The 144179-nt window shown below is 39.9% G+C and overlaps 2 protein-coding genes and 1 long non-coding RNA gene across 4 annotated transcripts; 2 read left to right on the top strand and 1 right to left on the bottom strand.

Moving 5' to 3' along the window:
- The first annotated feature begins 6875 nt into the window (after positions 1-6875).
- On the top strand, positions 6876-52795 carry LOC121325808 (RING finger protein 24-like). Of its 2 annotated transcripts, none has more exons than XM_041268869.1 (6): positions 6876-7161; positions 31749-31898; positions 41517-41559; positions 42298-42339; positions 48740-48819; positions 52357-52795. In XM_041268869.1, exons 2-6 carry the CDS (start codon positions 31756-31758, stop codon positions 52613-52615), a joined length of 567 nt encoding a protein of 188 aa, XP_041124803.1. In that variant the 5' UTR covers positions 6876-7161; positions 31749-31755; the 3' UTR covers positions 52616-52795. The 2 variants fall into 2 exon arrangements, with proteins under 2 accessions (XP_041124803.1, XP_041124813.1); XM_041268879.1 differs by lacking the exon at positions 6876-7161 and adding an exon at positions 9960-10149.
- Positions 52796-68618: 15823 nt separating this feature from the next.
- LOC121325804 lies at positions 68619-92773 on the top strand. The gene is made up of 3 exons (XR_005951368.1): positions 68619-68776; positions 90301-90408; positions 92674-92773. It is a non-coding gene; the product is annotated as an uncharacterized LOC121325804 (long non-coding RNA).
- On the bottom strand, positions 85269-136551 carry LOC121325797 (F-box only protein 41-like). Its single transcript, XM_041268848.1, has 12 exons — positions 135652-136551; positions 110794-111001; positions 103490-103563; positions 99023-99387; positions 93591-93829; positions 93242-93357; positions 92707-92859; positions 91077-91172; positions 90351-90469; positions 87352-87510; positions 86904-87019; positions 85269-86221 (listed from the first exon to the last, which is right to left on the bottom strand). Exons 1-12 carry the CDS (start codon positions 136383-136385, stop codon positions 86159-86161), a joined length of 2442 nt encoding a protein of 813 aa, XP_041124782.1. The 5' UTR covers positions 136386-136551; the 3' UTR covers positions 85269-86158.
- Positions 136552-144179: the final 7628 nt, after the last annotated feature.

The following is a 144179-nucleotide window of genomic DNA, read 5'->3' as shown; positions in this document are numbered from 1 at the left end:
GCTGCGGGTGTTCAGATTGTCAAAGTTCAGAGCCTTGTTCTGCATGTCAGGGAGCCCCGATTGAACGTTGAGCTCATCCTTTTCTAATCCTCTTCTCACCCTGGTGATTGGATAGTTTGTTCATTTGGGGCTGTGCCCGAGTCCACGTGGAGCGTTTTCCCATTGGCTGTTCTCTTTCTGAGATGACCCAGTGTTCTCAATCAGTTCTCTGTTTTGCCCCTGTCGGCTGGATTTATGAGGTGGACTGTTTTCTGTCCGTGGTGTCAAAGCGTTCAAAGCCGTCTGGTTTTTACCTCTTGGGAAAACAATCCCAGCGCCAAAGGATTTTTTCAATGATTATGAAGATAAACCCCTTGTCCAGTATTTGGTTTACGACTCTTTTTAAAAGCATTCTCTATCGGTGGGGGAGTTTGTGACAAGAAAACAAGCAGACACAGAGAATGGCTTAGGGCCCCCTTCCCTGTATATTCCATTTATGTTCATTTCATAAACAGAATGATATTATGGCCCAACTTGAAGCTACAAGAGAGGGTTATTTAATTTGGTGTCAAGGAAATATACCCACTAGACTTCCCAGATGAAAAACGAAAGCCACTTAGTCGCACTAAATGACACTCTTATACCAATTGAGCAGGGTCAGCTGTACATATTAACATTGCTTACATTTACATGGTGACATTCCTATATAGTGAATAGGTATACCACATTTAGTACATTTATTTGGGCTGTTTAAACCTCTCAAACTCCAGGATATAGTTGCTAACTTAACCATTATCAAAAACTAGACCAGGACCAGTACAGAAAAAAGTCATTTTCATCGAGAGCCTCCATTTAACAAAAAACATATGAACATATAGAAAATAATAGAATAAGATATAATACTTATCAGTCCATTCGAGTTGTATATGCATTGTATATGATGGCGTGTTCACAAGCACACTTGAAAATAAAGGATATTTTGAACATACAGATATACCATGCCAAAAAACAGACCTTTTGAGCCAAACAGTATCTGTATACACATACAGTTAGTCCAAAAAATTCAGTATGGATCATGCATCGGCACCGTTACATCATGGGTCCCCTTGTCAGTTAGAAAAGTGAGTCATTTTCTGCTAGTACTGAACCGTGATGAGAATTATTGATTTATCTCAAATAAAATTCTGCCTCAATAGCCGATGAGAAAGAGAGATTCTCCTTTGTAAGAAACTCGTAGGGTAGCTTGTAGCTCTCTCCGAACTCCAGCGTAAGCCTTTCACATCTGTGCAGTAGCTGTGCTGTATTCAGCGACAAATTTGAGGGTTTTACCAGTGTCTTGGATAGGATTCTTTTCTCTGGTTCGTTGCAGAATAGCCTGGCGATCTTTGTACCGGAGAACCTTGAAGATCATGGTCCCTGCTACTTCAGAACCATTCGAGTTACCACTGTTGATTCTGTGTGCACGTTCCATTGGTATTGGGTCACCTGCAAGTGAGGGGATCCATTTAGGGAGCATTCTTAGCAGAAAGCCGGCAGGATCGTCTCCCTCCTGGTTCAGTGTAAAGCCACAGATTGTGACGTTGTTGCATCTGGATCTATCTTCGGGATCAGCTATTGTGAGATGCAATTTGTCTAGCTGAGAAGCTTCATTGCCCTTGTCTCTGACTGTATACTGTACATCTTAGTAATTAGCCCTCAAACTACTGTCCTGTGGGAATCCATGTCTGCTTTGAGAGATTGTAGCATTTCTCTAGTTTCACAAAGCGAAACTTTCACTCCTTCCATCGTGGTATCCCATCAATTTGTCACACACTTTTCATCACCAACAATTCATCACCAGCGACAATTCATCACGGACAATAACTCGCCGATTAAGGCCACAATATATCATAAAAGCTGTGCTAAAAACAAATAGAGCTGTAATAAATCATAAATAACAGATACAGAACGTATTCACTTACAAATGACATAAACAAAACCCATAACGTACTAACTTTTACTAGTTAATGGCCATCCAACTTACAAACAAACAAAACAAAAATAACAAGTTTGCTTTTCAAACCTTTATTTTAACATCGGATGTGCCAAAATTTCAAACTACCTTCAAGTGCTGCACCGGTAATTTTCACCTGTAGCGTTTTAAACAGCTGTGATATGATAATGTACATTCCGTACTGTCACTGGTGATGAATTGTGCCTGGTGATAAATTGTTCATGATGAATTGTTGGTGATAAATTGTCATAGCCCCTTCCATCACACCATTTATGGCCTTATAGACCACTGCATCTTGGGTTTTGTTTTGCTTGATCAATGCATGGGAAATGGCATCAGCGATGCAGGCCTCTGAAAGATTTATGTGAAGATGGTCTGAAACGTTTCCCAGCAGGTGTTGAGGCTATATCTGTTTTATGCTCCGACATTGTGACCGCAAGGAAAATAGAAAAATCATAAAAAACAATAAGCATAACCTTGAAATTCAACAAAAGGAAGGGGTTGGGGTAGGAGCTCTAGTTCTCTTTGACCATTGCGTTTGTGGGTCACGTGTACCACATTCTGACGATGTACCACTTTCTGGCCTTACACCGGCAGCAAAAGGTTGCTAAGAAGAAGTCTTGACCAATTATATTAGGGTATACACCTGAAGAAATGAACTTGTCTTGTGCCAAATTCTTATTTTTTCCATATGTACCTGCCACTTGTTTTACCAGCAATAAAAAGCAGATGGTGCTGGCGCTTACAAATATACTGTAGGGATACGTTGACTGATCTAGCCTACATTCCCTGTGTCTATGGAAAACAACTAAAATTAAAAAACAGCCCCTGTACTCATAGTCAAAGCACGTTTAATCAAAAAAACTAAAATAAATAAATAAATAAATAAAAGCTCTATACAAGATGCAATAACAACGAGAAAATCCATAATTTTTGAAATACAGAGAAATGTATGATACATAATATACAGGGGGAAAAAAGCATAATGCATTAAATACAGAGGAAAGTGCATAATACATGATTGTAGCATAATACATGCAACAGTACATTTAATACAGTGGAAAGTGCATAATACATGATAGTAACATAATATGTGAAATAGTAGCAGCAACATAGCAGCTAATTGCAGATATCAGGCTTGGAAAGCAAGAGAGAACAGGTGGGTCTTTAGAGTTGATTTAAAGCGAGTGATGGTGGGACCATCAAGCACCAAAGCTGGGAGAGAGTTCCAAAGAGACGGAGCCATGAAGCTAAATGAGCGTTCGCCAAGTCTGGTGCAGTTCTGCCTGGGGATAACAAGCAGACCAGAGTCGGAGGACCTCAGCTTGTGGACAGGGACATAGCGGGTCAGCAGGTTGAGGAGGTACTCAGGACCTGTGTGATGAAGGGCATTGTAGGTGAGCAGGAGAGTTTTGAACATAATACTGAACTTTACAGGTAGCCAGTGCAGCTGGGCAGGTCGAGGGGTGATGTGATCACGTTTTTCAATCTGATAAAGATCCTGGCAGCAGCATTCTGGACTAGCTGCAGTTGGTTTATGGTGCATGCCTGGAGACCACCATAAAGAAAGTGGCAGTAGTTGAGTCAAGAGGAGACAAACTCATGACAAAGTATCTGCATCTGGGAGGGAAAGGTAGGGACGGACTTTGGAGATGTTTCGAAGATGGTAGAAGGAAGATTTGACCAAGGAGAAGACGAGGGCATCAAATGAGAGGTTGCTGTTAAGAAGTACACCAAGGCTTCGTACTGTGGGGGAAGGCAGCAGTTTCCAAGATTCAGGGCAGCTATATTTAGATTCTTAAGTTGAGTTTTAGATCCTACTAGAAGGAGTTCAGATTTGCTAGTGTTCATTTGAAGAAAATTGGCAGACATCCAGGCCTCGATGTCTTGAATGCAAGCCGAGAGCAGGATCATGGCAGAGGGGATTCCAGGGTTGGGTTTTAAGTAGATCTGGGTGTCGTCAGCATAGGAGTGAAACATGAGGCTGTGTTGGCAGATGAGGTGACCCAAGGGAAGCATGCAGATATTGAAGAGAAGGGGCCAAAGAACAGATCCTTGGGGGGCACCACAAGTGACTGGATTTGCAACACCACTGTGTCCAGCATAGAAAACAGACTGCATGCATCCGGATAGGTAAGAGGACATCCACGAGAGACAGATTCCAGAGATTCTAGCATAATTCTGAAGACGGTCAAGAAGAATGCCATGATCTATGGTGTCAAAGGAGGACAAGTACAGCGGGATCATCAGCATCAGCATTGACCAGGAGATCATTCACAATCCGGAGCAGAGCAGTTTCAGTACAGTAATGCGGCCAGAAACCAGACTGTAGACACGTTGTCTGTGAGATGTTTCATCAGCTGAATGGCTACAGCCCTTTCAAGAGTTTTTGAGAGTAAAGGGAGATTGGAGATGGAACAGAAATTAGATATGTCAGCCAGGTCAATTGAGAGTTTTATGAGTACCGGCATAACTCGATCAAGTTTGATATGATATTTAAATTTCATGCGTAATGAATATCTATGCTGCATGCGGAAGCTAGAGAATGGATCACAGAAATGCTAGGACCGCTGATTGTATAGAGCAAATAAGAATAATTGTTGCTTTTGTTTTTATTGTAAAAACAAGTTTTTGTACAGTAGTTCAAAGTAATGTTACAGTTAAAATGTAAGGCTGTAGTTAATGCATACCCCATAAGTTAGTATCAAATGAAGGGAAGACAACCCTGCAACTGACATTTCAAAACATACTTTACTGGTTAAACACAGATTAACAAAATAACGTTCAATGACCCAAAACCTTATCTGGAGCACGGACTGTGATTTTAAAGACTTTATTCATAAGCACAGAATTGCTGAACCCATTTGTATATATAATAATCAAGACTGTATCAACAGTGTGTCCCTCCTGAATGACCTGCTTTCAGAGGCTTTGTGCTCAATGTAATTTTTATCTTCGAGAGTACAATACGTAGCAAGAAGCTATTGACAGTAGCCTGAAATATAAACACATGCATTGATTGCATAAACACAATGTCTATTTATTTAGGTTAATTGAATATGTTAGTACTTGCTGGAACTGGTCTCCAAAGAGAATGAATGTTTGTGAATGCATCTTTAAAGAGCAACTATACAGGTGTGAAGAGTCGTTTTAACTAATGTACATTTCAAATTTGATGTATGTAAAATGATGTAATTACTGTGTTGCAGCATGCACAATTATAGTGTAGTTAAAGATGATTCTTAGTGTTACCACAATTAATTAATTGAAAAACAGAACTATATACAACATTAATTTAAGCACTAAGTCTTTTCTCTTTCTTTTCACTTTCTTAATAATAATAATGTTCTTTTTTTTTAAAGCAAGGCCAGACTATGAGCTGATACAGAACTATACACATTGGGACTTAAGTAACTGGTAATTCAGTAAGTTCAGTTGAAATACCAAAGTGTCTTTCAATGTAGTAATACTAAAACGTTAAAAGAAGAATGCATGAATGTGTCTCTGGCTAATTGTTTAACATCTTTGCTTGTGAGACAGTTGACCAGTACTTACTGTAAAACAATTATTTTTCCAATTTGAGGACAAGGTATTGCTACATAGTGCCTGACCCCTAGACAGCATGTCACCTCTCCTCATTACTTATTGTTAATTAATGACTTGTTAGGATGAAAAAAATGCCCCCCCTTCTCCCGGCATTGTGCATCTCGATTAGGACTCTATCAGTGCTTAAACGTGTTATTTATTTAAGAGGAGACTTGATCTAGCTTCACTTTGATAAAGACAAGCTTGCCTTGTACAGATGACCAGATGATGTTTTATATACACTTTGTATGTATTTATGTGCAGATTCGAGGATGTGACAAATGTTTTTGTTTTAGGTTTTTTTTTTTTTGTATTTTGTAAATGTAAGGTCATTGGTCTTGGTTTCCATAAGATATGTTACTTCATGTACATTACTGCATTGTACATGTTCTACAAGTCGAGGTAGTGGCAAGGTAAATTCAAATATTACGAATTCTATTTTTTAACATTGAAATAGTATGCAAAGATAGCAGCGGCCATGCAACTTGCTCTGGAATAATTTGTAAATTATATATAGTGAGCATCAAAAGACACATCACTTATATTTGGATAAAATTTATTAAATGTGATTGTGAAATGGTAGGTTTGAAATTGCTTGCTGTGAGCACCCAAGACAGCAAGCCACAGTATACTCGCCTAGTCCAGCCTCCAACATGTCGATTGCAGAAAAGCGCTGCTCTCTTGACAGGGGTGGCTTTTTCTTCTGTGATTTTCTTTATTGCTTTTATTCAAGCTTGCAATTCAACAGCTGGAATCACTCCATATCCAGTGTCCAATCAACTGCCTCACTAATTAGGTGATTAAGTGCATATGCTTCAGTCATAGTCACTTATTATACACAGTGATGACACTGGTTAAAAGGGTATTGTCCCCTAACATTTTTAACAGCTATTACTGAAATATGGAAAGCGTGTTACATTTCACATGAACAAAATCAAGCTGAAATCCCACGCGTGCAGTCTCAGTGCCTGCACCATATTGCTTCATTTTGGAAGCGCATTAATTTTTCAGTGTTTACCGTTTGACGAGATTGAAAGCTGCGGTTAACAGATACCACTGGAGTATATTTTATGGTAATTTACATACGACAGTGGAGGCGCACAGCACCTCTGTTTCGATGCGGGACGATGATGTAAACCATCTCTCTACACAGGGTATGAAATGTGGATTTTTCATTCCTGAGTGATGACGTTTCACTCTTGCCCCCCGCCCCCCACAGTTGTTTCACCATGTCTCTCCTCCCTCTCTCGTCTATGTCTGCCTTTCTGTATAAGATAACGAACAACGGCAAGGAGGAGGGACTTGGTCGTGGGCTACGTGCAAAACTGAAACTGCAGGGTAATTCACGTTGAGTACCACAATCCAAACATAGCTTCAGAAAGCAGTGACAGGTAGAACTACGTGCGAGCTGTGACCCAGAATCATTCATTTTTAAAACATCTTATATTGTAATTTATGTCCGTATATCGTTGTCTGTTCTGCTGCAAAATATTACACCGTCCCGGTGCATAGGCAGAACTGAAAAGATTATTGAGAGGAAAACGATTTCCATTGCCTGTACTGTTGCTGTCTGACAGGACGTGGAAGCACTGCAGATTGTATTGGTAAGTTCACATAATGTTTATTTTAAAATGATACACCATATAGGGCGCAAGTGAAGCCCGTTTACATTTTGCATGACATGAATATGGTTTTCTGTCATTTTATAGACAGTGTAAATAATTCACTTTTTATACTTTCGATACAGTTTGTATTCAGGTGATTAAAGAGAACATCAGAACACACACACGCGCACACACACACACACACACACATATATATATATATATATATATATATATATATATATATATATATATATATATATATATATATATATATATATATATGGCAGATTTTGAATACTTGCAGAAATAGATTCCGCTGCTCTGGGTAGCGGCACAAAACGCAATCAGAAGTTAACTTTCTCTAAACTTAAAAGTCAATAAAATATAATTATTTCTCTTTCTTCAGCCCTGAGTTTAAACTACTGGTAGCAGTCTTTATGGGGGGGTTCTTACTGGCAGTATAATTTGTACTAGTAATAATCCTAAAAATAATGCAGCCAGTAGATTTTCTTCTGGTTCTAATCGCTCTGAAAATATAATATACATTTCCTCATAGTCCTATATAGTCGTACCGGTGGTATATTGGCAGATCGGTACAATACAATTCAGAATAAAGGCATCCAAGCTTGTTGCAACATGCATGCTCCGCAGTGTTTCTCTTGGGTGACTGATGTGGGCTACATGTCCATGCGCTGTCATAGTGCTCCGCATAACAACACGAGAGCATAATGTGTTATTAATAAAACACTCCCACTTCCAAAATGTATAAATTTGGGTTGCAGATTATTTATAGTTATTCTTGAGTAAACAAACGGTTGTCGTGCTTTTTAATTTATTGTTGATTTTAACCGTGGTTAAATCATGTTGGTTTCTTATTGATATAAGCTTGACCTATATGTTTTAATCTATTTTGCTTTAAAATACCTAGTATTTGTTTAGTGGGTACCTTACATTACACATACCAGTACTGGAAAAAAAACTGAAAATATCTGTGTTGATAATATAAAATAGTGTTATATTATGAATACAACTATGCTTGATGAATTGAATGAACATTTAATACCGTATAAAATTAATATAACGTGTAACCGTTATTAAAGTCTGTATTTTTTGCTCATTGAGAAGGGAGTGTCGCATCTCTAAATTGTTAAGTTTTCTTTTTTTCTGAAAGGATGTGGGTGTTCTCGGAAAAGATTTGAGCCACTGCTTGCCCCTCCCCCGTCTGCAAGTGTCGTGACGGAGAGTTTGTAAACCACGTGGCACTGCAAATAAAAATAAGCACATGCTAACTCATTAAAGTGGGCCACTGTGGCTTTTATTGTCGGAGATTGTTTAAAATACAGATACAAGAGGTCTCGGATTACTTTTAATGAATTGCACTTAGTCCAGTGAATGCAGATTTAAAAGAGGGTAGGGAGTAAATGTGCGCAACGTTTATTAACCCTTTGAGGACGTGGCGTGTTAAGTGCACACAAACGGCTAGTTGACTGTAAAAGGAGCTACATGTTTTTTATTTTTTTATGAAATAAAATAAATATATAATATTAAAAGGATGACGTCACAACAAATGTGTGAACCGTTTTTGTTTTTGGTATTTTTTTTGACAAAAGGCCATTGAACTATTTGCTTTCCCTTTTTTGTCCAGCCTCCAAAAGGGCTTTATGAGGCTGGGTCAGTTGTATGTATAAATAGCAGATAAGCACAGGGGCAAAGGTGGTAATGTTTAATAATGATGACATAGTATTGCATTTTAAGGATAAAGTATTTTTGTCAATAAATTTCACTGATGACCAGAGGCTTCTTGAAACTGGGGCAAAGGACAAAACAAAATAAAACAAAAAGTGTTTTATTAAATTCAGATAAATACGATTGGTCAGGGCAGCATCTCTCGCCAACTGTATGTACTGCACATTTTATTATAGTATACCATTAGCAGAATAACAGTGTGTGCAATTGATTGTCAGAAGATGGTTTGAAATGCACGTGGGCCAGTGCATACCAGTGGTGGGTGGCTGATGCATCTGCATTCTGCCCCGTTTTCATTGGTTTAAGCAGAGAGCCAGTAAGAACTGGTTGATTTCTATTGTTTTACTTGCTTATACAGTAAACACCCCTGAAAAGTGCTGCTGTTGCATTCATTTAAAGTTTCACAAATATTTAAGCTGTAAGTATCCTAGTCTGTTGTTGCTGTAAACATTTCACAATATGTTGCATTACAAAATGTTAAAAAGTGTCTTGTCCAGCCTTACTAGATTAACATGTGTTCAAACTGGTGAAACTTTAACAAGGTAGTAAAGGGTTCTGCCTTTTTTATAGCTAAATATATTTTTATTTTCTATTAGGTCTGGGACAAATACTGAAATATTCAAACAAACATTGCATGACACCTTCCGTGGCAGACACTGTGTGACTGTTTTCATATACCTTAATGTAACAGAATTAATAAATGGCTGTACTGTATTGCAAAGGACAGTGTCTAAAAGATGTCGTACAAAGGAGAACAATTAATAGATTACATCTGAAAAAAATAACACACAATGTACTTGACTTCCAAGAGAATATACTGCAATATGGTCCAAATAGTACTTATGTTTTCCAATATCAATACTTTTAAAAAAAGGTAGTGTTATCAAATCAACTATATTTAGGCATATAAGCAGACATTTGTGTTTGCTCTTAGCTAATAGAAACAAGATCCACAGCATTAGCACTGGTCATTCTGTATTGTTTGCAAAGAGATAACAACTGGAAAGGAATCCTGTTGAAATCATTAGCAGCAGTAATGTAGACAAGAGAAGAAATAAGTACCTTGAAACAATGTTCACTTTTTTTCTTTGGGGAAGGAAGGTTATACATATACTGGAAGCTCTTCCATATATCTGTACTTTTTCTGTTTGGTGAAGCATTAACTATCCTTGTATTTACCTTGCTATGGATTTTGAACCCCGAGCTCTGTTTAGAAAAAGAAGCCAGTCCTTTCAAAGGGTAAGTTTGAAATTCATAAAATAATTAATACTTAAAGCTGTGTGTACCTTCTTTGTATGGTTGGACAACACAGCGTCTATAGTGCACCCCCCAAGGGAAGAAAAGGGAAGGGCTTTGTTGTACTGTATTAATGCCAAGGTTGTGAGGTAGGCTCAGAAGATAATGATATTTTCAATTATCAGTTTGTGGCTAAATATAGTAAGGATAATTCCAATTATCATAAATCATATTTTAACTTGTGTTAATTGCTCATTCCCCTTTGTTAGTAGGTCTTCCTCGCTCGTATACTGTTTTTCTTTTTTTATTGTTCAATTTTTTGCTACCATTGTTCTCGCCCACACTAGAGGGCCCAGTTTAGTTACATGGCTCAACACCTCCCACTGGCAGCTCTTTATGGACAAACCGAATGTCTGCAGGAAGAGAGAGAAATGAAACATCTTTGTAGCAGTGGCAGTAATCCTCTGGGTGATTTTCAGTAACAAGGTTATCTCTGATTAATGATAATCTTTTTGTGTAATGAACCACCAGTTTATTAAAGTTTATACATGGTCCAAATGCAGGTTTTATAAAATAAAAATAACTTAAGTATTGCTTAATGTTCCAAGTGGTTGAAAGGTCACATGAATGTTGTAATGTACAACAAACAAAGACTTTGTTCAACATTAAATCGCTAGCAGAATTTTAACAAAGTACATGAAGGAAGACTAGAAATCTGACTTGGGTTTTTGCTACATTACATGAAGAATTAGAGAAACTTTCCTTTTATAAATATCTAGGTACAGTAGTGTGTCACGTGTCCGACTGCGTTGGGACCAGAGTGAGGGATGATACGTAAAAAGTCGGGTAAAGGAATCCTGTTTTAAATATCATTATACACAGCTGTAACAATTACTATATTTACACCATTCTTGTTTTGATATGCTCCACAGGTGAACAGGATTTATTTACATATCAACACACTGAACAGCTCATGTTACACTACAGCGGTAGCATACAGAGGATGTACAACACAGTGTACAAAAACTTTGGCGGAATCTACAATCTCTGAACTAATCTTCTCTGTTCAATCATAAACTAACTCCGGATACTTGCCTGGCTGTCAGCGGTTTCAGCTTGCTTACTCACTCTTCAGTATTATTATTATTATTATTATTATTATTATTATTATTATTATTATTATTATTGTTGGTTTATTTATTTATTTATTTATTAGCAGACACCCTTATCCAGGGCGACAGTTGTTACATCATATCACATTACAAAATGTGACATTTCTGATAAGAGCAGTCATAAAATACAATAAAGTCAGTAGTAAGAGCTAAATCAAATAAGAGAAAATAAATACAGTAGATAATTAAGTTTGAGAGTGACTTTGACTAAGAGCAGTTAAACTTACAGTAAAAAGTTTAAGAACAAGTAGTGAGTACAATAAATGGATAAGAACGATTTCAAATAATATCAATTACAAAACATATGAATATGGTTATATTTAGGAGTGAAATAGAGTACAAGGTACAGAAAATATAATTAGAGTTGAGAGCAGTAGTAGAATACAGCAAAGTGTGGAGCAGTTCAGTACAAGTACAAGAGGATGCAAGTACTGGTACAATTGGGTTCCATACATAGGGTTTACAGATGCTGTCTGAACAGGTGTGTCTTGAGGAGGCGCCAAGAGGTGGTCAGGGACTGGGCAGTCCTGATATCAATGGGTAGGTCGTTCCACCACTGAGGGGCAAGAGGGGGTGTAGGGAGAAATAACAGTCTGGAGGTAGGAGGGAGCAGAAAGTTCGAGACAGTGATAGGCGAGTACAAGAGTTTTGAATTGAATGCGAGTGGCGTAGTGTGGGAGATACGAGGAAGGCAAAAGATAAGGCGAGCAGCAGTGTTTTGGATGAGCTGCAGAAGCAGGGAGGCCAGCCAGGAGGGAGTTGCAGTAGTCAAGGCAGGACAGTGCCAGTGCCTGAACTAGGAGCTGCGTGGAGTAGTTGGTGAGGAAAGGGCGAATTCTGCCAGAGTAGAGATGTGTTTAGAGCAGGAGAGGGAGGAGTCGAGGGTGATAACGAGGTTCTTGGTTGATGAGGAGAAAGAGAGGGTGGTGGATTCAAGAGGAATAGAGATAGAGAGATCAGTGGTGGGGGTTAAGAAAAGGAGGTCTGATTTGGAGAGGTTGAGTTTAAGATGATACGAGTGCATCCAGGAGGAGATGGCTGAGAGACAGGTAGAGATACGGGAGGAGATGTGGGAGTCAGAGGGGGGAAAGGAGAGGAAGATCTGAGCAACGTCAGCATAGAGATGATACGAGAAGCCATGGAGGAGATGAGGGTACCCAGTTAGCGTGTGTAGAGCATGGGGTGGGGGGTGCTACTTCTACGAACATTCTCTCACACTACACAGCCAGCCCAGGTTTTTGAGTTAAGGGTCCCCTTCGCGCGGACAACTAGACTGCAGCCGTCACGAACATGAATTTGCAGGAGAGAATGAATTTGCATTGTGCATTATTATCCATGGGGTGGTCTGTGTTTATCCATTTGATTAATCCATTTAAGAAATAATAGGGAAGTGATTTTTTTTTTTTTTTGGGGGGGGGGGGGGGGGATTAATGGCAAAAGACCTGTTCAGGAGCTGGCTGTATTAAGTCTCTTACAATTAGTTACAGGGGGCCTTGTAATCTCATTCATCCATAATCCTTTATTGCAGTATACTGAAATCTGCATTGAAAGAGACCTCTGCCCAAGACTACTAACTTTTCTGAAAATCTGTGTGAGCTGCTTAAAGGAGATCAGGAATTACTGTGCAGGTGTCATTGTCAAAAGACAGCTTCCGTTGCTTGGTGAAGAGTAACGAGACGTGCCTAAAACCTAAAATAGTCCAAATTGATTTCCAATAAAACCTTGAAAACTCATAAATGCATGTGCTCATGTTTTTATATAATCAATTTTATTAGCTTTACGAATCCATCTGTAAGAGATGTGTAATTCTGTTGATGCTATTATAATGCTTGCAGTTGTACATTCAGGGAGTGAATTTATTGAAACGGCAGGGTGCTGTACTGTAATGGGGAGAAACCTATGAACTTGTGATTAAGTTTACAGTAGACAGTTATGATATTTAAAACAGGGAAGCCTGACCTGTGTTGTTAGAACCCAGGTGTTTTATGATGGGATATAGCTAATATTTGGTCGTGATTGACAGGTTATAGAATTGGTCTTTATAACAGGTTTAACAGTGTTGCCAAGTTTGTTATCTTTCCTTCCATTTGTTCCTTTACAACCCAATGCCACCTCCATCTGCTGCTATAGCTGGAAGTCAATTAGAAGACTACCATTGTTATATTAATTGTTTAACCGTTCCAGATTTTTTTGTTTGGTTTGTCTTGCCAGATTTTTGTTCTCTTGTTAAATAACCATTCATGATTATGCATTACTCTAAAACCTGCCTTCTCCCTATGCACATACCATAGTCCGCATTCCAACCCTGGGCTCATAAATCCAATGTGACCGTGGCTGGGATACAGAGTAGGGATGCAACGTAGGGTTGCCACCCCTTCTGATTTTGCAATCGATTCCATTCTTCATTATATACATTAATATATTTATATATTAATATAAATATATTAATGAAATATTAAAAATACTAATGATATTAAAATATCATTAGTATATTTATAAATACTGTATAATCAATTAAGTAATTAAATGTTTGTAACGCGCATAGTCATTATTTAAGTTTATCAACGAAACTGCGCTGAACGCCCTGCCTTGCTATTTACAGTATTTCTGCCAGACAAGCTGTGGGCGTGCTCTTTTTCTCCTGCTCGTGTTAACTAGCATCTGATTTGCTCTTCCATCCTACCAGCGAATCAGTTTTGAAAATGCTTTGTAAGTACGCCCCTCTGCGTGTTCGATGTAAACAAACAAAATTCAGAGCAAGATGAGAGGCTTGTATTCCAAACAGGCAAACAGCCTGTAAATAAATTGTGCACATTGAATAAAACTGACTGTATATAGTTTTCACTTCTTTGGAGTTTCAAAATGAGCTGTTATATAATGAATATTTAACTATTCAATAAAAAAAGTAAATAAACGATTAGTGATGTTAAATGCAGTTTTGGGGTAACAATCAACTTGACATAGCAGGTATGGTTGTTGTGGTAAGGAAACCAATGTATTGTTGTTGTGTTTTAGGCTGGGGTTTCTACATTGTGTGTTTCACAGATAGGGAAGGTTAGGTGGTACAGTATTAACAAGATGCAATGCGTGATGCTGCAGCTGTCACTGAATAAAAAATAAGTTTTTCATAAACTCATGTCTAGTTTATATAGATTACATTCCAAAGTACTGTAATCTGTTTGGAGTAAACATTTTAGTAACAGCCCTGTAATATGTTAAACTTGCTTTAGGCTTGTTGCGAATGTTGCTGTTTTTTTGTTTTTTTTCTCCTGACTCTACACAAAGATTCACAATCTCTGGTGCCATATTTAGAATGTCTGTGTTGCTAGACGTAGAATTAGTTTACCAGACCCTGGCCCTCAGAACTGGTAATAAGTGATGTCTGAAACTTTTAACAACCATGACTTTTAAATATGATGTTGTCAAATTCCATAGCGCTTTGTAGATTAGACACAATCACTAAACACCATTTTGGAGATGCCTTATTTAGACTATAAAGCATAACAGTTGCATGTTTCTTCAATAAGTGAGAAACTCCTGTGGTGTTAATATAGGGGTCCATTTGAACCAATTTTCATAAGCGGTTTATTTCAGCGGTTGACTGTGGTTTCTAGTTACACACACACACACACACACACACACACACACACACACACACACACACACACACACACACACACACACTACATTAAGAATACCAAACAGCATTACCCTTTCCTACTGTACAACATTGATAGCTTTTGTTATTTTCAGGATGTGTCCTAGAAAAGGAACTGAGAATTGGCCACTAATCCACAGGGACCTGTCTGGTTGCACCTTCCTTCCTTCCTTTTGTGATACTTTCAGTGGCTGATATGAGACAGTTTGTAAAGTTAATAGGATTTAACATGATCAAGCTAGATTTCAGTTGATAGTGCGCACGGAATTTTCAGTTTTTCTGAAATCCAGCACGTTGGACTACTGTACGTTTCCATGATGTCTTTGATGGTTTCATTATCTTACTGACTTAGATCAGTAGAATAAATAAATAAATAGAGGTGTTGGTCAGAAGTGTTTCTGGGAGGCATTCAAATGCTGTTTAACTTTACACTGCATGTTGTGCCAAAGACATAATGTAGCCAGATAGAATGCTGGAAACTAAAACAAGCAATATGATTGGTTACTGAGCAGCTCTTTCTTTTTCTAGAAATGCCCTTCACAGAACACAACATTTAGCTTAATAGAGCTTAGAAGTACCTACATAGCAACGGTATCATAGGAGACAGCCAACACAGATTCAGAAGGACACTCCTGACTGTCTTGGACATCCTTCAAGAATTCACTGCAACCATGGACACAAAAATGACATCATATACTTGGACTTACAAAAAGCCTTTGACTAACTGCACTGCTGCATGAGAGTACAAACCCAAAGCAGTTATGATGAGGTTGTGTAATGCACTGGTGAGACTGCACAATGTGTCCAATTCTGGTCACCGTACTACATTTATAGTGCTCAGTTTATATTAAAGGTATAAATCATTGTGCTGAAATAACACTGTTTTATCTGTACACATTACATGTACATTTATACAGTACAGTTTTAAAATCTAATGAATTAATGCCTAGTGCACTTTGTGTTTACTCTAGCCTGTGGGCTACTGGTAACACACAATAAATCAAGCTGCTGCATTGTACACATTGCTATACAATGTGAAAATAATAAAACACTGTTTTAAATTAAAGTTAAATGATTTTAGCACATTTGCTTTTATTTTATATCGTAGCCTGTGTGGTACACAATTAACACAAAATAGATCATGGTGCCGCATTGACATATTATGATACAACATATGATTACATATACTGCATACACTTTAAAGTAAATCATTTTTAAATTCACATACAAGTGACTGCAAGTAAAACAAATAGCCTGCCTGCTGCTTTTGGTTTGTTTTGCCATGAGATTTTCTTTTCTTTGCAAAAAGCAATTTAAGACTTCGAAGCGTCTTGCCCTGTACCAACTGTTCGCAGTTAGTTTAAACTCTAGGATATGAGTTTGTATGCCCTCTTTTAATCATCTTCAGTTTATTTTCATCCTGTATGTGTGACCACATTGACCTAGCTAGCCCCACGCTTCATTGGTATTATTGGGGGCATACTTTGTGTCCGGCATGACCAGATGTACGACATAATGGTGTCTGTTTTAGCAAATCCAATGAAGGGCAACCACACTAATGCCAAGGCTTAACCCTTTCAGGACCAGGCATTTTTCAGTGGGATGCTCCCCCAGGACCAGGTGTTTTTTGTCTGCATTTGACTCTCTTATAAAAATTCACTAAAAAACTTTTTTACAGTAGCATCTTGGAAATGGTATACTTTTTTTTTTCAGGACACTGGGGAACACAATATTTAGTTGTTTCTTTTTGTTTTCTATTTTATATGGTATATTCTGCTTACAGATGCATGTATAAAAACACATCATTTAATGACCTGAAGGACCTTGCAATACTTCCTGAAAGTTGTGTTGAACAGTGTTGATGTTTGGGCAAATTACTAGACATGTTTCACCCGAGTGATTACAATGACATCATACACGTTTATTTATAAGCACTAATACATTTAGTTCATGAAATAGTATCTGCTTATGTCCACTTGTTTCTTGATATTTATAAATGTTGTATATATGTGTGTGTGTGTGTGTGTGTGTGTGTGTGTGTGTGTGTGTATATATATATATATATATATATATATATATATATATATATATATATATATATATATATATATATATTATATATCTATACTTATAAGATTTAATAGGAAAATAAGAACATTTTTTACTATTCCTTTTTTTCTTGTGTTTACATGATCGCTGTTCTAGAAGCCCGCTTTAGTATGATAATATTAACACAATTCCGGTCCTTAAAGGCTTAATGAGCTACGACAGTAGACTGAAAGAAAAATTCAAGGAGTTGACCTAGTTAACCCTAACCAGTACTTTAAATACAGTACAGAAACCAGGACCAGAGAACCTAGTTGGAAATTAAGTGGCGAGAGACTTAGGACAGAGGGAAGGAGACACTTCTTCACTCAGAGAGTAGTTAGAGACTGTGGAATGGGCTACCTAGTCATGTTGTTGAATGTGAATAACTTGGATCATTTAAGACCTAACTTAATAAAGTTTTTAGATCAATTGGCTACTAACATTTTTAAAAGGGATGTTAAGTTTTAGTTCTGGGCTTTGCTTTGTGCCAGCAGTTAAAAGGGAAGCCAAAAGTGAGAAGCGTATTCTGTTGCCTAATGCTATGTCTGAGTTTCATAGCTTGTCTGACCTATGATACAGTTTCTTATTTTCTTTAAACCTTCTTTTTTTATTGGACTATTTTTGATTGTTCTATATTTACAAACTGTAATTGTTCTATATTTACAAAACTTATCTTTTAGTTTTTCAAATTTTACAATTAAAGAAATATTTGTGTTATCAACTTCTGTTTATCAAATTCTGTTTTAGACTATTAGTAGTGTCTGACAAAGTACTGCATTAGTGCAATGAAGGAGTTCTACTTCAGCATCAAGGCCCTTGCAATACAAGACTGACTGATTGGTGTAACCTGTGATGGCACGTTTCATTGTGTACAGTTGTAATATTGGAAGCAGCATGCTCAGCATTAGTCAAGTGCTGATCTGACAGCATGTAACACAGACCGCTCTTATGATTACATGTTACCGTTTAAATTGCAGTGTGCTCGTTCTGCTGTTTTCGATATTAGATACACCACAGCAAGCACATTGTCATATATTTTCATAAGCACAATCTGAGAGCTAAATTTAGTGAATGGCAGTATATTTTACTGCATTCCGGTAAAGTGCAGTACATTTTCTTAGCAGTACACTTCCTAATTACAGTCACATTTCTATGCATTCTGTTTTTACCTTTCTGGTCAGTTTGTGATGTGATTACGAAACAGAAGTGTGGCAGAGCAAAGCTCTGCCCTTTTTAAATTGGCAGGGATGGGGTTAATTTCCCCTACCTGCCTGGGTTTATTATGTTTAGGTGGCTGGGGTTGATTAATTGATTAGGTTAATTAACGATCAATCAGCGCCCAGGAGGCCTCTGCTTCTCATTTGGGAGGAGGGAGCTGAGGAAGCAGGTTGGTGTTTTGTTGTTTTGTGGTTTTTTTGAATTTTCTAATCCAGTGAAGGCATTGCCCAGCCTGGAAACCTTTATTTTGTACATTTTGTTTTTTTGTCTTTCTTTTTGTGTTTCAATCCCTTTATTTTGGCCCTTGTGTCCTTTCATTTTTGTGTTTATTTATAATAAAATAGTTATTTTTTTGAACTACAGACTGTCTCTGGGCCTCTATCCACTCGCCAGCCTGCCACATTTGGTGTCAGAAGCGGGATAGCGCCACCTAGAGGCTCAGAGCAGTATATATATATATATATTTTTTGGGGGGAATTTTTTGGATAATTTTTTTTTTTTTTTTTTTTTTTTTTTTTTTGAAAAAAAAAAAAACAAATGGGAAAGAAGAGCAGACAGCGGCAAAGGCAGGAGGAAGCAGCAGCTGAAGAAATGTAAGCTGCTGCAGCCACCGTTGGAGGACCTGGCCAGCCTCTTCTCTTGGTGTTCCTGGTGCGGGAAGGAGGACCATCATTGGCGGTCCTGCCCAGATGTGCCACCGGCAAACTGGTGTGGCCGGTGTGAGGAGGACGGCCACAACTGGGCAGGATGCCTCTACAACCAGGCCCAGGAAGAGGTGCAGTATTCACCCCGGGCATCAGGGGCCACCCCACTACCTCCAGCACCACCACCTTCACCACCGTCCCAGGAGATCTGGGACTGGTTGATGCACCCTGAGGCAGACCTCATCCACGATCTCCCCATAGTTATCAACACGCTGTGGCGTCGAGATGGGGAGAGGTGGGAACAGTGGGAGGAACAACACCACGCAAGCATCCTTCCCAGAGGTTTCCTTCATGGTGGTTAATTACCTGGCGGTAGACATGGGAGATGTCCCAGTCACTCCAATAAAGAGGGGTGAGCCGCCTTCCCGAGAGCCAGAGAGGGGTGAGCCGCCTTCCCGAGAGCCAGGGAGGGGTGAGTCACCTTCCCGAGAGCCAGAGAGGGGTGAGCCGCCTTCCCGAGAGCCAGAGAGGGGTGAGCCACATTCCCGAGAGCCAGAGAGGGGAGGAGCCGCCTTCCCGAGAGCCAGAGAGGGAGGAGGAGCTGCCGTCCCCAGAGCCAGAGAGGGAGGAGGAGCTGCCGTCGCTCCCAGAGCCAGAGAGGGGTGAGGAGCTGCCATCGCTCCCAGAGCCCGAGAGGGAGGAGCCGCCACTCCCAGAGCCCGAGAGGGAGGAGCCGCAGCTCCCAGAGCCCGAGAGGGAGGAGCTGCCGCTCCCAGAGCCCAGAAGGGAGGAGCCGCCGCTCCCAGAGCCCAGAAGGGAGGAGCTATGGCCCAAGGATGCCTGCCTTGCACCGCCCAAGGATGCTTGCCTTGCACTGCTCAGGGATGCCACGGCCGCTCCGCTCAGGGATGACGCATTTGGATCGCCTGGGGTTGCCTGCTGCTCCGCATTGCTTGGGACTGCTGGTGTCTCCTTTTTGTTTTGTAGGGTTGCCGAGGGTCCGCCGCCGTCGCCTCCTCCGCCACCAGAGGGAGCCGGGCCGCCGTCGCCGCCTCAACCCGGGCTCTCGTCAAACCAACAAAGAAGGTTTGGGGGCTCCGAATCAACCCGAGGCTTGTAGTAACAGCACACCCAGGGACATTCCCTGTAATGGACCTGAGATGGGGGGGGTGGGGAGGGGGGGGGGGGGGGGGGGGGGGAGTTGGCCGATTGCGGCCGGTGTACGTTGTACATAGGGGGAGGTGTGTGGCAGAGCAAAGCTCTGCCCTTTTTAAATTGGCAGGGATGGGGTTAATTTCCCCTACCTGCCTGGGTTTATTATGTTTAGGTGGCTGGGGTTGATTAATTGATTAGGTTAATTAACGATCAATCAGCGCCCAGGTGGTCTCTGCTTCACATTTGGGAAGAGGGAGCTGAGGAAGCAGGTTGGTGTTTTGTTGATTGTGATTTTTCAATTTTCTAAATCCAGTGAAGGCATTGCCCAGCCTGGAAACCTTTATTTTGTACATTTTGTTTTTTTGTCTTTCTTTTTGTGTTTCAATCCCTTTATTTTGGCCCTTGTGCCCTTTCATTTTTGTGTTTATTTATAATAAAATAGTTATTTTTTTGAACTACAGACTGTCTCTGGGCCTCTATCCACTCACCAGCCTGCCACAAGAAGACAGAAAAGTTCACGATTCAAACAAAAAACGTTTATTTTTATAATCCCTGTCTGGCGACCACAAAGAATAATCCCAGGCAATACACAGCAGTGTGTATTGCACTGTTCCAAAACAACTGGTTGTAGACCCAAAATAGTAAGTCACAGTATAACACACACAAAGACACACACACGATCACAAGTCCAGAGTGAGTGCTGACGTGCAAGTGGTGAAACACAATTTGTTCTTGCACAGTTGTGAAGTGTTGTCCAGGTTTGATGCTGGCCTTAAGCGACAGCTCCAGATCGTGTTAGCCGTCTAACAAGAACAAACAAGTGTAATTAGACACGACAAACAAACAGAACACTCACAGTAAGTTTACTGTTCTCCTTTAGCAGTTCGCTCTTAACCATAACAAAGGAACAGATCACCTAGCCACTTCCCCTTTTGTATAGTCAGTCACACCCCCTTGGTTAGCGAGTACAACCGTTTCTCCTCCAGTCCACAGTTGCCACATCGTTTACCTTTTGGGAACAATGACTTGGTGTACCGCAGCTCTGCCCCCTTTCTGGATGGCCAACTTTCCCTTGAGAATGAATTGTCAGACCATCCAGTCCAGTGCACTCTGTACACACCCTTTACACAGCGCCCTCACAGGTCAGGAGGGAGATTTATAACCAAGATTCATGCTTTCTCGGTCACATCACTTCAACACCTGACCTTGCTTTAGTACAAAACTCACGCTACATTACTGTTTCTTATTATTATACCACACACAGACATACAGACACAACACAGGACTGTAAATAGTAAATAAAATATAGCGTAACACAACTTTTTACAGGGAATACTCCCTCTTCTGTACTCCTCTGCTACAATATACAGCACATTTTATATTGAAGCATTTCTATTTCAGCTGATATCCCAGCATGCCTTTCATCTTAAAAAGCCTACAGCCTCCATACATGAACCCCCGATATCTCTAACACGCACCTGGTACATATTTTTACAACATCACAACAAAAGGAATACGTTTTTTGTTTTGTTTTTTTATGCATATGTGCAGCTATTCTTAGACCCCCTTGACATTATTATTATATATTTTTTATCATTTGTCATTTTATTTTACACAAATTTCATTTTATTTCATTTTATTACAGATTCACATTGATAAAACAACTCAAATAGCTGTGGAAATTGATGTCCACCTAGAGTGTGTCTTCTGAGGCACAGTATAAATAAGGCCATGGCAGATTACAATAAGAATTATTTTGTTCTCACCAAAAGGCTAACATGATTCATTGATACAGGGCTCTACGTTTAGATTTTTAACTACTGATGTAGAATATTTAGGTTGCTATATGATATGTGTTATTTTTTTCTGACTACACTACAGCAAAAATTATTTGCACAATATTATGCTACTGTTGCTTTAATTGGAAGAGATACGCGCTGTGACGTTGCTGCTCATTGAGTTCCGTATATTTTAATAAAGTAAACAAAAGGAAAAACTTGTGCCTAAGGAAATAGGGTACAGAGCGAAGAAATCTCATCTTGTACATTGTTTGAACACTTTGTGAACCTGTCTAGACTTTACGGCTTACACTGTTATGCTGTCTACGTGTGCACAAGTGTTTGCCTTTTACTCTTAGTAGCGGAAGTGACCAGAGTTTGGGTAATCAAATACATAAAAATGTTGCACCCTGTGTATTCAAATAGGAATCTATTCGAAATTCCCATCCCTAATCCTAATAATAAACATTATTAAAACAATAGTCATAATACAAAATAATAGCAATCCTATTTAGAGTGTTGTTGCTTTTAGCCTCTCCCAAGTCAGCGCCAGTCTTGCTGAGTGATACCAACGAGTCCAAAGATTGTCAATGGCATTTTTGACGGGAACACATCGGATCCCAAAACAAAACATTAGACAATTCGATCGTGTATCTCGTTGTCGCCCAGGACATCTTATTGTGAGACTGGATATGATGTGAACGAAATGTTGAATTCACAACAAATAAAACTACTGTTTTATCTGCAAGTCTGGAAACCGATGCCAAACAAGGCAGAACGTTAACTTTTTTTCACTGTCATAATGAAGCCTCCACTCTAAATGTTTGTCTTCATTTTTTTCAGTTATTTTCTTTATGATTTATTGATTTCAGCTCTTTCCTTATGGCTTATTGGTTGCTTAGTTGTAGAAAACCCATTTTGTAAAAGATTTGCCGCCAGAACGAGTACCAACACAGCACTTTGGTACGCAGTCTCAGATTCTGACTATACAACAAATATGACGCGCGGCAGGAAAGTTAGGATTAGTTCATAGTTATGTTTTTAAAAACTGGTTTGTAAATTAATTTTAATTGTAAACGACATTTTGGACACACTGGCCCATTTTCCTGGATTCATGAAATGGAAGTCACATGCACAAAAATATATTATACTCTTTTAATGTAACCGGCCCAGTCGGGCCTGTGGCGCTTCATAACTACCAGCCAAACTGCGCTCTCTACCGGCACCGGGCCACCGGGCCATGGTTAATGACGAACCCTGTGATACTGTATTTAGTTTAATATCTTTGCAGTGATGAACTGTGTGTGGGGGTCTACTGTAGATTTTGTACATTAATACAATAATTAAGACTTTCATTGGGAACTTAATTCAGTAAGTCCAACTTTTTTTAAGCAGAAAAGGTTTTGGGAGGTTGACTGGGCTATTGCTGTTGTGAGTTTGCAGGTTGTAGGGCTTGGTGCAGTTACATAGGACTGTAAGCCACTTGCTTGCTGATATCTTGGTGGGCTGCATTAATAGACTGGAGCAGTGACTGGCAGTCCAGTCCTGATTACTCCCATCCCCTTTGAGTTCAGTGAGTAACACCTGATTCACTTCTCTGTTTGACATTCCTTCCCCTCTGTGGCAAGCAATTCAGTTTGAAAACTTGGTGGAATTTGGGTTTTGATAAATGAGTTTGTTTCTATATAAAGGTTGTCCCACAGCTGTTTCAAAGGTTTTATTACTGATGGATTGTGTTACTGGCTTCCAGCTGGTGTTGCTGTGCTATACGCCATGCCTCTGTTGGCCAGTCTTGCACAAAATAAAACTTCAGGGCACTCTGAAGCTTGAAAAAAGCAGGGGGTAACGAAAACGTCGCCCATGAAATCAAAGCTGTATGTGAACCCCGTGCTACACAGAGACTTAAACAATTTAGTCACACCTGCTGGTTTGTGGTGCCTGGGGGTGGGGCATTTGTTGCCTGTTTTGCCCCACTCTGACCCCTTCCTTACTAAATATCTTTGAATCCCTGTAAAACTTCCAAGGGGCACTGTACAGTACAAGGGTAGCCTGGTGTCGCTGTAAATGTTGAATGTCTAAAATTAAGTTTCAATTTAAAATAATCTACTTGAATTGGAAAGTAAACTTTCCTGGTGGGTTTATTTTGTCTCTGATTTAATGTTGGAATACCATGTGGAGATGAACAAATAAATAAACACCTGCACTATGAAGCACATGTTTCTGTAAATGACAGTTTAATCTGATAAACTACATAAGATGCACAGCCCTGTTGCAATTCGCTTTCAATAATGATGGGTAATAGAAGACCGTTCTCCAACAAGACCTCGTGCATCTACAGTAACATGATATTAGAAGCTTGTCCTAGCGTTTCCATATCGATCTAATCCATTTTAGAGTTATGGAAATGAGATGTGCAGATTATGAAGCCTTGGCCCTACATAGCTGTAACATTTAGTGCAAGCTTGGACATGACTAGATTTTACACTGTGTGACACATCAGTTAAACTTGAGCGAACAAGCGCACGAAGAAAAGGTTTTGACTTTCTCAAAGTAAATTCACTGTATGGTATACATTATTCAGATAAGAATTATCAGCTGTTCCAATTTGAAGGCCAGTCCTGTTCGTTATCACCCTGATCTGCAGAATCCCACATTACTAATGGTGAAGCGCCTATATATGGTGCGTTTCCTAGAAAATGGTGACCCTACATATAATAGTAAAGTTCTCTGTATGCGTTTAGAAGACCTTACACAGTAGTGTTACTGGGATGTGATGCTCTGGTAACTGGGTTTTATATACTTTCAAGTGCTCATGTACATACATTTACAGAACTGCTTATCCAATTCTGATAAAACCGTGCACAGAATATTCTTTAACACAGTCTGCTGAGTAGTAGATTTTGCTGGTATACTATATGAAGAACTCATGTCTGTCGAACACTGTGTTACACTTAGCCCCTTCTGTAGCCTGTCTCCACCATCCAAGTCTTTTTATTTGAGGGAGAACCTCCAGCCATACCCCAATATCACTGAGAAGACAAACATCCCCCCAATAGCAACTATCATGGCTAAAACAATGTATTTTGACGTCTCCAGTGATGATGATGATGATGATGGTGCACTAGCTGAAACCACTGTAGCATAGTCAACTGAACAAGTTGGTCAAGCAATTGAAGTATATTTATTGAGTTAAATGCTGTACTACAGTATGTAAAAGCCATATGTACTTCATATGTGAGCACTGCAGTTTGCATGTCAAAGTGCTCCTACATCATTAATGAAAAGACTTCCCAACATGTATCTTATGGAATTTATATAGCCCACATGGCCACGGTATTTTCTTTCAGTAAACTACACTCTGTAAAAGAGCCGAACTTCCACATGACTGATTGCTTTCTGGCTAGCGCAAAATCTATTTTAATCTACTGTATTTATTTTGTATTGCCTTTTGCAAGTCTGTGAGGACATGCTCATTTACTGCCATTGGTGTAAAGGAAAAGGACAGCTTTTAAATTAAGCTTCCCTCTAACCTTGGAGGAATACACATCTGCCTGAAGTGTAAAGAACATTAAAGTGTCATATTTCCATCAGTCCAGCATAACATCTGAAGGGCTGTGCTATGGAAAGCCAGTCCAATTCATTACTGATTGCAAACTGTGTTTTTAGCCCTTTTGTTTTTTTTTTAAGTACACTGCGCCAGTTGCCAGTGTGCACTTTAAAGTATTGCACAAATCTAGTTGTACCGATTTCATAGTTTTGTGGCTCTACCTGGATTGGAGTGTTAGTAAAGTTTAGGTTATACAGTGTTTAACTGAAGAATAGTAACAGGGTAAGACTCATCGGGTGTACAATAAAGCTTACAAACATTTATTGTCATGTTAGAGAAACAATCAATTAAATACTCCCCTAGGCTTACAGTGGCTTGCGAAAGTATTGACCCCCCCTTGGCATTTTTCCTATTTTGTTGCCTTACAACCTGGAATTAAAGTTGTGCGTGCATATGTATTCACCCCCTTTGCTATTAAGCCTCTAAATAAGATCTGGTGCAAACAGTTACCTTCAGAAGTCACATAATTAGTTAAATAAAGTCTACCTGTGTGCAATCTAAGTGTCACATGATCTGTCACATGATCTCAGTATATATACACCTGTTCTGAAAGGCCCCAGAGTCTGCAACACCACTAAGCAAGGGGCACCACCAAGCAAACGGCACCATGAAGACCAATGAGCTCTCCAAACAGGTCAGGGACAAAGTTGTGGAGAAGTACAGATCAGGGTTGGGTTATAAAAAAATATCCGAAACTTTGAACATCTCACGGAGCACCATTAAAGCCATTATTAAAAAATGGAAAGAATATGGCACCACAACAAACCTGGCAAGAGAGGGCCGCCCACCAAAACTCACGGACCAGGCAAGGAGGGCATTAATCAGAGAGGCAACAAAGAGACCAAAGATAACCCTGTAGGAGCTGCAAAGCTCCACAGCAGAGATTGGAGTATCTGTCCATAGGACCACTTTAAGCCGTACACTCCACAGAGCGGAAGAGTGGCCAGAAAAAAGCCATTGCTTAAAGAAAAAAATAAGCAAACACGTTTGGTGTTCACCAAAAGGCATGTGGGAGACTCCCCAAACATATGGAAGAAGGTACTCTGGTCAGATGAGACTAAAATTGAGTTTTTTGGCCATCAAGGAAAACACTATGTCTGGCGCAAACCCAACACCTCTCATCACCCTGAGAACACCATCCCCACAGTGAAGCATGGTGGTGGCAGCATCATGCTGTGGGGATGTTTTTCATCGGCAGGGACTGGGAAACTGGTCAGAATTGAAGGAATGATGGATGGCGCTAAATACAGGGAAATTCTTGAGGGAAACCTGTTTCAGTCTTCCAGAGATTTGAGACTGGGACGGAGGTTCACCTTCCAGCAGGACAATGACCCTAAGCATACTGCTAAAGCAACACTCGAGTGGTTTAAGGGGAAACATTTAAATGTCTTGGAATGGCCTAGTCAAAGCCCAGACCTCAATCCAATTGAGAATCTGTGGTATGACTTAAAGATTTCTGTACACCAGTGGAACCCATCCAACTTGAAGGAGCTAGAGCAGTTTTGCCTTGAAGAATGGGCAACAATCCCAGTGGCTAGATGTGCCAAGCTTATAGATACATATCCCAAGAGATTTGCAGCTGTAAGTGCTGCAAAAGGTGGCTCTAAAAAGTATTGACTTTGGGGGGGGGGGGGGAATACTTATGCACGCTCAAGTTTTCTGTTTTTTTTGTCTTATTTCTTGTTTGTTTCACAATAAAAAATATTTTGCATCTTCAAAGTGGTAGGCATGTTGTGTAAATCAAATGATACAAACCCCCAAAAAAATCAATTTCAATTCCAGGTTGTAAGGCAACAAAATAGGAAAAATGCCAAGGGGGGGTCAATACTTTCGCAAGCCACTGTATGTACACTTTATTGTGAGCAGTTCAGGAAGAGATGAGAATGAAGTTGTTCCAATGCATCATTTCTGGTGTCTGATTGATTAATTTAAAGCATGAGACCGAACAGATCTGGACAACCTGATTTGGTGAAACTGTTCCACCTTCCTGCCCCGCAGGTACTGCTGATTCTCTGTATTCTAATATTAGAAAAATTACAAACTGTACATGCAATACTGGCAAACTACAATAACCGTAGCATCGATCTAGGAAGGTCATACTGTATAGCGAGGTGTTTCACCCTGTGACAGTAATATGAGTTCTGGTGATAAATCTCCCTCCCGACCTGTGAGGGCACTAAAGAACAGGAGGAGAAGTATCTGGAAGGGCTGGCCTGACAGTTCGTTTCCGGGACCGGGAAGAGGGTCAGCCTGGAAAGAAGCGAGACTCTGTTGTAAGACCGTATTGACCTGAAAGGTAAACAAGGGGCAGCTGCAAGTAATAAGGCAGCTGCAGCCGTTTTCCTAGATATCATGCGGGATTACATATAGGGGCCAGGGTAACGCTGATCTTTTCCTTCATTTGGGTTAACGTTTGGAGAGAGAAGGATCGAGAGAGGCGTTCTTGTTGTTAAAGAGAATTACGTGTTGTGTTTTGTTGTGTTAGTCTGTGTAATTGTCTGTGTTTTTTCACCACCAGACAGTTAAAGCACTACTCCAGAGCTGTCGCCAAGGGTCAGCACTGTCCGGAGCACCACTGCACACCGCACTATCTGTGTTTGCACTGACCACCATCACGACTGCACTCACCCAGGGCTGGTGACCGTCTGTTTGTTTTGTTCGGGACTGTGCCCTGTTTATTGTTATCCCCGTGCGTTACTCATTGTTGTGTATCGCCAGGGATTTGTTTATTTTTCGGTCACCAGACCTGGAAAAGAAATAAAGCACCTTTTTCACTGGATTACCGTTGTCTGTCTGTCACTCCTGCACCGCATCACCGCTACACCTGTTTCCCTTACCAGCCACTTTGCCACACACCCATAATAATATTATTATATTTTTATCACATATGTGATATATATCTGTAATATATGAAGAGTCCCGAATAAGGCCATTGAAGAAAAGTAGAAATAGTAAATAACTTTAAACTGGAAATTTTGATTTTGAAACAGGAGATTTAGTCTTTAAAACTCAAAAAATTGAACAAACTGATTTAGCAAAAAAGGATAAAACCTGTTCCTGTTACATATCGAACAAGCAGAACATAATTCCGACCTTGAGTTGTTTACCTCAGAGAGATAGAGTTACCAGCAGCATGTTTACAGTCAAGCTTGTGAGCAGATCCATAAACTACCAAGAGGAGGGTGACGCATGTTTTGCTTTCAAAGTGAGCTTCTCAAATCTACAACCCAGTTTGTGGAGATTTCTCTTGATTTATTTTTTATTTTTTTTAGCTTTGGGGTTGGTATCTGCCAAAAGATTTATGATTTGTGATTCACATTTGGCAATAGAAAATCTGTAGAGAAAATCTGTAGCTGATTACCGTGGAGTGTTTATTATGGTGATGCAGTCTGATGCAGTCTCTTCTCACTCACATGCACAATCTGCTGTATAATACAAGATTAATTAACCTTGTTATGTAGGAACCTCAGCCACAGATATTCCTTTGTATCTGTTTTCAACAGATGGGTTACCCTGAAATTATTGAGGGATGCCACATTGCGCTACAGTATAGTTGAGATGTTGCCCATTTCCTGTTTACTGCTGTTTAGGTAGCACTTTGCTGACCCTGTTAAAATTCTTGACAGTCTTTGCACAGTACCTTATGCCTCGTGTGGTTTTGGTATGCTGGTCTGGGTCAGATTGAAAGTACAGGTAGTTCTGATGTTACCATGGCAGCAGCTTGCTGGTCTTGTGCAGATGATAGTGTTCACTAGTCCTGTGCAGATCCTCACTCCCCAGCAACAAGTGTCCTTAATGGGGAGGCTGCCTGCTTTGTTTATGTAGAGAAATCAAACATTGTGTTGTGTGGGCATGTGTGTTTGAATGTACAGTGTATACAGTCTATACTTTACATTTAAAGTGTATCTCAAAGTCACAGGACAATGAAAATGCATTAAGAAAAATGCCATTCAAACACAAAGGTTGAAAGTGTTGTGGTTGATTTATGAATATTTATCAGTTTAATTTTCTTCTCTTGCATTTAACCTCTGTGTGTCACGCAACTAATTAAACACAAATCCTCAATCCGCTTCCAACAACGTGACCTGACACTGCTGTGATGCATACTGGAATGAGCTGTGCGTGCTATAAAAAAAGGTTTTGCAATTCCCCTTCATCCAAGATGTAAAAGCTAATCAGTTTGATTAAGAGAGGCTCTGGAGGGACAGCTAGGGAATTGACCAGTCAGAGAACAGCTTCAACGCATGTGGTCTAGCAGGGTGAAGCAGTATCCAACATGACAGAGAAAAAAATACTCAAAGTTTCATGACAAAGATCATCCCAATTATAAAGATACAGATTTGAAAGGATTCTCATAATTACTGTACATGTACCAGTCTTGATCATAGTTTTGTCAATAGCAATTTTTTATAGTTTTATTGATCTGGCAGTTTCCCAGTCTGTCACATGGCCTCTGAGTCGCTTCTGGTGTGTATTGTCATGTCGCTGCGAATATCTTGTCGCTCAGTGAAAAATCGCATCGTGTCTGGTCTGTGGAGGCCTTAAGAATGGATCTGTACCATAGTTTTAGATACAGTAAAACTCCTATTAGAATTGCTCTTTCATCTGAATTGAATAAACTCAACACTATCTGAATGTTTTTTCTACATACATTTTCCAGAGCAATTTTGATGAAGGGGATTCTTCTGTATATAGTATCAGCTGCTCCAGCTGCAAATAGAGTGAGGCTACTGTTGGTACAGGTGGTTATCTTATTGAAACGGTCTGCAGTACAAATCAAGCACTTCCTTTTCTTTTACCATTAACTTGCCTATTTTTATGTATCTGTCTAGAGACTTATTGCCTGACTCTGGGTCATCCATTCATGTTTAGAAATGCAGATGGCTCGAGAGAAGTGCAATGTGGTTCCCAGCTGGCTCCCAGCCATAGCAAACCACACTAGTGGGCAGGGTCTTTTAAACAGACACAGCGCCCTTGTCAACCTGATTCAGCGGCCATCATTATTCAAGTGAGCAAGTAAGCCAGTCGTGAAGCTGTTTTGTTTGGATTTGACTGAGGCATAAGGGGAATTTCTGCTTCGTAATTTCATAACAATCCACCTCTTATACTCTATGTATGCAGGCTATGTATTGTCTGCCCAGTTGAAATAGTGTCAACTTTAACAAACAAAGTTAAGGAATTGGGTGATAGTTATGCAAACCATAAAGTACATCTATGAGCCATTCAGAACAAAAAAAGCCTTGTTGTTCAATGATATAAAATATGTACAGTACGCTGTAACTGTGGACGTGTGATCTTGAATTTGATTTCAGATGCGTTGCTGTGTTTGGTTTCAGAAAAAAAGACCTGGATATCATCTCAGATAGTCTTTGAAGCTGCGTTTCTATGAATGGCATGTTCTTGATTTTTCCTATTTGGGACATTGGGCACAGTACTTTGTTACAACCCTTGACACAGTGTAGCGGTGTTCAAAATGAAAAACAGTGGGCAGTAAGATGTTCTCACTGGAATTTACAACCCTCCACAGAGGAACTACCCTTGGGGTCAGCTTTTCAACAGCCTGTATTGATCAAACTATGCTGCAAAGGGCAGTTATTAATGTACAGCATTAGAATCTTGGCATTTTAAAACCTGGGAGTGTAATGAACTAGGAGGCCTGGTTTGGAGATTAAGTAGCAGAAGACAGGGTGAATATAAATCAGCAGGAGAAGCCAAAGGAAAATCTGCAAGGAAGCATACAGCGGGGTATCGCATGCTAGAATCAATTAGATTATCCCACTCCATCCCCATGTACTTATGAAGTAAATGAAATCATCACTATGAGATTATTCACAGCTCTGATGGATGTTTGCCCTTGGATAATGTGATTGGACAGCAGGCACTGCTTTGGGACAACTTCACCTGTGCAGGACTCTGCTGTTGCTGGTTTAAATGGAAAACTGGAACCTACCGTATTGTAAATGCACTGCATAATATCACGGTTTTGCAGAGGATGCACAGCAGTGCAGCGTGCAGAGTGGCAGTCCAGTCAGTGCAAGCTCAGTGGTACCGTAGTTCTTCATGAGGTTTCCTTTTATTGATTGACATTTAAAAAAAAAAAAAAAAACTCATAAGGAGTGATTTCCAGAGGCCTCTGTTGCTGTGTCATACACATAACGTGGAATGAACCTAATTTGGAGCAAATAGCTTTGAGAATCTAACCAAATGTTTTAGTTTGTATAATGCCCTGCCAAAGACTAATTTCCTAGTAATAATCATCTACCTCTAACTTCCTTTCTACAGACTATCCATGAGCTCAAATTTCCAGCACTACAGTTTCAGGATGCCTAACATTGGGTTCCAGAACCTGCCCCTCAACATCTACATTGTTGTCTTTGGAACAGCCGTGTTTGTCTTCATTCTCAGCTTGCTCTTCTGCTGTTACCTGATCAGGTAAGAGAATAACGAGTGATCCGCTTAAGATTGCAGCACAGCAGTAAATACCTTAGTACTCAGAAATACATGGAAAGACTTGTTTTTATACATCTAAGGCCATTTGTTGTGATGATTGAATGTATTGATATTTTGGACTTTTGGTTTTACTTTTTAATATGTTATTATCTCCCTAATTATAATCTCTCTATAATCACTAATTTCATCAGAAGGCTGTGCAGTACTAGCGGATGACTTCAGATATGTGTATTGAAAGAGGCACATACTGCTCGTATTGCATCAGCAATTCTGAGGACCAGGAACTACATTTTCAACAAACATATTCTTACTTTGTAAGCAGCTGTACAGTGTAGAGAAAGCAGTATTCTTTTGAATGTAACTGTGACTCTGTGATATCTAGCCACAGGAAAGCATATATTTAGTGCAGTTTTTAGGGGAGGAGAGGTGTTTAAATACCATGACATCTACTGATTCAGTAATTCATGATGATAGAATGTAGGGATAGCCCTCTCCAGATCTTGCTCCGATGTGGTGTGCAATGACAACTGAAGCGGTGTACAATTTAATTCTTCCCTGACAACAAATGGCCTTTTAAATTAGAATATATTTATATTTACAATTTGGGGGCGGGTCTTGGTAAATGTATTCATTTTACTTTGCATACTAAATATGGCTTTAAACAAAGGTTACCTTTTATGCACAAGCCTCTCACAAGTGGAGGCCAGGGCTAGAATGAAGGTTATCTCCCAAAATGACTTTCATGGTCTCAATATAGACCAAGGTGGAGTTTTGTGTATTCCACACCATTAAGAAATGAATGAATGGATGGAGAAACTGAATATTGTTCCCTCCAAGGGCAGGATTGAAACTGGGAAGCTCACATCACCACTGCTTTTGCTGTCTGTTCTCTCTGGAACAAAATTTACGATACAGTAGATCGATTACTACATTTGCTGTAAAGATACATATCTTGTCGTTGCTATGGCAACATTGTGGACACTTGAAGATTACAGTACATTCTCACGTGAGGCCTGCTGTCATGAAAACCCATTAACAATGGAGCTTAAGGGTTGTATGTAATCCTCTGCTGACAAGCAGAACTGTATGGTACGTACTCTGAGGGGGGCTGATTATTTGTTTTTAGAAAAAACTAAAAAGCAAATAATCCACAATACTTTTTTACAGCCCTGAGGTAGTTTACATGATTACCTCAAACTTGAGAGTGTTTATAAGATAAACTTATCTTTTCTAATAATGCATGTATAACCACAGATGTTGCAATTACATTAGATTTTAACATCCTTTAACTAGCCAGAGTATTAATTTAATAGGAAGAGAAAAACATTCCACAATAGAAAAATACTACACAGCAGAATGTTTGTACTGAACTCTCTATAGGTCTTATGTAACACATGCCACTTATGCCTGCGCTGAACGGCTGTGGTATTCAGTTGGCAACGAAGTCAGTGCATTCAATATAAAAGTATAACTGGCAAGCCCCCAGGTCCAGCTGACCTTCAGTACACTCAAGTTCTTACAGAGTGGGCTTCTTTACATGGTCCCACACAGCATTTTAATAGTCCATAAATTAAAAAAAATAGAAACCCTGGGATATCCCTTGTACCAAGTGGGCACTGTAATCAAACGTGTAAAACATGCACATTGTAAATAATGCTGGCAACTACAGCCCCTTTTTGCAAACTCAGACAGAATTGTATCTGTCTCTCTTCTGCGTGAGAAGACGGAGAACATTGTCAGAAGTTGGTAATGTGCAATTGTAGCATATTTTACCAAACACAGAGAGAGAACTGCTTTCTGCAAAATTGTAGCTCGGCCCATTGTGATAACCAGCGGGCCTGTTGGTAAGCTGATTCTTTTTTTTAAATAGTTATTTGGTAGACTTGTATTGCTGGATTACTACAACTAAAAATGCAGTGCTGCCTCCATATTTCACTCTCTGCCTTACACATACCATTATAGTGAAATGTTAAAAACAATTAATTTAGTGGGGGGCCTCTATCAAATCGTGAAATAACGAGGGAGCATGAGGAAAATGTTAACTAAACTACTTGCGAAGTGTTTGGAACAAACTACATGCCGGAGGCCAGAGGAACAAACAAGGTTAACTAACCTGTTTGTTCCAGCGGAACAGGTCGTACAGTTTTGAACATGGGTAGTTTGGTTTTAAGTTATTGAAAGGATTCCCGCATCGTTGTTTCAATTACTAAAGGGAAATTGACATTTCTGTGACTGGTTAAATATCCAATGCAGTCTCTGTAAGGAAGAGAAAATAACTTGAACATAACTGACTTGCAGCATAGTAAATGAACAAAACTCTGTCTATCAGAACCGCTAAAGTATTACCGACAATCCTTGTGTATTATACAGACTCGTGTGTTTTTTTCTTTACTTATTATTTTCCCCCTATTTATTTATTTTGTTTTGACCAGTAAATAATTTTAAATATTGCTTTATAGTATACTGGTGTTTTTTGTTCCTGTATTTTATTTTAGTAAATTGTTAATTAACTTTTGCTTTGTTGATTAATTGTTGGGTATGTATATTGTGTTGTGTGTGTTTGCTGAGGCTATTAAAACCCGGCTTGCAGTTTAATAGTGTAATTTGGCTTGTAAGGGTATATTCCCGCAACCACTGGCTTTGATTACTAAAGAGGTGTCTTTGGTAACACAACGGTAAAGTTAGTTTGTCTCTTGGAAGGACCGTATTTAAAGCAGGTTTCCAATAGGGATGAAAAGCTTTTCATTGTCTTGTACTGTTTGTTACTACCATAGCAATTAACTGTTATCTTTTTATGTTTGGTTAATTAATATTTTGTTCTGCATATGTTTTTTTTTTTGTTGTTGTTGTAATTTGGTTTCATTATTATGGGTAAATGGACAGAAAGCTGGAGCCATCTAAATATATATATTTTACCTCATAAGCAACTTGTTTGGTTATTCAATTAATTAATAGTCCCCTTTTACTCTGGTTGACTATATAGGACTTGATTAGGATGATGGGTTTTCTGGTCCTGGTAATGTGGTTAAGTTAAATAATTTGCTAGGACAGTTATTACTATCTGGCACTCTAGAGCTTGACGCCGTTACAAGGTGGTCACATTACCAAGTCATCTGGGGAGGGAGGGACGGGAGCATTCCCTTCTTAGCTATGAAATATGCCAGGTGGAGCCAGTGAGAGTCTAAAGCAGCCACATGTCTCAAAGAGCACATGTTATCCAGTAAGTGATTTGCTTAAATGACTCGGTATGGCTAGCATTTGTTTCCCAAGAAACAATTAAATCCTTGGTATGAAACTGACTCTGAGTTTAATAAAGTTACTAACATTTGGAGGACAGTGTCCTTCACTTGAGCTAGTGAACGTTTATCCACAGTGGCCAAGGAACATTGTAGCCAATGTAGCCAAAGAAAAAAACATATTGTAGGTTAAAAAAAGAAGCATTTTTGATTTAAGGAGACACAGTTAAACATGTACCTCATTATTTAATGTCAAAACAAGAGCAAAAGTGATTTTAATGAGTCGTTCATAGAGCAGGAGGTCAGTACGATAGACAATCCCTGAGATGCTGAGAGTTTAACCTTACTTGTGAATGGATTTCTAGTGTTAAAGAAGCATGACAGGAGTCACACCACTGCAAATAAACACCTCTGACACGTTTGCCTTGGCTTTGCTTCATGATCGCTGATCAAATGTTTAGAAAATACAGCTTTTGCTTCAAACATTCAAATTTGGGTTGATGAATCTGAGCCAAACGGCACCTGCTGTGAAGTGCTGTCGGCATGTGGAACCCCTGTATTTTGTCTTAGTCTTTTATCTGTTTAATGCAGGAGTGCTCACAGCTAAGATGGATTTCTGCCACATTTTTATATTTACAGTTTTTGTGGCGTGGCTGTCTGGCTGTTGGAAGCAGCAGGAAACATTTCCTATTCAAAACATATGCAGTAATTGTGCTGGGATCAAGCACGGCTTCCAAGATCATAAATGCAAGTTTAAAACACAAACAAGAACGTTAATATTCCATTATTGTTCAGAATGATCAGTACCTCAATAAGGTAAGCAGTATTCCGAAATAGGATCAGAATATAAGATATGTGGGATATGAAGCTTTCTTGCAGACTGTTAGTGGAATATTAGTTATCATACAAGGATAAAAAAGGATTTAATGCATGCCTTTCACAAAAGTTCACATTTTGCAAGTCCCTTGTGCGATCTATACATCCCTTGCTTCACTCAAGTATAACTCTTCATGCAGTTTCTGTGCGACGCATGCATGAAATCCCTTCTTGTGTCATTCTTGCTTTAAACTACCAGTTATGGTCTTGTTTGATCTAACATGATCCTTGCATTTGTATTGGCATGGGAAGGTGAGCCACAATGGAATAAACCATTCACTCTATGTAAGTAAGTAAGCTCAACAATCACCCCGTGCTACTTGAATATGTGTTTAATATAAATTCATCTCATTTATATATATATATATATATATATATATATATATATATATATATATATATATATATATATATATATATATATATATATATATATATAGTGCCTTGCAAAAGTATTCAGACCCCTGACCAATTCTCTCATATTACTGAATTACAAATGGTACATTGAAATTTCGTTCTGTTTGATATTTTATTTTAAAACACTTAAACTCAAAATCAATTATTGTAAGGTGACATTAGTTTTATGTTGGGAAATATTTTTAAGAAAAATAAAAAACTGAAATATCTTGCTTGCATAAGTATTCAACCCCCACACATTAACATTTGGTAAAGCAACCTTTCGCTGCAATAACAGCTTTAAGTCTTTTGGGGTAAGTATGTACCAGCTTTGCACACAGTGTCGAAGTGATTTTGGCCCATTCTTCTTGGCTGATTTGCTCCAGGTTGTTCAGGTTGGTTGGACGACGCTTGTGGACCACAATTTTCAAATAGTTCCACAGATTCTCAGTGGGATTAAGATCAGGACTTTGACTGGGCCACTGTAGGACATTCACCTTTTTGTTCTTGAGCCACTCCAGTGTTGCTTTGGCCTTGTGCTTTGGATCATTGTCCAAGCAGAAGCAGATTCTCTTGCAGTATTTTCCTGTATTTTGCTCCATCCATTCTTCCTTCAGTTGTAACAAGATGCCCAGACCCTGCTGATGAGAAGCATCCCCACAGCATGATGCTGCCACCACCATACCTCACTATAGGGATGGTGTGTCTTGAGGCATGGGCAGTGTTAGGTTTGCGCCACACATAGCGCTTTTAGCTTTGGCCAAAAAGCTCTATCTTGGTCTCATCTGACCACAAAACCTTTTCCCACATCGCAGCTGGGTCACTCTCATGCTTTCTGGCAAACTCCAGACGTGCTTTCAGATGGTGCTTTTTGAGTAACGGCTTCTTTCTTGCCACCCTCCCATACAGGCCAGTGTTATGCAGAGCTCTTGATATGGTTGACTGGTGCACCATTACTCCACTCCCAGCCACTGAACTCTGTAGCTCATTAAAAGTGATTGTTGGCCTCTCTGTGGCTTCTCTCCTTCTTGTTTGAGTGCTGAGTTTTGAGGGCCGGCCTTTTCTTGGCAGTGCCTGGGTGGTGTGATGCATCTTCCACTTCCTGATTACACTATATAACACAATTTTTGTTCCTGGGTAGAAAGTGTTATTTCCTAATTGCTTATGCCTCAAAAGTATAGAAAATGGCTATTATTCCCCACAAACTTTGCTTTTGTGACCAGGACAGTGATATTTCAAAATATCACTATTTCCAATGGGAAAACGGGCATAAAGTCAGTAAAAAACAACATATGAATCCAAATTAACATGTATTTATACTAAAGTAATACAAAAATGACTACAAAAGATTTAGAAGTGAGTAGTTTTTCGAGATTTACAATTATACTGTAAATACTACCCAGGAACAAAAAAAAAAAAAAAAAATTGTTACACGGTGTTATTGATCCAACTGTGCTCACTGGGATATCCAAACACTGGGATATTATTTTGTACCCTTTCCCTAATCTATGCATTTGTATTACTTTATCTATAACTTCTGTAGAATGCTCTTTGGTCTTCATTTTCCTTTAGATTCACAGCTTTACCAATGATCCTTCAACAATGGGGTTTTTATCCAGAAAATGTGACAGCAACTTTAATGGTTCACAGGTGGAGGCCAATGGTAAGGTAATTGTGTCCTCGTTAGGGCAATTTCTTTCATCGGTGCAAACTGGGAGCTTCCACAGCACAGGGGTTGAATACTTATGCAAGCAAGATATTTCAGTTTTTTTATTTTTCTTAAAAATATTTCCCAACATAAAACCAATGTCACCTTACAATAATTGATTCCGAGTTTCAGTGTTTAAAAATAAAATATCAAACAGAACAAAATTTCAATGTACCATTTGTAATTCAGTAATATGAGAGAATTGGTCAGGGGTCTGAATACTTTTGCAAGCCACTGTGTGTGTGTGTGTGTGTGTGTGTGTGTGTGTGTGTGTGTGTGTGTGTGTGTGTGTGTGTGTGTGTGTGTGTGTGTGTATATATATATATATATATATATATATATATATATATATATATATATATATATATATTAAAATCTTCAAAAAAAAGATGGTCAGCAGCAAAACAAAAATGAACTATTATTTGCTGGCCGTTTTTCATTTTATTTTTTTTTAAACTTTTGTTATTACCACTTCAATGTAGCAAACCATCTCTAGAGTTCTACTAAATGTGTCCTCTCCTGCTCGTGTTCAGAATGTACGCTTTGTTTGTTGAGGTATTTTTTTCTCCTAGACCGTGCTGCCTGTTTTACAGATTTCGATCATTGAACTCGGAGGGGTTAAGGTTTCTAGTAATGGAGGTAAATGTACAAAATCTGTTCTTTCTCTTACCTTTCTCTGTATCCGTGTTTGTGGTTAGTACACAAGCAGCATGGTCCAAGCTTTGTTCTGGATGTCATTTTCTTTCCTTTTATTTGTTTGTTTATTTATAATTTATTTAATTATGCAGTACACTGCCCATGTTTTTATTGTTAGTATTCAATGTGCCCATATTAATTGGGTTTCAAATAGTTCCCAAGCCAGTGTTAAATGTTTAGATCCATCTTAATTCTAAACTGTTTTTATTTTGGTAAAATACAAGAAACAGTGGCTTGAATTTATGAAACTTCAACATGAGCTTTATTAAAAAGAAAAATTTAAATACAAAATAAAACAACTGTTTCCTAGCAGGTAAAAAATGTGAAAAACTTAAAGGTTTCAGAGCATTATACAGCTCCAAAGATATTAATTAACCAAAACAGGGCTTAAGAAGATTAAATAGCAAGCAAGTTAAAGTTTTATGAGTGGGACCCAGTATTCCAACAATAAAGCAGACTATTTATTTATTTATTTATTTATTAATTTTAGTTTTTGTGTCTATTCCTTCATTTGCAGTGTGTGGATTGTACATATCGACTCTTCTTTTACCTATAAGTTACCAATAGATTCTTGGCTTTGCTCCACACTAATGGCTGAGGAAGTTCAGAATTGTCGACAGGCTCCCCTACGGTCAGCTCTTGTCTCTGCCCAGCTATGAATGGATGACTGACTGTAGGTCTGGGTCTGGAGATTCAAGTTTTTCCATAAACATTTAAATCTCTTAGGAAACCACCCCCATCCTCTAGCATACAAGCACTCCTAGATACAGCCACCCTCACACACACTCACCATTTTATGCCAAGATGTGTTTTTTTTTTTTTTTTTTTTTTTTTTTTTTTTCAGGCATTCCGAAGGTTAAATATAAAATGTATTTTATAGTTAATTGTTGTTTCCAGCCACTTCCAGTTTCTTTCTAGAATCTCATTTGCTGTACCCACCGGGAATGGAATCTGATTCATTTGCTGTCATTATATTCTGTCAGCCTATATAAACCAAGCCATTGTTTATTCACTTTTCTTGGGGATGCTGATCACCCTTCTCCATTATTATTTGCGATAACTCTGCTTTTCAGTTTAAAAAGTGGCACAATAAACAATAAAGTGCAGTTACAGAGTCACTGTTGCTATACAAAGAGTATGGGGGATGGGGAAATAGTTACTTCCAACCGGGAGACTGGAATTCACATTAAAATGTAATGGAAGCAGCCATTACTGGAAAGCCCAGAATCTTAGACGGTCTAGTAAAAAAACAGCATTTTTAAATGTGTTGGAGATACTGCAAGTCAGATGTTTCCATTATTTTTAACATTGACCTCTTTCTATACCTTTGAAAAACCCTACAATAAACCCTGTATAAGGCAGTAAGTCTAATATGATAGTATAGATATATTTAAGTATAAATATTAAAACTGTTTCCTATGAGGCACCTATCAGTTAAAAAGAGAGACTAAACAGTATCTGTTTAGTTCATACTAGACAAAATGTTTTTTTTTTTTTTTTTTTTTACTTTATAAATATTAAAGCCTTTTCTTATGAAACATCTGTTGCATTTTGCCTTATGATATTGTACACTAAGGTAATTAAGCGAACACTGTGGCTGTTTTAAATCGTCTGTATAAAATTGTAGCAATCCTCAGTTCCCGCAGGCAGGCACATTATACAGGGCGAGGCAAGCCACACACAGGCGGAGGGCAGGCGTGAACCCGGGACCTCTCGCACTAAAGCATAGCTCTGATACCGATGTACAAAAGAGCCGGCTCCTCTGCAAGGAGCTTATATCGGGCTCAGGTCTTCATGTGTGTGATTACGTCACCTACCAGCCATGCTGCTGCCCTCCCTCGTGCACGCTACACTCTCCCCTGCCAGCCTCAAGTCCGCCCCGCACTTGCTCACCAGACAACTGTCCGACAACTGCATGCCGGAATACTTGCGTCCACTTCTGACACCAACGTAGCGATCTTGGTTAACGCAGGCAGGCGCATTACACAGGACGAGGCAATCCACTCACAGGCTGAGGGCGGGCGCGAACCCGGGACCTCTCGCACTAAAGCATAGCACTGATACCGCTGTACAAAAGAGCCGGCTCCTTTGCAAGGAGTGTATACGTCACCTACCAACAATGATGCTGCCATCCCCTGTGCATGCTACAAAATGTTTACAGCTAGAACATCTGTTTTACCATTTGTTTCTAGACTAAGAACAGAGCCTACCAAATTTGGCATCTAACAATTGTTAATTGAGGTTCTGGTCACTAAAGTTTGCAGAAGGGCTGTCTGTTTTGGAGTTGCTGAAGGTTGATTTGGTTAAATGGTTTATATAAATCATATAATAATATCTTACTTACTATAATAATATCTTACTAAAAGGTGCTAATATTATAACTTCCAGGACTGTGTGACACACTAGACCTGTGATACATACAGATTATAGTGCCAGATAACTGTATATATATTGCCGTGTGATAGTCCTGTGAGATATTATTTTATTATAGCGCCATGGTGGCTCTCGTGGCTTTATAATTTTTTATTTATCCCAGGTCTTCGCCTTGCATATTATGCAATGAAGGAAGACTGAAGGAAATTAATATTCATGGTGCTTATGTCTGTATTTGTGTTTTTTTTTTTGTTTGTTTGTTTGTTTCATCAGTTTACTAAAACAAAAAAAAATAATTGTGCTTTCTTCTTTCAGGTTACGACATCAAGCACACAAGGAACTGTATGCATACAAACAGGTAACTAAAACATATTGCTGAGGCTCCAACTCCTTAAAACCTTTCAAAGGTGAAACCCAAATGCGTATATCAAATGTTGGCCACTGAAGTGTTGATAAGGCTTCATTCAAACTCCTAGGACCCGTTAAACTAGTCGTTTATACAAGGTAACCAGGCTATGTTTTGCTCAGATATCTGCAAAGAGTGAGCCAGGTTTGACACAAGTTCTAAGTGTCGTTCTTTTTACCACTAGGTTATCTATTTCTGTAACAAGACCTATGCTTTGAGCCTGTGCCTAACCTGCTCCCCTTTTTGAAAGTGACGCATACATTCCACATACTGCAAGACATCAAACTAGGATGAGGAATATAATAAGGTCTTTTATAAGGCCAGTTTACTTAAATGTGCCAGTTTTCATGAGATCATCTGAAAGTGCGTTAAATGGAAAACAGTAAGTTACATAGTTTGCTATTGGCATGTGTCAGCTTGTCCATCTGGCAACCACAGATCCAGGCGATTTCTAGTCTGTAGGGAGAGCAATCGACAAAGCTGATTGAATTCTTCTGAACTCTAGCTGGTCACATCACACAAAGTTTTCCTGGTAATCACTAGACCTGAGTAGGAACCAGCGTTGACAGCCTCACTTTTTTAGCTGGTTTCCTTCTTGTCAAAGTGTCAGATTTTTTGCGGTAGACACATGCGTGCACACACACCTACAAACACCATTTAATCTTGTTGTTTTATCTTTTCTTTTTTTAGGTTATTCAAAAGGAAAAAGTAAAAGAGCTTAATCTACATGAAGTAAGTATGAACTGTACATCATCTGAAGCAGCAGCGTTCACTTGTCTATTAACTATTGGGGTCCACGGCATGTGCATCTTACATTTCTTATGAGACAGCTGTACAATTATAAGACTACATTGTCTTTGCTGTTCATTGCGGCTCAAGATCAAAAAATGCTAGAAAATGACATTTGAAATATATAAAGCATGAAATATATAAAAAACAAGCAACTTTCATTTTTTGAGTGAAAGGCTAAGGAACTGGTAGTACAACCATAATGAAATCCACAACTACCGCGGATAAAAAGCTTGTAGTGTCATCGTAAATAGTGGCGCAGAAAATTGCTAAAGCAAAAAAATCGCATACGATTGCTGAGAACTTGATATGCCGTATGCCACTGAAATTATAAAGAACATGTTTGGAGAGCAGAAGGCCAAGGAACTGGCAAAAATACCAATGTGAAATGGCACTGTCAAAAGACGTGTCGCTTTTATGTCAGAAGACATAATTTTGCAGTGCACTGATGCACTGCAATACGATGGGCTTTGTGACAGTGATTTTGCTATACAACTCGATGAATCCACAGAAAAATGTCTGTGGATTCATCGAGTTGTATAGCTACTACTCTAGGACATTCACTTTCTTGTTTTTAAGCCACTCCAGTGTCACTTTGGCTGTGTGCTTGGGGTCATTGTCCTGCTGAAAGGTGAATCTCAATCCCAGTTTTAGGCCTTTTGCAGACTGAAGCCGGTTTTCCTCAATGATTTGCCTGTATTTAGCTCCATCCATTTTGCCCTCTACTCTGACAAGCTTCCAAGTCCCTGCCGATGAAAAGCATTCCCATAGCATGATGCTACCACCTCCATGCTTCACAGTAGGGATGGTGTTACCTGAGTGATGTGTTGTGTTGGGTTTGCGCCAGACATAACGCTTTGCATTTAGGCCAAGTAGTTCAATTTTTGTTTCATCGGACCACCAAATCTTTTGCCACATCTTTTCAGAGTCTCCCACATGCTTTTGCAAAGTCCAGGCGGGATTTTACATGGGCTTTATTCGGAAATGGCTTCCTTCTTGCTACTCTTCCATGCAGGCCAGATTTATGGAGTACACCAGCTATTGTTGACACATGGACAGTTTCTTCCATCTCAGCCATGGAACACTGTAGGTCTTTCAAAGTTGTGATTGGCCTCTTGGTGGCTTCTCTGACCAATGCCTTTCTTAGCCGGCTGCTCAGTTTGGGAGGACGGCCTACTCTAAGCAGATTCTGGGTGGTGCCGTATACCTTCCACTTCTTAGCGATCGACTTGACTGTGCTCCAAGGGATAGTCAATGCCTTTGAAATCTTTTTATACCTTCCCTGAGCTGTGCCTTTCCACAACTTTATGCCGGAGTTGTTTTGAAAGCTCCTTGGTCTTCATGGTAGTATCATTGCTTTGAATGCACTACCCAACTGTGGCACCTTACAGAGACAGGTGTAATTAATCTGAAATCATGTGAACCACTTTTATTACACACAGATGGACTCCATTTAACTTATAAATGGAGCAAATGGGGGTGAATACTTATGTAATGAAGACTTTTCAGGTTTTTATTTTTTATTGATTTGTTTTTTCCTCCCACAGTCCAAAGACATGCTGTTCAGGTTGATTGGTCACTCTAAATTGTCTGCCAGGTTAGGCTCCGGCTCACTGAGACCCTGTAAAGGATTAAGCGGTTAATGATAATGGATGGATTATGCAATACGGTGTATATAACAGTACGACAGTAATGCTTTGTTTTTAATTGTTTTGTATATTTTAGTTTGTGATGTGCAGTATGAAATAAAACAAACAGTAATTGTAAGTGCCTATGTATATTGCAGCTAATGCATATGCCAACTCCAGGACCACGATATATCCAAGGGGCGATATAACGCGTGTGTGCGTGCGTGCGTGCGTGCGTGCGTGCGTGCGTGCATGTGTGTGTCTGTGTGTGTGTGTGTGTGTGTGTCTGTTTATGTCTGTGTGTGTGTGTGTGTGTGTGTGTGTGTGTGTCTGTGTGTGTGTTTGTGTGTGCATTTGTACCAAAAATGATGACCCTGCTGCAGAAAAGCTTTAGAAAGGATTTTGTAATGTTCGACCTGAAACGCTTCCTCTGAGGCTATGGTAGGGTCATTGAGGTCAATTGTGGCATCGCTATCAATGGTTGCTATTTAACCTGAAATAAAGTGGTCAGTCAGCAGCCTCATGTTTAGACCTGACAAAAGCCTGACCAGCACTCCTGACTCCAAGGTCAGCAGTTTGTGCTTTGTGTCTGCAGTGCAGTTCATTGTGCAAGCAAGCTCTCTAATGAATGCTGGTGACCCAGGTTTTCCCTCCTGTATAGTTCAGGTCCGGCTTGTTTCAATCAGTTTAATAGAGTATTATAATGTCATGTTTATGCTGTAGCAGGACAGGGTTATCTACCTTAGATTATGCTTCCAAGTGTAATGTCTCCTGCTCTGTTGTATGTAAGGCAAAGCTAACCCAACAGAGCAAGGGTCAGCAAGTGGCAATTACACACTGGGTACTATTGAAGTACATACATGTTATTCCAGCTAGTGCTGCAGTATACTGTGCTCACATAGTACCTAATGGGCAATGATAGTACAATATTAGTATTAACTCTACAGTATTAGTATAAGTTCTATATAAAATGTTGAATTGGTCAATGAAAGACTGACCTTTTTATTTTATTACTACAAACGATATACAAGTACATGTTAAATACATTTGTCTTATATGCTGAGCTATGCATTTACATTGTGTGTGTGTGTGTGTGTAATTGCTGCCACTTAAAATGTATTGGTACCAGTATTTATTATGTTTGTACAGCCCCCAAAATAAAAATAACAGCATTATGCCCACATGGAACGTTGCTCTGTAAGAAATGTTCCCAGTTCCTTAATTTCCAGCATAATTAGAAGCCCACCTCACTATAATCCATTAAAAAGGGACATGACTTTAACCACTGACATGTGGTGAGAATACATCATCAAACAATGGGTCTTACCCAAACAAATACAACTGGACATCCTAAACAGATCCAGTTGTACGTCTTAACTGTAGAAGGTTCTTTTTTCTTTCTGTATCAATATGAAACAAGAGATGCAGCCAAGCGCCGCGTCCCTTCTTTATGAGTGCATCTTCATCCCCAGGAACATGCTTCAGACAGGTAGGCAGGGCTCGGTCTGCAGGCATGTCTGTTGGAGGAGGTTCAGTGTACAGATTATACAATTTGTGCCTGGGAGAAACCGCTGTGATTTAGTCGTCCTGGTTGAAAACCCCAGACACAGCCGTGACCTCAAAATACAGCTAATACATAAAGAAATGTTTATCAACACTAACCCATGTTTCACTTAATATGCAGTATAATGAACTAAGGTGTTAAGGTTGACCAAGGTCGATTATGAATCTTTGTTCATTACACATCTGTGTCAAGAGTTATAGCCTTTTGTCTCTATTGCTGACTTAAGTGGACTTAAATTCATGTGGCCTTAACCAAGTTTGGTTCTTTGTAGATCTTAGTCCACATCGGAAAGCACCAATCTACTTACTGTGCATTTTAACATGTGCTTATTGTGGGCTTAAGTCATGGTAGTGATGCTGAAAGCTGTGGCACAATTCATTGTTTTTAAGGTGGAAAATGCATTCCAGTTTCATGATGTTAACATTTGTTTGAGACTTGAAGCCCAGCATCTGCTGTTTGACTGCTATGCAGCAGTGCACTTTCCCTTGCTCAGTAGAGCAGGAGTGTCACATTATTAAAACATCAAGCAGTGTTTGACTCCTGCTCTCACCAGCTTGCCACCTAAATGCCATTAAGGACACCTATTACTGTTATTTGGGTGTCTAAGAACCCCATGCTGCAATGCTGTAGACAGTTATTTGAACCTAAACTGCAAATACACATATTGCTTGGATAGCATATTGCAGACTTTTGCTTGCACATTCTTTTGTATCAAATACTGTTTAACATGTGGTAACCTTTAATAATGGGCTCGTTGATGTGAATCATCTTTCCATATCACAGCTGGGAGTCGATTTCACATAGGGTGTGAACAAACATGTTTATTCATTTTACAAGTGAGGGGTCTATTCGTATACCTTTCTCACTATCTGTGAACAGACATGTACTACTTGACAGTTTGTCTCAAAGCCTGGTAATTCAATAGAAAATTGGTTTCGAAAAATGTTGTTTTAAGTCGTACAGAAATTGTCAACTTTCCAAAGGAAAACAGGACCCTTAAAAATAGTTTAAATTATTTTTCAGTATATTTTGTGGCATTCAGTTGCTTCTTGATTACTGGTAATATTCTGCTGCTATACCAGCTTGTTCTAGCTGGACCTGATGAGTGCATAAGAACATAAGAAAAGCTATATTGAAAGGAGGCCATTCTGTCCATCAGTGCATGTACTTGGATTAGCCCTCCAAAGGGCTGTATGGAGTGGGTATCCAAATTCTGTTGGAAAAACCTTTTTGTGGACACATTTAAAAAAAACAAACAAACACTAAATAAACACTTTGAACTATTCAGACTTTAAGCAATAGTACCCTGTGGATTATGGGGTGTTCCCAATGCGGTCTCACGTCCCTTAAGGTTGGTTCATAGTTCAGTCATTCACAGGATATAGTTTTGCAACGTAACCAGCTACAGTTGAGAAAAGTTCAACAATGGCGTGACCGGTCTCCCTTGGAACACCAGACGTCACCTTCGGTGTCAGCTGGAACTTTCCAAGAACCAGATGTTTCTGTGCAGACTCATTTGTTTCTGGGCAGCAGTGATGGAGAATTGTGATTCAGACTGCCTGGAAGCAGCTTTTAGTTGAGCTAGAGTGTCCACCAACTTGAACTAGAATTTAAAGTGATTCTACACAGCACCCTGTATGCCAGAAATGGGCACGGTTTTCCCTTCGAGAAAGTTCTGTGTTCCAGCCATGTTCTAAATGGTGTAATTTAACCAATTAAACCTCCATCCAAAGTACTTAATTAAATTTAATTCCACCTATTACACCTGGAATGGAGTGGCCCACCAAGACTGTGGTTGGAGCGTATGAGTGAAATTATTATTTTATTTTAAACTTTATCTCAACATTTTGATTTGCACTTTCAAAATGCCCTTTTTACTGCCAAAATGTTGAAAAAGGCAACACTGCAGGGCTTATTTCATTGGCTTTTTCCTGTACCTCAGTGGATAGCACTTTACATCATTTAAGCACCCCACAATTTGGGGCTGTTTGTTGTTAAGAGAACTTTGTGTGGTAGTGTGGCAAAGTGGTGAGTACGTGCAGTGAGTGCAGTTCAGAGTAGATTAATCACACAGACGAATGATTTACAGGTGCAAGGGTGTTTATTAATGATTATAATGTCCAGAGCCTTATGGAAAAACCTGTAAACAATAATAATGAGAGAAATGGTACTGAGGTGTGTATCACTTCTGTTTGTAATCCCATGGGTTTGACCCGCAACCAAAAGTCCAGTCTTTTCTCACCCACACAAAATATAAAACACAGACACAGTTCCTACAGTGCGTGAATTAAGTGCTCGCGGTGCAAAGACAGTTCCTCAGTGAAAAGTGAGTGGTGATATCCGGGTTTCATGCTGGCTTGTGGCTGCAGCTCCGAATCTTGTTAGTAATCTTGAAACAGACAATACAAACACAGCGTTACAAGACAAAACTAACAAACACTCATGGTTTCTTTCACAAATAACGGGGACTCCTTCTAGGTTGTTGCTAACCATATACAAAGGAAAAGATCACTTTCACTACTATTTATACCCTCGCTCATGACCCCTAGGTTAACGAGAGCATCCGCTCCTCCAATCCTCGGATGCCACGCCGTCTCCCGTCCGAGTCATTGAGGTTGGGTGCCGTAGCTCAGCCCCCTTCTTAAATGACTGACTTCCACCTACCCTAAGGAACAAATTGTCATGCAATTTAGTTAAGGGTACTCCATTCCTTTTACATAGTGTCCTCACAGGTCAGGAAGGAGAGCTAACACCAAGAATCGTTCGATCTCTGTCACAGGTAGCTAACACTCTTACAGGTTTGGTCTGGACTATTGTCTGTAAAGTTTCATGAGCAGTAACTCTTATAATCATGATGTTTTAGACAAGTGTTAGGTCATCATTATTGTGCAACAACATCAAGTCAGCTGTCTTGCGTTGGGATATTTATCAGCTCTAGACACTGAGAAATGTGAATACTGTGTGTGTTTACCAGGTTAAAAAAAAGTCCAGTCTCTTGTGTACATTGTTTAAAGTAAATATCAAAACATAGCTAGGACTCACCAACAAAATTATTTCCTTTTTTACGACCTGAGAGGGTGAGGTGGGGGGTGTTGGTGTTGGAAATGTTAGCGGAAATGATTTTGAACCTCTTTTCATCTTCCTTCCTCAGGTATGTGCAGTTTGTTTGGAGGAGTTTAAGCAGAAAGACGAGCTGGGAATATGTCCCTGTAAACATGCCTTCCATAGAAAGTAAGTACAAACCGAGGATAATTCTGGATTCATAAGAGGCTGTGGTAGGGGTTGTTTTTAAAGAGAACAATTAGTAGATTGGCCTTTTCTCTTAATTATAAACTTCTAAAGCATTTGAACAGCCTTCCTCATTTATTTATTATGTTCACAGTAAACACCTTTTGATGTACCACTGCTTCTTTGATTCAATTCCCACATGGCACTTGAAGCTAGTCTTTTCAAAAAAGAGAGTTTGGTTCACTTGCCCATATAGCCTATATAATTTACAAAGTAAAATTAGTTGTTATTTCTTCCAGTGTGTAAATGTAGGGCTATAGTCTGCCATCACACTGTGGTCCAAACCAGGAGAGCCTGCTAAAGTCTTGCATGCAAAAGATCGGGAAATTCAAACTATATTTTATAACCTAGTATACAATGAGAATCCACAGTTCTGAATCGTGGTTATACTATGTACACTATGCTAACTTCAGTAGTAGAATGACAGTCTGGTAAACTTTTAACAGCTTACTTGAATGTTAATTTACCATGACATGAGACTGATTACTGTTGTTTGATGCAAGGTACAATACGTAATTCATATAAAGTGCTGCATGTAAAATAAACCAACAGAGCGTGGCATGAATCAGCTGACCTCTTACAATGTTATAAACTTCTTGACCACTGAGCCATCTTATACAGCTTTTTCTGTATGCATTGAGGTCCTCTTCAGAGTATACTTAGTCTCGCTGTCCGCCATCGCCACATCTACTACAGAAAAAAGTCACAGAAAGGTTCCTGATTTATCTTATTTATTTATTGCATTTAATAGCGGTTTTTATACAAACGTATCGCAAAGCAATGTAAAGTACATAGCAGAGAAAAAGAACAAATCACAGTACATTTGTATAGCATGTAACACATGCAACTGTCACAGTCAGACCATTTAATAACAGATTTAAATAACAGTATACACATAGTAATAAAGAAGAAGCAATTTTAAAGTTACATTAAAACCCACTAAGATAAGAAAGCCATTTTATGACAAATGAAGGCAGAACATTCCATAATTTAGGAGCTCTGCAATAAACAGCCCTCCCTCCCGTGTTGCTTTTGTTGACCCTAGAAATAACCAGCAGCCCCGCATCCTGTGATCTCAGAGTGCGGTTTGGAAGATACAGGGTCAGTAACTCCTGCAAATAACTTCAGGGCCTTGTAAGTTAACAGCAAAATCTTAAAATCAATTCTGTGCTGCACAGGGAGCCAGTGTAAAGAAGCCAAAATGGGTAATATGTTCACTTTTCCTGGTTTTAGTCAGAATTCTAGTGGTATTCTGAACAAGCTGCAAGCGGGATACCACATGTTTTGGGACACCAGAAAAAAGTGCATTACAGTAATTAATTATAGATGAAGCAAAGACATGCATAAGTCTCTCAGCATCAGATAAGGAAATGATTGGTTTAAGTTTGGTTACATTTCTCAAATGGTAAAAAGACACTTTAGTAACTTCCCTAATATGAGTCTCATGATAGATCAGGATCAAAGATGACCCCCAAACTCTTAATTTCTAGTTTAAGTTTTGATGAGAGACTGGAAGGGTTGAGCTAATGTAGTCCCACATTTTCTTTTAGTTGGTTCTGTGATTCCATTAGCATAACCTCTGTTTTATCTGAATTCAACATTAGAAAATTCTGTGACATCCAATGCTTGATGTCTATGAGGCAAGTAGCTAATAACACCCAGGCAGAAGAAATTCCTGGCTTTAGGGACAAACGTAGCTGGGTATCATCAGCATAGCAATGGAAGTTCACTCCGTGTCTGTGGATAATGTCACCTAACAGTAGCATATATAATGAAAACAGGAAGGGACCTAGAGTGGAGCCCTGTGGATCACCACAGACAACTTCCGATAATGCCAATCTTTACCACCACAATAGAGATGAACTGAAACAGAAAGATGAGAATGATCAGAAAGATAAGATTTGAACCAGGATAGGACAAGGCTAAACAGTCCTACTGTGCCTTCAAGACGATTCAGTAGGATGGAATGGTCTACAGTATCAAAGGCAGCACTTAGATCTAGAAGAATTAATACTGGTGAAAAGCCGGAGTCAGAGCTTATCAGCAGATCATTCACAACTCTGACAAGGGCCGTCTCTGCGCTATGTGCAGCACGAAAACCAGACTGAAACTTCTCGAATATACCATTAAGAATTAGAAATTGTTGTAACTGAATTGCAACAACTCTCTATAGAACCTTCTCCAAGAATGGTAAGCTGGAGATTGGCCTATAGTTACTGAGGACCTTAGGGTCCACATTGTGTTTCTTAAGCATAGGCTTTACCACAGCTACCTTAAGAGCTGAGGGAACTATACCAGAGGAAAGGGAACCATTTATAATTTTTGTAATGTGGGTATTAATAACACCAAGAACATAGTTTAATAGTTTTGTAGGAATTGGATCAAGAGAGCATGTAGTAGCTCTCATATGTTGAACTAGCTCTGTCAGTTCCTGTAAGGTAATCAAAGAAAAAGCCCCCATAGTAGCCTTAATAGGTGTAGTTGGTAAAATTGTGCCTTTTAAATGTTTTTTTTTTTTTTTTTTTTAATTTCTAATTTAAAAACTACAATAAAACTTAAATAACTGTACAGTATACATTATATTGAACTCAAGAATAGTAATAATAATAATAATACATCGCTGGCAGTTTATTAACTCATTAAATATAACCTAATACAAGAAAGAATGGCAACCTGAAACAAAATATTATAAACAATGATTGTAATTAATAATTACAATTATTTTTATAATATTTTGTTTCAGGTTGCCATTGTTTCTAATATTATGTTTAATTTAATAATGACTAATTATTAAATGAAATGTAATTCAAGAAATAGTAACATGAAACATTTTGTTTATTATTAAAAGAAATGTAATTTCTTAACCTGACTCACTGACCAAACTAAAATGAGAAACCAAGTCAACAATAACAGATACATACAAGTAACAATACAGTAACTCTGGGGAGCTCACTTATAAATACATATTTATATCAAAATCCATTAACCTTCGGTTTCGAGGGTGATTGATCTGACATGCACTAACCCTGTATTTATATAATTTAATATCCAACGCTTTTCTCTTGCCGAACAAAACATCATTAATAAGGTTATTGCTTAATGTGTAAAGAAAATAAAATATCAGTCACAGTGCTCTTTCCAGTTCCAAAATCTTGTGCTATGTTATCTGTAAAGGTTTTTTTTTTTTTTTTTTTTTTTTTTTTTTTAAAATGAACCTTTTAAGAAACAAACTATTCTAAATACATTCTACTATCTGGAAATGTGTAATTAAGTCTTTGCAATGTTAAAACATTATTTGCTTATTTAGGGTTTCTTTGTTTAGAAAACACTAACCAGGGCTGTCAGTATACATCAGAATGTAATGCAAAGAGTTTGTGTATGAAGATATGGTTTAACCATTTAAATGCCAACACTACAGAATTTAAATGTTTATAAAAATCTTCCAAAGTGCACATCCCAAGTATTGTGTTTATTCCACAGGTGCCTCATTAAGTGGCTGGAGGTGCGGAAGGTGTGTCCTCTGTGCAACATGCCTGTTCTTCAGCTGGCACAGCAACACAGTGCCCAGGCTGGGCCGCCGCAGCAACACAGTGCCCAGGCTGGGCCGCCGCAGCAACACAGTGCCCAGGCTGGGCCGCCGCAGCAACACAGTGCCCAGGCTGGACCGCCACAGCAACACAGTGCTCAGGAGGCTGGACCTTCACAGCAGCTTCTGCCCGGGGTGGAGAACATGGTGTAGCACTCATTGCTGACACTGCCTTACTTAACAACAACAACAAATATATCTATACAGAAAGAACTGGTTTATCTATGCAGACTTCCAAAATGTGTGAATCTGCTGCTTTCCCCTGCCTCTCGTGGATTTCCTTGGCTTTTCTGCTCTTGAAGACAATGTTGGGGGGGTGGGGGGGCATGTACTGACTGTGTTGGTTCACAACCAAAGAACATTTCTGGGGGAAACCAAAATAAAACAAAAAGTATTTTTTATTTTTTTTCATGAAGGATCACTGTATAAGGACTAAACTGTAAATGTTTCTGATGGTAGTAGCAAGTCATATTAATAATATTTATTATTATTATTATTTTATTATTATTATTTTTAATTTTAATTAATATTATTAATAAAGAAGAATCTTCTTAGTTGTCACGGTGTAAGAGTGTAAATTTGAATTTTTTTCTTTCGTTTTTCCCTTAAAATGTTTTTCAAGGATAATAAAAAGAATTAAACAAGCAGACCAGCAGTGGGAAACATTATACACTTGAAGCCTCTTTTGACAGCTGCAAAAATAGCTCTACATGTTGCAATCTGTGGTGGATCCGCAGTTAGAATTACAGTATATTTCAACGATCAGAAAAAAAACAAACCAAAAAAAAATACATGACGTGCTGCTGTACAGCCTATCGAGAATACAGCTGCCTTCTGGCAGTGTTGCAGACTGATACAGCAATCACAACAACATTTGGCCGATATATGCATTCCCTGAAGAAATAAGTGAGGGAAAGGTGGGTCTTCAGGACAGACTGACCTAAACAAAGGGTTCCTTTTTTTTCAAGAAACTTATACTTTTACAAGCATGGTGTACAGCGGCTGAAAATGTATGCTAAGGTTTTGAACCACACTGATTTGTAAGGGAGAGGTAGCACCTCATATACTTCTGCAAAGTCACAAGGGCTCAATTTCATAATTCCGGAGGCCCCCCTTCTTCGGTTACCATGTTTTTATGAGTACGGTCCTATTGTGTTACATCTGCCTCTGCCGAATGCCCAGTGAGGTTCAAAATGATTACTGGTTTCCCCTACCTTCAGCTGTTAAGAGGTGCTGTGTGCATTCTTCCAACTTAATTATTATTATTATTATTATTATTATTATTATTATTATTATTATTATTATTATTAGTAGTAGTAGTATTATTATTAAGTGCTGTAATAAATAATAAGTTATCGGACAGTTTCCAGCATTTGACGCATCAGGTGCATAGTATTTCCCGCTGTTCTCGTAAGATGTGGCAATAGGCAATGCAATGTTTAAAAAAAAAAAAAAAAAGCCTGCAGTGTCACGTACCTTACACTGACATTCACTGTCCTTTCACATTGGTCACTGTGTTGGTATGCTCAGAGACCTGGTTTTTAAATGTCCCTTTACCTGCTCTTCTAGACCTACAAAGGGCTGCATGTACACTACTCTTAACAACATTGTTGCTGTCTTAGACTTGTAAAAGTTAACCATCAAGCTGGGACATTGGATAGCAGGGATTTAAGCTGCCTGCCTACACACACACATTCCTGGCAACTTGTGTCTCGCACACTGTAGCAACTTGTGTCTCGCACCCTGTAGCCTACTGCTTGGAATTGCACAGCAATGGACCTCCATAATCCATCTCAGAAAGCTCATAGCTCGGCTCATGAGACTGTAAGGCCGTGTACTCTACCACCACCACCACCAACAAAAAAAAAAGGTTTTTAGAGAGTATATGAAACTGGTCCTTCACTAGTTATATGTTGGTTACTGTATTATTATTATTATTAGTAGTAGTAGTAGTATTTTTTTCTTCCCAACTGCAACATAGTCCCGTTTACCAGAACTACAGCAGATAGTTTTACCATACTGTGCTGATAAGACATCTTTTTAAATGGCAGATATTGCAACTGTCAGCAAATTGCACTGAATGGGCTTTTAAACAGTGAATGGAGGCGTTCTAGCATTTTCCTTTGGCTATTTAGTGATTTTTTTTTTTTTTTTAAATTACACTCAGCATACTGAGCTCACTCGCTCTTATGAAAGCGTTGTGCATCCTGTTGCAGCAGCTAAGGGGATCATGGCAAGCGCTTGGTGCATCGATGCAAGTATGGTATATAACCAGCCTGCCTCTTTGTGGCTTATCGGAGAGAGAAAAATACCACATTTTGCCTTTAGACTGGGTCAGCCCCAGAATAACACTTCCAGTTCTGCCATGAGCCAAAGCTGTCCAAATAGTAAACATTTGGTCCTTGCAGTCTCTCGCTAGTATACAGACATTCTGCTTTCTAACCAGGGAACTGTGTAAAATACCCTAAGTATGGCACACCGCAAACAACACCCACTTCAACATACTTTTAATAGCGAAACATTCTGCATTTGTATTTTTTTTTTATTATTCTTTTAAAGAAATTACACTACCATTAGTCAGGTAATGGATGAATCAGCCCTTAATAATTTGAAAGCCTGGTCTGTTTGTTAAAGGTAGATGAATATCTTTTAATCCCCCCCTTCAAAAGGGGAATCTGAGGTATGTACCTTTTTGTGGCATGCTGAATACACCTACTGAACACCCCCTGCCTCTACTCTGGAAATGTGAATTAAGTTTACGTTTGGCTTCTAAACACTGTACAAGGGGTCATAGTGCACCCTTCTTTGTGCTGTGTTCTCTTCTTTGGAACTTGGGGAGTGATTTAACCACCCCGTTCAGCTGTGATCTTAAAAAAGCCAGCTTGGCTATATTGCATCAGGTTAATGAAGGTTCCACGCCAACATTAATTCTAATGCAATTTGCAGTCAACTTAATTTATGGTGTCCAAGTTCATAAGCAATTGGTGACAGTAAAGTATTTTTTGGAGTAATCAAGATTTTTTGTTTTTTTTAATACAAGAAAAAAGATACAAAATTGTGGTTGTTACAGCACCTGTTGTGAACTAATTGTATTCATATTAGGTGTGGCACCTGTTCCCAGCTATGTCTTCTTTACTATCTAGTTTACCATTATTGTAACTCCCTGCCCCTACCCGCTACACATCCTTTCTCCCCAAAATTATTGAAGGAGGTCATATGGGGATCTTTTTAATGGGGAGGTGGTTTACAATCTGTAGAATTGAGCGTTGTCTGAATCCACTTGATTCCAAGCAACACCTCTCCCTTAATCTAATCAAACGTGGGATTTGAGCTGCATTACTGGCTTTGGATGCTTAAGAGAGCAGTCAGAATCTATTGACATCCTTCAATAAATTCAACTGTTCTTGTTATAACTGTAATATCTGATCTCTTGGGTGACATGACTGGGAATTCATAGGTTTGTTCAGCACAAATGATATGGCATAATTAAAATACAATTAAAAAGGATACTCACTTAAAACTAAATTAGGGTGCTCCTTTAATATTCTGCACTTTTATACTGACAGCACTTCATTTTATTACAGTTAGCCTTTCCTAACTATTTTTAGAGCATCTGTGCTGTAGATACAACATGTACTAACCCCAGCATATGCATTTGTTGCATCTAACCCTTTGTTATTTTCTTGAGGCAAGCACTGTTAAAATGCAAGAGTCATTTTTCTGACCTTAATATAAACACAGGGGGGTTAAAGATCTGGTTAGAAGTCTAAAGCATGTTTACTCCTGTGCTGAAAACAGCACAGAGTTTTGTAGTGTTTTTTTTTTAATCTGGTTATTTAACACCTTTAGCGCAAACAATTTTAGAAAGACAGGAGCTTAATATGACCCTGCAGAACAATGATTACAAAATGAATTTTGGCTTTTAAGAGTATTCCTTTCAAATGTTTACTCGTGGGAAAGTTCTGTTGGGGGGAGGAAGAGCAGGTTGATCAGTTTTTTATGGTGTAAATAACTTGACTATTTGATAGTCAGAAGACGTAAGATATTTGTATGACAGACAGTCTATATTAATAGATAATAATGAGTCTGTGAAGTATAAAAACACTGGACCCCATTTAGAATGACTTGATTGAATGCAAAGTAAAAATGTAAAGCAACTTTGTGGGTCACCTAAGTTGGGATGAGTTGACTGCCAGTTCTCAGGTTCCCCATGAGTTGTGTCTAGAAAGATTTTAGCACGAGGACTTTGACGGTCGAGGTGCGATACTTTTTTGTTTTGTTTTGTTTTTTATATAAATAAGTGTTATCTGGACAAGATGTCTGCCAAAAAAGGACCTGTGACATCAACAAGTAAACCACTGACACCCTTATCGCTGCTTTACAAACTGAGACATTACAGCAATCCAATCCAAGTCCAATACCTGTCACTGCAGCCAACCTTATTGTTTTCTCAGTTATTGAGAGGCACAAGGAAATGACAACTCCTTATTCAGTATTATTGTGAACAGACAGGTGTAATCATTTTCTTTGAATGTTAACATTTTTAATTATTGTTAGATAAATTCACACATGTAACAGATTGTTAGATAATTGTGATTTAACTTTTGGGCTGTCCTTTTACTATTTTTAAGTCCCTCTCTCCATCCTGCTTTAATTTCACTCTCTCTCTCACACAGTTTCCTAGACATTTTTGTAAACTAAGAATTCTGCAGCAGAATATTTTTGGAGACATTTGCTGTATTTGTAAGCTCTATTTTTGTACATTTAATTGCTATTTTGAAACAGATGCATTTTTGTTTTGCTTCATTTATTCATTCAAATTTAAAAAAAATGTTGCATGTGATTGACTTGAACTGTAAATAAAAAAAATACAAAGTTTTGGAAATAGTGATGCGATCTCAGTGCATCACTATTTTTATAAGAAGTAACAAGTTCTCGTTCCCGTGTAAGTGACTGGATCCACAATATGTGCAATCATTTAAATGTGTCCAAGGGTTTGCTGTGCATGCAGGTCTTCCGCAATATGTACCAATCTCAGAAAAGGTTCCCCCGACATAACTTTTTCCATGCAAGTGTAACAGGACAGGGGCTGGGCAAGAACCGGCAACTCTGCACACCACAAGCGAGCATCTTAATCTCTGTGCAAAAAAGTCTGGTATGCAATCATGGTTATAGAGCTTTTAACATGTAATCTCACTGACGGGACAGAATCCGCAACAGAAGTGAATTAAACTTGTTTGGAGGTGAGATGATTCCCGTTTCTGCTGTATTTCAAAAAAACAGTCAGGTTTGACATTGCAGGCAAGGGCAGCAAATTCAGTACCTGCATGAATTTTAACATTTTCCAGTGTCATCCATTACCGCTGTGACATCTTGCAAAGAAAGTACAGCTACTGCATTGTTCATACCCCAAGTCATTAGAGTGTGTTTATTGTCTGCTGCATAAAGTTACTTTTTTTCAAGAAACTTAATGCTTGTTTTATTTAACCTTTTAATTACTAATCGGTATCCAACACCTCTAAATGTAGCTTGTGTTATGTATATGTTTATTGCTAGCTTTATACCATTTCAATTGTTATTAGTTGCTATTGTACTTGCTTTAAAACATTTCCCTGTGTTGACATTCACCTCACTACTGAATAAGGGATTCGAGATGTTCACATCTGCTTAACCAGGTGTTTTAGCCCAATTAAACCTACACTAAGTCAAATATAAAGAAAGACAATTAACAACTTTAGCATTTCCAGTTAGGACACATGAAGAGGTAGATGAATAACAGAAGACAATGAAAGACTACATTTACCTTGTAAATACAGCAGAAACGGAAACTCCAGCAATGGATAATTGCAAAGCATATGACATGGTTTATTTAGATTAACAGAAAGCTTTTGACAAAGTCCTGCATAAAAGATTAGTTCAGTCAGTCTCAAATTGAACGCAGTAGGGATTCAAGGAAATGCATGCACATGGATCAGAGTCGTTAACATCTAGAAAACAGAACGTATTGATTAGAGGAAAAACCTCAAAATGGAGCGAGGTAACCAGTGGTGTAACTAAGGTCCTCTGCTATTCCTAATCTACATAAATGACTTAGATTCTGGTATAGCAAGCAAACTTGTTAAATTTGCAGATAACACAAAAATAGGAGGAGTGGCAAACACTTTTGCAGCAGCAAAGGTCATTCAAAATGATCTAGACAAGATTCAGAACTGGGCAGATGTAAGGTACTACTGAAAATGAAAAAGGAATCTATGAAAAAGACTTAGGAGTTTATGTTGACTCAGAAATGTCTTCATCTGCACAATGTGGGGAAGCTATTAAAAAGGTCAACAAGATGTTCGGATATATTGTATAAGTGTTGAATTTAAATCAAGGGAAGTAATGTTAAAACTGTACAATGCATTAGGAAGATGTCATATTGAATATTGTGTTTAGTTCTGGGCACCCCGCTACAAAAAGGATATTGCTGCTCTAGAAAGAGTGCAAAGAAGAGCAACCAGAATTATTCTGGGTCTAAAAGGCATGTCATATGCAGACAGGCTAATATAATTGAATTTATTCAGTCTTGAACAAAGAAGATTAAGCGGCGACCTGATTCAAGCATTCAAAATTCTAAAAGGTATTGACAACGTCCACCCAAGGGACTTTTTCGACCTGAAAAAAGAAACAAGCACCAGGAGTAAGAAATGGAGATTAAAAAAAGGGGCATTCAGAACAGAAAATTGTGAGGGTCTGGAACCAACTCCCCAGTAATGTTGTTGAAGCTGACACCCTAGGATCCTAGAAGTCCTCTTACTGTTTTACATCATCGCTATGCTTCCTTCTACTAAACTCAGCCAGCATGATTTATATGTAATAATCAGAACAGACTTTCAGGAATGGGTCTGCACTACACTACAGACCTGAATTATATTTCCATGGGAGACTATACTTACCTAACCAAACAGCAATGTACTGTGAACATTTACCTTACTCACGTGGTCTTCTAGACACTCCTGGTACTGGCATGCTACCATAGTCCTGTGCATCGGTTCTTAGTGTCACTAATGATGATAACTGTGGTACCATTCTAGCAGTGGCTTCTATAATTTTAGCTTTTCTTCTCCTGCCATTGTGCTTTGTACAGAGGTTTTTAAGAAGTATGTCAGATGTTTGACATATAAACAGGTGGACAGATGCAGTCACATAGCCCCAGATTCATCTCTAAACCAAGGCTCGTCCCAACTGAATAGACGATTGTACATATGTTCGCCTTCACTATACCCCCATGACAGGGATACACACTACTTATGCTACAGGAGTGGTATATATAGCGTGGGATAACATGCTTACCAGGACTAGTTTTGAATGTGTTTTTGCTTACATTCCAATCCAGTGGTGTGCTGTTGAAATTCAAGACAGAACTGCGTGTCACTAGTTCAAACAATAATGACCCCTATACATGTTTTATAACAACTTTAAAATGTCTGAAATTATTTCAAATTTCTATTGTTGTTTTGATTTGGATTCCTGATTTTTTTTGAGAACGAGTTTAGTCAAGAAATTCCAGCTAACAATCTGACTGAGCCTGGTTTATCTGAGCAGCATGTAGCCCCTTCATTAAAACCGTTAAAGGCAGGAAACAACAGAGAGGTTGGAAACGGACCAACTGAGCTCAAGGTTCTATTTGAAGACGGTGGTAAAGAGGCCTAAACAGGGTTTGAAACTAATCTGCGTTGAAGCGTAGTCTGTTGACAATGAAAGTAAAGATCCGCCAAGTAAAATAGTCCCCAAATTAATTGGTTTAATATAAAACAAAAATTACACATTTTGTTACTATTTATTTTAAATATATACTTGTGGTATAAACAGAATATTGAACGATCGTTCGTAGTATACGGTTTTTATTCCCCTTAAGAGTATGTCCTTACATAAACCACTTGTGATTTACTGGGACATCCTCCTGCTGGAAATAAAAACTGTATACCACAAACGATCATTCAGTATCCTCTGTATATGCGTGCTATAACAGTAGAAAAACATGTTATGCATCTTAACAGTGCATTTATTCATTTTACTTCTAATGTCATAGGTTTTTTTTCAAAGTCTTTGTGAGATGATTAGCTTTGTAAACAAAAAGAGCATCTCCACTTACAGTAGTTCGTGTTCACAATGCGTTTGTTACAAACAGTCCCCGATCAGTTCCTTTGGATTAAAACAAAGAATCAGTTTCCTTGCTGTTCACACTTATCTGGAAGCACAATGTCTCTTCAGGACAGAGTTCATTTGTGTTCACATTAAGATTAGTGGACGAGATGTTTACACTGGTTGCAGTGCATCTTGGTCTTGTTCTAAGACGGCTATGATTGGGGGATTATTCTGCTCTTTTTCTCACATGTTCACTATTGATCGAGCACTGGATGGATAAAGTGCAGGAGCTGGAGGTACACCATTCTCTTTGTCAAGTGCTGTCTGGATTTTGTGCCTGATCAAATTTCTGAAAGTGCCCCTGTTTCTTTCACTTTCTATATTACTCCCCTTAACAATGTTTTAATTGAACTTTATACTTTAAATGTTTCCACAATAAAAGATGCAAGACATGCGACGCTGCCAACCAACTACACAAAAATAACCAGGAAACTTCAATTCCTCCTCCTCTAGCTACGAAGGTCAATCTGTATGATTTCGGTCCTGTGTGTAAGCTGAGTTCCCCTTTCTTCACATTGGCATTTAGCAAGCAAACCGAACTTAAATTGCCAAAACTGATTAGAGAACTGTATTTTCCTGCTAGACCTGTTTAGCTCAGCTATTGCCTGGTGAAATTCTTCAAGGACCGCCCTGCTGCAGTATCATTAGTATGTTAAAATATGAAAACTTTATCAAATGGTATGAACCAATGCAGGAGAGAATAACATTCTACCAACTGTTTGAATTAGTAACTTTGGCCCTGGTTCATAACAGTGTTGCAACAAAAAATGCTGAAGAAATCTTCATTAAATAACCTGGGAGAAGCACTGATAAAGAAAAAGCACAAAAATGGATGATTACCAAAGAACAAACAGAGTCTGTTCAAACTCAAGGATACATTGTTCCATACATCAGGGCAGATTCAATCCATTTATATCCTATTCTGCAATAGACAAGACATAAGCTGGTGTCAGGAAATGCCTATGGATATGAATGAACACACTATCCAATGAAATGTTATAAATACACACAAGATACAATACACTTTGTCTGCATCTGCAGAGGCTCTTTTGTGTAAAGTGGGCGTATTGTAAAGGAGTTAAACAAAGGTTTGTTTCAAATGCAAAGAGTGCGAGTGATAAGAGTACATCATTGCAGGGATTGCACCCAATGAAAAGGCTGCCTGCGTGACTGCAGGGAGCCGCTGAGAATAGCTGGTGTCAGAGATTTGCTGAAAGTGGAGGCAGCAGCAGAAACTGCGTAGGAACCTCTAGGGGGGCATATGGAACCCTAATTGAAGCTGAGGAGCTCAAAAAGAACAAGAGTATCCTCTGACAATTACATTAGAAATCCTAATGCATGACAGTCAGCGTTTTAGCAAGGCCCGCTCTTATTTCCCTGTCTGGTTAGCTTGCCTGCATGTGAGAGCGATGGAACACTGAGTGTCCTGTACTTGGGGTGTAAAGGGGTTGACTTCAAGACATTTCAGTGACAAAAGTTTAGACTATAAATCTTTCTGAAAATTGTTTTAAAAAAAGATATATATTGTACCGTGGAGTGTGCTGTGGGTTCTAGCGGCGACAGAGTGATGACACTGGTGTAGTTCTGTGGGTACTGCACTGTTTATTGAAACTGCTCTTTTAATAGTCAAGGAACTGAACCACACTTAAACTGATTCAACCCGAGGCAGTAGCACTCTCACTCTTAAATACTGCCACCTCAGGCTCTCATTGGACACTCTCACGCACCCTGCTCATTTGGATATTTTCCTTAGCCAATCCTTACAGCACACAGGCAGCATGCGCACATCACCAATCACTCATTGACAGCCAGGTATGGGGAGGGGGAAGAGAGAAGGATAGAGAACAGATCGTGGTGACGGATAAACCCTAAAGTAACTCACATACACAAGCACGCTCTCATTCTAACGCTAACTATTTACAGATTTTACATTCAACGACCCCTTTCTCCTTCCTCACCCACAGTCCAACAGTGCATGTTTCGCCCTGCCCTGCCACTACAATATATATATATATATATATATATATATATATATATATATATATATATATATATATATATATATATATATATATATATATATACACAGCTTTGAAAAATAACAACCTCTGATTGGTTAAACTTGCAGCATCACATGACCGTGCGCATATATAGCATTTACCATGGTGTGACCAGGAAGTTAGACCGGAGAACATTACTGAGGTACGGAAACGTTGATGCACTGATTTTAATAATAAATAAAAAGGGAGAACAAATAAGAAACAAAACACTAAACACAAACAAAACGGCACAGTGGGCAAAAGAGACAGACAAACAGACACGGAACAAAACAAGCAAGTATCATGCTGGTGTATACCGAGCACATGTAGCAATTGTAATTCTTATGGTTTCTTTTGATTTACCTCCCAACTCTCGTTCCACCTCTGAACACATTAACCCTGAGTGAGAAATTAGTGCTCCTTAAATACAGCCCAGGCACAGTCTGCATTGTGCAATCCCCATACCCACATACCAACATACATTTTAAATCACCCGAGCTACATAACCCACACTCTACACAATAAGCCAATTACACCCAGGGGTGACCCCATCACACATGGCTTGCATACTAATGAGCCGCTTCACACTGAATAAATCACTACGCCAAAGACTGGCTTAAAGAAAGAAATTAGGACATTCATTTTAAGGAAATAAGTCCAAAAAAAAAAAAAAAAAATCTCAACAACATTAAGGGACTTTTAGCCACAGCAAGAAGTTCAGCTGAGGACCAGTATTCAGTCTCCAATTCTATATGCTGAGCTGGACCTAATAGAAATCTCAACAGTAGAAGTTTTCACATCTCTGCTGAGTGAGTTTAAAACCAGCAATAATATATTCTTGTCAGTCATGTAAACTTTTAGAAAAGCATGTAAAGACAAGGCCAGTCACCACCCCCCAAATTAACAGCCTGGATTTGAAGCGTCTGTGGGGAACTGAGGCGCTGTCCCCTCCCCTGACACTGCGGTCCGACTGGTGCGTAAAGTCTGGTTCGATCTTCAACTTAATCCGGCACGATGTGGACGCAAGGGTGTCCGACAACTAACAAAGCATCTTTTGAGAGCCAAAAGGATGAAAAATGATTTGAATATGTGTGCCTTGCATTTAACGAGGACACAAACTCACCTCAAGCTCTGGCTTCAGCCTCCATCGCCGCTGCTCCCCTGCCTTCCTCAGTGTCATCTGAAACTCCGCACAGACCATCCACATCATCAGTCTGTGCTCAGTCCTCTAGTTTCAAGATGCCACTTTCAATGGAGAAATTCACAATAAATGGACATGTGCAATTTATATTTAATACTGAACAATAAATTCAGTTAAAATTGGGACTATATTACACTGCAGATGTATACACAATAAAAGTTTCTGATTTTGTCTTAATTTAAAATGTGTTTTAATTATTTTAATTATTTTTCTTCCCCCAAATGACAGGTAGCAGTGTTATAAGCTGTATAAACCACTTAGAGCCTGTGGCAAAGTGATTTGCAGTGTGCAGGTGTGTGGGTGGTGCAATGCTCAAGACAATGACAGACAGCAGAGTACTGGTGAAACGGAGGTTTATTTTTGTAATCCAAAGTCTGATGACAAAGACGTAAACAACAATGACAACAGACAATACATAATAATAATTCACGGGCTGGCCCCAAAATAATAGTCCCGATATTCAAACACACACACGTAACACAAATACGAAGTCCTCAGTGAGTGCTATAGTGCTCATGGTGCAAATCTGGTTAATCGTGACAGAAGTGCAATGTTGTCCGGGTTGGGTGCTGGCCTTTAACGTCAGCTTCAGATCATGTTAACTCCAGGATAAAGGCACAGATCAGGTGATGGGTATAAAAAAATATCAGAGGCCTTGAATATCCCTTGGAGCGCGGTCAAGACAATTATTAAGAAGTGGAAGGTGTATGGCACCACTAAGACCCTGCCTAGATCAGGCCTTCCCTACAAACTGGATTACTGAGCAAGAAGACTGATCAGAGAGGCTACCAAGAGGCCAATGGCAACTTCGCAAGAGCTACAGGCTTTTAAGGCCAAGACTGATCAAAGTGTGCATGTGACAACAATATCTCAAATCTGGCCTGTATGGTAGGGTGGCGAGAAGGAAACTATTACTCAAGAAAGCCCACCTTGAATCCATTTGAAGTATGCAAAAAAACACTCAGGAGATTCTGTAGCTATGTGGCAAAAAGTTTTGTGGTCGAACAAAACTAAAATGGAACTTTTTGGCCTAAATGCAAAGCGTTATGTTTGGCGCAAACCCACCACTGCCCATCACCCAAAGAAAACCATCCCTACTGTGAACCATGGTGGTGGCAGCTTTATGTCATGGGGACTGGGGCACTTGTCAGGATAGAAGGGAAAATTAATGGAGCAAAGTACAAAGAAGTCCTTGAGGAAAATGCTCCCCTCTGCAAGAAAGCTGAAACTGGGACGGAAGTTCACCTTTCAGCATGAGAATGACCCAAAGCACACAGCCAATGCTACACTGGAGTAGCTAAGGAACAAAAAGGGAAATGGCCTTGAGCCCTGACCTAAATCCAGTCGAAAATGTGTGGCATGACTTCTAGATTGCTGTCTATCAACGCTCCCGAAGGAACTTGACAGAGCTTGAATTGTTTTGTAAAGAAGAATAGTCAAATATTGCCAAATCTAGGTGTGTAAAGTTGGTAGAGACCTATCCCAACAGACTCACAGTTGTAATTGCTGCCAAAGGTGCTTCCACCAAGTATTAACTCGGGGGGGTGGGGGTGGAGACATATCCAATTATGATCTTTCAGTTTTGTATTTTTAATATAGATTTTTTTTTTACAATAAAAACTTGTTTCCCCTTAACAGTGTGGAGTATGGTGTGTAGATAAGTGGAAAAAAAACTCATCATTTAAACGAATGAAACTCTGAGGCACTGACACAACAAAATGTGAAAAAAAGTTCAAGGGGGTGTAGAGTTTCTATAGGCACTGTATATACACTGCTGTGCAAAAGTCTTAGGCATATTGCATTTTTCTACTATGATGCATTAAGAGCATCAACAATTTACTCAAAGCCTCCACTAGTATTATCTACTATAATAACAACCTTGACTTGCATACAGAAGGAAAAACATTGATTGAAATAGCTTTCATCACTCAATTTTCAAGGTGTGGTATCCGAAGCATAACCAACAAGTACCGAGAAACATCATCTGTAATTGACAAACCCAGGACTGGAAGACCCACAAAGCTGTCTAACAAGGATGAGCAATACTTGAAGATAATATCCTTAAGGAACAGAAAGAAGACAAGAGTTGAATTAACAGGTATCGTTGTCCATCTATCAACAGTCCAAAGCACCTTTGACCATTGTTCCATAGTCCAGTTTCTGTGTTCTTGTGCATATTTTAGCCTTTTAGTCTGATCCCCCTTTCTTAACAGAGGTGTTCTTATTGCAACACATCATTTAAGTCCTGATTTCAAGAGTGACCGTCGTACTGTTGATTTGATGGGCAATGACACCTATGCCGTGTGCCAGTTCTGGAACGAAATGCACCACTATTGGGGATTTGATAATGTACAGAGTTGTAAGTAACAACAACATAACAATTTCTGGGTACCATTTTAAATTGAATTGGCTGTTTCACAGATCCAGATTAGCACTAATCTTGGAATACCCAATGTTAATTGAGTGTGGTTTGATGTTCCGTCCAGCTGGGCATTCTTGTAAACTGATTCCATGTTTCACCTTTACATTTTTTACATGGAAACAATAATAAAAAAGCAGCAGCTGGGTTCATGGAGGTGGAAAAAAATACAATCACTGTACAATCATACACAGGTAAGGATTATGTGCTTGTTGGTCTCTACGACTGGTGCAAAGGACATGCATTATGCAGAAATGTAATGTAGCTGAGGTTTGACCTTTGCTTGTGAAATTGAACTGTTGACTGCAGATGGTACTGGCAAATGGTGTAATTGAAAAACAAAACTTTCCAATTGGGCATGTATTCATCTGTCCCAACACCTGTTGAAGGCTAATGAATATTCTCTGCTGTTAAAAAAAAAATTCTGAGACTTTTCCTTACTTTTCCATCCATGCAGTAGTCTGTCCAGTGGGCAGGTGTAATTAAAAAATGGTCAAGCCAAGCGCCGGGGCATTCAGGTAAATTAAAGAAGATTACCTCTCCCAGTGGTAACGTACAGAGGACTAATACAGCAAATTGTACAAAAATGCAATATAAAACACAATACAACAAACTATAAATCAAAGGTGCCGTGAAAACGGCAGGCCTTGCAGCAGCCCCGAGCAATCTCCCGCGGATGCTTTTAAATTACGGACACTCGGTCAAGACCCGCCTACCTGCTGATTGAGGACCAGTACAGCCAATCACTTGCTGCCCTTCCCCTCAACCAAGCCAAGCAGACAGCAAGTCTCTCGAGCATCCATCTGTAAACAATAATTCAATCAAACAAATCAACTCCAAAACGATACACAATAAACCCATTCCCACATACAAATTACACTAACGCTAAACTCATGGGACCCCTAGGTCCCAGTCTGAGATAGCGTATAAATATATGTCCCGTTCTCATGTATACTTAACAAAGAAATTTCTTCTTCAGCTCAACAAACAATTCAGTACTGAAAGGGCCAGATTCAAAGCCAGAGTTTCAAAAGTGAATTAATACAACAACATTATAGAGTCTGGTATTATCGCTACACTGTAGGAATAACAAGAGTTCTCCTGCAAATGTATTGCTGGTGTGGGAGAAATTCGTAGTTGTAATTGAATGTACTTTATACAATTACATTTCAAATATTAAACTATGAGACGTGAGATGCTGTGATGTTAATTGAGTTTGTCTCTCCCTTCCTTCCCTCTTAACATTACTTCTTGAAATAATTAGATATTAGTAAAAGAGGATTGTAAATATTGGGGAATAGCTTAGATTACAGGCAGTGCTGACCTGCCAGTCTGAGCTAAACAAACAAAGAGGATTCTTATCTGTTAATTAAGAACATCTGTTTGGAAGACAATACAGAATAAGATTGAAACATAACAAATAAGTAACTTAACTGATTTAAATTGGTTTTAGAATCATTTTTAATAACAAATCTTGCGGGCGCAAGTTTAAGAGTTGTTTTACTATGTTTTCTCAATAAAACTGAAGTGTTTATTGTGTTTTAATGAAGTTTAAAGAGAAAATAATCTTAAAATATGTTACTTTAATTATTGTATAACATGTTTCATATGCTTTAACGGTGATTCTGTTAGGAGAATTTAGCAGAAATGTTTAACCTTCTATGATCAGTATAATTAAAGTTGTAACAGAATTAAGTTTTGTTCTAGAAGTATAATTTTTTTCCTGTAATCTCTCTCTGGAGGAGGGGTTGTACCTGTGTTTTGCTTGTGTAAAGGAAACGCCATACAAATTCTGTAAACCAATGAAAGGACTGATTTCGGCCAGGGATTAGCTTCCTGTTTTATCCAGAAGTGATTGGATCACCAAAGTAAACTCCTTTTTGGGCGCTTATTTAAAGCAAATCAAGCACAAACTCGTTCTGTTGAACTCTTGGAATAGGTATTTTTAAGACTTTACGATTCAAGTAAAATACTATATTTATATAGGACATACCTGCATGCAAACCATAAGTAAAAACGTTATTAATAGAGTAACACTCTGCTAAGATTAAAAATACAAGCAATTATACTTTGATGAACATTTGAAGCAAGATAAGACTTTAAAGGACATATATCATTGGAACCACACGACCGAAGTGGTTTATACCGCTTATAACACGGCTAACTGTCATTTGTGGGAAGAAAAATTATTAAAATAATTAAAACACATTTAAAATAAGACAAAACCAGAAACTATTATTGTGTATACATCCGCAGTGTAATATAGTCTCAAATTTAATTTAATATAATTAATTGTTCGCGTATTAAAAATAAATTACATAGGTTAGTTTATTGTGAATTTACGCATCGAAAGTGCCATGTCACGAGAAAATGGAGGACGGATTACAAACTGTGATGATGGGCAGAGTTTAAAATGACACTAGGAGGTAGGAGAGCAGCTGCGATGGAGACTGAAGCCGGATCTTGAAGTGAGTTTGTGAACTCGTTATATGCGAGGCACACATATTCTAATACGTTGTCATTCTATTGGATCTCAAATATGTTTTTGTTAGTTGTCGGACACCCTTCTGTCCAAGTCGTGCCATATTAAGTTGACGATATATATATATATATATATATATATATATATATATATATATATATATATATATATATATATATATATATATAATTGTAATATACATAGGGTGCTTTTCTGTGACTCGTGGTGTAGAGTGGACATTTTTTGGTAATGGTTAAACCATTTCAGGTAATTCGATCAATTGCCTGTCTCTGGTAATACTAGGGGCATGTATTGCATTTAAGCAATAACGTTCAATGTAGAATGTAATATGGGTGCTTGGAACGAATAAATGGTAAACATTGTTACAATGTAATGTCATCATTATTGTGTAACACAGTAGTTAATTCCGGGTTTACCTTCATTCGTAACCCTTACAATGTAATTAGAGTTGTAATACATCATTAGGAGCCACAGGTTTAGAGAGATACTGTATATAGAAACACTATTTTAGTGGTAATGATTTTGCAATACAAGAATACAACAAATAAGCATTCCTGATTAATGCATATGTCTGCCAAATGATAGGACACTTTGGCTACCTGGAACGCTTTTTCCCACACAATGCTGGATTACAGCTGCATAAAGAAAACTGTGCTGTAACTCTTTCTGTGCTCTATGACTCACAGGGCATTTGTGTTACACCAGCACGTTCACAGAGAGTTAACACACCAACCTGAAGCAGGTCACAAAAATTATCACCTTAGGTTAGAAGGATCTAACTCATAGACTAAGATTGGCAACGGTATATTTTTTTTATCATCTGGAAGGCTGTTTTTAGAACACTCAAATCCAGTGTTCAGCCTGCCTTCAGGCAGAGGTTTGGTTTCAGAGGTGGAGTCTTCTGACTTGTGGAACAGGACTGTACAGTCGACACAAGACTCAGGTTGGTCTATACAAAATATGATTAGGGTTAGGGTACTTTTTTATTATTATTTTAAATAGTAGTTGTAGCAATTAAACGCTAACGATTTAAAAATTGAAAACACATATAAACATGTATTGTAATAAAGTTCTAAAGATATGTTATAAATACAATAATAATTAAAGAAATATGACTTTGGTAATGTCAGTTTTGACAATTTAAATAAAGTGGATATCACTTTTTGTTCATCAAAATTTAACAGCTCCCAAGTTAAAAATGTCTTTCCTTTTTTTTTTATATTTGTATTTATAAACTGCCCTAACAGCTTGGTATTCAGCCACAAAATTATTTTGTTACCACACCATGACAACCCTATTTTTAGAGGTTAATGTTTGCTTACTCAGTTGAATAACCTGCAGTTTCAAAGAAGAAATTCACTTTTGACCAGAGTTACTATTCACAAAGCTTTCATGATGAAACTGCCCTTGACCGAGCATTTATATAAGCTAATTTCACACTAACGCTCCTACCCGGGTTCTGGCTACCCCGGTCACAATCCTGCATAGTATGAAACCACGTACCTGAGTCTAACCTGTTGAGTTGTGTTGTTTACACACTGGACCCAAACACAAGTATTATTTCAATAAGTCTTTATTGTCTCGTCTCTCACAACCAACTGCACAGTCTATGTGTTTTCTCCCTGACTCCCCACACTCAAACGTGATAGCTTCTTCTTCAAGCTATGGTACAATATGTCACAGTACCCGGGTCGCAGCGACCCACCTCAGGTTGTGGGTTGACACACTTTGACCCGGGATGAGCAAAACAAAATGTATGACGGCAGACGAAATAACAAAAAGCCAAGCCAGCGTGAAGATTTCACTTCTGTAAGAAACATTGCTGCTTTTTCAGTTTAGACCTATTTTTGCTGATTGAGGCACAGCATGAGCCAGATTGCAGCAGGGATGAAGAAACATTTGCTCTAATCAACATTTGGGCCGACAGTTCAATCCAGAGAAGCTTGGATGGAAGTGTCTGTAGCAAGCTGCTTCTGGGGCACTGATACACGCATTGTGTACTTGAGTCTGTCACCCAGGTCAACCCTGCTTTATCAAAAGCAGTGTGAAATCATGTAGCCGACCCACATGACACCGGGTCCTGACCGGGGTAGAGCATGCCAGTGTAAAAGGGGCTCTAGACTTTAACAACACTCTCAAACACTTTTAAATTAAGAAGGGTTCATTTAAAGGGTTAGGATGGAGTTGATTGAAGCTTTAAAAAATCATAAGTTAAACTTAATACAGAAACCAAGACCAGAGGACATAGTTGGAGGACACAGACTGTGTGGAGGGTATGGAATAAGTTACCTAGCCACATTGTCAATGTGAATCATTGGTTACCTTTTATACCCCATAGAGTTTTGGGATCAACAAGCTATAGGAACCGGACAAGCACTGATAACTCACTTAACTCTCACCATCCCCATTGCAATGCAGCTCTTCAAAGCATGGGTCATCCAGAAGGCACACAGGAGTGCATGCTTTGGAGTTTTGAGATGCATTTGAAAGATACTTGGCATCAAGGGAGAGTCACACGACACTGGAAATCAGATTATGGATTGGGATAACAACAACCATTTCTGGCAATGTCAACAAACAGACATAAAGGCTATGGTCACATAGACATGTGGTCATTTTGTTTTGACCTGCATTTACACAGTGACAAACACAAGCACAACTCAGGATTCACAGGCTTGACATTACCTGCACGTGGTTTACTTAACAGCCCTGAACACAGCAACTTGTGGCTCGTTTCCACTGCCTTTTCCCAGGTACAGTTGGGCTGGCTACTCTGGGTGAGGTGTATTTAAACATGGCTGTGTTCCAGTGTCATTTGTCAGGTATAGCTGACCCAGGAAGTAGTAGTGCGGCATTAAAGGTTATCGTGCAGCAGTAAAAGGTCACGTTGGATTGTGGGATTGATTGAATATATGCAAACAAGCGCAGATGGACATAGTTGAACAAACATTTGTGGCTGTACAGTCTGGGGTGTAGCTAAGGTATAGCTGAACATCAGTGGAAACACCCTGCAGCTACACCTCGCCCAGACCATCCTGCTCAGCTATACCTGGGGCAAGGCAGTGGAAACAGAGCATTGGAGGCGCAGAATTAATGAGAACCACGTCAACGTGGACTGGGTTTAATGCCCCTTCACACCCACCCCTCCCTGGGTGATTTATCATTGAAATGTTCTTGTTTATCAAATGCTGACAAACAAAATGTCTTTAGAAAAGAGACTGTAGACTTAAGGCTGTGTGAAATTAATAGAGCCATTGGAATTTAGTTATCATTACAAAGGCTCTTCATAGCCTGAGGTTTATAACACTAAGCAAATATCATTGGTCGCACACTGAAGCTCACTGAACACACATAGTTTATTAAGCTAGTAGATGTCTCCATCTAGTGGCCGTTCTCTTAATAGCATGTCAGCAAATGCAAAGGCTGATGCGCGTTTGGTGAAATGCAATTACTGTCCTTCATAAATACACTCCTGTATTCTATAAATTGATTACAACAAATCTCCAAAATATCCTAACAATGTAAATTAATAATTAAGTTTAGTATTTATCATTTTCAAACATCTTTTATATTTTGTAATGCGCTACAAGAAGATCATATATATTTAGTAAAACTACAAGAAACTTTGAGGTCCAGGACAAATGTACTATTGTACTATTAATATTCAATTACCTATAAAATGTGTCCAATTCAGGTCACAGTAAAACATGAAAAGTGTTAAGCTGCTGTGCAATAGGGATTTTATTTCTATTCTTGAAGCACTGTACATGAAGAGGATTTGGACCCAGGTTTGTCCAATAAGTCTTCAAAATGATACTGACCTTCATCTCTGGCAGGAGAAACAAAATGTGAGCATAGATCCTGACCTGAATGTCCATTTTAAAAGGCTGTTCACTGAAGAAACATTACAAAGAGAGAGAGGCTCACTAGCTGCTATCCTGTGAGGAGCTCAATGAGCCCACATGAACAGATAGGTTTCCAGACCGTTGACATAGCAACAGCTAAGAGGCCTGCAGGTTTGAAATCATTGGGAAAGTACTCTGGCAGAGGGACAATCACCTGAGTTATACAGGGCGTACCACACCTGCACATAGTGGGAAATCATTGCACATGCCAAGATCATTCAGTTAATGTTCACAGGAGTAAGACCCAGGCAAGTAATCCATTCCTGCATCATATAGCACTTTTGTCAGACAAGAACCTGTCAAAATAAAATGCTAAAACGTTTGCTATGACTACTGTGAACAAATACATAGACTGAAAAAAATAACGTTGTCTCTGTTGCGTCTTTAGTTTCAGACACAACTATGCTAAATCTTAATCTCTTACAAATCACTACACAGTTGTCTCCGCGTATAGGAGCGCCTCTTAAGAGAACACTTTGCCTAAGAGAACACCCTTGTGGTGAAACTTATTTTTCCCATTGTAAATGCGCCACCTAAAGGAACAGGAACTTTGGTTAAAAGAACACCTTCTTGGCACCGCCAGTGATTCCTTCACAACGGATACTGTACCATTTTGTAACCTGAGAACTCATCATCAAACTTAAATTCAAAGGGTTTATTCAATCTTCAAATGTGACTTGTCATCGTGAGAGTGTCTTGAGGCACACTGATTTGTTTATTCAATCTTTCGAAAACCGCTGTCATATCATTGCCTCACAGGAAGTTATTTGAGATATATTCAAATGGCTTCCTGTTCATTTTGACATATCTTTAAATGATTTAGCGATATCTTTAAATTAAATTTTGAGATATCTTAAATGAATGAAAAATATTTGAAAATGCATTTTAGATCTCATTTAAAGCAACATTTAAGGATATCTGGAAATCTCCAGATATTTAGAGATATCTATAAATTAATTTGATATATCTCAAATGATAATTTGGCATGCCATAATGGGGTGTGTTACTATGCTTTTGGTTTAACCCCTGTATAATCTTTTAATGAGCACATTATAAACACAGCCTGTTCTTATGTTTTATACAGAGGGTGTATTAGCAAGAAACATGGGATGTGCCAGTAAAGAAATTAAAGGAGTTTCTCTCTTCTCTCTTGTATGGGTCTATAAAAATAATAATTCTAGTCACAGCAGGCCACTCCACAAGCACAACAATACAGTAGCATCTAAAATTCTACAACCCTTAAGTTAAAACACATAGAAATTGTCACAGGAAAGTCTGAGTGAATATTGCATTAGAAGAAGAAAATAAGGCAGGTGCCGTATATATACAGCGAACATCAAAAGAAACTTAGCACTATTATAACACATTTATTTTCGGGGAAAAAAAGGTATATCAATGATGGATATTGCCAAAATGTTTTTTTTTATTATTTTATTTTTTTAAATCACTCAATCATTCATCCTTGACCGTGACACACCTGCATATACTTAATCATGTGAGACTGTTGATTGGACACTGGATATAGAGTCATTTCAGCTGTTCAATTGCAAGCTTGAATAAAAGCAAGAAAGAAAATCACAGAAAGAAAAAAAACAATATGCCACGACTGTCGAGAAGCAGCGCCTTCATGCAATCGGCATGTTGGAGGCTGGACTAGGACAGCGTACTGTGGCTCGCCGTCTTGGTTGCTCACAGCCAGCAATTTCAAACCTGGCGAGACAGTATAACCAGATACACTCTGTCAATGACAGGCCACGAACTGGGAGATCAAGAGTCACAACACCTGCCCAAGATTGACAGATCATATTGCAGAATCTTCATGATGTCACTTGTTAATCAGCACAATAAAAAGTCACTGCACCTGTTCAAAAACAATTTGTCATTTTTCAATCACATCTAGTGAATTTTATCCAAATATAAGTAATACTTTTCTTTTGATGCTCACATATAAGTGATACGTTTCTTTTAATGCTCAGTATTTTTGTTTGAAACAACCATGCATTAAACGATGAAAGGTATTAAAAGGGCCTAATGGAATGTACTGTACTCTCAGAAATGCTTCAATTGCCAGAACTAACAATACAATCCAAGACCCATACCAGAGTTTGTTTCACAATCTTTATTGAACATGTATCCACAAAATGATCAGAGACACACATCTGTCAATAACATATTTTGCTTGCATTCTGCACAGTTTATTACCCAACAAGAGTAGCAACATCTACAGGTGCTTATCATCACACAGGTCAGATGAAATCAGACGCTCTATTTGAATAAAGCGGAACATAAAAACAAAACAAAAGCCAGAAAGTCACAATATGGCAACTTGAGTTTTTCAAAAAATATTCCGGTATGGCATTTATATGAGATTGACTGATTCTGTCCTGAGAGAGAAATATGCCCATTGCTCAGTAACAAAGCTTTTATCTGATTACTCTGCTTACAATAATATGTAATTATGCCAAAATATATTAACTTCTTCAGAGTATAGAACAGTTTCAACAATATCTACCAGAATTATGTATGTAATTATAGTACAAAGCCATTAAATACCTTTGGGGATAATTAATTAAAAATGAATCTCAGCCTTGTGGTAAAATTATACATTATAAAAACATAAATTATCATACAACTGTTGTACAGCATAAGATACAAAGTACTACTAAAAAGAAACTAATACACTATCCACACTCCATTTCCAATCACACTTTCAACATGAACGCGCATTAGCCGAGTAGTGTGAACAGTGTAGTGTGTGATATGAAAATTTTATGCCCACCAAAGGGGTGAGATACTTGGATAAACCCCTCAGGCTTCGCCCACTGGGTTTATGTAGCACCTGGAGGGCAGGTATTTATCACACACTATCCCCACGCAGTGTTTTTTATAATCTCTGGTGAGCAATTGTCCCGGCTGAGAAGCGAGTGAGAGAAGACAGCAATTATGTGAGATACGGTTGGAAAACCTTTCAGTTTGACAGCTAGTGCTGGGGTCGCGTTCTGTTGACAGTGTTAACGAGCGCGTGTTTCCCCTGATAACCGGATAGGAAATATCAACTGCATGAGCCCATTAAAAAATATTGCTCACCAGTTATTATTGCATAATAACATATTACATTATATGTTAATTACGTCTTAATGGATGACATTACTAACCTTTTGTAACCTTTAAATGTTACTACATCCACCCATCTCTACATCACAATGGGCATCATCAATATACACCTTTAATGGTTAAGTACCAGTATAGAGACATGTCATTTTAAAAGAGCAACTATAATTTAAAAAAAAAAAGAAAAAAAGAGCATGTTATATGACATTTTTAACTTCCAATAACATTTGATGTTAGGGGATTGAATTTTAAAGCTGAAACAGTCACAAATTATGTATTAGCGTCTAGCAAATTACATGCTTTTATAGATCAAAATTGTACACGTAGCTGCAGGAGCTGAAGCAAGGCCACAAATGAGTGGTTTGTGCACGGGTACATTTAAAACAATGTAATTCCTATATTCCCACAACATGTCTGTAAGATACAGATTTTTGAAAAGACTATTATATGATTTTTGAAAGGAATTCAATGAGATTTTTAAAAGGATTCGTATAACACTTCTGTAGTACTGCACTCCCATAACAACTGTATAGGGTTTATATAAGAATTGCAAAGGATTCCTGAAACTGTTCTGTTGGAACCTATAACATTTTTAGAAGGATCGCTGTAAAAAAAAAAAGATTCCCATAGACATTTTCTGTAGGATTGTTTTCTGTAAACAATATTAAAATAGCAATGGATTCGGTAAATTTACCAGTCCAATCTTATTGTATCTCTCTCTTTATGAAACTGTGTGTGCATCATTATTTATCAGCTCCAAATAAAGATGAAAAACACAGAGTCTAATTAATGAAATCAAGATCTACAGTCGACAAGCCTCAGCATGGCAGAAAATGTATTTACACTTGTGCCAGAGCAGCTATGTTTTGGCAAATATATTAAATATATTTGGGAAATGATATCACGGTAGTTTTTATTTTTCATCACCGTACAAACAACTGTAAATAGGCAAAACATGTTTTTTACTTGCTACAACATAAAGAATTTCTACAAGACATCTATTGAGTGGTTTAGATATAGGCACGCAACACCTGTACAGATTGGACTGCTACCAGCACCATTTCAGAGTAAGATAAATAGCACTAACTGGTAAATATTATGCAAGAACTGTAATTATTAAACCACTGAATGCACTGCATCGCAGAGTTATTTTAATAGACTTGCAGTACAAGGTGCAGGCTGTGGTTTATGAGTCCGGTTTTCTATCACATAAACAGTCAGGCTAAGAGGCAAATCCAGGGACTCAGCTGTGTTTTCATTACCTTTGATATGCAGACTATCCTGTTGTTTCTTTATAAAAGGGATTATATTCTACAGATCCCCGACAGGACTGGTTTTAATAGTTTTCAAAAAATGTTATTATTTCCACTACAGCAGGCAGGCATATTGATTAAAGTACCATGATTGTTCGATAAATGCCATGAACGTTTGGTGATCATTGTTACACACACACACACATACACAGTATATATTCTTTTTTTCTAGTTTCCTGTACAGAAAATCTCCAGGTTCACCTAACGGTGTTCTGTCTACATTGTCTGATGTGAACTCCCCTGATATATATATATATACATATCGAAACATTGGGCAGCTGACTCTTTGAGCTAAAAATATATATAATATATATATATATATATATATATTAGCTCAAAGAGCCAGCTGCCCAACGTTTCGATATGTTGTACATATCTTTCTCAAGGGAGCCTGTGTTTGAATCAAAACATTGGAGGTATTTATAGGTGTTTGACGGCATGACAACTACTTGTTATTGTTTATATTCAAATCCATGATTTATTCTTACATGATGTAATGGTGTTCTATATGTGACATCATTTTTACTTATATCTTTAAATCTATATTAATTCTAATTAACATTATTTTATATAAACTTATATTTATATTATCATGCAATGCTGGCTCTGAGGATCAGCCTTGATATGGTCTCCCCAGCGCATCAGCATGCACAACTTTTGAATTAATTTTGTTTATTTAATTATTTTTAACTTTTATATATTTATTGGAATTAATTAGTTCATTCTTTTCTGTTGAGTCCCGCTGGCATAATTGTGTTCAGTCTATTTATCCATTTACTTTCTTTTATTCTTCTATACGTTGCACTATCTAATTTTAGCTGTTCTAATACTACAAACTATATCATTTATGTCATGTCCTTGACTGGTGAAGTGCTGTATTATTGGCTCATTCATTTTTTTATTTCTAATTAATGAAAGGTGGTTCTGAATTCTTTTATATAAAGTTGTTCCAGTCTCTCCAACATATTTTATTTCATCACATTTTTCACAGGTTATTCCATAAACAACATTGCTATTTTTACAGTAGGTATTAGTTTTTAGTGGATATGTGGTGTTCTTATGTTTAATTATATTTTTACTTTTGTCCATGTATTTACAAACTTTACATGTACTAGTGCAGGTATTTGTAGAACCTATTTTGTCAATTATTCCTTTATGTTTACTGTGAACTTGAATATCATCTAAATTAGCTTCTCTTTTGAATGCTACAACTGGGGCCTTAAGAAACACTTTTTTCAATTTTTCTGAATTATTTAGAATACACAGGTATTTCCAAACTATCTTAGAAATATTGGGCAAAAGTTTAGAGTACGTCATTATTAATGGGACTCTCGACCTTTTTATCTCTATTTTTATAATCTAGTAGATCATCTCTTTTTAGTTTATCCACTTTTTTTAACTCTGTCTCCTATAATTCTTTCTTTGTATCCTCTTTTTTAAGATTTGTTTTTAATACATGTCTTTGTTTTACATAGTCACTTTCTTTAGAGCATATTCTTCGTATTCTTATTCCTAGCCCCTTTGGGATTGCCCTTTTAGTGTGTATTGGCTGTGCAGAGGACATGTGTAAATACTGGTGCATGTCAGTAGGTTTATAGAAGAGGTCAGTCTCAATTGAACCTTCTTCCAAGTTTTACTATGGTATCTAAAAATTATATTTCTTTTCTTGTCCATCGGAGGTCCACCTTAATCTTACTGTGTATTTAAATTGCCATTTTATGAAACTGGAAAAGAGATTCTTCTCCATGTGTCCAAACCCCAAAAATATCGTCTACAAACCGAATGTATTCTAAAGGTTCTCTTTCTGATTTTCTAAGTAATTGTTCTTCCCATTTCCCCATGTACAGCTCTGGAAAAAATTAAGAGACCACTGCAAAATTATCAGTTTCTCTGGTTTTACTATTTATAGGTATGTGTTTGGGTAAAATGAACATTTTTGTTTTATTCTATAAACTATTGTTAGATTAGCTATTAGAGCAGTTATTTGCAGAAAATGACAACTGGTCAAAATAACAAAAAAGATGAAGTGTTGTCAGACCTCGAACAATGCAAAGAAAATAAGTTCATATTCATTTTTAAACAACACAATACTAATGTTTTCACTTAGGAAGAGTTCAGAAATCAATATTTGGTGGAATAACCCTGATTTTCAAGCACAGCTTTCATGCGTCTTGGCATGCTCTCCACCAGTCTTTCACATTGATGTTGGGTGACTGTCACTCCTGGCACAAAAATTCAAGCAGCTCAGCTTTGTTTGATGGCTAGTGACCATCCATCTTCCTCTTGATCACATTCCAGAGGTTTTTAATGGGGTTCAGGTCTGGAGATTGGGCTGGCCATGACAGGGTCTTGATCTGGTGGTCCTCTATCCACACCTTGATTGACCTGGCTGTGTGGCATGGAGCATTGTCCTGCTGGAAAAAACAATCCTCAGAGTTGGGGAACATTGTTAAAGCAGAAGGAAGCAAGTTTTCTTCCAGGACAACCTTGTACTTGGCTTGATTCATGCCAAAGCTGCCAGATTCCAGCCTTGCTGAAGCACCCCCAGATCATCACCGATCCTCCACCGCATTTCACAGTGGGTGCAAGACACTGTGGCTTGTAGGCCTCTCTAGGTCTCTGTCTAACCATTAGACGACCAGGTGCTGTGCAATGCTGAAAATTGGACTCATCTGGGGGTGCTTCAGCAAGGCCGGAATCGGGCAGATTTGTCTTTGTGAAGGACGCATGAATCAAGCCAAGTACAAGGTTGTCCTGGAAGAAAACTTGCTTCCTTCTGCTCTGACAATGTTCCCCAACTCTGAGGATTGGTTTTTCCAGCAGGACAATGCTCCATGCCACACAGCCAGGTCAATCAAGGTGTGGATGGAAGACCACCAGATCAAGACCCTGTCATGGCCAGCCCAATCTCCAGACCTGAACCCCACTGAAAACCTCTGGAATGTGATCAAGAGGAAGATGGATGGTCATTAGCCATCAAACAAAGCTGAGCTGCTTGAATTTTTGCACCAGCAGTGGCATAAAGTCACCCAACATCAATGTGAAAGACTGGCGGAGAGCATGCCAAGACGCATGAAAGCTGTGCTTGAAAATCAGGGTTATTCCACCAAATATTGATTTCTGAACTCTTCCTAAGTTAAAACATTAGTATTGTGTTGTTTAAAAATGAGTATGAACTTATTTTCTTTGCATTATTCGAGGTCTGACAACACTGCATCTTTTTTGTTATTTTGACCAGTTGTCATTTTCTGCAAATGCTCTAAATGACAGTATTTTTATTTGGAATTTGGAAGAAATGTTTTCAGTAGTTTATAGAATAAAACAAAAATGTTCATTTTACCCAAACACATACCTATAAATAGTAAAACCAGAGAAACTGATAATTGTGCAGTGGTCTCTTAATTTTTTCCAGAGCTGTATGTACTGGCAAAATGCATTCCTAATTTAGATCCTATTGCAGTACCATCGTTTTGTTTGTAATTTTTATCAACAAATGTAAAATAACTGTTTTCTAAAACTACATTGATCATGTTCAGCACCTCTGCTGTGGTTATTGATTTATCTAGTCTATCATCTAGTGCTTTTTGACAAGCTTCTAAAGTTTCTTTACGAGGGACACTTGGATACAAGGATTTTACATCCATGCAAAATCAAATTGTATTCTCTGGAAGGTTGTGCTTTAGTGATTCAAGTCTTATAAAATTGTGTTGTATCCTTAACATAGCTCGGTAATTTCTCAACGTGTGACCTAAGTTGTTTTTCTGCTATTTCAGCTATTATGTGTGTTGGATTATCAATCATGCTGGCTATCATTCGCATAGGGTGATTTTCTTTGTGCATTTTAGGATTTCCTCTTGCGAGGCCTGTTCTTGCATTGTGTGGCTGCATGTATTTTTTTAATTCTTTTGATATAATGCCTTTATTGTATAGTCTTGCCACAATTTCCTTAACCTCTTTTACCGATTTATTGATCCTATTGCTTTTTTTTTTACACTGTGCCTCAATAATAAGGCATGTCATTTTAATATTGATCCTGGATCTTTAGTGAAATCAACTAAGTCTCATAAAACTAGGTGTAGGCTAGGAAATGTTCTTGGTACTGTGCTGGATTTAGAAAATGTATGGGAGACATACAGTACATTTGACTCATGCTTAATGTCCTATTACACAAGAATACTTTCTCAAGACATCACTGGTACATTACACAGTTGTATGATAGACACATCATGTTAGTGTGGTAGCTGTGAAGAAATATGATTTAGGTGAAGTGATCAATCTAGTCTTGTTTTCCACAACCCTGAGTAATTTATGAGCGAAGCGATGTTTTAAATCACAGCTGAACCAAATGCTTCACCTACAAAGATGTGGAGTGTAGTTTGAGTTTAAACAGGTCCTAAAAGATTCGATTTTACCAATAATCCACCTCAAATGGCTCAAAATCACTGTTACCTTTTTTGAGATCCTAAAACAATCAACATAATAATTCTGTTGATTTTCAGAGCAGCATGTAAAATTGGCTTTTGTTGCTATAAAGCTGTAACAGTTACTGTTGCTAACGGAGGCATCTTTCTAAGCAAGAAGGGTTTATTTCAACCTAAAAACGTAATTAGCCATACTAATTTATATTTTTAAGCATACAGCAAACCCTAGATTTTCTTATACAGGTAACTTTAAAAAGAAGACATTATACAGTAAATAAACAAACAAAAAAACAAGATTTTAACAACAAGACCATGTCGTTCATAAAGCCCTTGACCGTGCTGCACTTTACTTTGTGAAAGACATAATATACCACACACTTAACAACAAAGGTTAACAGTGCAATGTTGCAATGTAACTGATTGAGGGTCTCAGTACAATGGTTTGATGTAGATGACCAAAACAGGTCCACAACATCTACACAAATGTAAACGGTTTGACACCAGCTCTTCTGCGTGGTAGTCCCTGAAGACACAGCTCAACCTGCTAAACAGGAATGGGAAAGGGTGTTTCCATAGCTACCCACAGCCCTCACTGTGATGTGAAAAGTAATAATAGCAATGTTCTCAAAATATCTCTGCCTACTGTATATATGTATATTAATCCTGTTAATGTCGTCAAAGCCCATTACAACCCAATCGATATGAGCTGGCTTTATTCAGATTAAAGCAGAGCCTTTAACTGCCAAGATGTTAAAACTGCTGCCTGGATCATTAGCTAAATATTTCATCCTCACAAGGTATTCACAAAAAAAGGGGACTAACACAGCAACAAAAGGAACCATCTTCCCTTGTATATACAGTAACAGAAATACATTGGGAGGCAGAGCCCTGTTATTTTTTAAAGATCGTCTCTTGTTCTGCTAGTGTAACCGGTACAGCGTGCTGACCGATTCTCACCATGCTACCATTGCTTGACCGTTTTTGGGAGAGTGACTAATTCCTGTCTCGTTTTGTATTTTATTTTATTATGTGACAGCGATGCACGATGTTCCATATGGCAGGAATGATGGCAATCAATGTACAGTAGTAATTGTCCATTAGCTATACCTGGTTAAATGAGCAGAAGTAGTCCTACAGTATAATTTCTCAATTGGCTTGTGTTATTTAAAATTAGGACATGATTGTATTAACACAAATACGGCATGTAACCTACTGTGAATTCAAGAGTCACAGCACCACCTCCCAGATAACTTTTTATAACATCCTAACTACTTGCTCTAGCTGATTCCTAGAATAAAAGATGCATAAATACACACACTGCATTATTAATATTAATATTTTAAATCAAACATGTATTTTCCAAAGAATGGCATCTAAACGTTTAAAATATGTCAAGCTACTCATCAAAATTCCAGAAAAAAAAATAGAGATGTTCTGACCTCATTTTAGTTTTTTACCACTCTGCTGTTAATGGCTGTGGTATCTTTATAAGTGTTCCGTAGACACCACTAACCAGGCTGTGAGTGCTTTCTTTTGCTCTTTTGGTTTGACAGACCATGTCATTTTGCTCTTGACAAACCACATAGAAAAAACCTAATTCACTCTTCTAATGTTAGACAACTAAAAATGAAATGGTAAGTCTAGGTTTGCTGATCATCATAAAGCAACCTGTGTGTAAATGTACCAATTCAAGAAGTAAAACACATTGTTTGTTGTAGTGATGCAGCTTGGGGTCATGTGACTGTGCAGAAGAGCTGGCGTATCAAGTCTTGGCACAATTGACAAAACCATGCAGAATGCACAGTCATCACATAGAGTACACCAAATAAGCTTGATTTACTACCGGTTTTTACCTTTTACAACCACAGACCTCTAAAAGCGCTAGCAATAATTCTAAAGTGCTTCATTATAACAAATAGACAAATATATAAACAATCAAAAAACACCATAGAGCTTTTTCCATTGGTGAAATGAACCAACCATGAAACTAAAAAAGAAAAAGGTGAATGGCAACAAACCCCTTATCTACACATTTAGTCTAATATAAGCTAAAGAAAACACAAACATGCCAACAATATAGAGGTCTCTCTTTTTATAGAAATAAATAATTCAATTACTTTGTATCCTCCGTTAAATAACCCTATCTTTCTTTATAGCTCTGTCTGTAATACTGCATTTGATACACATTTGTAATAAATATTTAATTGAATGAACTGCTAATTTAATACTAAACTCTTATATTTGGTCTGTCTTTGTATATACTGCTCAACTAAGCAGACTCCTGTCCAATTGTGCTGCCTTTACTGCACCAAACACAGCACCAAATTAAATAGGAATGCATGGCACTATTAACTCTGCCTACCATTGATTGTCAAAAACAGAACAGGAAAACATGGGGTGCTGTTATGATCGGTCCCCACTGCAACACTCTTGACTGTTTAGTAAGTTCTGCCTCTTGTTGCAGTAATGTTCTGTCAATGCGTTAGCAAAATACCAGGTTTGTTTTGTGTGCTTCAAAATTTGGGGTGAAACATTAACTTTTTTTAAAAGATTATTCCTTCCTAGCATGTTAGGGCGATATATACGACACTTCAGAAAAGATTGGGCACCTTTCAGGTTCAGGTTTAGGCACATGAAATGGGAGACACTTTAAAACAGGTACAATTACTAGATGTAGTTACCATTTACTAATATTCACTGCATGTGCTTAACACAGAATTCACAACACATACAGTGCCCCCTCGACGGTTTAGCGTTCTGTAATTCAAGATTTCAGCATTCACAACACGTGAAGTGCTCACTCGATAGTTTAGCATTCTGTAATTCAAGACTTCAGAATTCAGAAAACATACAGCGCTCACTCGGTAATTCAGAATTTCCTTCTTCCATTCTGTTAATTCACAGTTAGAGTACCAATCATATCATTTTGTAGCAAAAGATAAATACAAATGTACAGTGCAGCTACGTTGTAGCTAATGTACCTGCATTTTTAAGTATACTCATAAAATGAGGATAGAGAGACAAAAGGTCAGATGCTTTTTCCTGTGTATGCTATTTACTATAAAAAAAAAATTATAGGTATTTTAGGGGGTCCTAAAAAGAGGGGAGCAACTTATAGTACACCGGTGTGACCTATAGGCTTTTTCCTGAAATTGTTGTCTCAAAAAGGGGGGGATGACTTATACCCTTGTGCGACTTATACACCATTTTTTACAGTATTTATTTATTTGCTTGCTTCTTAAAATGTACTTATTTTATTTCAAGGCAGATAGATGAAATGCAGCGGAGCTTGGATCTGATCTTGTTCACCCATCTGTAGACAGCACCTCTACACGGTGTATGGGCTCTGTAGGACTCATTGGCATGCAGAGCACAGTGGACTGATATGTAACCAAAAGTTATTTCAGGCAACTCAAGTGTGTACTCTGCTTTGTATTCAGAGGCTACATACAAAACTGTACAGCTATGAAAGCTAAAGTTTTGCGTCACCTAGAATTTTAGTATTGAGAAACAATTTAGATATTTTATTTAACATAATTCAAATGAAAGAAACTACAAAATTATATTGCAAAAGTCTACCGGAAGCCATAATAGTTGTACAGTATTTCATGTTACATTTTGAAATGTCACATTTTTTAATTATATGTAGTATATGGAAAAACTGCAAAATGGTATGTAATTCCATATGTTAACATTATTCAGCAGGTTTTGTTCGGCTTAATGAAACAGAATTAGTAAATTCTAGAGGGTGATGCAAAACTTTTCTTCTCTCTCTCTGAACAGGTGGATTTGGTCTCATCGTTGCATGATTTCTCGGTGGGAAGAAGAGAAAGGGGGAGGAATGAACATGTTTTATCCACAAACCTTTCACTGAAGTTTACTCCCCCAGATTCTCCCAAAATCAGTTCAGTAGTCCTGTCAGCTGGTTAAACGCAAAAGTAATCCCAGTTGAGTTTGAGAATACTGAGTTTAGCAAGCTTGGAAAGCACTGACTGGGTTTGCAGTTGGTTGTGCCTGCAGGTTTGTAGTTTGGGAAGTAGAGAGAGTTAATTCTGTTCTGTGTGGCTGAAACGTACTGCAGTTACAAAGCATGGTTTGGATTATACTAATACAACATACAAAGGTTGCTGTGTGGAAAATGTTTAATTGTCCTGCGCTATTAGGAAAGCAATTGTCTTGTCTGTTTGGCAAGGAGCAGGGGGTGAGAGGTGGTTTTGTGGTTTCGTCTTTTCGAACGCTCACTGTCACCAAAGGTTTTCTCCCAGTCACAGGAGCATGGAAACAATATAAAATACTCAGACGTACACTGTGACTGTTCTCTAGAAATATAAGTCTATGCTCTTCCCACCCTGGCACCATACGATTTACAAGGAGGACAGTTTCTGGACTGGCAACAATTTGCACAAAAGAGATCCCATTATTAAATAATATGGCCTCCAAGCCAACTGTGTCTGCAATAAGTGTGAACTGATTTGTAATGGCATTGCTGCTTGTTTTGTTTGTTTGTTTTTTCCTGGTAAGCCGCAAAGAACGTATTCAGATTGTGTCTTGTTTTTCTGAGGTAAAGTGTGTCTGTCTTATCAGTACTGAAGCAGGGTTAACAAACTTCATCTGCCTTGACATGAAGAATCTTTGAAAAACCTGGCCTTTTCCTTAGTGCCTGTGGAAAAAAAACAGATAAACATGTTATTCTGTCCATGTTATTGTTGGCACCAACCCTTTAATTAGAAAACTACAGGATGTAAGCACGCCATACAGAATGAATTATAGTGCATTTTCCATGTACTGCTTTGTAACTGCTATGGAATAAATTGCATGCATTGCTTTCCATCAAAAAACTTGCCAGAGACCAGAAGTCAAATTTTACCAGCACTTATTTCACAGCTGCACATACTATAAAGTTTGATTAGAGGTATTTATTTATACAGGGTAACATACCCATTGAGATTGTTATAAAACGGAACGCAAATAGCAGTCTTGTAACTAGCACTGTAGAAGGAAATTGCTTTTGCTTTGTAGAAACCCCCTCGCTCAAGAACATTCCCAGTTGAGGCAGGCATTAGAATGTGGTTTCTGACCCCGGGCGGGTTAGGGTTAGGGTTAGAATGTGGTGTCTGAACCCGGGTGGGTAACATCATAATCATAGAAAATAAAAGCAGTTCTGGTCTAATCCTGGCCTCTTGTGAAAGTACAGACTACTAAACCAGCAGGAGGCTGGGTAATAGGCAATGGTCCTTCCCCAGAGAGGAGAGCTGAGCAGAGAGATAAAAGGTGGCTGAGGGAGGTAACAGAGTGAGCGATAACACAGAAATACTAAGTATTGAGAAGAGCAATATTCTTACCTGCAGTTTGTTCACCATTTCCTCAAAGAGTTTCCTGGCTTCAGGGCTGTTAGGATCTTCAAAGTAATCCACAATCCCAATCTGCACCACAATGGATTTCAGATTCCGACACACACCTACAAGGCAGATTCAGGGGGCAAAAGACAGGTATAACAAATCATACCGGTGAATACATTACCAAAGCAAGGCTAAATACAAAATGTTTACCAAGTATAAAGCAAGCATTTAAGGGATAGCTCTTCATCTGATGCTTTCAATTCATTTCTGCCTCTAGTGCGTCTCCTCTTATCTGACAGGGAAGTTCGGGTCTGGATTGATGAGCACAGCAAGGATTTCAAACACCAACCATTTTCTGGATGACAATGCCATTGAGGAGCTATAGCACTGCCTGGATTACACTTTCTATATAAACAGATTCAGCGAGCAGGATCCTGGTGGCAGTACTCACTGTTGAAATGCAGCAGAGCTTTGGGCGTGACCGGGGTGGAGGTAAGCACCAGCATCTCCAGCCCCTTCAGTCCCTCTCGACACACCTCTGCCGCCACCTCCTGGTTGATCTCACTCACATGATCCAGCTCCAGCACCTGCAGCCGCATGCAGTTCCGCGCTGGGAGAGAGGAGGACAAAACTTTGTGCATGCAAATCAGAACACAAAACCCTCTAGTGCATGCAACTCAGATCACATCACACAAAGGTTAGAGGGCAGCGTGGTTATCATCTGCTGTCTGTATTTTTCTGAAAGTCCAAGGCAGTTGAAGAAAAAAAACTGCTAATACCAATCAAACCTTAGCCCTCATGTTTCCACACAGAAAAGCAGTCCATCACTATCCTTGTAACATTTATTTAATTCTATTTTGTTCTTTACGTTGTTAGTCCTTATGCCCTTTACTGAGATAGTAACAGTTGTCAGCCAGCTCTCTGTCTCTTGAAGGGAGCCTACTTGTACTAGCCAGTCCAAAACGAATCAAATGAGGCAGATATTAAAGGATAAGAAAATGTTGTCAATCATTTCAAGGTGCTGTATGGTATCTGAATGGTATTTTAAGAAAAGCACAATTACGAAAACTAACATTCTGTAATTGTGTTAGAAAATTAAACAGTGCCCCCTGGTCAAGTAATAAAGCAAATCAATTATGTAATGAATGGATGAATCAGTGACTGGTCTTTCAGAACTTTTTTCAAATGTGACAACCCCTTTGAGAACAACATCACCCAATGAATTCTCTGCTTGGCTTTTTATGCTAATATCACTGCAGTGCTACCATGCAATACACACTGACTCCCAAGAGGCCCCTATTGTTTGTTTATTTAACAGACGCCTTTATTCAAGGCAACTTACAGAGACTAGGGTGTGTGAATTATGCAGCAGCTGCAGAGTCTGCCCCTGTAATTAGGCAGCACTTGAAACTGTTCAAAACTCGTCACACTTCAATTTGAAAAAGGAGTGGGGAGGGGTCCCAATATTTGAAATAGCATAGGAAGGATGTTCTTCATTACAGTGAATATGTGACATCAAGACAATAGCTGCTTCTCTCTTTTTGTGGACGATATATATCTTTGTTCTCTGGTTTTAAATAATCGATTGACTAATCCTAACATTGTTTTAAACATTATACCAGGCATTCAGTGTATGTAGTAACTGTGTTTTTAATTTAAATGTTTAAACAATTTTCTTTGGGACCAATCTGGGGATGTGAATAGTCAGATTGTTTTCCAAATGGTTTCAGGTGGGTACATCTGGCATTCACATTTTTGAAAATCTAATATTGGACCGAATATAGCCTTGCAGCCAAATAATATTTCACAAGAGCAGGCAAGGACAGGCCTCCTAGTATAGAGAGTGAGAGTCTTTCTCTTTATTCTGGGCTGGGATTCTTCCATAGAAAATCAACCCAACAGTGAGATTGCCAGCATTTTCCTGTTCAGCATCTTCTATTAATTATAATTATTATACTGGCTATTGGTCGTCTGAAACTTACTTCTGATCTTCACATAATATAATTATTTACATTCAAATAAACAATTTCCCATCCAACTAACGGTATTATTTTTCATGGACCCAGACTCTCCAATTAATATTTTCATCTTTTTAGCTGTAAAATTGACTGTACTGGCCTTGCCTCTGGACCCCACTAAGGGGCTGTTGGGTCCCAAGACCCTTTGAGCATAGGAAAACGTGTGCCATTGCTCCACATTGTGTAACCTTATTGTCCACTCACTATTTTCTGTAGGAGTCTAACCCTGCTGTAGAGGGTTTTCACTGCAATAATACCTCAGCATTATTAGTACTTCAAATAGAGTTGAATTAAACCAGAATTTATACCAGAGAACTTACTGGTGTACAATGAATAAGGATCTGGTTTGTGGCAAATGCACACTGTGGAGAGGGTGGCTTGGTGGTGACAACAGACCAGGAAGACACAGGCACAAGTATTGCGGGATGAGTTGCAACTGCACTCATATTTATTAAGTTAAATACAGTTTAAACAAAACAAGCACTGGACAAAACAAAAGGCATGTTGGCAAAAACAAATAATAAACAGAGACAAACAAACAAGTATGGTGCTGGTTTTGACCCAGCACACATAGCAATTGTTTTTAAAGTTTATCTGACTGTCGCTTTCTCTCCACTCTCTCGTTCCTACTCGCCACTCTCATCAACCCTCCATGAGCATCTGCTTTGCTTTTACAGAAGTCCGTCATGTATCTGTCCGTTACATACCCCTTACCCGCCATGATCAAGCTCTTCAGCAACGTTAGTTTGTTATTGAACAGAGAAGATTAGTTTAGAGATTGTAGATCCTACCAAAGTTTTGGTACACTGTCGTAATCTGGATATGCGACAGATTACTGTATATACGTGGCCATCTCCCAATTGGTAATTAGTTAATTCATTTGGGAGATGGCCACATTAGGCAACACCGTACATTGAAATAATAATACAAAATAACACAGTAAGCACAGGGACGGGGTGCACCCCATCACGCACATATAATGTTTCTTGTTTTTAATTCAAGGGCGAATTGCTGACAGCTCTCACAAAAGCAAGGTGAAGAATGACACCACACATGCTTAAAAATATGCTACCGTTCATTTAAAACAGCCAGATAAGTTTATAGATCAATTCAAAGATTATTATTAGATTTATGTTTTTTTTTTTATTTTGTTTGATAATTTGCTGATGTTGAAAATAGAATGTCTGTAAAGGGGGGACACAAAAAAATAAATATTCTACAATTTAGCATGTACCATTGTTGTACAATACCTCTAGAGAAGAGGATTAATTTTAATCATGACAGTGTTATTTGTGCTTTAATAAATATTATGTTTAAATCGTGAAGTGTCTTGAAGTACCTATTTTTAGACTGTGAAATAAGCATTTTTTTTTACTGTACAGAAATACAGCCCTAGACATGGAGACATGAGGGAGAAGGGGACGGTACTCACCTAACGATGCCAGGCCCTGGATGCCACACCCCGCACCACCAACACCCAGCGCTCGCAGGTGGGGCCAGCATCGGCCAATGGTTTGAAGGCAGCGGTTACTGAATCGAGCAGGCTGTTGGCTGGATTGAGAATATCTAAATAAGAGGCAGATACAGTGCACAGCGGTGTGCAGCAGCTTCAAATAAGAGGCAGATACAGTGCACAGCGGTGTGCAGCGGCTTCAAATAAGAGGCAGATACAGTGCACAGCGGTGTGCAGCGGCTTCAAATAAGAGGCAGATACAGTGCACAGCGGTGTGCAGCAGCTTCAAATAAGAGGCAGATACAGTGCACAGCGGTGTGCAGCGGCTTCAAATAAGAGGCAGATACAGTGCACAGCGGTGTGCAGCGGCTTCAAATAAGAGGCAGATACAGTGCACAGCGGTGTGCAGTGGCTTCAAAGTTCCACCAGATTGCACTTGGTGAAATGCAGTACATTTCAAAATGCTGTCGGGTTTTTTTGCACATGAAAAACTACCACAAAAACTCTTAAATTTGAAAATATTTAAGTTGCAGGAAGGCATCCACCAAGCCTACCAGAGAATTGTTCTCAGTTTACAGATATAAAATATGAGCATTTAACTGGTAGCCTGAACTGCAGATGAAAAGGGTACACTTACATCATTCACTTATTTATCTTGGTATATCCTAGTTAGTAGTTGTTTTGTTGGCAATACGTTTTGCTTACCATGGGTGAAGTGGCGCCACCTGCAGTGAAATAATGTCTCTGCAGCCTGCCCCAAGTGCCCAGATCACCTCCTGGCCAACTGGATCAGTGGCGCTCCTGAACAAGAAAAGGGTTATACAATGAAGACGTTATGAACATTCCCCTTGTCACCGCCCACCTTCACTGGCTCCCATTCCGAGGACAACTATTTCATCTTGAAAGGCTGATAGTCAAGGACTTAAAAATCATATCCTTACCTTTTGCATTGTAACATACCAGGGGTCACCCCAGGTATGGTAAAGCATACTAAAAAAGCATGGCAAACCGGGGTAAATGAATAGTTTAGCCATGGAAAACCTGTAAAAGTACAGTGCAAAATGTACTTGGAAACTATAAGGGTTACAAGTTGTTTAAGTATAACCTTATTTGAACTCATATAATGATGCCACCACAGTATAAAGTAAGTATCGGACCTCGTCACCCCACACTCACAGTCTGTGATTCTATGTGTAGTTCTAGAACCTGTTACTTAGCAAGTGAATTCATAGTGTGGTGATACATTAGCTTCATCTGCATCACAGCGATGATACATTGTGTGAAGCTAAATTCCACACAGACGTGGACATGTTTAAAGGATTAGTTATGACCCTTTTAACATATAAAAGGGAAACAGAACATTACCCCCCCCCAAAAAAAAATGTACAGTATTGCTTGACCTTTCCATGTCATTGCTTTCAGGGCACATAATGTGTCAGGGAAATCATTTCACTTGTAACCTAATGCTGTTTTGTTTTTATGAACAGTGGCGATGTACAGTGTAAAGCATGATTCAGACCCATGCTGTCTCCTGAGACAACACAGAAAACTAGACAATACTTTGTAATCACTTTATTCTGCGGAGAAAATTAAATCAGTAAAGACGTTTGGCCAGCTGTGTACAGTAACTGCAACAGAACGAAGACCTAGAACCCTTGGATCTTTTATTAGTTTCTCACAGTAGAAGCAAAGCAAAGTATAATAAAGTATTGTGAAAGCATGTTAAAGCATGGGTAAGCACTGTAAAGAGTAACAAAGGTATGGTAAAGCATTTTAATAAACATGGTAAACCCGTGTAAACCATGTAGAAGCATGGTAAAACTGAAATACTGTCAAATACAGTGGTAAACGTTTATAAAGGGATTATATGGCTGAAGTATACATTGTAGGATTTCAATTAACTTCCACCTGCATACAGCAGAAGAAACAACTGTCTATATTGACCACTCCCCTGTGTAAACAGGATGCACTTGTAAATGAGAAGTAGCATGCCCTGGAAAATGTACATGTAAAATATATATATATATATATATATATATATATATATATATATATATATATATATATATATATATATATATATATATATATATATATATATATATATCGTCAAATCTACTTATAATGACCAGTCATGGTCCTTCAAGACATGTATCTTTCAATACAGATCATTTAACATTGTAGCTATGTTCCTTAGACTGGCCATTATAGACCTTTACCTTTAATTAAGGTTTCAGTTTTTAAAGTATTTATCAATTTAAAATACCCTATAAAAACCATTCACCTATTCCTTTTTGAACAGGTCCAGAGCCATGTGTTCACTCCCCCCACTCACCGGTAGGTTACGGCCTGCAGAGCACGGCAGTGGCAGCTGGCGAGCCACAGGGAGCGGTCAGTCAGCACGCTGGGGCAGTGTGAGATCTTCAGGATCAGGAGATTGCCTCCTGCAGCCTTCAGCAGAGCCTCCAGCCCCACCTCCAGACAGCCTCTGAGCAGGGAAGAGGAGAGGAACGCACGGCAGTGTAGCAACTTGTGGAAAAGGAATTGGAAGATGAACCACAAGACGGACTAGTGTGTAAAAAAAAAACCCCATTGTGATAGAGAACCCTGATATGTATGTGCAGAGAGACAGATTCTGACACTCTCAATAACTGGTGCTAAAGAATGTCCTAACCAAGTTTCCTTCCAATCGGATAGCAGTTGTGTAGATATATGTGTGATCTTAATGTGTGACATATAAACAAGGTAATAATATAATGAGGTAATAATTGCAGCAGACATGTGGTGGTTCAATCATTTAGATAGTGTTTATATGGGCAATGTTTGAGTGTTTTATATAGCTACAAGGTAGGTTGTATTACAGTGCTTACCGTGTGCTTTTCAAGTACTCCTCTTTTGTCTCCTTCTTCCCCCTCTGTCGTGGTTTGAGGTTTTGGAGGATGAGGGAGTGTGTCTGGGTACACCACTGAGACACGGTTGTCATAAACTGCAACAAGGGGCAGAGAACCGAACAGACAGTTTACATATTAAGGGAAACTGATTGTACACAGTAAAGGTATAATAGAGCCCTGTAATGTGTGTGCAGTCCATTTGCACATTGTCTATCAGTTCTCCAGTGCCTGAAAACAAGCAGGTGGTCCACCTTATTGAAGACAGATGCCGTGTCCTCCTATTGCACAAATGTACAGCATAGACGTGGTGAAAAGCAGCAGACTGCACCTTGGAGGATATCCGGCCATTTTCCAGCAGCACCCGGGTCCACACTGCAGGGTGCCGGGCCACAAACTTCCAGTCCTTGCAGACCTGGGCGGCCCGCAGCAGGGTCTTTGTGTCCAGGTAGGTGAAGATGCAGAACAGCACAGCCCTCATTTTGAGAATCTCCGGGCTAATCACCTCGTTCGACTGAGAAGGGCTGTGCTTCTCGTGCCGGCAGGGTTTATACCTGCCCTCTGACCGACCTGTTCATCAAAACAGCAACAGAGTTACAATTAAAAAATTAATTCTTCCACTGGCTCATTATATCAAAATGTAATTTAAGACTCCAGGACTACAGAAAAGGCTTGTGCTGAAATGCACAATGAAACTGCTCACAGATGAATGGTATGAGGAGCTAATGAAGCTGAAACACCTCTGACTCACAGAGGCTGCCTGGTCTGTGTGATTTCATTAATAATGTATATCCCCGGAACAGGTTCGGACTAGAACGCAATTTCACCTGCTTATACTGCACTCTGCTGCAGGACCCAATTGCATGAGAGTGTTTTACTTGTTCTGTTTATTCTTTTTTAATTTAAATTGCACAATCAAGTATTCTACCCCGTCTTTTCAGCCAATTGAAATTGCTAATTTGAATGTCACCTCCTACATACCGATTCAGGAGTACTAAAGATCAATGGGCAGCTTCCATTCTCACTGCTTTGCAAATCGTCTTTTCACCCAACAAATAGAAGCACCAGATGTTGCAAAGCTAATGAATCATGGAAGCAAGACCCAGCCTGGCTGGTTCTGCCTAGCCTCATCTGGAACCTGACCAGTAGAGGTCCCTATGGGCCACTGTGAGTCCCCAGCAACACAACCAAATCTAAGTTTTGAATCAGCTAGTTCCAGAGTGCACAATTCATCCTGTGCTTGACTATATTATACTGTGTAACTGATGAACAGAAGGCCTAACAGCAGTGATATCCTGAGAACTTTTTTCAGCATTCCTGCGATTTCTTCCACCAAACAATTTTTTTTTTCTTTACTGCGTTTGGCATTTCTTATCGTCACAAATAAATAAAACTCACATTTTCTAAATCTCTATATATAATCAACAAAAGCATAAGCAAATACATTAATAAGGTGCGAAGGGCATCTAATTGTTTGCAGGAGAAGAAAAGACCACATAACCCCCTTCAGCTGGGTTTGACAGCATCTACTTCCATTACATATTGCCAAATCAGACAGGAATGTGGCTCCATACTGACATCCTGCATGGCATGGAGCTAATCGAGACAGAGAGAACCACCATGTCCACAGTAAATAATGCCAGCTTGTGACACCAGGAGGCAGCTACATTTAAAAAAACAGACGACCTGCAGCAGCTGGGGATCTGATGACCTGAATGAGGGTCATTGATACCACATCCAGCAACATGAAGTTTTAAGACAGCATTTTCAAGAAGTTGCTCTGAAATAATTCAATTTCAATGTATCTTATTTATATAGCGCCTTCCATACCACAGTATCTCAAAGCGCTTTACATGGTTAAAACTAAAAGAAGTCTTCAGCATCAAGAAGTAGTAGCAGTTGCAAAGAAACACATAATAATAATAATAATAATAATAATAATAATAATAATAATAATAATAATAATACAACAAAACTAAATAAAGCAATTTAAGAAAACAGGAAATTAATTTTTAAAAAAATACCACTCAGATTATAAAGAAAAAAAAAAAGAGACCTCTCATAACACTGTCAATATGATGCAGGTGGTGATTTGATGTGACAAGTCTGTATAATGTTTCAATCTCCCTGAGGTGCCCATGTGGTGGCACACGACCAATCTTCAATGATTTCTGCCTCTTTATACTTCATAGAGAATGGGGTGGAAATCTGCAGCATGGTTGCTGGAGTCATTACTTTTGAGACAGTTCCTTGTGAAAAAACATTCAGTTGTGCAGTCAATCAATCTTTATTTTATATAGCGCCTTTCATAGTGGACCACCATCACAAATGCCTTTACAAGATGCAGTAACAACAAGAATGGCGGTCAAGAAGAATGCCATGATCTATGGTGTCAAAAGCAGTTGTTAGGTCAAGGAGGGCAAGCACAGAGGGAGCGCCAGCATCAGCGTTGAGCAGGAGATCATTCACAATCCGGAGCAAACCAGTTTTAGTACTGTGATGCGGGCGGAAACCAGACTAGAGATTCAAGCAGATTATTATCCGCGAGATGTTTCATCAGCTGACTGGCTACAGCTCTTTCAAGAGTTTTGGAGAGAAAAGGGAGATTGGATAAGTCAGCCAGGTCGAGGGAGGGGTTTTTAACTCTGGTAAGCTTAAGGGCAGCAGGAACCAGTCCAGGGAGTGTGCATAATGGAAGGAGCAAGATCAGAAGCACAGAGACGGACAAGGTTAGTTGGCCAGGGGTCCAGAGGGCATGTGGCAGTAGTTTCAGTAATAGGCCAGAGACATCAGCAATGGAGAGAGGAGAGAAAGAGGATGGGAAAGGAGGTGCAACCGGAGAAGAGTCAAGGTGATCAAGTAGTAAACTGGGTTTGTGGCAGGAGATTGTTCAATAGATGTTGTCAATTTTGTTCCGAGAAAAGCAAAGTCATGACAGGTAAGAGAGGAGGATGAACAGGAGATTGATCAGTCGGTGGCTGGATGTAGGATCTGGTCAATGGTCTTAAAGAGAACATTGGGTTTACTGTGTCCCACAGTTATGATTTCAGAGAAGTACTTCACCATGGCAACGGTGAGTGCACACCTGTAGTTACAGAGATAGTTAGTCCAGACAACCTCCACTTGCGCTCAAGCTTGCGGCAGGCAGATTTAAGCAATCAAAGTTCGAGGGTGTACCATGAGCAGTTTCAATCTTTCTTGACAGTTCTGGTTGTAAACGGTGTAACAGTGTCGATGATCTGAGTAAGTGTGGTGTTGTAGAGGGTCACTGCATCTTCAACTGAGGACGGTAGAGTACCAGTTAGAGATGATGAAGAGACACTTTTCGAAAGTTTGAGGATTCAGCAGATTCTTGGGACAGAAGGAGATAACAGTATCAGTAGTGGAGGAAGGAGCAGGAAAATTAATTAACAGTGTTTAAGAAATGGTCAGAGAGAGAGAGATCTGAGACGGAGAGATTTGAGGGGTCAAGACCCTTGATGATGAGCAGATACAGGGTGTGTCCTCGGGTGTGAGTGGGGAGGTTGACAGATTGAGAAAGCCCAAGACAGTCCAGAAGCGTGTTGAAGTCGGTCACTAGGGGGGAAGAAGGCAAGTCAACATGAATGTTGAAGTGACCTAGGAGCAGGATTTTTTCAGCAGAAGTGCAGACGAAGGAGAGGAATTCTGAATACTCGGCAATAAAAGCAGAGTTGTTCTTAGGTGGACAGAAGATAACAGCAAGGGTGAGGGACATGAGAGAAAAGCTTGATGGTGAGGTGGTCAAATGAAGAGAAGGCAGGCAAAGAAAGAACTGAGGAAGCGAGCACAGAATTTGCAATAACAGCAGTGCCCCCACCTCGGCCAGTGAGGTGAGGTTTGTCAAAGAGGGAATAGCCCTTTGGGGTGGCTAGATGCAGCGTGCATGTCATTTACAGAGTGCCAGGTTTCAGCTAGACAGAGATCAAGATTGGTAACAGTTATAAGTTCGCTGAGAAGCAGAGATTTATTAGTCAGAGAGCAACAATTGAAAAAGGAGATTTTCAAGTTTGTAGCAGGCAGCGCAGGGGGGGAGAAGGAGTTAGTAAAGGTATGTGCAGCAGGTACTTACCAGTGTTCATTCTGAGAGTGGTGAAAGAGTGAGCCCGCTTTGTCCAGGAGATCCAGACATCAGGTGTCAAAGTAGGAATGAGGCATCTAGTAGCTATCAAGAGAGATTATGCAAAGGTCCTCCCTCTACCTGCCCTCACTCTGTCTGCCACAGCTCAGACTGCCCTAGGACAAGTGGCCCTTTGACTGGCTGGCCTTTCGACTGGCTGGAGCTTAGAACAGCTGGCATTCTGAGACACTGCTAGCCAATTTATACTGTCCTGCAGGTCTAGAACTGGTCCAGTTTACATGCTATAAAAATTCACTTCAATCTACCACAGCTCGGAACACTTTAGAAAATTAAATTACTTCAACCAGCTGAAGTAGTTACCTCAGCAAACAAGCATTCAAAAGTTATTTACCAGTTGTTATTTTGTTCCTTCCGACTGTAAACAGCAACAAAACCGCGTACTAGGCAGGCCAGTCATGGTAGAGAAGCACATGCCAACTGAGAGCTTACAGTCCTATCAGCCCACTATGACTGAAATGCGAGTCAGGGAATGACAACCAAGAGTACTGTATCAGTAAATGTATTTTTGTCCTACGTCTGTAGGTGTTGTACATCATAAAGCTATCTAGCAGTTACATAAGATTAATGTGTCAAGCATGATAAAAAAAAAAAATTAAAAATCCATGAGCATGTCTGAAATATCAGCCTACTGCTCAGCACTGGGTGACATGTGGGAATGAAAGGAATTTATCACAGGGCAAAAGGGGACAGAAATATTGTAGTTTTAACTTTGTATTTAAATTCAAGCTGATTACAGCCTCATGTTCTGCACAAAACTGGCTAAACTGGACAGGTGATCCTCCCAATTTCCTCAGATGAAGTATTTTTTAACTGAACCGACTACAGAGGTCTGGCAAGTGCTTTTTTTAAAGCAGCCTGTGTCTTGTACTGTAGCTGCTTAATCTGCTCCATCACTGTCCCTAAGGCCCATGCATCGTTCCTCCTGCAGTGGCTACTGCTGCTACTGTTTGCTTACTCCATTAAACAATGGATTAAAGTTGTGTTTCCTGGTAAATTAATAATAATAAAGTGTCTTGTGGTCCTGTTTAAGACCACCTGCATTCTTAGGTTGGTGAATCCTGACTTGCCTCACGAGACTGTAGTAAGGTACAACGGTGCCATCAGCTGGAACAAGTGTGGGACACCAACTGAGGTAGATTAAACTCAGCTGTGGAGAGATGTTAACTGACTTATTGAGAAGTCATTCAAATTACTGTCCAGAATACCATCATTCATTGCTTCCCAAGGTCTTGATACCCTCACCCTCAACTTTGTCAACCTGCTCTTTCGCTGATCAGATGACTATCAGAGACAGATGGACACGATCAATGATTAAGGGTTCCTAGTTTGAATGAAGACCCAAAACAGGGTGTTAGTATTTGAATAGGGGGGGCAATATTACCCACAGGCAATAATTTGAGCAGGATTATTAAAGTTAGGGTGGCAGTATTTAGATAAATTGCTGTTTATATATCACGACCCCACTGATCACATGGAGTTAAATCTGAGATTTAAGACATACTTCCCTAAAGGCTCAACAATGGAATTGGACTCTGCACCAAAGCCTCTAACTAACTGGGTGCAGGATCCTGCACTCTTTGAAATGAGTCAGGGTCTAGGGTCACCTGTGCCGAGCCTGTATCCCCTGCTGCCTTTGTTGGAGTTGGACTGCTGTGTCTCTGAAGAGGCCCTCCTCTCCTGCTCCCAGACCTCAGCCTCGGATTCAGTGGTGCGGGAGCCCCCATCGGATACGTCTCCCTCCTCCCCCTCGGTGCTGTTGTGGTAGGGCCGCCGATGCCAGTTCTGGATGGCATGTTTCCTCAGCCCCCAGTTCTGTGACATGCTGGCCCTCTCAAACCCCACCTCCCCTGACTGGCACTGCACGTGGTAGTACTGTGCCTCGGGGCACTCCTTCAGGGGGTGCATCTCAATGCTGTCACTGTCGTACCCCCCCGAGCCCTGCGACAACATCTTCACCCGGCTGGAGGCTCTGAAACAAGGGGGCACAGCCATCAGCATTGCACCACAGCGTCCAGAACTCAAAGCCCTCAATCACAGTTCAAGCAAATAGATCAAGCAGACGAACTAGCCAAGACATGTGTCTACTCAACTTAGTTTCTTCCTTCTAATAGTATTACATTTTACCACAATGTGATGTGTACAGCAAGCTCATGCCTTGAGGTAAATACTGCAGCACCAAATAAAAATAGATGTTTCCCTCACTTTTTCTATTGCAATCATTCTGAGTAGTTCTGGTTCAACTGCTCCAATAATAGGTTATTATCGTTTCTATTGTTCATTGGCTATGATCTTGCTTGAACAATCTTAACTTCCGTATTGAACAGACTTTTGCATTCTATTTAAATCATGCATCACTGACCTTTCAACTCTGCTGTCCCCATCTACTGTACATAGTGCCATGGAAAATGATTCAGACCCTTCCCATGGTGTCCCATTTTGTGAAATTACAAAATGATGCATACACATTTTCTTAAACTTAAATATTTTATTCAAAACTTGAATGCTCAAGCTGAAGACTTTTAAGGGTAAGAAGTTACATTTAATGTCAGCAAAAACTAAAGAGAAAAAACTGAAATGTTGATTGCATAAGTATTCAGACCCATCAACTCTATTTGGTGGAAGCACCTTTGGCAGCAATTACAGCTGCAAGTCTTTTTGGGTAAGTCTCTACCAACTTTGCACACCGGCTTGGTGCAATTTGTGCCCATTCTTCTTGGCAGATTTGCTCAAGCTCTCTCAAGTTGCTTGGGGATCGCTTATGGACAGCAGTTTTCAAGTCTTTCCATAGATTCTCAATAGGATTTAAGTCAGAACTTTGAGCCAGTCAAGAACATTCACTTTCTTATTCTTAAGCCACTCCAATGTAGCTTTGGCCTTGTTCTTTGGATCATTGTCCTGCTGAAAGGTGAATTTTCACCCCAGCTTTAAGACTTTAGCAGACTGAAACAGGTTGCCTCTATGCCTGTACTTTGCTCCACCCATTTAGTTCAATCCTAACAAGCTTGCCAGTCCCTGCTGATGAGAAACATCCCCATAACATGATGCTGCCACCACCATGCTTGACTGTAGGAATGGTGTTGACTGGCAGAAGTGCTGTGTTGGGTCCGATTCAAATATAACACTTGGCATTTAGACCAAAAAGTTCCAATTTGGTCTCGTCTGACCACAACACCTTTTGCCACATTTTTGCAGGATCACTCAGGTGCTTTGTTGCAAACTCCATGCAGGCTTTGAGACCCTGCCACCCTGCATACAGGCTACTTTTGTGAAGTGTTCTGGATATTGTTGACTGATGCATATTTTCTCCCATCTCAGCCACTGAACTCTGTAGCTCTTTCAAAGCTGTCGTTGGCCTCACAGTGGCATCCCTCACCAGTTTCCTCCTTGCCCGGCTGCTCAGTTTGGAGGGACGGCCTGATCTAGGCAGTGACTGAGTGGTACAATGCACCTTCAATTTCTTGAAGGAGTACACTGTGCTCACAGAGATACAGAGATATTTCAATGATTTTATCCCTTACTTGCTTTGAAAGCTCCTTGGTCTTCACGGTTGAGTCTTTGCTTGAAATTCACTACCTGACCAAGGAACCTCATAGAGACAGGTGTTTTTATTCTGAAATCATGAGAACCACAACTACTGCACAGAGACAGAGGCCATTCAACTAATTGTGTGGCTCATTAAGGTAATTTTGTGCACCTGAATTAATTTAGGTTTCCCACAGCAAAGGGTTTGAATACTTATGCAATCATGACTTTTCCATTTTTATTTCATATTAATTATCTATTTACTACTTTCTTTTTGTTTTTGCTTTGAATGTGTGGAGTAGGTTGAGTATATAACACATATTAATTCCTACTTCAAAGTGTCATGACTGCAAGCTTTAAAGCAACAAAATGTGAAAAATGTGAGAGGGTCTGAATACTTTTGCAAGGCACTGTATATAGAGTACAGAGAGAGTAAGAGGGTGGGGCCAGCAGAGCTGAAAGCTCAATAGACCCCAGAACCACTCTGCATGATAGAAAACTAAGTGCTCCGCTCCAGTGAAATGCCAGGTATTATACACTCTAGAGAAACAGCATGTTTTTACTCACACACTGGAACTCATTTATTTCTACTTTTTGAATATCACCTGTAAAAGGGTTATTCTTTGCACTCCGTTTCCACTTCTTGCAGTTTTGAAAGTGCGTGTATTTTATATACAGTACATATTCACCTGATCATATTAAAACCCCAGCTTTACAATCTGTTCTGCTATTTCTCTCAGAATCCCTCTCAACTGTGGGTTCATAACTGGGGCCACTACATTCTCTGAAATGTGTTACATACAGTATGTACTGAATATTCATGTACCTAGATGATGTCATTCACTTTCTGCAAAGCAGTGAAAGCTGTAACCAGGCTCGTTACAGGTAACAAATACAAAATCAAATTCATAACAAGCTTCCATTTATTGTTGTCCAGTCCAAGCAAATACTGTTAGAAACATTTTTTTCTTTTTACGTAGATAAATATTTTACCCAATTGTCTCTGGAGGCCACCATAGTATATTGAAATACAATAAATAAATACATAAATTGTATATATAATGCTGCATAACATCACAGTATAATGCAGGGAACCCCAATAAATCCCCCGTTTGGAAATTACAGCTACTGACCGACATAGTGGGTCTGTATATCACAGCAGTGTAATTTAATGCAACAAACCCGTGTAGACAGAAACAGAATCCTGAATCAGACAATACTGTGGTACAATGAAGGTTACAAGAGATAGGTGTTTGAATGCCAGATTCTCAATGTCATTCTCATTCTACATAAAAAATCAATAATAAAAAAAAAGTGCGATTACAAACAGCTTCAGCTGATAAATGCAAACTTTGGCTAAGCCACAGTAACTCGACTATGCACAATGTGCCTCTAGGTACAGCAAACACAGCTGGGCGAGTAACATTTGAGAAGGCCTGGTGATATTCTGAGAGCTGTGAGGCTATGGAGGAGCCTTGAGAATTTGTACACTTGTGTAGCTACATAAGCAGGCCTGCTAACTTGACAGAGGCTGGTGAAGCAAACCTTGCCTAAGCAGTGAAATGGAACATAAAACACACTCTGACAGACATGGACAACCCCAGTGTACTCAGAAACTTCCTCAGTTACACTCTTAGCGTGTGCCACTTTAGGCATGCACACAGGGTTTACATTAGTCAAACAGGCAGCGGGTTGTGAAATTACCTGCTATGGTGGTGAAAGTAAAAGTAACACTTGAACAATTCAGTCAGTTCATCCTGTGTTTTACAAGCTATCCACCAGGACCATTTAACAGCTTAGTATAGTTTGACAACAGTGTAATAGATGAGGGGGAGCTGCACAGTTTCAGAGTTACATTAAGAATCAACCATGGTATTTGCCTACTGCAGTCTAATTAAATATTTTTCAGTTGTCAGCTGCAGAAGCATATGCTTCCATGTACTGTTGTCCAGTACAAGTGATTTCTGATGACAGTATTTTAGTTTTTAAGCAGATAGATCTTTTACCAATTGTCTGTGGAGCCCACCCCACGTTAACTGCCCTGTGAAACATGTTGTCTCAATTTCTGAGTTAACAACACTATAATAAACTCCCTGGCCAATTTGTTAGGACCCCCCAAGGATCCTTTTGCCCGATTTTAACTATGCTGGGCCATTTGAAGGCTGAACGATGTCCTGTGTATACCGAAACATTGTTGTGCATCCACCCTTAATGCTGACTGTCTAATGTTTTAATGGAGTAGAACTAATTGCCTTTCTTCAAATTACCTAAATACCACCACTGTTTCAATATTAAACTAGGACATAATCTGGCCTGTGAAGTACAGTCATCAATGCCTAAACCTGAGATTGAGAGTATAGCTGAATCATTTTTTAAAAAATGACTTCAAAATGAATGTGCTACAAGTAACAAGTACTACGCTTTTAGCTTGTGTACTATTCATATTCAGAAGAAAAAATGTAATCGTAACTGATACTCGTTTGATCCAGGCAGTTGGAACATCCTGATGAATGCTGTGTGAGGGCAAGGTGTAAATCTGGCAGACTCACCCAGTGCTTGCTGAAGAGCATCGATCCGGTACCTCATACATTCCTCGAGAAACAGAGCCAGAGTTCCTTTCCCTCTAAGGAGAATTATTAGAAAAATGAAATAGTGAAACATCATGAATAAAACACAATAATAAAAAGGTACATTATTAACCTGCTTATACCCAGCCAGGGTTATACATGTATGAGTAAGTATGTCAATACCCAACACTGCATGTAGAATAGTAGCTTGCAACCTATGTCCATGTGAAGTTTGATCTGATTTATGCAAGAGGTTTTGAAAGTAGTTATAACATTACAAATGGGGGATACAGGACTAACGCAAACACATTTGGCAAAACTAACGCACACTTCGTCAATTAAGATCCATTAAAAAGGATTCCAGAACTTGAGCAATGATTTTTTTGTAACAATATGACCAGCAATTGAAACTGATATATTTATCTTGCCCTACAGCAGGGTTTACAATGGACTTATCATTTATGTTGTAAATCATTATGTTCTTCTGAAGACTACTGTAGCAAATTGATTGAAATAATTTCTGGTTGACTTCTTTCCTGCCTGGATTCAAACTGACTCATAAAGACACACATAGGTTATATATAGCATTGCTGTTGGTAGCTGCATCATTGGCGAGGGTCATGAGATATGCAAAAACATACCGAAACACACATTCCTCTTGTAGCAGAGGATTGGTCACAAATTAATGAATCCCACTTGAACGCTTTTTAAAATTTTAATTAGCACACACAGAGGGCAAAGTTGCAAGCTGTGCAGTGTCTTACATCACAGAGCAAAACAGAAACCTTGCAAGTGACTGGAATTCAGTACTAATAACTTGTCACCTTAGACTTTTTTTTTTTTTAAATGTTAATTCAGGATAACCAATAATTTCAAATTCACTGCTGTGAATAAGCTGCTGAATCTTGGTACTTTTGTTGTAGGTCCCATGGTCCGAGTGCAGCGTGACCATTACAGTGAGCCGGGACTCTAACACCTGAAGTGATATGTCGCAAATAACACTGAATCAGCTAGGCTGGTCAGTAAAACATTGAATCCTTTTGTATGGAGTGTATCAGTAGCTAAGGCTCATGGTTCATCAACTGATTCAGTTGTATTGAGTTTGCCCACTAATGATGATAAACAAACTACAAGTTAGGGGCCTGCTGATATGAAAAACAGTGAGTTTTGGCCCCCTACTGTATTCTGGATGAATGGCATCCCTTCTAAAGTGTCTCCATGTGAGCAGAAAGAAGTGTATAGTAACAATGTGTACAGATCCACAACTATTGTACATATTGCAGAAGTAACCCTAACACATAAATTAAAACATAATCCTCTTGTTAATTGTGCATGTAATATGTGCCAAAGCAAGTCATCAGTGACTGGGCTCAGACTTTGTCCGGCATGCAGTCATTTGGCTAAACACTGTAGAATCTTGTTTGAATGCAATGATTCTGTAGGTGTTTCTTTCTCTCATTTAAATGTAAACCCAAAAAGATATTAAGAGGATTGAATGCATGAGTTGTGAAAGGGTCACTTAATAAAATGGGCGCATCTGGGAAAATTAGAATGTGAGGAAGGTGCCCCTACTAAGCGTGTACAAGTGTCTTGTAGGTACGAAGTCAAGGCCATGGCAGCTCACACCTGTGATGCGAGACGATGGATTCGAGAGCCTATTATCGTGTTCGCTGAGCCTACCCGAGTGGAACCTGAGACCGAAGTGGAGTCTTGCTGGGAGTGAGCTGAAACCCCGGACATGGATTGGAGAATTTAAAATGTATTAATGCAATAGTGTGTTATAATCCTTTGTATTGTTTGTATAATCTTTAGTTTGGAAAATTGTGTAAGTGTGTAATCAAAAGTAACACGTAATGCTGTTTTAATTCTTAATTGTGAAACTTATGTATTTTCTTTATATAAAATGATGCCGTAAGAAACTGGTATAAAATAATGCAGTAAGAAACGGGTATAATTTGATACATAGCCAGCTTTTGGGCAGTGGCCAGTTTTTAGGCGGTTTCTTATCAAGATGGGCTTGATTCCCAGAATTGAATGCTAAGTTTTTGCAGCATCCTTTTTAGCCTAAGAAAATGCTGTTAAATGTTGAAATAAGGTTTAATATGCTTGCTTTTTACTATAAACTATTTGTGCGTGTAAGACCATATGCTTAACACTGCCTGTTATGATAAAATGTATAAAACGGTTTCTCATCAGGAAAAGTTTACATTTAAACAACTATGGGGTTTCTCTTAATTCATCTCTTCTATTCCTATATTGAGAAGTTGGGGAATGGGGAAGATTAATGGAATAAAATACCTGATGTGCTTACTATGATACTGAAATATAAAAAACTAATTAAGAAAAGGAATAGAAGATGGGTTTTACGAAAGTAAAAACTTTATAACTTGCTGTGAGCCTGTCTTGAAGTCGTGCCAGAAAGTGAAGGGATAGTTGGCATGAAGAGCAGAGTTCTCTTATCAAACAGCGTCAAGGTTAGAGTGTCTGCTCACCATAGAAAAATTGGAAAAAACCTTGATTATCGCTGGAAATTGGAAAGCTAAGCGCACAACTAGAAAACTGGTTTTAGCTGTTTTTTGTGCAGCTGAAAAAAATAGGAGGTCATCCGCAGTTCAGCTGAATTCGTGCTGTTAGGAAACTCATAGGACAGAGACATTACAATCTTACACTTAAATAAAAAACAAATAGATTAACCATGAAGAGAAACTCTATATTGGGAAAAACATAAGATGGAAGTTCCCTATAATATCTGTTAAGAACACGCCTGTAAAGAGAGAAGGAAAACTAATTTGAAGAATAGAATGGCATGAGGGAATATATTATTAGACATTAATACATATAATCAATATAATCATAACTAATAGTGTTGTATATATTTCAGACAACACTCATATATTCAAAATAATATTATTTTCTTTGTTTCACCTAGCTTTTTAGATAGAGGAGGGGTCGAGAAATGAGCGGTGAGATCATGATTGAATGTGTGGACCAGGTGTCATATCTTGCAAAAATTGCTGACACAATGCTCTGTGCCAAAGAGATAAGAATTGGACTTGATAAAGATTCTCCATGTATTCCTATGGAGACGAATCCTATAAAAACTCATGCTTTTCGCAAAGGGATACCACATTCAAGACCTTTGCTTGACAGGGTGAAGTGGTCCATCACTTGCAGATCTCCACCAGACTGATTCCTTTGTTCACGCTACTTTTCCTTATAATAGGAGGTAAGCATATTACTAACATTGTTATATCTTACATGTATTGGTTGCATTGCTATAAGGTTTTGAAACTATGTTTTGGTTTTAAGAGAGTGTTATATTGAATGAAACTGAAATATAGAAGTGGGTGCTTGTAGACTGCTTGTGTTGGAATTTGGAGGTCTGATCAACCTACCTTTTTCCAAATATTAAAAGCATTTTAATAAACCGAAGGAGCATTGCTCTGATTCGTAAAACTTAAAATGAATGAGTCTTGAGTGTCTTTCTTTACGATAAAATAAAGGTTATATGGACTTACTTACAGCTCGTCCAGTGCTCGAACATAAACCACTAGGAGTTTATAACATCTCTGTCCTCCTAACGTCTCCCCTGAGTTAAGAGTGTGTGCAGAGTGAACAGAAAATAAATAAGACCGAATAAAAAGAGTACGTGAAAATCTGCGAAACGCAGCAGACGTGACAGATAAGGTAACCACAGCATTCTATCTATACCTCATTTCCATGAGCACGGGTCAGCTCTTAATTCGGGTTCCCCCATATTCCTCCTGAACCCCCATTGATAGCCTACCAGAGTTGCGTGAAAAGACTTTTCTTGCAATGAGTTTTCAAAGGATGTTTGCGGTTCTTTCCCAGCAAGCTTTGTGGCTAAGTCGCATTCATTTCTTTAAAACGACACTATTCATTTGCTTCCGATAATCCTAACAATTCTTTGGAGCTATAAGAGAAGATTAAATATACTCACCCACTGTATGCCACTTGATTAATCAGAGTTGTGATATACTGCCACCCATCCCACTTTGGTTAAGGGTCAGAAAAAAACCCAGCGCAGGTCAGATTGGCAGCCAATGCGGGTTGTGTAAATTAACATGGAAACACAGGATCAGGGGCATCAGGGTTTGAAAACCCGGGTTGAGTGGTGCATGTAAACAAGGTATATATTGTTCTGCATAACCCAAACTGAAGGCAAGAAGGAAAAACATTTGTTTTTGTATGATATACATCTGCTTATAATGCCCAAATTATGAATCTCTCAAAAACTTGATAAGCAGTTCTCAAGATGTACAAATGTAAATGTGACATATTGCATATCACTCCCAGTGGGTACTGATCTCAAGGGTATTCAGTACTTCTTGTGGCCCATGGTTGCATTTATTGCAAGGTGTGTGTGTCAACACTGCTGACTGCAACACGATGTCAGCAAAGTTTTAGCAAACAAAGCATTCCCACAATGTTCAGAATTTTTTTTTTTTTCTATTTCACTAAATCCCTGTAAATTTTCCTAAAAGACCAGGTTACATGACATAACAGCGAGTCCAAAACCGCGCCGACATCACCGTGAAGGACATCACACAGCCGACCATTACAGCGACTGTCAATAACAGCGATATGACATCACCGCGACAGACATTACAGCTACTGCCCATAACAGCGCTATGACATCACCGCGACAGACATTACAGTGCTGACCATTAGAGCCACTGCCCATAACAGCGCTACGACATCACCGCACCGAAATACAATTCCCGGAAGACACTGCGAAGTTCATAAACGCGTCACTTTCCAGGAACTCGAACAGACGACGCAGTCAGAGCGGGGTTCAGCTTTTCTGATTGCAGAAGACTATAGTTTTTTTTCCCCACTGTTCCCCATACATCTCCATCATAACTAGACTGGTAAATACGATAAGTAATACCTCCATGCAATAAAAGCGTGTTTCCACAAGCATTTTTATGTAGTTGGGCTGCATAACAATTTCTTTGTTTTTCACTTGTTGCAGAATGACATTCAGCATATGTTTTGATATATATTGTAGTGAGTTAACCTATATCACTACTGTATATTTGTATATGATTACTATATCACTACAGTATATTTGTGTATGATTATTATATCACTGCAATATATTTGTGTATGATTACACTGTGTAACAATTTATTTATTTTTTTGTTCCTGGGTAGTAAGTGTTATTTCCTAATTGCTTATGCCTCAAAAGTATAGAAAATGGCTATTATTCCCCACAAACTTTGCTTTTGTGACCAGGACAGTGATATTTCGAAATATCGCTATTTCCAATGGGAAAACGGGGAAACTGTGTCTTTTCGTTCACATAAAGTCAGAAAAAAACATCATATGAATCCAAATTAACATGTATTTATACTAAAGTAATACAAAGATGACTACAAAAGATTTAGAAGTGAGTAGTTTTTCGAGATTTACGATTATACTCTATTTACAGTATAATTGTAAATCTCGAAAAACTACTCACTTCTAAATCTTTTCACTTTATGTGAACGAAAAGACACACATTTTCCCCGTTTTCCCATTGGAAATAGCGATATTTTGAAATATCACTGTCCTGGTCACAAAAGCAAAGTTTGTGGGGAATAATAGCCATTTTCTATACTTTTGAGGCATAAGCAATTAGGAAATAACACTTACTACCCAGGAACAAAAATTGTGTTGCATAGTGTTTTATTATTATTATTGCATTTATTATTATACCCAAGATCAACGTTTCACTCTGCAAGAGATTTTCATACAAACCTGGTATGCAACTGCTTTGCAATTGTGCAATACGAGTGTCTCTGACACTGCTAAATCATTAAAACCTGCATACTGAGGGGGGGCGGGGAGATTAATGGTCGTAGCGCTGTTATGGGCAGTCGTTGTAATGGTTGGCGCTGTAATGCCCCTCGCGGTGATGTCTGCGCGGTCTTGGACTCGCAGTGATGTCGTGATACGAAAAGAACAGTGTGCATAAAAGTTATGATGATGTGAAGTGGAAAGATAGATAGAAGCTAATTGTCATGAAATAAATGCCTTGAGTAAAATATTTGGATGTGGTGGTGTTCCAAATGTTTTACTCGGGGCATTTATTTCATTACAATTAGCATCTTGATTTTTGTTCCCTCCACCAAAAAACACTAAAAGAATCATGCCAAAAGAGCATTGACAAATACCCTAATTAATTGTTTAAAAGAGGTTACTATTGTTAAAAGTGCCTCAACTAGCTATTAATTTCATTCTCCTTGTCAGGGTATGAATACTTTTGAATTAGCATGTTTGGAGTTTTGCAAAAAAAATTGCTGAAATAAATCTATTTCTTGTAACTTTTTTTTTCCTCATCCACAAAAGCATAACTTTTGCTACAAAAGATATTTCCTATAATTATTTGTTTTAAATTTCTAGAAATACAAATTTCCATTGGGGTATGTAAACTTGACTGCAACTGCATATCAGAAACCTAATATAAACCTTGTGGACCTTTTAAAAATGTCACGTATTTGATCCAACCTGGCAAGGAAAATGAACATCTGACAGAGTAGAACCATTGACACAGTCAGTGTGGGTGCAGCGACATAGTTACTGCAGAGTCTCTGCAAGGTGAGTGATGTGTGAAGACAACTGCGCCAGGAGACAAACTAAAACAGGGAAGCTTGGCCGCCGAATGAAATCTAAAAGAAAATGCATGACTTGTTCTGTAATTGTTTACAAGCGTGTAGCACGGCATAAATTCACATGTATTAAAAAACACCTTTGGTAAAATACAAACAACCACAGCATTTCATGATCTGGAGCAATCTCTTCACTATGATATGACACGCTTTGTCGTCTTGTTGCATGTGTAAAGTTAATTCTGAACTTACAACACTGTTCTGGAATTTGCCCTCACCCATCAGATTAAACAGTAATTTGGAATAAATCTATATTTTAAAAACACCACTACAGTCAGCTAACTGAACAAGAATGAATGACAATCATCAATTCTAACATAAATCTGTATCATTTTGAACATGTAGTTCATTTCCCTACAAACTGTAGTAAACATAGTTAAGACTATAAAATGTTCAGTTTACCGTTTATTTTTTTTTATTTTGAATCTCTATGATGTATGCTAACAAATAAAACCCATCCATAAATCTGCATGTAAAAAGGTGCAATTTACTTTTGTAAACGTTACTCCTTGTATTATCAACAATAACATCAATAATAACAATCCCTATAATACTACGTTTTAAGATGGCAGCTGCCTCTCACTGGAGTGCCGCGTGGCTGTGGTTGTGTACCTGTCGGCCGGTGCTCTTGCATCCCGGCACACTGCAGCGGCTCAGGCTGCCGTTGGGAGTGGTGCCGCTGCTGCTGATGCTCTGGAGCTGCTTCTCGGCGCGGTCGGCCCGGTCTAGGAGCTCCTCGATGAACTGCTGCAGACGCACCTTCGCGTTGGCCTCCCGCGCTGCTGTCTCCTGCAGGAACTGGTCAATCTGCGCCACCTCCCTGCAGGGGAAGAGCCAGTGAGAGGCACAGCACAAAACAGCACAGCAGGGCCAAGTCCATGGCAAGTACAGAAATTCATTATGGGGAGAACTGAGACCAATCTGACAGGTGCTGGGTTCAAATAAATAACTTGATTACTTTACCCTGTTTCTGAGCTAACAGTGCAGTCGATTTTTATACATGACTGTAAAAACGTCCTGGAATTAATACATAAACTGAACTGGTCACTTTTTGCTAGAGTAAACGCTACTGAGCACGTTCCGGAATCCATCCTCCTACCCTCTCAAATGTTGTGTTCATATTCCAGACTGAGAGGACAAGATGACGGATTCCGGTGACTTCTTTTCAGTGTAAACACGCAGAGAACATATTCTGGAAAGATTGCAGAACTCCAGCTCCAACTCTTAGCATCTAAAATAGTATAACGCATTTCTATATTTATGTTAAGTACTGATAAAATGTATGACAATATCAATTAACAGTGGTGGCTGCATGTTTTTTTTGTTATGTAGTTTATATTTTTCGATGTGTAGCGACTACTAGCTAAACCCAATTGTTTTGTATTACAGATTTCGAAAATTACGTCTGAAGGACTGTGGCAATGTTGCCCGCTCCTGTGTGTATTTCAGTGTTATATGTTACGTGTTGTGTGTTAATGTTGATGTATAGTCATTGGTACACGGGATATAAATGGGTCTGTGGAACACAAGTTGTTTAAAATGTATTTGTATTTAGGCACGAGGATTGCACAGCACTTCACGTGCAGGTAAAATGTAATATGCGAGCACAGGGAATTGCACTTTATTAGTTCACGTGCAGTTGTACCGCGACTCCAATTGAATGATTGATTAGCAATCGAATCTCAGTACAGCTGCATAAAAGCAGCATGTTTTCACTCACTCGGGATTCTGTGTTCAGTGAGTGGAGAACGGGATTGGAGACAGAGGTAATAATCAAAGTAATAGTTAAAATATCAGCTCATCGTGTTTGTCTGTGTTGTCCGTTTTGTTTGTCTATTTATTTTGGAGGAAGTGCCATGTCCTGTGTTTTGTTTGTCTTTAAAACATTTTATTTTCTGTCTGTTCATTATTAAATGCTGAGCGACACCAATCGCTCAGCTTCTCCAAACTCCACCTGTCTATAGTTTATTGGTTCCTGGTTCTGGTCTGACGTCACCCACTGCAGCCGTCTTTGTGACAAGGACGCTTGTGTAACTTTACTGATGAAGAAAGCAAGGTTTTAATATCTATCTGGAGTGAAGACAGGATCCAGTGAAAACTAAATGGGCAGCGGAAAAATCTGTTACCACAGCAGGGCGTCAGCTACCTTTTTTTTTTTTTCTTTCCCCCTTAAAGTACTCGGAGTCTGCTCCTGTGAGAAGTACCCCCCGGTGTTTCAAGTAAGTGTAAACGCACCGTTCCAGTACAGGCTGTCCCAGAATCTTATCGGAAAGATTCTGGAACGCTAGTGTAAATTTCATGTAAGTAGCTTAAATCTCACAAGCACATTAGTGTTTTATTTTAAAAAAAGGGAGGTTTTAGCAGGTGTTCTCCATTCAAGACGGCTTTAATCAATTAATCCAAAAACATGAGCACAAATGTCGGTTCTGCATTTTTAGTAGTTTACAATTGTTGAAACAGATGAATTAATTCAGTCATTCAATTTGAACAAAACTATTATTGACAAGCAATTCGTTTCAGTTGACCAAGTAGAGTAGTTGAAGAAATAGGCAGCAGGCACTCCAGTGGAAAAAAACACAATACAAATCTAGGTCTAATCAAGAAAGAACACTGGTGCATGCAGGTGCTGCAGCTACTATAGGGTTAATACAGGTCAAAGGGCAGTGTTGTGCGATGCACAGCTATTACAGATGCTGAACCCTCTCAGTGAGATAAGGTGAGACGGTCTAAAACCACGAATGCAGACGAGCTTGGCTCTTTTACACAGTCAAGATACTCACTTGCAGTGGGGGGGGGGGGGGGGGGGGGGGGGGGGTCGCCAGTTCATGCCCAGCTTCTGCCTTTTAAATGAGTTGATAAATCAAACATCGTCAAAACAGCAAATAAAGAGAAGGGTTTCTCTCTAGCTTGGCAGAGAATGGAGATTGTCTGGATTAAAATGCCTTGTAGGAATGGAAGTGGAAGCTAATTGAGACTCGGACGACAATGCAGCGTTGATTTATTGAAGTATATCTGCTAGTTTGCTGCGTCACAATTACTGGAGTGCACAAGAGGATGAAGCAGGAAATCATGCAAATATTTTAAACACTGTAACACTTTAAAATCTGTGAATGCGATAGAAATGTTGACATCAGCACATAATTATATGGCCTTGGTCCCTTAAACAATAATACCAAATAAAGAGGAATTTATCAGAGTTACTAGTAATTTCCCTGGCAATTCCTAAAGATTAGGGTATTATTGCGGTTATATGTCAGTGAAGATATGGAATGTGTATATTTATTACTTGCATTTCAGATGGGGGGGTTGGGGGGAATGGTTTTATTTAGATTTTTTTACTTTAGGTGTGTAGGGATATTACTAGCATGTGTTGTTGAGGTCTCAGGAATCAGATTAGGGACCCAATCAGATTCAGATTGTGAGTTTATTCAGTCATTGATGTACAGTATAATGATTTAACAAGATGCATTCATCTCAACAAGGTTCTAGGGGACAAAAAGGTTTTTTTTTTCTTATAAATAAAAACTATGACTTAAGAGTAAAGCAGTGTCTCTCAGATCGAATGATGAACAGTGATAATACATTGGACGAGGCAGAACTTTGTTTCATTCTTGTCGAAACATCCTGACTGATCATCACGGTGACAGGCTATAGTTAGCAGCACAATAAGGTCTGTTTCACATGAAATAACATTTCCAGCCCCATTCAGAGAGTACCAGCCTTTATTAAATTGTCCATTACTCTCTCCATGGATTGGAGGTTATAGAAATTCTCAATTTTCTTTATTGATGTGGACCACAAATTGTTAATGCCCAGATAACGAGGCAGTTCTTTCTGTCCGCTAATGTGAAGCATCCTGTTGGATGAATTTCCTGCTAGTATTGTTGTCTAGAGCATGTCCTCACTTAATAAGGAGGATTAGGTTTGGAATGATTCCCAATGCATGTATATGATTGCTGGTTTAGTACCATTTCAATTTCTGCCTAACTCATTGTGTAGGTTACCGTTTGTTGTGTGTTTTAAGCTTGTGTAATAAATCCAATACTCACTATAGTTTGTTGCCCCTTTAAAACAGGACCAAGGATACAGAAATTGAAGTTTTTCAGCCCTTGCGTGCTATTTTTAATAAATACAAAAACACAAAAGGAAACAAACAAAACACTAAATAAACACCTAAACACCCACTGGAGCACTAACTACACAGTCAGGATCACCCTAACTAACACCCCAAACAGCTAAGCTGTTTACCGGTACACAAAAACACATTTTAAGACAGAGTCCTACCCGATGTGACTGGTCAGAAACAGGGCACACACCCCTTCTTGCTTCTTTCTCCACAGCAGCCCTAGACACACTGGCTGCCTTTCTTAAATACCCTGCACCTGGCTCTAATTTACAATGATAGCCAGGTGCAGGGGATAATTAACAATAAAACAATTAACACAAATATCGTTAATTAAACCCTTAAACCCAAATGTGCACCCACACGTTGTTTTTTTTTTTGTTTTTTTTTAGCAGGGAGGAAATTAACCCTCTCCCTGCTCACATTTGCCATGTCTACATTCAGATTATATTCCTGGCTCAAGAGTAGCTGTAGGTATGATCACTTAATGACAATCGCTTACAGTGTAACATACTCCCTGTGCTGGTGAAGCAGAGGGGTGCTCTAATACAGAACCTGAATACTGAATTAGAGCTGTGGTGAGGTGTGTAGAGAACTGTATATATTTATTGTACGAGATCCTCAGCCTCTCCCCTGTAAATGTGTCTGTGGTTGATGAAGAATTGAGGCGCTGGTAGAAACAGCACGTCGCACAGCCCTGATAGAAAGGTTGAGAAAAAGTGAGTGTTGACTGGACTGCAGCATGACTCATACAAAAGCCGATCTTGGATGTTGTCCCACAGCAAGTGTTGCATTTGCCATTGCGCTTCTTTGAGTTAGCAAAGAAAATCAGCTGGGGATAATTCACCTCATCTCGCTTTAGCGACCCCTGCTGGTCAAGTGCCAACAAGGCCATACATGCTGGGTCTCACCTGCATGGTTCAGTAGCTTGGCAAAATTCTTTCCTTAGGTTAGTCTGGTGGAAAATGCAGGTGATGAAAAGGGGGTAAAATGGTGATCGGATCATGGACTGTTATTGCTGTGTTACCTGTTTGACAACATGGGAGATAATCCTTACACTATCTGTACACTAGAGCTGACATTTTGAAAAGAGCTTTGAAACAGGTTTAAAGTTATACGTGTAAAAAGTTGTCAGATGTTATCAATGAAAAGAAATGGCAGGTCCTTTATTTAAGCAGTTGTAGCAACACGTGGGGATGCATAATACTATATTTTTCAGAACCATGCTACTTACTTTTCAAGTGTAATGTGCATGTTTTTTTTTAATACAATGGTGTAAAGCACACAATCATACATGTTCTGTAAACTAGCATTTTGTAACAAGGAACAGTTACAAGGCTTGGGCATCAGCACACAACATAGTTCATGTTTAACTAACTGCAATGCACTTGTCACATTGCAAATAGAAAACACCAAATTCAGTAATAACAACTTGGTAAACCTGATTCCGGCTCTAGGATTATTAAAGAGAGTATGTGTGGACCTATCCAGGCACTGAGCACATTAAGAAAAAACCAACACAAGATAGACAAATGGAAGTGGCAGCCATGTAAATCGCTCTGTTGTTAGTTTGGACTGCTTTTATCCTCACAGTCGGATGCTCTCAATAACTTGCTAACAAAAGTAACCAAGTTTTCTCACCATTATATATGCAGTTCTGTAAACGTATGTAAAATACTTTGTGCTTAAAAGATTGGCTCCAAGATTAATAAGAAAGGGAAACTGACAGAAAACGAACAGTACAGGAAACACCATAAGAACTTCCACTCCCAACACGAAGTAGCAGGACTGAGCGAGCTTGCACCTGGCTCCTTGACAGCTTGACTCCAGTCCCATCACAGCCCACTGTCTTCTTTATCAGACATCCTTGTTTAATTATTTAACTGGATGCATGCCCAAAGGACAGTCGTGGCAGCTAACTCATGAAAGATAAATGGGCTGGAATTAAAATCCAGACACTCGGCGCAGTGTCAAAACATGGAGGGTTAGACACAGTATATGCAATTGGTCCAGTGTGTGTCTCACATGAGGAAGTTTTGAAAGAAGTCTGTGTTATGGCAAGCATTTATTTATTTATTTGTTCATTTTTAAAAATCATATGTGGTACTATATTAGGTTAAAGAAAGCTCTCAGTTTGCAGGCCCTAGTTTCAGGTAGTCAGCACTTCACACATAGTTTCAACAGGAGAGTGAAGTTCCCCATCCCATCAACTCCGTTTTCCTGTCATTAACTAACCAGCTGGTCCCCTCATGACTGACAAGCATTGTAGCCGAGGCTGAGCTGAAATGACCTAGGGTGTCAAGTGCAAGAGACTTCCTGAAAGAAAGGCATGAAAACTAAGCACTATTTTTTAACCTTGCATGACCAGACCTCAGTTAAAACCAAAATGTTTGCTACATGTGTGTGACAGACATATGAGTTCTGGTGATAAATCTTCCTCCCGACCTGTGAGGGTGCTAAGGAACGAGAGGAGAAGTATCTGGAAGGGCTGGCCTGACAGTTCGTTTCCGGGTCAGAGAAGTGGGTCAGCCTGGAAAGAAGCGAGACTCTGTCGTAAGACCATATTGATTTGAAAGATAAACGAGAGGCAGCTGCAAGTAATAAGGCAGCTGCAACCGTTTACCTAGATATCATGCGGGATTACATATAGGGGCCAGGGTAATGCTGATCTTTTCCTTCGTTTGGGTTAAACGATTGGAGAGAGAGAAGGACTGAGAGAGGAGCTCTCAGAGTGGATTGTGTTCGTGTTTTGTATTGTTGTGTCTGTCCGTGTAACTGTCTGTTTTTTTTGTATTCAGCACTAGACAGTTAAGCACACCTCCGGAGCTGTCGCCAGGGTCAGCATGATCCGGAGCACCACTACACACCACACAACCTGTGTCTGCACCGAGCACCTGCACCTCTGCATTTACCCAGGACTGGTGACGCGTCTTGTGTTTTTGTTCGGGACTGTGCCCTGTTTTTGTTATCCCCGCGCTTTACACATTGTTATGTATAGCCGGGGATTTATTATTTTACGGTCACCAGACCTGGATTATAATTAAAGCACCTTTTTCACTGAAAATACCATTGTCTGCCTGTCACTCCTGCATTGCATCACCGCTACACCTGTTCACCTTACCAGCCACTTTGCCACAATGTGTCTATAATAATAAAAATAATAAAACTAAATAGCACCTTTCACAAATGTCCCAAAGCACTTCACAATAAAACCATTACAAAAAATAAAACAATGATGCAATGGAACCCATTAAAATGCCTTTTCATAAAATCAAGTGAACAAGTGTGTTTTTTTAGTTTGGACTTAAACACAGAAAGAGCTATGTCTACTGTCTTTAGCCAGTGAATTCCAAAGTACCACACAGACAAAAGAACACCTACCAAAAGCTTCTTGTTTAAATCCTGGCACAACCCAGATGCCAGCCTTGGTAAATCTGAGCTAGCACCCAGAGTTAAAACCTGTGCGATGCAAAATAATAATAAACATGAAACTTTCACAACTGCACATTTCAAACCTAGAAGTGCACAATAGGTATGACTTATGGAACACGCTGGCTATAAGCAACTTTCACTAAACAGGCCACAATCGCCTTTTATTTTTCACTATCACGTCTTCCCTGAAAACACTTTGCAATTCAGATGTTCATTATTTCTCTAAGGGGGCCGTGGTGTCACAAACATGCACCTATTTTAGCTGTAAAGAGTGTCCGGAACTGTTTCCTTCCAAATAAAGACCTCTGTAAATAATGGAAGGATTAAAATAGAAACCCTTTTGTCCAAGACGCCTACTCTAAACTCTGCAGGAGGCTAACCAGTTGACGTACATGTGTACACACAGACACAATCGAACGGCACAGGAAAGTTGGACACTTTTCAAGAGAATCACTATTAATAACACAGCCAAGGACATCTTTTTGACACTTCATTTACTTGGATTTGGAATTCCAGTGTAAGTAATGAGCTCTTCTTTCCACAAGCTTGTTACACGTTTATTACCATGCCCACGCTGTAGCCCTAGATGGTAAAATATATGTATTTAATTATATTTCAGATATTGAAAGATTATTTTATACCCTGATCTATATATTTCTAATATCTCCATATGGGATATGTATTCTATATGATATATATATATATATATACTATGTTATATGGTATTATATATATTATAATCGCCGATATATTATATCTATATATATTATATATAGATATAAGATATTATATACACACACACACACACACACACACACACACACACAGTTTGTGAACCCAATGATAATTATGGAAATTCCATAGTGTTACCATGACAGCCTTGAATCAAAACCTTTTCTTAAATATCCAATAGGGTTTATATTAACCAATTATTTTTTTTTTTTTTTTAACAAAATGATGTATGAATTAGACAAACAATGAGTAATTAAGATTCAGGGTATGTGAAAAAGTAAGTGAACCCCTGCTTTTATCAGCTCAATTAAGGGGATAATTAGAATCAGGTGTTTAAATAATTAGGTAGATCTTCAGGGGTGAGTTTGGGAGGCCCCATCCTATATAAAGATCAGAAACTTTGTGAGTTTGGTCTTCACCATACAGGTGTATGGAAACACGGCATGTCACAATCAAAAGAAATCTCTGAGGACCTCAGAAAAACAGTTTAGAAAGGGTTACAAAATCTGCAGGCCACTCTCGCCTTGGCTAATGTGAGTGTTCATGACTCAACTATTAGAAAAAGACTGAAAAAGAATGGTGTTCATGGAAGGATAGCCAGGAGGAAACCACTGCTCTCTAAAAAGAACATAGATGATCCACAAGACTTCTGGAACAATGTACTGGACAGACGGTCAAAAGTAGAACTTTTTGGCCTCATTGAGAAAGATTATGTTTGGCGAAAACCAAACACTGCGTTCGAACAGAAGAACCTTATCCCAGCTGTCAAGTATGGTGGTGGGAGTGTGATGGTTTGGGGCTGCTTTGCTGCCTCAGGACCTGGACGGCTTGCCACCATTGACACAACCATGAATTCTGTATTGTATCAGAAGATTCTAGAGGAGAATGTCAGGCCATCCGTCTGTGAGGTGAAGCTGTACTGAAAGTGAGTCATGCAGCAAGACAATGATCCTAAACATACAAGCAGAGCTACAAAAGAATGGCTGCAGAAGAAGAAATTCCGTGTTTTAGAATGGCCTAGTCAAAGTCCAGACCTAAATCCCATCGAAATGTTGTGGCAGGACCTGAAGCGAGCTGTCCATGCAAGGAAGCCCTCAAATGTTACAGAGTTGAAGCAGTTCTGTAAGGAGGAATAAGCCAAAATTCCTCAAAACCAATGTGAGAGACTGACACACATTTACAGGAAACGCCTAGTTGAAGTCATTGCTGCTCAAAGGGGTGCCACCATCTAAAGGTTCACATACTTTTTCACACATGGATATTGAATGTTGAATCATTTGTGGATAAATAAATGTTGAAAAAGTTTCATGTTTTTGTGTCATTTGTTTAATCAGGTTATCTTTATGTATTATTAGGACTTAGATTAAGATCTAATAACATTTTAAGTTTGAAATATGTGAAATATGTGAAAATCCTAAGGGGTTCACAAACTTTTTCTTAGCACTGTGTATATATATATATATATATATATATATATATATATATATATATATATATATATATATATATATCCTAGGCTCAAGTTATGTGTGTTTCTAATATTTAGCACTTATTAAATTTTTTACATATAGAACTGAAATGATTTCACAAATTACCAATTACTTACAGTACACCCTCGCTATAATGAACCTGCTGGGGTCCAAGCCTTTTGTTCATTATATCAAGGGGTTTGTTATAGTGAAAGGACAATACAAATGAACAATAAACTGTTGGGGTAAGATAATGAGATGAGATGTGAATAAAAGTAGAATTACATGTAACTGTTCGCATCATGTATGCAGTATTCTGCCTTTGCTTTATCATGTTTGTTAAAGAACTAAAATGCAGTAGAAAAAGCAACAATGCAGAATTGAAGCTGAACTTTTATTCAAAATTATTCTGACATGAATTGTTTCAAAGTGCAACACATCTCAATCCAGCATGCAAGAATCCCAAACTGAGTTTTTATTCCAAATCAACCCGACATGAAAAATGTGATATGAGAAGCAATCAATATAGTTTCGAGCTTTGTTCAACATAAAATGGTTTTCATTTCGGAGGCGTAGTTACACAGCGTATATTAATTAAGACAAAAGAGCTGACTTCACTGAGGAGGTGGCATTGGTATGTATATAAATTTAAGTTTTACTCATAGTTGAAATTAGTGCACAGTATCCTGTGAAGGGGTTTATATGAAGCCATAAAGTTCTGCAGCAGCCTGCCCCTGTGTGTAAATGTATTATTTGTATTATTATTATTTAAACTGGTGTTTAAAAAGATGTTGTTTTAGTATTGATTAGTTTACAGCATGGACGGGGTTAAAATTCCCCATCCATGCTAAACTCATGTAGAATGTGACTGTCTCCAGAATGATTAATTTATTACTAATCTGGAGATGGTCACATGTATAAAAACCTGCAGTTTTGGCTAAACGGGGTTGGTGTGTACGGTGTCCATATCAGGACATCTTCATACATCAAGCAAAAAGGAGTCATTATGTGCTCCAACTGTAACTCCCTCCTCCCTCCTCTGTAACTCCTTCCTCCCTCCTCTGAAACTCCCTCCTCCCTCCTCTCTCCTCTGTAACTCCCTCCTCCGTAACAACCTCCTCCCTCCTCTGAATCTCTCCTCCCTCCTCTGAAACTCCCTCCTCCCTCCTCCCGCCTCTGAAACTCCATCCTCCCTCCTCCCTCCTCTGAAACTCCCTCCTCCCTCCTCTGAAACACCCTCTTCCCTCCTCCCTCCTGTAACTCCCTCCTCCCTCCTCTGTAACAACTCCTCCCTCCTCTTAAACTCCCTCCTCCCTCCTCTGAAACAACCTCTTCCCTCCTCCCTCCTGTAACTCCCTCCTCCCTCCTCTGTAACAACTCCTCCCTCCTCCCTCTTCTGAAACTCCCTCTTCTCCTCCCTCCTGTAACTCCCTCCTCCCTCCTCTGTAAACTCCCTCCTCTCCTCTGAAACTCCCTCCTCCCTCCTCTGAAACTCCCTCTTCTCCTCCCTCCTGTAACTCCCTCCTCCCTCCTCTGTACCAACTCCTCCCTCCTCTGAAACTCCCTCATCCCTCCTCTGTAACAACTCCTCCCTCCTCTGAAACTCCCTCCTCCCTCCTCTAAAACTATCCTTCCTCCTCTGAAAGTCCCTCCTCCCTCTATCTTGCTCCATGCTCCCTCCTCCCTCCCACATAATTTTTGCTGGTCAGAAGAGATCAACCAATAAAGAACCATTTCCAACTTTTACACGTTTTCACTGGTTAGATTAAATGCTAGTCATATTGCCCGGGAGACCAGCTATGTAACTGAATGGGGCATTGTGGCAAAGTGCCCCGCCCCTGGGCTATTTATTTGTGTTGTATGTTACGTGTTGTGTGTTAATGTTGGTGCATAGTCATTGGTAGACGGGCTATAAATGGGTCTGTGTAACACAAGGGATTAAAATGTATATTTGTATTTAGGCACAAGGATTGCACAGCATTTCACGTGCAGGTAAAATGTAATAATATGTGAGCACGGGGAATTGCACTTTTATTAATTTACGTGCAGTTGTACCAAGACTCCAATTGAATGATTGATTAGCAATCGAGTCTCGGTACAGCTGCATAAAAGCAGCATGTTTTCGCTCACTCGGGGTTGTTGTGTGTTCGATGAGTGGAGAACGGGATTGGAGATGGTGGTAACAATAATAAGAATAGTTAAAATATCAGCTCACCTTGTTTGTCTGTGTAGTCCAGTGAATGCCTGCTGGGTCCCCGTCCACCAGCAGAGGGTGAATGCCTGCTGGTATCACTTCCCCCACCAGCAGAGGTTGATTGCCTGCTGGGTCCCTTTCCACCACCAGGTGAATGCCTGCTGGTATCACTTCCCCCACCATCATGAGGAGAGGTGCCAGAGCTGCCTCTGCCTCCATCACCATCGGGAGGGAGCACGGGGAAGAACCGCCCGGCCGTAGTGGCCGAGAAGAGGGCCAAAATCCGCACCCCAGCATGTCCTGACTCCCCGCACATCATCGCTCAGGGATGCCTGCACGACACCGTCCAAGGATGGCTTCATGTCATCGTTCGGGGATACCTGCCTCCCATCACCCAAGGATGCCTGCCTAGCATCGCCTGGGGTTGCCTGCTGCTCCGCGAAAGTGCCGTGTCCTGTGTTTTTGTTTGTCTTTACAACCTTTTATTTTCTGCTCTGTTTAATTATTAAATGCTGAGCAAAAACAATCGCTCAGCTTCACCAAACATCACCTCTCTGTTGTTTATTTGTTGGTTCCTGGTTCTGGTCTGATGTCACCCACTACAGCCGTCTTTGTGACAGGCATAGATAACTAAAAACATTAATTTTCGTGAGGTAATGTTTGCAATTGTACATTTCAATGCAAGCAAATCAAGCTCAAAAACGAAAGTTAAAAAATACACATATCCTTGTAAAAAATATGCACCTTAAAAGTGCACATTCTTGTACTATATATATATATATATATATATATATATATATATATATATATATATATATATATATATATATATATATATAATATATATATATATATATATTTAACATACTTCTAATACATTAAATTAGAATTTTTTAGTGGGCTAAGGAACGAAAACACTGGACACTGGAGGATTGCAAAAACATTGCCTGGTCTGATGAATCCCGGTTCCTGCTGTTTCACGCTGATGGGAGGACTAGGGTATGGAGAAAACCACATGAGTACATGCATCCATCATGCCGCGTGTCAACATTGCAGGCTGGTGGTGGTGGTGTGATGGTGTGGGGTGTGTTTTCATGGCACACATTGGGCCCCTTGATAAAAGTGGAGCAACATTTGAATGCCACAGGATATCTGAACATTATTGCCAATTAGGTGCATCCCTTCATGGCAGCAGTGTATCCATCTGCTAATGGATTTTTTCAGCAGGATAATGCCCCATGCCACAAGGCTAGGATTGTCCAGGAATGGTTCCACGAACATGACAGTGAATGCAGCTTACTGCAGTGGCCTGCCCAGTCACCAGATCTCAATCCAATTGAGCATCTGTGGGATGAGATGGAACGAGCTATTAGGAGTAGAGATCCACTATCAGCAAACTTGACACAACTGTGGGAAGCATTAGAGTCAACATGGGCCAGCATCCCTGTGGAACGCTTTCGACACCTTGTAGAGTCCATGCCCCAACGATTTGAGGCTGTTCTGAGGGAAAAAGTGGGTGCAACTCAATATTAGGAAGGTGTTCCTAATGTTTTGTACACTCAGTGTGTATATATATATATATATATATATATATATATATATATATATATATATATATGTGTGTGTGTGTGTGTGTGTGTGTGTGTGTGTGTGTGTGTGTGGGTGTGTGTGTTGTTTGCACACCCTTTTGCCCTCAGAACATGCTTTTTTGGACTTGCTTTGCTTGCATTGAAATGTACAACTGAATCATTACCTCACAAAAATTATAATTATTCAGCTTTAGATATTATTATTATTATTATTATATTATTATTTTATTATTATTATTATTATTATTGTTACTTTTTTCAGCTCTCAAACGTTGAATGTGTTTATTTAGTTATGCACCATTCAATTACATATCTGGTCTCCCGGGCAACATGACTGGCATTTAATCTAAACAATGAAAACGCATAAAAGTTGGAAATGGTTCTGTATTGGCTGATCTCTTTCAGAGGAGGGAGTTACAGAGGAGAGAGTTTCAGAGAAGGGAGTTTCAGAGGAGGGAGCAGGGAGTTTCAGAGGAGGGAGGAGGGAGTTTCAAAGGAGGGAGTTTCAGAGGAGGGAGTTTCAGAGGAGGGAGTTTCAGAGGAGGGAGTTTCAGGGAGTTTCAGAGGAGGGAGTTTCAAGTTTCAGAGGAGGGAGTTTCAGAGGAGGGAGGAGGGAGTTTCAGAGGAGGGAGTTTCAGAGGAGGGAGCAGGGAGTTTCAGAGGAGGGAGTTTCAGAGGAGGGAGTTTCAGAGGAGGGAGCAGGGAGTTTCAGAGGAGGGAGTTTCAGAGGAGGGAGCAGGGAGTTTCAGAGGAGGGAGTTTCAGAGGAGGGAGCAGGGAGTTTCAGAGGAGGGAGTTTCAGAGGAGGGAGTTTCAAAGGAGAGAGTTTCAGAGGAGGGAGTTTCAGAGGAGGGAGCAGGGAGGAGGGAGTTTCAGAGGAGGGAGCAGGGAGTTTCAGAGGAGGGAGTTTCAGAGGAGGGAGCAGAGAGTTTCAGAGGAGGGAGTTTCAGAGGAGGGAGCAGGGAGTTTCAGAGGAGGGAGCAGGGAGGAGGAGGGAGTTTCAGAGGAGGGAGTTTCAGGGAGGGAGCAGGGAGTTTCAGAGGAGGGAGCAGGGAGTTTCAGAGGAGGGAGCAGGGAGTTTCAGAGGAGGGAGCAGAGGGAGTTTCAGAGGAGGGAGTTACAGAGGAGGGAGTTTCAGAGGAGTTTCAGCAGGGAGTTTCAGAGGAGGGAGTTTCAGAGGAGGGAGCAGGGAGTTTCAGAGGAGGGAGCAGGGAGTTTCAGAGGAGGGAGCAGGGAGTTTCAGAGGAGGGAGTTTCAGAGGAGGGAGCAGGGAGTTTCAGAGGAGGGAGTTTCAGAGGAGGGAGTTTCAGAGGAGGGAGTTTCAGAGGAGGGAGCAGAGAGTTTCAGAGGAGGGAGTTTCAGAGGAGGGAGGAGTTTCAGAGGAGGGAGTTTCAGAGGAGGGAGCAGGGAGTTTCAGAGGAGGGAGCAGGGAGTTTCAGAGGAGGGAGCAGGGAGTTTCAGAGGAGGGAGGGGAGTTTCAGAGGAGGGAGTTTTTCAGAGGAGGGAGCAGGGAGTTTCAGAGGAGGGAGTTTCAGAGTTTCAGAGGAGGGAGGAGGGAGTTTCAGAGGAGGAGGAGGGAGTTTCAGAGGAGGGAGTTACAGAGGAGGGAGGGAGTTTCAGGGAGGGAGTTTCAGAGGAGGGAGTTTCAGAGGAGGGAGCAGGAGTTTCAGAGGAGGGAGTTTCAGGGAGTTTCAGAGGAGGGAGTTTCAGAGGAGGGAGCAGGGAGTTTCAGAGGAGGGAGCAGGGAGTTTCAGAGGAGGGAGTTTCAAAGGAGGAGAGTTTCAGAGGAGGGAGCAGGGAGTTTCAGAGGAGGGAGGAGGGAGTTTCAGAGGAGGGAGTTTCAGAGGAGGGAGCAGAGGAGTTTCAGAGGAGGAAGTTTCAGAGGAGGGAGCAGGGAGTTTCAGAGGAGGGAGTTTCAGAGGAGGGAGGAGGGAGTTTCAGAGGAGGGAGCAGGGAGTTTCAGAGGAGGGAGCAGGGAGTTTCAAAGGAGGGAGGGAGGAGGGAGTTTCAGAGGAGGGAGGAGGGAGTTTCAGAGGAGGGAGTTTCAGAGGAGGGAGTTTCAGAGGAGGGAGCAGGGAGTTTCAGAGGAGGGAGTTTCAGAGGAGGGAGCAGGGAGTTTCAGAGGAGGGAGTTTCAGAGGAGGGAGCAGAGGAGTTTCAGAGGAGGGAGGAGGGAGCAGGGAGTTTCAGAGGAGGGAGCAGGGAGTTTCAGAGGAGGGAGCAGGGAGTTTCAGAGGAGGGAGCAGGGAGTTTCAGAGGAGGGAGTTTCAGAGGAGGGAGGGAGTTTCAGAGGAGGGAGCAGGGAGTTTCAGAGGAGGGAGCAGGGAGTTTCAGAGGAGGGAGCAGGGGGTTTCAGAGGAGGGAGAGGGAGTTTCAGAGGAGGGAGCAGGGAGTTTCAGAGGAGGGAGCAGGGAGTTTCAAAGGAGGGAGTTTCAGAGGAGGGAGTTTCAGAGGAGGGAGCAGGGAGTTTCAGAGGAGGGAGCAGAGGAGTTTCAGAGGAGGGAGCAGGGAGTTTCAGAGGAGGGAGCAGGGAGTTTCAGAGGAGGGAGCAGGGAGTTTCAGAGGAGGGAGTTTCAGAGGAGGGAGTTTCAGAGGAGGGAGCAGGGAGTTTCAGAGGAGGGAGTTTCAGAGGAGGGAGTTTCAGAGGAGGGAGCAGGGAGTTTCAGAGGAGGGAGCAGGGAGTTTCAGAGGAGGGAGCAGGGAGTTTCAGAGGAGGGAGCAGGGAGTTTCAGAGGAGGAGGGAGTTTCAGAGGAGGGAGCAGGGAGTTTCAGAGGAGGGAGTTTCAGAGGAGTTTCAGAGGAGGGAGCAGGGAGTTTCAAAGGAGGGAGTTTCAGAGGAGGGAGTTTCAGAGGAGGAGGGAGTTTCAGAGGAGGGAGTTTCAGAGGAGGGAGTTTCAGAGGAGGGAGCAGGGAGTTTCAGAGGAGGGAGCAGGGAGTTTCAGAGGAGGGAGTTTCAGAGGAGGGAGCAGGGAGTTTCAGAGGAGGGAGCAGGGAGTTTCAGAGGAGGGAGTTTCAGAGGAGGGAGCAGGGAGTTTCAGAGGAGGGAGCAGGGAGTTTCAGAGGAGGGAGTTTCAGAGGAGGGAGTTTCAGAGGAGGGAGTTTCAGAGGAGGGAGCAGGGAGTTTCAGAGGAGGGAGCAGGGAGTTTCAGAGGAGGGAGCAGGGAGTTTCAGAGGAGGGAGTTTCAGAGGAGGGAGTTTCAGGAGGAGTTTCAGAGGAGGGAGTTTCAGAGGAGGGAGCAGGGAGTTTCAAAGGAGGGAGTTTCAGAGGAGGGAGTTACAGAGGAGGGAGTTTCAGAGGAGGGAGCAGAGAGTTTCAGAGGAGGGAGCAGGGAGTTTCAGAGGAGGGAGCAGAGAGTTTCAGAGGAGGGAGCAGGGAGTTTCAGAGGAGGGAGTTACAGAGGAGGGAGTTTCAGAGGAGGGAGTTTCAAAGGAGGGAGCAGAGAGTTTCAGAGGAGGGAGCAGGGAGTTTCAGAGGAGGGAGCAGGGAGTTTCAGAGGAGGGAGTTTCAGAGGAGGGAGCAGGGAGTTTCAGAGGAGGGAGTTTCAGAGGAGGGAGCAGGGAGTTTCAGAGGAGGGAGTTTCAGAGGAGGGAGTTTCAGAGGAGGGAGCAGGGAGTTTCAGAGGAGGGAGCAGGGAGTTTCAGAGGAGGGAGTTTCAGGGAGGCAGGGAGTTTCAGAGGAGGGAGCAGGGAGTTTCAGAGGAGGGAGCAGGGAGTTTCAGAGGAGGGAGTTTCAGAGGAGGGAGTTTCAGGGAGGGAGTTTCAGAGGAGGGAGCAGGGAGTTTCAGAGGAGGGAGCAGGGAGTTTCAGAGGAGGGAGCAGGGAGTTTCAGAGGAGGGAGCAGGGAGTTTCAGAGGAGGGAGCAGGGAGTTTCAGAGGAGGGAGTTTCAGAGGAGGGAGTTTCAGAGGAGGGAGCAGGGAGTTTCAGAGGAGGGAGAGGAGGGAGTTTCAGAGGAGGGAGCAGGGAGTTTCAGAGGAGGGAGTTACAGAGGAGGGAGTTTCAGAGGAGGGAGTTTCAGAGGAGGGAGCAGGGAGTTTCAGAGGAGGGAGGAGGGAGTTTCAGAGGAGGGAGCAGGGAGTTTCAGAGGAGGGAGCAGGGAGTTTCAGAGGAGGGAGTTTCAGAGGAGGGAGGGAGTTTCAGAGGAGGGAGCAGGGAGTTTCAGAGGAGGGAGTTTCAGAGGAGGGAGTTTCAGAGGAGGGAGCAGAGGAGGGAGGAGGGAGTTTCAGAGGAGGGAGCAGGGAGTTTCAGAGGAGGGAGCAGGGAGTTTCAGAGGAGGAGAGTTTCAGAGGAGGGAGCAGGGAGTTTCAGAGGAGGGAGTTTCAGAGGAGGGAGTTTCAGAGGAGGGAGCAGGGAGTTTCAGAGGAGGGAGCAGGGAGTTTCAGAGGAGGGAGCAGGGAGTTTCAGAGGAGGGAGTTTCAGAGGGGAGGGAGTTTCAGAGGAGGAGGGAGTTTCAGAGGAGGGAGTTTCAGAGGAGGGAGTTTCAGAGGAGGGAGTTTCAGAGGAGGGAGCAGGGAGTTTCAGAGGAGGGAGTTTCAGAGGAGGGAGTTTCAGAGGAGGGAGCAGGGAGTTTCAGAGGGAGGGAGTTTCAGAGGAGGGAGCAGGGAGTTTCAGAGGAGGGAGTTTCAGAGGAGGGAGTTTCAGAGGAGGGAGCAGGGAGTTTCAGAGGAGGGAGTTTCAGGGAGTTTCAGAGGAGGGAGGGGAGTTTCAGAGGAGTTTCAGAGGAGGGAGGAGAGGAGGGAGTTTCAGAGGAGGGAGCAGGGAGTTTCAGAGGAGGGAGAGGAGGGAGTTTCAGAGGAGGGAGTTTCAGAGGAGGGAGCAGGGAGTTTCAGAGGAGGGAGTTTCAGAGGAGGGAGAGGAGGGAGTTTCAGAGGAGGGAGCAGGGAGTTTCAGAGGAGGGAGTTTCAGAGGAGGGAGCAGGGAGTTTCAGAGGAGGGAGCAGGGAGTTTCAGAGGAGTTTCAGAGGAGGGAGTTTCAGAGGAGGGAGCAGGGAGTTTCAGAGGAGGGAGTTTCAGAGGAGGGAGTTTCAGAGGAGGGAGCAGGGAGTTTCAGAGGAGGGAGTTTCAGAGGGAGGGAGTTTCAGAGGAGGGAGCAGGGAGTTTCAGAGGAGGGAGCAGGGAGTTTCAGAGGAGGGAGGGAGGAGTTTCAGAGGAGGGAGCAGGGAGTTTCAGAGGAGGGAGTTTCAGAGGAGGGAGCAGGGAGTTTCAGAGGAGGGAGTTTCAGGGAGTTTCAGAGGAGGGAGCAGGGAGTTTCAGAGGAGGGAGCAGAGGAGTTTCAGAAAGTCTCCTAGTCCCTCAAAGTCTCCTCCTGGACCGTCCCTCAAAGTCTCCTCCCTCAAAAGTCTCCTCCTCGTCCTCAAAGTCCTCTCCTCAAAGTTCTCCTCCCTCAAAGTCTCCTCCTCGGTCAAAAGTCTCACTCCCTCAAAGTCTCCTCTCCTCAAAGTCTCATCGTACCTCAAAAGTCTCCTCCCTCAAGTCTCATCCCTCGTCCCTCAAAGTTTCCTCCCTCAAAGTCTCCTCCCTCAAAGTTTTCCTCCCTCGCTCAAAGTCTCCTCAAAGTTCCTCCCTCGTCCCTCAAAGTCTCCTCGTCTCAAAGTCTCCTCCCTCAAAGTCCCTCCCTCAAAGTCTCCTCCCTCGTCCCTCAAAGTTTCCTCCCTCAAAGTCTCCTCCCTCAAAGTCTCCTCCCTCGTCCCTCAAAAGTCTCCTCCCTCAAAGGTCTCCTCCCCTCAAAAGTTTCCTCCCTCGTCCTTTCAAAGTTCTCCTCCCTCAGAGTCCCTCAAAGGAGTCTCCTCCCTCAAAGTCTCCTCCCCTCAAAGTCTCCCTCCGAGGAGGGAGTTTCAGAGGAGGGAGCAGGGAGTTTCAGAGGAGGGAGTTTCAGAGGAGGGAGTTTCAGAGGAGGGAGCAGGGAGTTTCAGAGGAGGGAGTTTCAGAGGAGGGAGCAGGGAGTTTCAGAGGAGGGAGCAGAGGGAGTTTCAGAGGAGGGAGCAGGGAGTTTCAGAGGAGGGAGCAGGGAGTTTCAGAGGAGGGAGTTTCAGAGGAGGGAGCAGGGAGTTTCAGAGGAGGGAGCAGGGAGTTTCAGAGGAGGGAGTTTCAGAGGAGGGAGTTTCAGAGGAGGGAGCAGGGAGTTTCAGAGGAGGGAGCAGGGAGTTTCAGAGGAGGGAGTTTCAGAGGAGGGAGTTTCAGAGGAGGGAGTTTCAGAGGAGGGAGTTACAGAGTAGGGAGCAGGGAGTTTCAGAGGAGGGAGTTTCAGAGGAGGGAGCACATAATGACTCTGTTTTGCTTGATGTTCTAACCCTTTAAACTCCGGTATATGGGATTTACCTTTTGCTTTCAAGCTCCATCCAGGAATGTCTGTCAAGATTTTAGAGCAAAGTTCCCTCCCTCAAAGTACCTCTCCTCCCTCAAAGTCTCATAACTCGTCCCTAAAGTCTAGGATCCTCAATATCTCACCAGGAAAGGCTCCTCCAAAAAGTCTACCTCCGGCTCAGCGGAGTTCTCACTGCGCTCGTGTATTTGAGTAGGGAACAGGGATGTATTCTTTAAGGGAGTTTAAACAAAGAGGGGCGTGTGTACAGAGACGCACTCCAGACATAGTCTGATGTTTTGGCTTATAACTCCCTCCATGACAGTCTGTCGGCGATGATTCTTTGTTTGTTCGAAAGAAGAGGAGCCAGGCTTCAGTTCAAGTCCAAATTCGATGCGATACTCCGCCAAAGAAGGATTTTAGAGCCAAGCGCACATCAAAAAAAACACTTTTGCCAATAAAAATCAGAAATTACAAACAGTGTTCGCATTCTGGGCCACGCCTACCCCACATTCACAGACAGTAGGCTCGTCCACGCAAGGGTCCAGAGGACAGCCACACACTCCCCAGCAAACGAGAACGAGCCACACCAGTCCCCAGTGATAGAGGGTAACTACCCACTGCACCCTCCTTCGCCGCCAGAGGGAGACTATCCGCTGATCCCACCTCCACCGCTAGGAGGAAGACCACTTGTTGCTCCCGCCATCACTACCAGAGGAGGTGAAGCTACCTCCCGAGGGTCAGCTCCTGCCATTTCCTCCCAAGGGTCAATTCCTGCCCTGTACTGCAATGCCTAGGGCTGCCAATCCCGTAACGCCTAGGGCTGCCAAGCCTGTAATGCTGGAGGAGTCAGCCTTGGCGCTGTCAGCCAATGGCAGCCATTGGCATGCCCGCAACTAAAAAATTCAAGAGGGTGGTGGCTGGAGAGATTTGGTCTGGATTCAACATAAAAAATGTACGATCAGCTGCTGTACTTTCAGCGGTATTAGATTCCCCGCTACAAATCATTGCAATTCATTGATATGAGAGAACAAATCTATTGCGTAGCAAAGGAGGAAATGCATACAGTAATCATCCCTACCAACGTTGGCACTGAAAAAACATAGGCATCTGAAATTGTATCATCAAACACAGACATCGAAGCTGCATCAACTCGCACTGAAGACGAAGGTGCTCTGCCAGCGAAGCGGGGATGTGAGGATCCAAAGTCAGCTTTGTGTTTTCTACTCCGAAGAAACACACATAATGTGCCCTCCTTGCCAAATTTGAATGATTGGGAATCTGAACAGTACTTAACTGAACCTGATCCTGATATACACATTAACCCACTCAATGGTGAGCACTGAACAGTGACTCGCTAAACTGGCATGCACATATCTTGCTGTTCCAGCCACTTCTATAGCAGGGGCAAGGATTTTTTTGACTGCTGGAAATATTGTTACAAAACTCAGAAATTCTTTGGATACAGAAAATGTAGTCAAGCTAGTCTTCTTGAGGGGTGGATTTTACCATTGAACTGGCTTGGATTTGTTTGGACATTTTAATTTGATTCGCGTTTAGTTGATATTTGATGGTTTCTTTTTTGTGAAGACTGGAAAGCGATTAGAATCAGTACGAAAATTCACTGTAAATAAAGTGACCTTGCTAAAGCATGCTTGAAACTCTGTGATTTGAGTGCAACGTGTGCAAACGATGGCTCACATTACTCTGGGTAATACAGCAATGTCATAAAACTCCCTTTTAATATTGTATAGCTGCTCCTGATTAAGTGGGATTCTGATATAATCATTAAGCCTCTTTATCAAGTCACCCGTGACCCTTAGAAATTACCCTGGGACTGTATTCACAAAGCTGACTTAAGTCTAAGAACAAAAAAGGGTTAGTTAGTTTTGCAGAATATCTTATGAGTCTTAAGTCCGATTCACAAAGCGATTTCCTGGGGGTTTTAACTTAGACCATGTTTCTGTCCTAGTGCGACGAATCTGCACTATCTCCCTCTCATGAGAAAGCTGTTTAAAAATAAACTTATTGAATTGCATTATTGAATTGAACTTATTTTCTTTGCATTATTCAAGGTCTGACAACACTGCATCTTTTTTGTTATTTTGCCCAATTGTCATTTTCTGCAAATAAATGCTCTAAATGACAATATTTTTATTTGGAATTTGGGAGAAATGTTGTCAGTAGTTTATAAAATAAAACAAAAATGTTCATTTTACCCAAACACATACCTATAAATAGTAAAACCAGAGAAACTGATAATTTTGCAGTGGTCTCTTAATTTTTTCCAGAGCTGTGTGTATATATATATATAAACATTAAATATCATTTTACTGTACTTAATTATGTTTAAAGATAATAATGTAGTTTTTTTGTTTTGTTTTGTTTTGTTTTTACCTGCAACAAAGGTGGGATTGCATTGCTTCAGTTGGTTGAGGGAGAAAGGTCTGTATTTAAAAGATTTCTTAGAATTTAAATTGACTGTCACCCAAAACATTATCGACTTCTCAGTTCAGTCTCGGTAAAAACTTCCAAAGGGTTTTCCCTGTCTCCAAAAACACATGTAGGGCAACTTGGGTCTGTCAATTTCAGGCTCGCACTTAAACTCTAACATATTTGCTGCTACTGCTGTCGCTCCCAGCAAATTAATACTGTAGTTTGTTTATTCTATTTTTTTTACACCAAATAACTTAAATACTGTTTCAAGGTGAGTTATATACATTTTCATTAATTAAAACCCTCCTTTTCCAAGTGCAAATTAAATTATGACAACACAGATTTCCTTTTAAATCCCACGCAAACAAAAGAAATAGTCGCATGAAGCACTGCTCGTTAAGATATTAATATTATTTTGGAAATCAACATGATTTTGGAAATCATATTAGCATGATTATTTAATAATGAAATAAGGATAACGACCACTGAAAATGCCAAAATAAATTCTACACACTGATTTGTTCATTAACACTGGAGTTATCAGTTACAAACTTTCGAAAATCACCCCTGTGAACATTCACAGTGTACCCTTTCTCTACATGTATAAAAGCAGGGTGTTTTGTTATGCAAGACCAGTGGTCTACAGCCTGGTGTTTCCCATGTCAACATTGCATCCTGATTGATACATCTCCTGTCACTTACAGCCTACACAGTTGCCTTTGTAGAGCAGGCATGTCCAATCCTGGTCCCGGAGGGCCGGTGTCCCTCCTGTTTTTTGTTCCAACTGTGTCCTAAATTACTTAATTGGACCAATTATTACCAATTGTTCTAATTAAGTAATTTAGGGAACAGTTGGAACAAAAACCAGGAGGGACACCAGCCCTCCAGGACCAGGATTGGACACCCCTGTTGTAAGGCTCCTTTACAAACATAAGAACATAAGAACATAAGAAAGTTTACAAACGAGAGGAGGCCATTCGGCCCATCTTACTCGTTTGGTTGTTAGTAACTTATTGATCCCAAAATCTCATCAAGCAGCTTCTTGAAGGATCCCAGGGTGTCTGCTTCAACAACATTACTGGGGAGTTGATTCCAGACCCTCACAATTTTCTGTGTAAAAAAGTGCCTCCTATTTTCTGTTCTGAATGCCCCTTTGTCTAAACTCCATTTGTGACCCCTGGTCCTTGTTTCTTTTTTCAGGCTGAAAAAGTCCCTTGGGTCGACACTGTCAATACCTTTTAGAATTTTGAATGCTTGAATTAGGTCGCCACGTAGTCTTCTTTGTTCAAGACTGAACAGATTCAATTCTTTTAGCCTGTCTGCATATGACATGCCTTTTAAGCCTGGAATAATTCTGGTCGCTCTTCTTTGCACTCTTTCTAGAGCAGCAATATCTTTTTTATAGCGAGGTGACCAGAACTGCACACAATATTCAAGATGAGGTCTTACTAGGTCTTATTCAGGATAGCTCTTCGAGAATCACTTTGCCATGCCCCCTGGCTGAAGCGAGGAAGAACAGGACTCTTTCCTGACCCTTGAAATGTAGTTCAAATCCCAGCTCAGCCACTCACTCATTGAAGATAGATGATGAGATACAGGTTGTCCTGTTCCCTCTGTCTGCGAAACATAACAGACTAAGATAGTCTTCAAGACTAAGTGGGCGTGGTGAGGTTCCCAAGGGGAATACTGCAAACATCATGAAACAGTGCTGCCAGTTGTCATAATTTAAAACTGTACACCAGATGAAACTCTGTGGTTATGACAGATGAATGGTTATTACAAACCCGGATCTTCAGCTATTTATTAGCCACTCTGAGACCATGTTCATAAAGCTTTACATCTCCCCAGGAAATATGCCTCAAGGAGGCTTTTCAGATGCATGTTTTATTATTATTTGTTTATTTAGCAGATGCCTTTATCCAAGGGTGTGTGAACTATACATCAGCCTCAGAGTCCCTTACAACAACGTCTCACCCGAAAGACGGAGCACAAGGAGGTTAAGTGACTTGCTCAGGGTCACACAATGAGTGAGTGGCTGAGCTGGGATTTGAACTACATTTCAAGGGTCAGGAAAGAGTCCTGTTCTTCCTCGCTTCAGCCAGGGGGCATGGCAAAGTGATTCTCGAAGAGCTATCCTGAACAAACATCTTCAAATAAGCAAACACTGCCTGCGGCTACAAGTGCTTCTACAGAAGCATCATTATGTCTCTGAAATGGGGCGTTTAAAAGACTGGGGAAAGCAACCTCTTGTCTAATGGTATGGTTTAAAAAGAAAACATTGCCTCCAACTCTAACCTTATTTGAACTGCTCTAGTGTAAACTTCATGGTTGATAGTGTATCTTGTATTCCCAGAGACACCATTGCATATTATAAATGCATTGCTCCCATAACAAATTAATTACAGTACCATAACACACGCCAAACAAAGAACGATAGTGCTAGTTAACTTCAGTAATCTGTACAGCATGTCTAGACTCTTTGATGTTAAGGTTATAAAATCAATAGACGTACAGTATGCAACCTTTTGATTATTGTACGATGGGTTGTTGTGGTGGCTGTTTTATTTGTGGTAATTGTTTAGAAATCCATTAATAACAATAAAAAGTGCTAGAATATATCTTGGCTGCAATATTTAAACATTTAATTTCAGTTTGCATTTTATGAATTGCTCTGATGAGGTATGTGACGGGGTACACCCTGCCGCTGTGTGTAGTTTGTGTTATTTTACATTGTATTTGGTGTATTATGATTTAAATGTATTGTTTATTGTGTAAAAACACAGTGTTTTGTTAATTATTTCACAACATGGATGGGGTTAAAATTCCCTGTTCATGCTAAACCTGTGCAGAATGTCTCCAGATTGATTATTACTAAATTGGAGACGGTTGGTCACATGTATAAAAACCTGCAGCTTTGGCTGATGAGGTTGGTTTTGGTTCAGAGGCTGAACAAGAGACGTGAGTCATGAATGAAGTTAAATTAGAGAGAAAACAATTGCTATTCATGCTTTAAATCAGCACGTTACTTTTATCTGTGTTAGTTCGCTGTTTTGTTTTCTCTGTTTATTTTGGCCACTGTACCATTTTTTCATGGCCTGACGTCACCCGCAAGCCATCCTTTCATCTCTTGCAGGCCTACCCCTTACCCGAGAGAACACACACTTGGAAAGCTAAGCTCAATTGATTATTGTATACTCACTGCTGCTTCCTGTTGAGCTCCTGCTCCTTGGAAACCAGGTCCTGCTTGAGGGTGGCCAGCATCTCCACGGAGACGTCCACCTGACGGGAGAGCTCCATGGCCTTATTCTCCAGATCCTGCTTCTCCTGGTCGAGCCGAATGCTCTCTTGCTTGGCCTTCTCCAGTTCCAAACTCTTCTTCTCCAGCTCCACCTGCATGCGGCCCACACGGGCCGCAATCTTCTCTTCCACCTCCTCCGAGAGCTTTTCTAGCCGCTCGTCTAGCTCCAGCTTCTCGAAGGCTCGCACCTTCAGCCGGGCCAGCCCTTCCTCGTAGGCGGCTTCCACAGCACTGGCTGCAGCAGTAGCTGCTGTGACGGCAGTGTGAGTGGGAGGTGTGGTGGAGGTCATACCTTCCTTGACAAAAATGCCACTCAGGGGAATCTCTACATTGGGGATGTAGCAAGTAACTTCTGCGGTCAGGCCCAGATCATTAGCACACGGCAGGTCGTAGGGATAGTGGTGCTCCTTTGCGCTGAAAGAGGTGCTCTCGAAGACGTCTTTTCGTCTCAGCAGGGGCCCGTCAGACACCAAGGGGATGAGGGTGGCGTCGCACACACTGTTGGACTTTGACAGGACGTAGAGGGTCTCATAGGTGTGGTTATACTCCAGGTGAGCTCTAAGGGAGGACAGGCTCTGGAAACGTTTGTTTTCCCCGCAACGTGGACAGCGGTAAGGTAGGTCCAAAGAGGCCATTCCTCACTCACGATCAACCACGAAGCCAGCTGTCGGTGCACTTTCCAAGGTGGGCAGTGCTCCTCTCATCGTGAACCCAGACAGCATGGTATCAAGAGAGCAGACTAGAAGTAATATTGTCCAGTTCCGTAGTTGTTAAATGAGACACATCAATCTCTTACTGCTACATCCTGGAAGAAAAACAGATGAACAGAGTGAGAATAATACATATACTTTAAACACCTCCCTCTCCTGTTTACCGAGATGTAGATGATACTGTGAGTAGAATAGGTTACTTGCCACCCAATTTGGTCCCACTTTTAGACTGAAGCAAAGGGCTTGTCAAAGACTTATTTGGATATTTTAACTTTGGTGTAGTGTGCTGTGCCAGCCTTTGTTTCACATCTGTACAATAGTGATTCCGAGACAGACACTTTAGGAGCTGTGAAGCCCCCTTTCTGATTAGATGGGTTATTGTTATTTATACTATACCTGCCGATATTTCTGCATCCTTTTTGAAAAATGATTTACACTTGAGAAGATATCTGTTCCAATTTTACATCTTGATGTATCTTTTCAACAACCAATACATTTGTTTTACCATCCTCTCAGGCTACTTTTAGCAGACCCACCTCAATCAAACATGAAGCGCTTCAGATGCCAGCACAATCCTGCTTTCAATCACAGATTAAACCCATCCAGCAATCTACTATAATGACCATACATCAGTATTAAACATAACATTGAAGGTACTAATAAAACATGTAACATTACAATGAAGTCCATTTACAAATACATCCGAAAACTAGGCAGTTGCCTAACTGCTTTTCCACAGAGTACAAATATTATATTTAATGTATGCTACTACTGTATTCACAAAGTTGAACACTTACAACCAGTATCCAGTATACATATTACATTCCTCAGCAATTCAGTCAGAACAACTCTTGAGATAAAATAAATATGAATTAGCAGGTTAATAATAAATTACTGGAAGAGAAGAACACTTGACATGGTTTGACATTCAGCCCAGCAGCTGTAGGTACAGATGTATTTGATTAATATTTAATCAAGGCTACGTAATAAACTGGGAGAGCAGACTGAAATGGAGGTGAAAGTTAGGGTCAAGGAGGTGATCTAAACAGCCAACCTACTTAAGCAGGGAGACTTTAACAAGCTGCTCACTACAGTGAATGACTGACAGGTACCGTGAGATAACTCTTTGCTTTAGATTCTCAACAAGGCTGGGAGTCTGGGACGATGCCTCCTTTTTACCATCAATGGACGGTTTTCCAAAACTGCCAACGCATCGATGTCCTTAAAAAAAAGTCACCAAAACTAACTGAAACCTTATTTTCATCTTCACTGGTGCCAAGTGGTGGTGAAAGCACAACAATAATCCACTACATAATCAAAACAAGTAAATCCAAGTAATTAATTTCCTCAGCAATGTGACGACATTTAATAGAGAAAAGTGTAAGGTACTGCACGCAGGAAATAAAAATGTACATTATAAATATCATATGGGAGATATTGAAATTGGAGAAGGAATCTATGAAAAAGACCTAGGAGTTTTTGTTGACTCAGAAATGTCTTCATCTAGGCAATGTGGGGAAGCTATAAAAAAGGCTAACAAGATGCTCGGATACATTGTGAAAAGTGTTGAATTTAAATCAAGGGAAGTAATGTTAAAACTGTACAATGCACTTGTAAGACCTCATCTTGAATATTGTGTGCAGTTCTGGTCACCTCGCTATAAAAAAGATATTGCTGCTCTAGAAAGAGTGCAAAGAAGAGCGACCAGAATTATTCCGGGCTTAAAAGGCATGTCATATGCAGACAGGCTAAAAGAATTGAATCTGTTCAGTCTTGAACAAAGAAGACTACGTGGCGACCTAATTCAAGCATTCAAAATTCTAAAAGGTATTGACAGTGTCGACCCAAGGGACTTTTTCAGCCTGAAAAAAGAAACAAGGACCAGGGGTCACAAATGGAGTTTAGAAAAAGGGGCATTCAGAACAGAAAATAGGAGACACTTTTTTACACAGAGAATTGTGAGGGTCTGGAATCAACTCCCCAGTAATGTTGTTGAAGCTGACACCCTGGGATCCTTCAAGAAGCTGCTTGATGAGATTTTGGGATCAATAAGCTACTAACAACCAAACGAGCAAGATGGGCCGAATGGCCTCCTCTCGTTTGTAAACTTTCTTATGTTCTTATGTTCTTATGTTCTTATGACAGGGTAGCGTCACGGCCAAGCTGTTAGCAGGGAGAGCGACTCAGAGACAAGAAAGCTGCAGTGAAACGCTCATGCACACGTTTATTTACAAAAACAACAAACACACAAAACAAATAGGCACAGTGGCTAAAATAAACATGTAAAACATACATCAAAACTACTACGCACTCGTTCTGTCACACATTTCCCAAAAGCATATATCTCCACTCCCCAAAAAACCATCTAACACCAACTATCATACATTAAACTCACCTCACACTCAACTCTCACATTAACACCCGTGATACCCCTTTTTATACACCTGTGCCTAATTAGTCATCACTGATTTAATGTACGGCGTCAGCCACATTCCCACGTGATTTCGGGCTGAGAGGAATTTAACCCCCCCCCCCACACACACACACACACACACACACTACACCTGTGCATCGGCAGGGGTTTCAACCTGCCTCAGGTAACAGCAACTTATTTACAAAAAAAACCCTTGTGTTATTTCTTATATGTTCTTTTTCTTAACCAAAAGGATTACAGTTTGTTTACAATCTGCCACTCGCTGGGGCCTGACGTTGCTGGGGCGCTTATTGAGATGCTTCTGGCCAAGCGGGTTACTTTTGGAAAGCCATGCTGACAGCAATGGTGATCAAATGAACAATGGATCGGCAGATCAATGCATCTCCCCAACCTTAAATCTCAATGTCCTAGGATGAAGAATGATTGTGGAAAGAAAATAGTTTGGTTTTAAAGAACCCTCCAATCTGAATGTGTGTCATCTTCTTAAGGCCAATTTCTTCCAAGCTTAATTAAGAACATAAGAACATAAGAAAGTTTACAAACGAGAGGAGGCCATTCGGCCCATCTTGCTCGTTTGGTTGTTAGTAGCTTATTGATCCCAAAATCTCATCAAGCAGCTTCTTGAAGGATCCCAGGGTGTCAGCTTCAACAACATTACTGGGGAGTTGATTCCAGACCCTCACAATTCTCTGTGTAAAAAAGTGCCTCCTATTTTCTGTTCTGAATGCCCCTTTGTCTAAACTCCATTTGTGACCCCTGGTCCTTGTTTCTTTTTTTAGGCTGAAAAAGTCCCTTGGGTCGACACTGTCAATACCTTTTAGAATTTTGAATGCTTGAATTAGGTCGCCACGTAGTCTTCTTTGTTCAAGACTGAACAGATTCAATTCTTTTAGCCTGTCTGCATATGACATGCCTTTTAAGCCCGGAATAATTGTGGTCGCTCTTCTTTGCACTCTTTCTAGAGCAGCAATATCTTAGTATAATGTACATTTTTATTTCCTGCTTGCAGTACCTTACACTTTTCTCTATTAAATGTCATTTGCCATGTGTCTGCCCAGTTCTGAATCTTGTCTAGATCATTTTGAATTACCTTTGCTGTTGCAACAGTGTTTGCCACTCCTCCTACTTTTGTGTCGTCTGCAAATTTAACAAGTTTGCTTACTATACCAGAATCTAAATCATTAATGTAGATTAGGAATAGCAGAGGACCTAATACTGATCCCTGTGGTACACCGCTGATTACCACACCCCATTCTGAGGTTTTTCCTCTAATAAGTACTTTCTGTTTTCTACATGTTAACCACTCCCTAATCCATGTACATGTGTTTCCTTGAATCCCAACTGCGTTCAGTTTGAGAATTAATCTTTTGTGCGGGACTTTGTCAAAAGCTTTCTGGAAATCTAAATAAACCATGTCATATGCTTTGCAATTATCCATTATCGATGTTGCATCCTCAAAAAAATCAAGCAAGTTAGTTAGACACGATCTCCCTTTCCTAAAACCATGTTGACTTTCTCCCAGGACCCTGTTACCATATAGGTAATTTTCCATTTTGGGTCTTATTATAGTTTCCATAAGTTTGCATATAATAGAAGTCAGGCTTACTGGTCTGTAGTTACCTGGTTCAGTTTTGTTTCTCTTTTTGTGGCTCGGTATTACGTTTGCAATTTTCCAGTCTGTCGGTACCACCCCTGTGTCAAGAGACTGCTGCATGATCTTGGTTAGCGGTTTGTAAATTACTTCTTTCATTTCTTTGAGTACTACTGGGAGGATCTCATCCGGCCCAGGGGATTTGTTTATTTTAAGAGCTCCTAGTCCCTTTAACACTTCTGCCTCAGTTATGCTAAAGTTATTTAAAACTGGATAGGAACTGGATGACATGTGGGGCATGTTGTCAGTATCTTCCTTTGTAAAAACTTGTGAAAAGTAATCATTTAATATATTTGCTATTTTTTTTTCTTCATCTACGATTTTGCCATTTGTATCTCTTAAACATGTAATCTCCTCTTTGAATGTTCGCTTGCTGTTGTAATATTTAGCTTCCTTAGCAGTGTTCATTTCTATTTCTCTCTTGGCCTTTCTAACTGCCTTTTTGACTTGCGTTTGCAGTTCTGTGTACTCTTTCTGCATACTTTCTTTTTGGTCCTTTTTTAATGCTCTGTAAAGTGCCTTTTTTCGCTGAATATTTTTTTTAATTGATCTATTAAACCATTTTGGCAATTTAGTTTTACATTTAGATTTGTCTACTTTAGGGATGTAATTGTTTTGCGCCTCTAGTACCACATTTTTGAAGAACAACCATCCTTCTTCTGTGGGTGTTTTCTCTATTTTACTCCAATCTACTTGTGTTAGTCTCTGTTTCACACCTTCATAGTTTGCTTTTCTAAAATTGTAAACCTCAGCTTTAGTCATTAGTTTTGGGGTTTTAAAAAACACTTCAAATGAGACCATGTTGTGGTCTGAGTTTGCCAGTGGTTCTCTGACGTTTTAGTTATTCTATCTTCGTTATTTGAAAAGACTAAATCAAGGCATGCCTCCCCTCTAGTTGGTGCCTTGACAAATTGTGTTAGGAAGCAGTCATTTGTCATTTCCACCATTTCTATTTCATCCTTCGTGCTACCCACCGGGTTTTCCCATTTTATTTGGGGAAAGTTGAAATCCCCCATTAGTATGGCTTCTCCTTTGCTACACGCATTTCTAATGTCATTGTATAACAGATTATTTTGCTCAATTAAATCTCAATGTCCTAGGGTTAAAAATGATTGTGGAAAGAAAATAGTTTGGTTTTAAAGAACCCTCCAATCTGAATGTGTGTCATCTTCTTAAGGTCAATTTCTTCCAAGCTTAATTGATTCCTTAAATAAGCAATGTAATTGTTTCCAGCTTCTGTCCCCTGGCCTATCAATTAGGTCAATTACTATATAAGAAAATCATCTCATATGTCTTGCCATGATTTTGAAGGCAAAACTAATTCAGGTTCTCTCAGCGGCTGAGAAGCATTCCACAGGTTGGTGACGAAATAGCAGCAGGCTATGGAATTTGTTTTGCTTCATCAGACTAAAGCAACAATCATACATATTCAACTAAGGACATTATTGACCATCTTTTTTTAACTGTTACAGCTGTTGGACTTGTACAGTGTTGCATTAATTGTGCTGGTACTGCATGGTAGCGGATGTTGTCCTTCAAAGTAATAGTTTTAGTGGATTCCCTGGTGTAGGAGACTATGAAGTGCTTTGTGCATGTCACACTTCATCATCCACATTACCTGCGTGTAAGACAACCGTGGAATTTGACCATGTCACAAAGACGGCTGCAGTGGGTGACCTCAGACCAGAAACAGGAAATAAACAACAGAGAGAGGTGGAGTTTGGTGGAGCTGAGCAAATGGTCTCGCTCAGCATTTAATAAATGAACAGACAGCCAGAAAATAAGCAGTTGTAACAAACACAAAAACACAGTACACGGCACATTCGCCAAAACAAAAGAGACAAACAAAACGGACTATCACTAAACAAAACACGGTGAGCAGATACTTTAACTTTACGTTATTATTTTATTATTTATTACCTCCATTTCCAATCCCATTCTCCACTCACTGAACACCCAACCCCAAGTGGGTGAAAACATGTAGCTTTTATGCAGCTGTACCGTGACTCGATTGCTAATCAATCATTCAGTTGGAGTCGCGGTACAACTTCACGTGAATTAATAAAGTGCAATTCCCCGTGCTCACATATTATTACGTTTTACTTGCACGTGAAGTGCTGTGCAATCCTCGTGCCTAAATACAAATATACATTTTAAACACTTGTGTTACACAGACCCGTTTATATCCTGTGTACCAATGACTATACATCAACATTAACACACAACATACAACAGAAAATACACACAGGGGTGGGCACTTTGCCACAGACCACTATAAGGTTTTGAGTATTACTGGCAACAAGATGAACTGTCTGTCGTTTGCATCTGTTTCACTCTACCTTAATTGCATTCTCAAATACTCTTGCATCTGTTGCATCTGTTTCACTCTACCTTAACTACATTGCTGATTATTGCATTCTCAAATACTCTTCAGCCACATGTCCGATTACAAAGCAGCAAGTTTAATTCCTCTGAAGAAACAAATGCAAATTCATGAACGAATGATTCACAGGTCTTATTATTTCCAACGACAGAGAACAAACCACACTTTTATGGAGAAAACCATACAAAACATGTGGAATGTTCACAAATGCCTATTCTCTAGAACTTGCCAGTAAGCACAAATAACCCTGTAAAAAGATCCCAGGAGATAATACATCTTTTACTGTATGAAACACGATAATGGCTTCATTCTAAATCTCAGTGATAGATATATGTGAAATGTTCTCCTATTACAGTAAATGGGATGTGGAATGACAATGTCATAATGCCTGTGTACACCGTGTACAATAAAATGCATTCATTAAAAGAAAAAAAAAGCTAATAAATGAATTTCATGCTTTTTTATTTGTCCTTTGATGGTCTAGAGATTGGAGGCATCTATATTTTTGCACACAGTGGGAGAGCACAAGCAGCAGCAAAGTGGAACAGGGCCGAGGCTGTGCAGAAACCGGCGACCCAGCGTAGCGTAAGCAAGTGTCTTAACCACAATGCAAAAGAGCCGGGCTCGTCTGCATTTGCGGGTTTAGAGCTTTTAACATCATCTCACCTCACCGACAGAGGACAGAATCCGCAATGGCAGCGTATCACACAACACTGCCCATTACACTCTTCCCCCTTTAACTGTGGGTCTGTCAATATACCAGTCTGTGTGTAATATCTGGTGACCCGTGCTGTCTGAGGACTCAAAGATGCCATGATAATAAGCGATCAATCGGCACTACATAATCTGGAGACATCCACCCGCTGCCAAATGTTACTAACTCATTGGTGTAAACGATCAATCAATTAAAACAGAAAATTAGACCAAACCTTGGCAACTGTTGCAATGCAATGTAGAAAAGAAAGTGCCCTCCCCACTCTGCTATGTTAAATTGTTCTATTAAAATCAATATTTCTGATAGTTCACTATATGTTATTACTACAGTCCTTCTCACAAGACCAAAGCGGAAACCAAAAAAAAGGCACTTGTTATTGTAAGGTTGTACAGGCCTTCTTCTTTATTTATTAAAAGATGTGTTCTTAATAGCGAAAGGTTGTATGGGTTTTCTCTCCAAGAGAAATTCAATTCTTTATTGATATTCTCTATGGATTTTCCATTCGTGGATTGTTGTGTTGAATTTTCTTTAAATGC

This window comes from Polyodon spathula, chromosome 1, assembly GCF_017654505.1.
Source record: "Polyodon spathula isolate WHYD16114869_AA chromosome 1, ASM1765450v1, whole genome shotgun sequence".
Classification (NCBI taxonomy): domain Eukaryota; kingdom Metazoa; phylum Chordata; class Actinopteri; order Acipenseriformes; family Polyodontidae; genus Polyodon; species Polyodon spathula.
The sequence above is the reverse complement of the archived record's forward strand: the minus strand, read 5'-3'. Positions and strand labels throughout refer to the sequence as shown.

Bases quoted from the DNA above. Each gene is read 5' to 3' on its own strand.
- LOC121325808 (XM_041268869.1), top strand. From the start codon at position 31,756: ATGAGCTCAAATTTCCAGCACTACAGTTTCAGGATGCCTAACATTGGG. The intron at 31,899-41,516 runs GTAAGAGAATAA...TTCTTCTTTCAG, and splicing joins TTCTGCTGTTACCTGATCAG to GTTACGACATCAAGCACACA. The intron at 42,340-48,739 runs GTAAGTATGAAC...TTCCTTCCTCAG, and splicing joins AAGAGCTTAATCTACATGAA to GTATGTGCAGTTTGTTTGGA.
- LOC121325797 (XM_041268848.1), bottom strand. From the start codon at position 136,385: ATGGCCTCTTTGGACCTACCTTACCGCTGTCCACGTTGCGGGGAAAAC. The intron at 92,860-93,241 runs GTAAGCACTGTA...TTCCCTGCTCAG, and splicing joins GAGTACTTGAAAAGCACACG to AGGCTGTCTGGAGGTGGGGC. The intron at 87,020-87,351 runs GTGAGTACTGCC...TCTGCCTTGTAG, and splicing joins AGCTCTGCTGCATTTCAACA to GTGTGTGTCGGAATCTGAAA.